We start from the raw sequence: 117,867 nt of genomic DNA, 5'->3' as shown, positions 1-117,867 counted from the left end.
CTTTTGTTTCGAATAGCTTCAAAGGAAGTTCATTACTTTTCTTATTCTGTTTTTGATTTATAATTTCTGCTATTCTACTTATCAAGTAACCACAAGCTATTCAAGCCTTTTCATAACAATTGCATGGATCTAACATTTCAAAGCTTTTTATATCAAGAAAAACTTCTTTTGTTTCAGATAGTATATTAAAATGACATTAAAAACACATTGCGAAACATAAAAATATATTTCATTGTTCAAAATTTCATTAAATGGCAATTGCATGAGCTCCACTAATAATAGTGCGTTGTATAATGTATCGAAACTATTATGTCAATTCATCATTGACATGTCAAAGCATCAACATCATAGAAGAACAAATAAATATAAATTAAATCCATTACCACAAGGTGATGGTAGTCATGTGAAATATAATGATACACTATTGTCAGAAGTATGACGTCGTTGTAGTAAGCCACCGATTAGTTTATGTCACAATTCACAATATGAAAATGAACATCAAATAAAATATCATTTACTTTATTGCTAGCAAGATATAGCATCGTCGTTATACATCATAAATAAAAAACATATTTGTTTAATAAATTTGTTATCAAAAATATGACATTGTCAAAGCGATCATGAGTTTGGTTTTGTCAAAACCTACAAATGGCATCGAGGTTTGAAATAAACTCGTCGTCAATGTTTGAAGTTTCGTTGCATGCAAATCAAATAATGAATCAAATGCACATCGTCTTGTCGCTGGATTGCATCGCTATGTTGATGCAACGGTTGTGAATAATGTATTAGTTGTAACGTGTCAAAATCATCACATCGTCTTATTAACCATGAAGTTGGTGTCGTTACATGAAGTTTACAAATCGATATTTGTTTGTAAACAAATCGTAGGATTGAGAAGTTGCAATACATAGATCACAATAGTTTATTGCCATTAAGCAAAGTGTCTGATTAAAATCTTGTCTCAAGCAGAATGTTTGCTTGTTGTTAAAATAGATTATTTAAAGAAATAATCAAAGTCAATTATTTAATTATTGTAACAACAAGTTACAATTGTCAACAAATTTCCATAAAATATTTCGTCATGAAGTTTCAATTTGGTTTTAAACAAAATCTAACTCAGTAAAGTTTACACTTACGTCACAAATATCACAAATTGTATCTACACAATATAGATCACTATGTTTAGAATAAAATTACCACAATAAATGGTCAACAAAATAGTTGACGCTAACAATGCACAATAACTGAGTTGCTTGTATCACAGAAATGAGCTGAAACAAATGCATTGTTTGTTGATAGTTGATTGAAATCAGATGATTTCGTGTATTTTGATGCCAAGTTTTCCTCATGGTTCTGTGGAAGAAAGAGTTTTCGAATCATCAACGAATTCATCCTTGACATCTCGTTGTTGATATTGTTGTCATGGAAATGAACAACTCAATCTGTAAAAGTAATTTTTCGTTGTCAAAATTATCAATTAAATTTGCTATTCGATTATAGGCTGATACCCAATGTGGTCCTAATAAAAGATGATCTTCATTGAAATTATTACTTAACAAATAGGCTACCCACCTTTTTTGTCAACAGCTTCACTTCAATTCTTAGTAGTCATCAAGGTTTCTTTATCACTTCATCATCGAGTTGTAGTGATGCTGACCATTGTTATACACATTGATGTGTCTACCATCCATCAAGTGATGCCTTCAATGCGTGTGTGCATCTTCATCACTTGTTTGATGCTTGAAATCGCTGCTTCCATATTCACTTATTCAGCAAATCATTGCTCGAATCATCGATAGATAATGATGAACGGCAGGATGTCGTCGTATTTATACCAATCCTAACAAAAGTTAACATGTCATGACAAAAGGAACATGATCATAGCTGCTTTGTTCCGATGTCAAACAGACGCTAGTAATGGATTCCCATGTCTCGAAAGAGCTGGAAGGTATCATTTACATCACGTGGTCTGCCATTATGACAATACATTTGTTGTCCTACTTGTCAGTGTAATATTTAAATTGTTTTCGTTTTTGAAAGGTATGTGGTTTATTAAAACTCGAGCTTAATTGCATTGTAGCAATTCTGACCAGACTTATATTACGCTTTCCCATATCTTGCAAAAGTTTGTGGTATCCATTTTATCACGTGATAGTTTTTTGTGCAAGCAAAACATGTCATGATGCGTGAAATGCATGTTTCTGAGGAAGATAAGTCGCAAAGGAAGCGCTTTTCTATTTAACAATGAACCCGGTTTTAACGATTTATTGTAAATGCGTAATAGTGTATCTTTTAAAATGTTTTTATCAGGTTTGAGGGCCTCTTTAATTTGTCAGCATAACTTGTTGCCTCTTAACTTATTATAAGATAAGCTTATTTTGGATTCGTATTTTTCCTAGAAGAATTGTTTAATCGTTTGATGAGTATTTTTTAAGTTTTTATCAGTATTTTTAATTGGCGATTTTTTTAATCGTTTTTGAATCCTTAGGAACAGGTGGCCAGATTGGCCTTTTTTAAAGTCTGTTGGCCTTAGACATTATACGTTTGGTCTTTTTCTAAATTTGGCCTTAAATTTGGCCTTTTTTTAAATTTACTCTTTAAAATGCATAATAATCAATATTTCTCATATATCGTAACCTTACCAGATGAAACCATACGGTATTCACCATTGTTCAAAAACATGTTCTATGCTTGTTTAATAGTCGTAATGTGACGCCGGCGCCGAGTTAGACTGCGCTCACCCGCTAAGGCAGCCAGTGGTGCCAGATGTCCCCACTGTAGCGGATTAAAACTCATCCGCTACAGTCCTTTTGTACTTACTACCTTTTGGGCTAGTTTCAGAATTATTTTTGCTACAATTTATTAAAATCCGGTACAAGTCATAAAATATCGATAAATATGAATATTACAGACATTATTTTGGAAGTAGCCTATAATGTCAACGCTCAAAAGTAGGTAGCCTATACAGAAACGTAACGTGTTCACGTTTCGATCGATTGGTAGTCTAACTAACACAACCGCCGGCTTGCCAGCCGAGTACTGTGTAATGTGCAAGGTGAATATATTGCCAAAGCTAAGCAACATTTGTACACATGAAGAAACACCTAAATAAAATACCAAACTCCTCTTAAAGTTCTCTCACTATATTTGTCCATGAAGTCAGTGTCACTGCTTCAGAAAAAATAGCAGAAATTGATCTTAGTTTAACCATAGCGTGCCATGCATTTATTCGCTCAATTGATCACATTGGTGACGTGGTGAAGTATCATGGTAATATTTTCACTAATTACTGCTGTAAAAACAAAGCCTAGAAACAGAACACAAATTCAACTATTGGAAGTTATCATAAGAATTCGTTCTCACCTGTTAAACCAAAAAATGTGTTGCAAAGACTTCAAGTGCACCCCAAATATGATTGAATTGCACAACAGTGAGAATTTGTATATTTCATCAGAAAATGAAGAAACCAACTATTTAGAAGAAATTCTTCAATAATCTAATAAAATATAAGTAAATTTGTTAAATATATGTAGCCTAATTAGGCTATGTATATTTCATTATTTTTAATATAAACAGGTAAATATCCAATTGGCTTTTTATCTAATATTTTCCTTGGTTGACCTTTCCTTTTGTATTATTTTGCATTAAAACCTTTTCATAGTCTGGCAACCGTGATTACAATGCTTATTTTATCTTGTTTGAGTTTGGCTTAATTTTGGCCTTTTTGCTACCTATTTGGCCTTAATTTGGCCTTTTTTCTTGGTGAGTTTGGCCTTTTTTGCAAATTTCAGTCTGGCAACTCTGCTTAGGAATCTTTAGTGGGGTAGCCACTTTAACAAGTCGAAATTCTGCCACTGAAATTGACTACAATGCAACCGCCAACCAATCAGAACGTGTTATAAGAGGCTACCGTCCAATTGTGACCCTTATAGCTCTCACCCAGAGAGTTAATGCTTGTTTTGAACTTTATTTGGAAATTACAGAAGAAAAAGAGCAATAGCAGAGGTGAGAATCGAACACGCGTCAATGAAATGACTACTTTCTAGCCCTAACCCTAACCCCTAAGCCAACCAGCTGACAAAAAATCCATCACTTAATTTGCTTTCTATGATCTTCTTTTCGCCATTTTTTACGTCACTTAAACCGCAGCTTATGATTGGTTGGCGGTTTCATTCTAGTCAAGTTTAGTGGCAGAATTTCGACTTGTTAAAGTGGCTACCCTTTAGTGGGAACCAGGACTGTTGGGAAAGCAGTTATATCAGTTGGATAACAAATTCATTCCAAGAGAACTTTTATTAACGACGATAGAAATAAAACTCACTCTTCATTGAAATGTTTAAAATTGAAACAAATTCAAAATGTATGCTAAAATTTTGATTGCAAAAGTTGAAGGAATGGGCTCTTTTGAATACACCTTAGCCCTGGTAGTCATAATTAGCAAAACATGCGCGACCTAAGTGAACGTTTCGTTAAAAGTTGTCGATTCACAATCGTTGCAGCTTTGTTGTTTTTCATTTTTAGGTTTTTTAGGCTTCTGCTGTGTTGTATTGTGCTGTTTTGAAATGATAATCATAAATAACAAATCAAATTAAGCTAACCATTTGATGAACATGAGCTGCATTTATGTTTTGGAGTTTAAAGCAAATAACGTTATCTGGGTTTTGATATAATTCAAATGAGTTTCGATCTAAAGAACAATAGGAGAACGTAATTTGGTAGTTTGAAGCAAATCAAATTTTTAACTAAAAAATTTCGAAACGAAACCAAATCCAAGAGATGTTGCAACAAATTCTGACTCATTTTGAAATATTTCTGAAATGCTTTTGTTTCGAATAGCTTTAAAGGAAGTTGATTGCTTTTCTTTTTGATTTAGATAGTATATTAAAATGACATTAAAAACATATTGCAAAACATAAAAATATATTTCATTTTTCAAAATTGGATTGAAAGTCAATGGCATGAGCACCACCAATAATGGTGCATTGTATGTATAACGAGATTATTACGTCAATACATCATTGAGATGCCAGTCATAAAAAAAATAAATAAATCAATGTAAATTGAAATCATGATGGTAGTCAGGTGAAATGTAATGATGCATTATTGTCATATTATATGACGTCGTTGTAGTAAGCCACTGATTGGTTTATGTCACAATTCACAATAAGAAAATGAACATCAAATAAAATGTCATTCACTTTAATGCTACTAAGATATAGCATCGTCATTACAATATAAATAAAAAACATATTTGTTCAATCAATTGGTTGTCAAAAATATGACATTGTCAAAGTGACCTTGTATTTGGTTTTGTCAAAACATACAAATGACATCCAGGTTTGAAATAAACTCGTCGTCAATGTTTGAAGTTTCGTTGCATGCAAATCAAATAATGAATCGAATGCACATTGTCTTGTCGCTGGGTTGCATCGCTATGTTGATGCAACGGTTGTAAATGTTACTTGCAAGATATTTTGTCAAAATAATGACATTGTCAGAATAAACCATAACTTTGGTGTGGTCAGATGAAGTATACAAATCAATATTTCTTTGTAAACAAATTGTAGAATTTACAGTACATAGATCACAATGGTGTATTGCCATTAAGCAAAGTGTCTGATTGAAATCTTGTCTCAAGCAGAATGTTTGCTTGTTGTTAAAATAGATTATTTAAAGAAATAATCAAAGTCAATAATATAATTGTTGTAACAACAAGTTACAATTATCAATCAATTTCCATAACAAATAATTTCGTCATGAAGTTTCAATTTAGTTTCAAACGAAATCTAACCAAATAAAGTTTACGCTTACGTCACAAATATCGCGAATTAAATTTACACAATAGGTTACTAAGTTTAGAATACAATTACTAGAATGAATGGTCAACAAAATAGTTGACGCTAACAATGCACAATAACTGAGTTGCTTCTATCACAAAGATGAACAGAAACAAATGCTTTGTCTGTTGAAAGTTGTTTGAAATCAAATGATTTCGTGTGTTTTGATGCAAAGTTCTCCTCATGGCTCTGCGGAAGAAAGTGTTCTGGAATCATCAACGAATTCATCCTCAAGTTCTTGTTGTTGATGTTGTTGTTGTGGAAATGAATAACTTGATCTGTAAAAAAATTTTCGTTGTCACAATTATCAATTCAAATTTGCAATTCGATTATAAGCAGATGTACATTACGATGTGGTGTTAATCTAAGTTGTTTTTTCTCAAATTATTGCATACCAAATACCTACCTTTTTCATCAACAGCTTTACTTAAATTCATAATGATAGTCAAGGTTTCTTCATCACTTCATCATCGATTTGTAGTGATGTTGATCATTGCAATACACATTGATGTGTCTACCATCCATCAAGTGATGCCTTCAATGCTTGTGTGCATCCTCATCACTTGTTTGATGCTTGGAATCGCTGCTTCGATATTCACTTATTTAGCAAATCATTGCTCAAATCATCGATGGATAATGATGAACGACAGGATGTTCTCGTATTTATACCAATCCTAACAAAAGATAACATGTCATGACAAAAGGAACATGATCGTAGCTGCTTTGTGCCGATGTCGAGCGGACGCTAGTAAAGGGTTTCCATGTCTCGAAAGAGTTGGAAGGTATCATTTACGATGTGTGACACGCTGTGTCAAGCTTTAACAAACCAAGCACTAGTTGACTCATAGACCGGTAGTGGGAGATGAAATCTGAACTGTTTTTCTTTGTGCCAATTCCGACTTTACGTCATGTATGTTTTCTCACATTTGTGATGCCAATTTCGGGGGCACTTTCCTTCCTTTTTGGTAGCTTTTCGTATTATTCTTCGACAACAACTTTATCTATATGTAATTTACAACTCGACGATTTTGCGTGTAGGCTGCAACTCAACGATTTTATATATAAGCTGCAACTCAGCGTCGATTATCGGAAATATGTGCTTAAGTTCTGTGTAGTCCCCCGCACAGCATAGTGTCGTTGGCTCAACTTTGAACCTTGCGTGGCCCCGACGTTGGTTTCCCACATTGGCGCATAATATATAGCCTAGGCGGACAGGCCAACATGGGCTGACTGTATGCAAAAAACTGGTCGGCTAAACGTGGCCCACCTTGTCCCAACCATTTGTCAACATAAGCGGCGGTCGAATACCTTTGTGGCATGAATTAGTGGTGCGATACTGACGAACCCAGCCTCATGGGCGAAACACGGTGTCTATCGCTGTCAATTCTTGCTACAAATTGGCTGCCGAAAAACATACGGACAGGAAGTTTTAAAAGCGACTACAACTACCAGAACAGAACTTACCACGATCCTTTCAATTCTGCAAATCAGATGTTGACTTGCTGATATTACTTACAAGTTTCCTATCAAATCTTTTATGCATTTATGAGCACTCTTAATAATCGAAATCATCGAAAACAAGAAACTTAGTTTTATTGTGATTAATCTTACCGGGCATCAAGATCTTTTTGACACGAGCGTGACGCATTTTAACTGTTCACCTGGAGCAGCGTTTTTATTTTTTGTGCAAGGGGCGTGTTGGAGAACAGTCTACTCTGAACATTCGACGTTCCATCCACCAAATGGAGCAGAAGACCTACGTGCCACTCTTGCACGATGGTATCAAAGACTGGCTGCTCTGTGATGGGATTTCGATGCAGCCTCAAAAACATCGCCATCTTGTCGTGGTTAAAGATGATCCTCGGCCTAAACTCGTACCAAACGTATTATACGTTGGCCGAATTTGCTTTGGAAAGACATTGTGGGGCTAACTGACAAAATTAAAATATAATTTAATTTGACTTTTACATGAAACCAAATATAAGATATAACAATAGGGCAACACAAATGTTTCAACTGGGCCGCATACAATCAGCATGTTAGACATACCTGTGGTTAAACATCACAAAATTTTAGCTACAATTTTTGTGCAAGCACCTTTTAACAAACTGTTTGTGTAAATTTAAGTCTCAAGTCGATATTGGAAGATGAGACAAATGGACAATTTTAAATGATGGAAAAGTCTGGAAATGAACGGAAAAGTCTGTTGATTTGAGATTAATGGAATCAACGGCTCGTGATCTTGTGACCAGAACTCCATAAACAAGTATCGGTAAACATGTAGAGAATCTTTTTCTTAGGTTGGAAAAAATAGAAAGATTAGCTCAGCTGCATGCTGACTGAGTGGTGTAGCGCGTGGTGAACAAGTGATCAACGCATAAACAAGTTTTACAGACGAGTGGCACGGACAATTCTGGTAAGGAAGCAATAAGAAAAATTATGGAAAATTTTATGGCTTGCTCAGGACAAACAAGTTGTTGATCGCGGTGACTTCAGCAAACCAAATGGATACGATGACAACAAGGTCCTGGTAAAATTTGATAAGGTCGAACATAAATGCAACTTTTCACACTTATCGCGTTATCAAACAAACAACCATCTGATGAATCAAACCGATGAACACAGCAGAGATTAACAGGTGTTTTAAAAACAAGGACTGTAAATGATACCTTCCACCGCTTTCGAGACATGGGAATCCATTATTAGCGTCTGCTCGACATCGCCACAAAGCAGCTACGATTATGTTTCTTTTGTCATGACATGTTATCTTTTGTTAGGATTGGTATAAATACGACAACATCCTGCCGTTCATCATTATCCATCGATGATTCGAGCAATGATTTGCTGAATAAGTGAATATGGAAGCAGCGATTCCAAGCATCAAACAAGTGATGAAGATGCACACACGCATTGAAGGCATCACTTGATGGATGGTAGACACATCAATGTGTATTGCAATGATCAACATCATTACAAATCGATGATGAAGTGATGATGAAAAGTTGATGATTATTAAGATTTGAAGTGAAGTTGTTGATGAAAAAGGTGAGTACTTGTCATGTCATCACTTCAATGAAGATCATCTTTTATTAAGACCACATTGGGTATCAGCCTATAATCGAATTGCCAATTTGAATTGATAATTTTAACAATGATATTTTTACAGATCAAGTTGTTCATGTCCATGACAACAACGAGGTTGAGGATGAATTCGTTGATGATTCCACAACATTTTCTTCTACAGAGCCATGAGGAGAACTTTGCATCAAAATACACGAAATCATCTGATTTCAATCAACTATCAACAAACAAAGCATTTGTTTCTGTTCATCTTTGTGATGGAAGCAACTCAGTTATTGTGCATTGTCAGCGTCAACTATTTTGTTGATCATTTATTGTTGTAACTTTATTACAAACGTAGCAACCTATGTTGTGTAGATCCAATTAATGATATTTATGATGTAAGTGTAAACTTTACTGACTTCGATTTTGTTTAAAACTAACTTGAAAGCTCATAACGAAATTTGTTGTTATGGAAATTGATTGACAATTGTAACTTGTTGTTACAATAATTAAATAATTGAGTATGATTATTTCTTTAAATAATCTATTTCAACGACAAGCAAACATTCTGCTTGAGACAAGATTTCAATCAGACACTTTGCTTAATGGCAATAAACTATTGTGGTCTATGTATTGCAACTTCTCAATCCTACGATTTGTTTACAAACAAATATTGATTTGTAAACTTCATGTAACGACAACAAAGTTATGGTTTATTTTCACGATGTCATTGTTTTGACAAAACGTCCTACAATTAACGTTTACAACCGTTGCATCAACATAGCGATGCAATCCAGCGACAAGACGATGTGCATTTGATTCATTATTTGATTTGCATGCAACGAAACTTCAAACATTGACGACGAGTTTATTTCAAACCTCGATGCCATTTGTATGTTTTGACAAAACCAAACTCATGATCACTTTGACAATGTCATACTTTTGACAACAAATTTATTAACAAATATGTTTTTCATTTGTGATGTAACGACAATGCTATATCTTAGTAGCAATAAAGTGAATGATATTTTATTTGATGTTCATCTTTATAATGTAAATAGTGACAATAACCAACTGGTGGCTCACTACAACGACGTCATAAGATATTATATCACATTTCACATGACTATCATCACCCTCCGGAAATGGTTTAATTTTACATTTTGGTAGTTGTTTTATGACTTTGACATATCAATTATGTATTGACGTATTCCCGTTATAATGCAATATTGTTGGTGGAGCTAATCGAATTATATTTAACTGCAACATTAAACAACAAAATATATTTTCATATGTTTTGCAAAATGTTTGTATTGTTCGTGCCAAAATAACTGAAAATGATTTTTTTTGTGATTGAAGTTTGAAAATCGTTAAATCAATGCAGTGGCTATAAAAAAGATACAAATAGCCTGTAAATGCGAAATGCATGATATTACTAGAAATCAAAGGTGAACAGATTAGGGATAGAACAGATTAAGCCATTAATAGAAAAAAGGCAATCTTCACTCAGTCAGTTTAAAACAAAAAAGTTTCGAAATGTAAGTTTCGGTTTCTTTTGTTTAAAAGTTTTTTTAACAAAGAATTTTGTTATGTTTTGAAGTCTAAGCAAATCGTTTTGTTGGTTAGATCGAAGTGGATCATGGTTGATTGGTTTTGCGTTTTTATCCTCGGACTGACAAAGCCTTGATAGGTTTCCGAGATTGACAGAGTGAAGTTTTCCAATTGTTGAAGTCTTGTTGCTGGAGAATTATTCCATTCACTAGGTGCCGCTGAATGGAGAGCAGTCCTGAAATGCGTTGCTCCAGTGCACACCCCTAGAGTAGAACCAGCGCTGCGTGATCTTGAGCCGGGCGCGTAACCACTGAGCTAACGGTGCGGACAATCATATCACAAATAGCACAACATTATTGGAATCCAGAAAACGTAGACGTGACAAAACAAATAAATTAGGAAGAACGTAAAACCAAACTAAGATGACAAGTAAAAGATTCATCAAGGTTGAAAAACTTTACCAATTATCAGAGCATGGAAGTATTTAAAATAAAACTTTTTTCGAAACAAAATTTATACGTTTCAAGTTTTTTCTAAATTCAAATTATTTTATAAATGGTTTCATCTCCACCCACCGTAGCTTAACAAAACAAACAATCCTAGCAGTTTCTCACTGAAGGTATGTAACTATTTGAAAAGCACTTGAAAGTGGAACACTCACCTAAATAAAATTTGTTATCAAATGACAAAAACTTTTTTTTCAAACAACTCCACATTTGCTTGTTTCTGTGGACAGATAATTAAAAGTCGTTATTGATAAAAACTATGAAGCAAACTAAGTGTTCAGAAACCAAACTATTACTACTAGTGGCAAAAATGCATGGTAGCTCATGGTCCACCTCAGAATGTATGCCTGAGTCATAGCAACTTGTTGATAACAAAAATTATAATTGAATCACGTTATGAAATCAAAACTATAAAGTTTGGGAAGATATGAGAAAGCGTAATATAAGAATGGTCGGTATCGCTGCAATGCAATTCAGATCGAGTTTCAATTAATCACACAACTTTCAGAAATGTTTGTTATGTAACGAATTAAGTGTGACAATTACAAGACCAACAGCATTGCAGGTCACGTGATGTAAATGATACCTTCCAGCTCTTTCGAGACATGGGAATCCATTATTAGCGTCCGCTCGACATCGGCACAAAGCAGCTACGATCATGTTTCTTTTGTCATGACATGTTACTTTTTGTTAGGATTGGTATAAATACGACAACATCCTGTCGTTCATCATTATCCATCGATGATTCGAGCAATGATTTGCTGAATAAGTGAATATGGAAGCAGCGATTCCAAGCATCAAACAAGTGATGAAGATGCACACACGCATTGAAGGCATCACTTGATGGATGGTAGACACATCAATGTGTATTGCAATGATCAACATCATTACAACTCAATGATGAAGTGATGAAGAAACCTTGACGATTACAAAGAATTAAAGTGAAGCTGTTAATGAAAAAGGTGGGTACTTGTTGAGTCATCATTTGAGCAAAGAGAATTGGAATTAACACCACATCGTATATCAGCCTATAATCGAATCGCAAATTTGAATTCACATTTTTAACAACACAACATTTTTTTACAGATTGATTTGTTCATTTCCATGACAACAATATCAGCAACGAGAAGTTAAGGATGAATTTGTTGATGATTCCAGAACACTTTCTTCCACAGAGCCATGAGGAAAACTGTTTGCATCAAAATACACGAAATCATCTGATTTCAAACAACTACCAATAGACAAAGCATTTGTTTCATTTCATCTTTATGATGGAAGCAACTCAGTTATTGTGCATTTTTAATCTCAACTATATTGTTGACCATTTATTGTATTAATTTTATTCTAAACGTAGTGATCTATGTTGTGTAGATTCAATTAATGATATTTGTGACGTAAGTGTAAACTTTACTTAGTTAGGTTTTGTTTAAAACCAAATTGAAACTTCATAACAAAATTATTTGTTATGGAAATTGATTGACAATTGTAACTTTTTATTACAATACAGTAATTATGTTATTGACTTTGATTATTTCTATATGATTTATTTCAGCGGCAAGCAAACATTCTGCTTGAGACAAGCTTTTAATCAGACACTTTGCTTTGGCAAAAACATTGTTGCTTATTTCTTAGCTTTTCAATCCTACGATTTTGTTTACAAACAAATGTTGATTTTGCAAACTTCATCTGACGACACTAAATTTACAGTGTTTTATGACGATTTCATGTTTTGACAGAATATCTTACAATTAATATTCATAACCATTGCATCAACATGGCGATGCAATCCTGAGACAAGACAATGTGCTATTTGCAAAACATAAACTCATGGTCATCTTGACAATGTCATATTTTGGCAACGAATTACTTACAATTACTGTTTACTTATTTAATTTTAATATAACAATGATGATATATCTTAGTATCATTAAAGTGAATGATCTTTTACTTAACGTTCAAAATGCATTTGTGTGCGCTAAATTGTGACATAAACTACTTCGTGGCATACTACAACGACGTCATATTTATGACAATAATATTTCATTATATTTCACCTGACCACAATCACTCTCTGGTAATGATTTGATTTTACATTTTGTTTATTATATTCCGACTTTAACATATCAATGATGTATTGACGTAATATTCCCGTTATGTATACAATGCACTGTTGTTGGTGGAGCTATTCGAATTGTATTTTAACGCAACATTGAACAACGAAATATATTTTCATATGTTTTGCAAAATGTTTGATATACTCATGTTAATACAATTGCAAATGAAAGATTTTTTGTGATTGAAATTGGAAAACTGTTAAATTCATGCGTTTGCCATAAAACCATAAACAGACATAACTCAGCAACAACACTACATTTAACATTATAAAAACAAAAAACAAAAAGCGAACGTTTTCGGCTAGTCATATAGCCCTTTTTCAAGCCTATAAGAAAATACATTATTAAAAGAAATGCTAAAGAATCATATAGTATCACAGCAAAAATATGGTCAAAGCTAAACATTTGAGAAACTGCCTAGCTCACACAAAATGATAACTGAAAATTACACAGCACAACGGGTCAAGTATTTCAGAGGTAAAATTAATTGATTGTTCAGACAAGGACTCAGGCAGATTACGCAAGAAAGACAGAAGCACAAGAGATAGTGGCACAAACGTCAACAGGCAATTATTTGCTTGCGGAGCTTCTTACCTTTTAGCAGTTTTTTGATTGAATTATCACGTCTTGTGTTTCTCGCATTTACTTTGTTTTGTGCCACTATCTCTTGTGCTTCTGTCTTTCTTGCGTAATCTGCCTGAGTCCTTGTCTGAACAATCAATTAATTTTACCTCTGAAATACTTGACCCGTTGTGCTGTGTAATTTTCAGTTATCATTTTGTGTGAGCGAGGCAGTTTCTCAAATGTTTAGCTTTGACCATATTTTTGCTGTGATACTATATGATTCTTTAGCATTTCTTTTAATAATGTATTTTCTTATAGGCTTGAAAAGGGCTATATGACTAGCCGAAAACGTTCGCTTTTTGTTTTTTGTTTTTATAATGTTAAATGTAGTGTTGTTGCTGAGTTATGTCTGTTTATGGTTTAAAAGAGTTACCTCTCTACCCAAATTGTATTTGCCATAAAAAGACACAAATAGCCTGTAAATGTGGAATGCATGACGTTAGTAGTAGTCAATGGTGATGAACAGGTTAGGCGATAATGGCGATTAATAGAAAAAAGTCAACCATCTTTTCACTTAGTCAGTTCAAAACAAAAAACTTTTGAAAATATACACAAAAAACAGCTTTTACCTAAAATCTCTTGGTTTTGATTTCTTTTTTTTTAGCAAGAATTTTGTGATGTTTTGAAGTCCAGGCATATTGTTTTGTTAGTTAGATCGAAATGGATCATATCCCAAACAGCACAACACAGCTGAAGTTTAAAAGTTGTAGGCTAGACGTGAAAAAAATAACTAGATCAGGACCTTCGTTAAAACAAAATAAGATGTCAAGTAAAAAATTCGTCAAGGTTGAAAAATTTTGAAGAATTACTAGTGCATAGATGTATCTAAAATAAAACTTATTTCGAAACAAAATTTATACGTTTCAAGTTGTTTCTAAACTCAAATTACTTTATAAATGGTTTCATCTCCACCCACCGTAGCTTAATAAAATTTTGTTTAAAAGAAAGCTCGTTTCCAACAATCCTATGTGTTTCTCACTGAAGGTTCCTCACTATTTCAAAAGCAATTGAAAGTCGAACACTCACCGAAATAGAATTTGTTATCAAAAGACAGAAATGTTTTTAAAACAACTTGACGTTCGCTTGTTTCAGTGGCCTGATGATCAAAAGTTGTTGTTGGATGAAAACTATGAAGCAAACTGTTACGCTTGTAGGCAAGGCCTATGAGAGGGGGTACCGAGGGTACGGCGTACCCTTGAGGGCCCAGGCCGGTGTTGATTGGGGGGCCCGAAATTTTGATTTTATAGTTTACGCGCAAAATTGTTTGGTTAAAACCGTCCTAAACGACTAAATTCAAGCATAAAAATTGTTATTCTTTCGCCCTGGGGGGCCCGTAATATAGCAAAAGAGCCCGGCAAGGTAGCCTAATTGAGTGCATTGCGAGCACATTAGGGGCCCAAAGTGGTGATTCAGTGCTTTACGTGCAAAATTTTTTTGGTAAAAGCACTCTAAATTAAATTATAAAAGTTGGCTGTTCTCCTGACCGGGGGGGGGGGGGGGGGAGGCATAGTGTAGAAAAGGCAGGTTTGAGGAAAAAACGGGCAAAAAGCCCTGGTGTTTTTGTGTTTTTTAAAAACTATTTGAAAAAGGTAGTTTCATACTTGTTTTGCTTCAAAATGAATTTAGGAGTTGGAGCAGGAGCCGGAGTCAATACTTTCGGAGCAGCAGTGGAGCCGCAGTCAAAAAAAAGTGACTTCGTTTACGTCTGCTGAGCATGTGGTGAATTGAAAGGTTAATGAAGAAAGGTTATTGGTCAGATGATTAATTTGATTATGTTTTAACAAGATGTTATGTTTGAACCTTGGTAGAGAGCTTGACTTGTAGTAGCTACCAGATACATTTTACACTCAGTAACGTTAACGAATTTAACATGTTTTATTAAACACACAAAAAAACAAGAAAAAAACTACTAAATCCAACGTTTTCGACATCACATAGTAGTGTCTTCATCAGGAATAATTATAGGCTACATCTAAGAGAAATAAATAAATGAATTTGAAAATTTTACATGAAAGTTGTACAAGCGACACCTCTTAACAGCACCATCAACAACAATACTGACACACGAATTCAATGCAGGATACACAAATTGGCGAGGGACAGATCACATGATATGCACAACACAAAACACTAAGCAATAGTTTTATTGCAGCCTGATAGCCTACTATTATTGCGCACAGATGTCCATTCTGCAGTAAAATGTTGTATGGTTTGCAATACGCCTAAGCAAACATCACGTGTTTTGCCCTAGACAAAGGGGACCCGGAGTGAGAGGGGGCCCAGAAAAACTCTTCGCACCCCTAGTGAAAATTTCTCTCAGAGGCCCTGCTTGTAGGTACTGCAGAATAGCTACAAAAACCCACAAACGTAAAGGAATTGAAAAGAGGTCTTAACACGAGTAGAGCTATGTGTAGGCTACATTTACTGTACAAGTGACAAATCTCTGATAATCAGGGCTGGATTTCAGCCGGAGCGGTCCGGAGCGCCGCTCCGGAAGCTCGGTCAAAAAATTGACTTCTCCGGAACGGCGCTCCGGAAGCTCAAATATTTTATACTCTTATTATGCTTTGCCCTGTTCAGTAAAAGTATATCCATAATTCTTGATGGGTCAAAACACGTTAAATCGGGTATTTACTCTGTAATATATCTTCGTACCAGTCTTGACGGAAGCGAACCTGTGAAAGTATTTGTCTTGTTGAACTCGCCAGTCTTACGGCGAATGGCATCTTTGATTCCTTGAAGAACTGCCTAATATCATATGGCATGTCTACAACATTTTTATCTTCTTGTTTGATTGGTGCTGTATGTGATGGCGCGGCTGTGATGATAGGTCGCAAAAATGGTGTAGCAAAATGGCTTCGTGATTAATTTCCAGACATTGTGGTGTGGTATTGTGCAACTATAGATTGGAACTATCGGTTTGTCATGCTGCAAAATCAGTCAGTAATTTGAATCGATTTCGATCTTTTATGGACAAACTCTATAGCCTTTACCACGCTTCTCCTAACAATAGCAGGGAATTGGGTGAATGTGCAGCGGCTGTTGAAGTGCAGTTGTTGAAAATCGGAAGGGTAGGCCTACTGGACACACATTGGGTAGCCTCGAGTTTCCGCACAGTTATAGTGCCGTCTGGAATGGTTTCCCAGCACTTTTCGAATTTTTCAAAATTTTCAAAAATTTTTCAAATCTATAAACCATGATACTTACTTTAGCAACGTTTTAGGTACATCAAGTGTGTTGTTTCAAAGTCTTATAAAGACATATTTCTGAATTTCTTCTACGGCACCTAGCGCATTTGGAAAGTAAAAAACTAGCGCTCCGGAAGCTAATCTTCTGGAAATCCACCACTGCTGATAATAATGATAATGTTATGGTTTTATTTATTGTCGCTCTACAACAGCTAAGGTATTTTAGCGCCAGGGCTCATTTTTAATTTATATCAGGTATACGATGTTATCACATTATTACCCGACTCACTGCGCTATGCAGGATAGAACACAATCGGTACGTTTTTAAAATCTTTTTTGCTTTGACCTGACCTGGAATCGATCTAAGATCTACCAGCACCAGAGCCGAAGGCGAAACCACTCGACCACTGAGCTAGTGAACAAATCCCTGTGTGGTTACCAAGTCCTGCTGCAATAATTACAAACTACTCACAGTCACATGGCGGCACGACGTAATCAAGCGCACGTGACTCGGTGCAATTCACTAGCACTAAGGCAATAACCATAACTCAATACTAACGTTACTGAACTGTATCACAAACTAAGTGTTCACGAACCAAATAGTTGAAGGCCGTGTGTATTTTTAGTGGCGAAAATGCATGGTAGCCCATGGTCCACCTCAGAATATATGCCTGAGTCATAGCAACTTGTTGATAACAAAAATTATAATTGAATCAATTCATGAAATCGAAACTATAAAGTTTGGGAAGACATGACAAAACGTAATATAAGAATGGTCGGTATCTCTGCAATGCAGTTTAGATCGAATTCCAATTCATCACACAACTTTCAGAAATGTTTGTTATGTAACAAATGAAAACAATTGAAGTGTGACAATTACAAGACCAACAGCATTACAGGTCACGTGATGTAAGTGATACCTTCCAGCTCTTTCGAGACATGGGAATCCTTTATTAGCGTCTGCTCGACATCGGCACAAAGCAACTACGATCATGTTCCTTTTGTCATGACATGTTATCTTTTGTTAGGATTGGTATAAATACGACAACATCCTGCCGTTCATCATTATCCATCGATGATTCCAGCAATGATTTTCTGAATAAGTGAATATGGAAGCAGCGATTCCAAGCATCAAACAAGTGATGAGGATGCACACACGCATTGAAGGCATCACATGATGGATGGTAGACACATCAATGTGTATTGCAATGATCAACCTCACTACAACTCGATGATAAAGTGATAAAGAAAAGTTATTGATTACTAAGAATTAAAGTGAAGATATTGATGAAAAAGGTGGGTATTTGTTATGTCATCATTTCAATGAAGATCTTTTTTATTAACACCACGTTGAATATTAGCCTATAAACGAATCGCAAATTTGAATTGATAATTTTGACATAATTTTTTTTTTACAGATCAAGTTATTCATTTCCATGAGAACAACGAGGTCGAGGATAAATTCCTTGATGATACCAGAACACTTTCTTCCACAGAACCATGAGGAAAACTGTTTGCATCAAACTACACGAAATTATCTGATTTCAATCAACTTTCAACAAACAAAGCATATGTTTCAGTTCATCATTGTGATAGAAGCAACTCAGTTATTGTGCATTGTTAGCGTCAACTACTTTGTTGACCATTTATTGTCGTAATTTTATTCTAAACAAAGTGATCTATGTTGTGTAGATACAATTCACGATATTTATGACATAAGTGTAAATTTTACTGACTTCGATTTTGTTTAAAACCAAATTGAAACTTCATGACGAAAATATTTTATGGAATTTGATTGACAATTGTAACTTGTTGTTACAATAATTAAATAATTGACTTTGATTGTTTCTTAATTTATTTCAACGACAAGCAAACATTCTGCTTGAAACAAGATTTCAGACACTTTGCTTAATGGCAATAAACTATTGTGATCTATGTATTGCAACTTCTCAATCCTACGATTTGTTTACAAACAAATATCGATTTGTAAACTTCATGTAACGACACCAACTTCATGGTTATTTTGACGATGTCATAGTTTTGACAAGTTACAACTAATACATTATTCACAACTGTTGCATCAACACAGCGATGCAATCCAGCGACAAGACGATGTGCATTCGATTCATTATTTGATTTGCATGCAACGAAACTTCAAACATTGACGACGAGTTTACTTCAAACCTCGATGTCATTTGTATGTTTTGACAAAACCAAACTCATGGTCACTTTGACAATGTCATATTTCTGACAACAAATTTATTAAACAAATATTGTATATTGATTCAATTTTAATGTAACAATAATAATGCTATATTTTAGTAGCATTAAAGTGAATAATATTTTACTTAACATTCAAAATGCCTTTGTGTATAATTGAATTGTGACATTAACCAACTGGTGGCTTACTACAACGACGTCATATTTATGACAATGATATTTCATTATATTTCACTTGACTACCATCACCCTCTGGTAATGGTTTAATGTTACATTGTGTTAGTTATTTTATGACTTTAACATATCAATGACGTGTTGACGTAATTTCCGTTGTGTATACAATGCACTGTTGTTGGTGGAGCTAATCGAATTGTATTTCAATGTAACATTGAACAACGGAATATATTTTCATATCTTTCACAAAATGTTTGTTATCTTCGTGCCAATATATTTGAAAATGAATTTTTTTTTGTGATTGAATTTGAAAACTGTTAAATTCATGCATTGGCTATAAAAAAGATACAAATAGCTTGTAAATGCGAAATGCATCACATTGCCAGAGATTAAAGGCGAACAAATTAAGCCATTAATAGAAAAAAGACAATCTTCACTCACTTACTCAGTTTAAAACAAAAAAGTTTCGAAAAATAGGTTTTGGTTTTGTTCTTTTAAAGTTTTTTTAACCAAGAGTTTCGTTATGTTTTGAAGTCCAAGCATATTGTTTTGTTGATTAGATCGAAATGGATCATGTTTGGTTGGTTGAAATTGAATATTTATACTCGGAGTGACAAAGCCTTGATAGTTATCTCTGGTAGTTTCGCATACTTGTAGAGACTCTTGAGGCAGGGCCGGTTACCGAGATTGGCAGAATGAAGTTTTCCAATTGTTGAAATGTTGTTGCCGGAGGATTATTCCATTCACTAAGTGCGCTAAATTGGAAAGTGGTCTTTAAATGCGCTGCTCCACCGCACACTCCGAGAGTCGAACCAGCGCTGCATGATCTTGAGTCGGGCACGAAACCACTGAGCTAAGGGGCGGACAATCACATCACAAGCAGCACAACATTATTGGAATCAAAAAAGCGTAGACGTGACAAATCAACTAAATTAGGAATTACGTAAAACCAAACTAAGATGACATGTGGAAGTATGGTCAAGCATAGCGAACTAAAGATATGACCTGATTTGTCACATTTTGCAAAAATTTTACAGACTTTGCTAACTTTAGGTTACTGTTTAAATTAATGAAGTTTTGCAAAAATTATATTTTTTCGCGTTCTTTATTGTTTTCCCCAGATGACACAATAGGTTTTAACATCATCAGATGTTGAAAAACAAAGACAATTTGATTTCGAAGATTTTAGTCAGACTGTTAATTTTCAATAACAGTCTGATTCAGCGTTTTTCAACTTACTTTTTCTCATTTTCTACTGCTTCCCCAAGGCAACAAAACGCTTTTATATCATTAGGAGACAGCAAAAAGTAAAAACGTCTCAGAAAATATCAATCAAACACTAGCAGTAGCTGTAATCAAAATCTGCAAAATGTGACAAATCAGGCCGCATCTCCAGGTGGCCATGGGTCAAGGTTGAAAAACTTTTACAAATTACTAGAGAACAGATGTATTTACAATAAAACTTGTTTCGAAACAAAATTTATACGTTTCAAGTTGTTTCTAAACTCAAATTACTTTATAAATGGTTTCATCTCCACCCACCGTAACTTAATAAAATTTTGTTCAAAGAAAGTTTGTTTCCAACAATCCTACGTGTTTCTCACTCAAGGTTCCTTACCATTTCAAAAGCAATTGAAAGTCGAACACTCACCAAAATAAAATTTGTTATCCAAAGACAGAAATGTTTTTAAAACAACTCCACATTTGCTTGTTTCAGTGGCCTGATGATCAAAAGTTGTTGATTGATGAAAACTGATGCGTAGATCAGTTATTTTCAATGTAGATGTTATTGTGAAATCAGTCATTTTCGTTACTTGATAAGGGCTAACTTGAGTATGGCCGAAAACGTTCGTAGTTTAGAGTTTTTATGTTCACTCTAATTGTGTGATGTTAAATGCCGTGTGGTTGCTTGGTTTTATCTGTAGGCCTATATGATGAAAACTATAAAGCAAACTGAATGTTCAAAAACCAAACCTGTTGAAGACCGTGTTTATTGTTAGTGAAGAAAATGCATGGGAGCTCATTGTCCACATCAGAACAAATGCATGAGTCATAGCAACTTGTTGATAATAAAAATTATAGTTGAATCACTTCATGAAATCGAAACTATAAAGTTTGGGAAGACATGAGAAAGCGTAATATAAGAATGGTCGGTATCGCTGCAATGCAATCCAGATCGAGTTTCAATTAATCACACAACTTTCAGAAATTTTTGTTATGTACTAAATGAAAACAATTGAAATGTGACAATTACAGGACCAACAGCATTGCAAGTCACGTGGTGTAAATGATACCTTCCAGCTCTTTCGAGACATGGGAATCCTTTATTAGCGTCTGCTCGACATCGGCACAAAGCAGCTACGATCATGTTCCTTTTGTCATGACATGTTATCTTTTGTTAGGATTGGTATAAATACGACAACATCCTCCCGGTCATCATTATCCATCGATGATTCGAGCAATGATTTGCTGAATAAGTGAATATGGAAGCAGCGATTCCAAGCATCAAACAAGTGATGAGGATGCACACAAGCATTGAAGGCATCACTTGATGGATGGTAGACACATCAATGTGTATTGCAATGATCAACGTCACTACAACTCGATGATGAAGTGATAAAGAAACCTTGAGGATTAATAAGAATTAAAGTGAAGCTGTTGATGAAAAGGGTAGGTATTTCATCATTTGAGTAAAGAGAATTGGAATTAACATCACATCGTATATCGGCGTATAATCGAATCGCAAATTTGAATGGACAATTTTAACAACACAACATTTTTTTACAGATCGAGTTGTTAATTTCCATGACAACAACATCAACAACGAGAAGTTGAGGATAAAGTTGTTGATGATTCCAGAACACTTTTTTCCACAGAACCATGAGGAAAACTGTTTGCATCAAAACACACGAAATCATCTGATTTCAATCAACTTTCAACAGAAAAAGCATTTGTTTCTGTTCATCTTTGTGATAGAAGCAACTCAGTTATTGTGCATTGTTAGCGTCAACTATTTTGTTGACAATTTATTGTGGTAATTTTATTCTAAACATAGTGATCTATATTGTGCAGATTCAATTGACGATGTTTATGACGTAAGTGTAAACTTTACTGAGTTCGATTTTGTTTAAAACTAAATTGAAACTTCATGACGAATTTATTTGTTATTGAAATTGAGTGACAATTGTGACTTGTTGTTACAACAATTACATAATTGACTTTGTTATATTTTTAAATAATTTATTTCAACGACAAGCAAACATTCTGCTTGAGACAAGATTTCAGACACTTTGCTTATTAGCAAAAAAACATATGTTGTTTTTTTCTTGACTTTCAAACCCCACGATTTTGTTTACAAACAAATATCGATTTGTAAACTTCATGTAACGACGCCAATTTTATGGTTAATATGACATGATCATGATTTTGACAAGTTACAACTAATACATTATTCACAACCGTTGCATCAACATAGCGATGCAACCCAGCGACAAGACGATGTGCATTCGATTCATTATTTGATTTGCATGTAACGAAACTTCAAACATTGACGACGAGTTTACTTCAAACCTCGATGTCATTTGTATGTTTTGACAAAACCAAACTCATGGTCACTTTGACAATGTCATCTTTCTGACAACAAATTACTAACAATTAGACTTACTGATTGTTAATATAATGACCATACCATATTTTGGCAGCATTGATGTGAATGATATTTTGCTTAATGTTCAATTTTGCATTTGTGTTTATTGAATTGTGACATGAACTAATTGGTGACTTATTATAACGACGTCATATTTATGACAATAATGTATCATTCCATTTCACTTGACTACCATCACCTTCCGGTGATGGTTTGAATTTATATTTATTTGTTATTTTCTGACTTTGACATGTCAATGATTGCATTGACGTAATAGTCTCCAGACCCATACAGTGCACTGTTTTAGTGAAGCTTATCGTGTTACCTTTGCAACATTGAACAAGGAAAGTTATTTTTATATCTTTCGCAATGTGTTTTTATTGTTATTTCATATGTCAATACAGCTGAAAACAAAAGAGTTGTTCCTGATATAAAAAGTTTTGAACTATTAGATTCATACAATGGTTATGAAAATATCAAATAGCTTGCGGTTACTCAGTACATACAGTAGGCTAGGCTTAGTGAAAAATTATTAAGAACGACCAGCGGACAATTTATGAATAAGAAATACATTCAGCTTTTCTTGGAACTATTCGAATAAAAGCATTTCGGAAATTTTTCAGAATGAATGAAAATTTGTTGTGACGCCAAATTTCTTTAGGCGATTTGTTTTCGTTTGTTTAGGAATTTTTTCATCAAGATTGTTGATGGTTTACGAAATCCAAAGACATTTTTCGTTATTTACATCAAAATACACACGAGTTATCAAAACACATATAAGATCGTCAGTAGGCTATGTTCAAAGTTCAAAACATGTTAATGTAGGTAATCTTCTTTAACGATCTGATTTAGTATGTCATTATTTTTAACTATCAAACTAAAAGCAGTAAAGCGGAGGTCTAGAAAATAGGGAAAAGAGAAAATGCCAAAGCTGCAATAATTGTGTGATCGCAATAAGATAATAAACGAAAAATTAGTCCCTGCCACAAAACCTTTATTGATTATTAGGGCTTAAGATTTAGATGTGTTCAAAAAAGTTTTCCAACTCTTTGAAATAAAATTTCTACGTCTTGAATTTAACTTCTCCAAAAATTTCGTTTCGTTTTCAATGCGTTGTTAATACAAGTTGGCTTGAAGAGAAATTGTTCTTCAACTGCTGTAATTTTCAAACAAACAGTTCCAACTGCAATCGTTCTCACAAAAAGTTTCAACCCGATTTCAAAAACACGAATTAACAAATTTACGAATTTAAAGCAATAGCCTACTTACTGAGAGAGTGACGCGCCAAAAGATTAAAAAATACTTCTAAGGAAAACAAGAACAATAGGATGTGTTAGTGTCATAATTGTGAAGAACCCATTGCCTAACAACAAACTTCTAAAAGAAAGAGTGTTATGTGTTTGAAAATCAAACAGTTGAAATCCGTGCTGAATGTTAGTTGCAAAAGTACATCGTTGCTTAATACTGTATCTCCCACAGATAAGTGCAATTTTCACTAGGGGTACGAAGAGTTTTTCTGGGCCCCCTCTCACTCCGGGTCCCCTTTGTCTAGGGCAAAACGCGTGATGCTTGCTCAGGCGTATTGCAAACCATACAACATTTTACTGCAGAATTGGACATCTGTGCGCAATAATAGTAGGCTATCAGGCTGCAATAATACTATTGCTTAGTGTTTTGTGTTGTGCATATCATGTGATCTGTCCCTCGCCAATTTGTGTATCCTGCATTGAATTCGTGTGTCAGTATTGTTGTTGATGGTGCTGTTAAGAGGTGTCGCTTGTACAACTTTCATGTAAAATTTTCAAATTCATTTATTTATTTCTCTTAGATGTAGCCTATAATTATTCCTGATGAGGACACTATGTGATGTCGAAAACGTTGGATTTAGTAGTTTTTTTCTTGTTTTTTTGTGTGTTTAATAAAACATGTTAAATTCGTTAACGTTACTGAGTGTAAAATGTATCTGGTAGCTACTACAAGTCAAGCTCTCTACCAAGGTTCAAACATAACATCTTGTTAAAACATAATCAAATTAATCATCTGATCAATAACCTTTCTTCATTAACCTTTCAATTCACCACATGCTCAGCAGACGTAAACGAAGTCACTTTTTTTTTGACTGCGGCTCCACTGCTGCTCCGAAAGTATTGACTCCGGCTCCTGCTCCAACTCCTAAATTCATTTTGAAGCGAAACAAGTATGAAACTACCTTTTTCAAATAGTTTTTAAAAAACACAAAAACACCAGGGCTATTTTCCCGTTTTTTCCTCAAACCTGCCTTTTCTACACTATGCCTCCCCCCCCCCCCGGTTAGGAGAACAGCCAACTTTTATAATTTAATTTAGGGTGCTTTTACCAAAAAAATTTTGCACGTAAAGCACTGAATCACCACTTTGAGACCCTAATGTGCTCGCAATGCACTCAATTAGGCTACCTTGCCGGGCTCTTTTGCTATATTACGGGCCCCCCAGGGCGAAAGAATAACAATTTTTATGCTTGAATTTAGTCGTTTAGGACGGTTTTAACCAAACAATTTTGCGCGTAAACTATAAAACCAGAATTTCGGGCCCCCCAATCAACACTGGCCTGGGCCCTCAAAGGTACGCCGTACCCTCGGTACCCCCCTCTCATAGGCCTTGGTCATCGCAACTTGTTGACAATATAAATTGAGTCACGCGAGGGAATTGATATCACAAAGTTTTGTAAAATATGGGAAAGTGTGACAAATGTCTGGTCACTGTTGTTACAATGCAATTAAGCTCAAGTTTCAACAAACCACATAGGCAACATTTCAAAAAGTTTATTATTTAACAAATGATGTGTTGCAGTAACAAGTGCGACAACAAATGGATTGTCATCCTGGCAGGTCACGTGATGTAAGTGATACCTTCCAGCTCTTTCGAGGCATGGGAATCCATTATTAGCGTCCCCTCGAAACTGGCACAAAGCAGCTACGATCATGTTTCTTTTGTCATGACATGTTATCTTTTGTTAGGATTGGTATAAATACAATAACATCCTGCCGTTCATCATTATCCATCGATGATTTGAGCAATGATTTGCTGAATAAGTGAATATGGAAGCGATTTCAAGCATCAAACAAGTGATGAGGATGCACACACGCATTGAAGGCATCACTTGATGGATGGTAGACACATCAATGTGTATTGCAATGATCAACATCACTACAACTCGATGATGAAGTGATGAAGAAACCTTGACGATCATTATGAATTTAAGTGAAGCTGTTGATGAAAAAGGTGGGTATTTGTTGTATAACAATTTCGTCAAAGTATATTCTAATTAACACTACATTGAGTGTTGATCTGTATTTCAATAACACTTTTATGTAACCAGCTTTGACAATTTTTTTTATTACAGACAGAATGCTCTCTATTCAATGACAAGGAAAGGTTAAAGACAAATTCCTTCAACCAAGTCATAAAGAAAACGTTTTGTATGAAAACATTCACACAAACTATTTTGATTTCTGACAAGCATTAACAGACTTTTATGCTTTGACATGTCAGTGATGAAAGCAGCCTAGTAATTGTACATTGTTAGCATCAACTATTTTGTTGACAAGATTTTGCTCTAGTTTTACTTTCAGTTTAGTAGCCTACGTGTTGTATCGGTTAAATCATGATATTTGTGACATAAATGTATGTTTTGGTTGGTTAGATTTTTTGTGAAGCTGAACTTCGTGCACTCATGACGTTCACTTCATGACAAAAAAATTGTTGTTAAGATTTATAGACTTTTGTAACTTGTTGTTACAACAACAAATTTTTTTGCTTTTTTTCTGTAATAATTTAATTGAACGACAGTAAAAGTATTGCTTGAAACAGCTCTTCAATCTGACGTTTTGCAAATTGGCAAAAACTGCATGATCGTTTCTTTCAAGATTTTCAAACTCTATTTAAACCGTTGCATTAATACAACGATGCAATCCCGCAATGAGACATATGCACTTGTGCAGTCACGATCGCATGGACAATGTCATGTTTCTGACAATTATGTTTATTTATTCATAATGTATCTAACGACGATGCTATATCTTGGCAACATTAAAGGGAATAGTATTTTGTTTAAAATGTTCAATTTGCGTTTGTGTGTAGCCTACCGAATTGTGACATCCTACAACGACGCTATATTTGTGGCAACGATATTTCATTGCATGTTACTTGACTATAATCACCCTCCGGTAATGGTTTGAATTTACATTTATTTGTTATTTTATGACTTTGACATGTCAATGATTGCATTGACGTAATAGTTTTGTTATAGGCCTACATACAATGCACTGCTTCAGTGAAGCTTATCAAATTGCCTTTGCAATATTGAACAAGGAAGGTTATTTTTATATCTTTCGCAATGTGTTATTATTGTTCTTTCATATGTCAACACATCTGAAAACAAAAAAGTTTTTCTTGACGTAAAAAGCTTTGAACTATTAGATCCATGCAATGGTTATGAAAAGGCTCAAATAGCTTGTGGTTATTTGATATATACCGGAGCAGAAATTATAATGAAGATGGATGAGCAGTCTATTCAGTAGCGTAGCCAGGAATTTTGAAAGGGGGGGGGGGGTTTCTCCTAAAACGACACCCGGCGGCGGGGGGTCTGGGGGGCTTCCCCCAGAAAATTTTGAAAAATTACTTTGAATTTGGTGCATTCTGAGAGGATTTTCAACAAAAATGTGGGTATGAATATTACTGTAAAATGGTGCTGTCCGGTGGCATAGCAAAAGGATAAATCATGTTTTCTTCGGCATTTTTCGGAAATAAAGCTATAAGTGTCTATGTTTTCTTGTTGCTAATTCCTGGCTGAGATGTTTGAATGTTTGGTATTGGCAAAACTCACTCTTTTAATGCAGTTTTGTATAAAATTAGGCAATTTTTTTTAGACTGAAAGCATCATTCTCAATATCGTGACGTCACACGCGTGCCAAAGGGGGAGTTGTAACCCCCAAACCCCCCCACCCTTGGCTACGCCACTGAGTCTATTCAAGAATAAAAAAGGTAATCAGCTGTTTAGGGGCTACTTGAAACAAAAGCATTTGAAACAGCAAAGCTATTTGAAACAAAAGCATTAGTAAAAGAAAGTTTTGTTTGACGCAAAATCTTTTGGATTTGATTTTTTTGGTTCCGAATGCTTTCAAGCTTAATCTAAATTTTGATTTAAAACGAAATGTAAGTTGAACATTGCTTTTTCGATCGAAACGGAAGCGACAAGCACGTGGGTTATCGAAAGTAATAAGATCGTCAGTTTGTTCAAGTTAAAAACACGTGACTGTAGAGCATTTTCTTTAAAGCTTAAATTTAGTTGGTTTTTATTTGTGACCAGTGCATTGAAAACAGCACAACTTAGCAGAAACATAAAAAAGTAGCATTAACAAAATACCGAAGCTACAGTATGTGTCGATTCACTACAACAGTATTTTGTACGTTGTTTGATGTAGTCTGCTTGATGTTGTGTTAGTCTGATATTTTGTGTTATGACTGTTAAAAAATTTGAATTCTATGGACTTTGAGTCTGATTGCAAATAAATAAATAAATAAGTTAAACGTTGCATAAAATTTCTAAGATCAAAACAGTCAGCCTCTGTCTGCTCGGCAGTTAGTCTGGTATTTAATTATGCCTTATCACACATTTTCTTTCATATCATAAAAAGAGTAGGCTACTGAAGCCATGTAATTCTTGCTTTGTGTGGAGCTACATAGGCTATGCTTGCTGATCTTTTTGTTTTAACTTGTTGAACCACAAATTAGTCTCCGCTTAAAGGCATTTTACTACCAGTAATCAAAACATAGTTTTGCAAATTGTACTTCAGCCAAAATCTTTTCTGACAAAATTTTTTTTTTCGCATATAGTAGGCTAGGGTTAGGGTTAAAAAGTGTCTTGATTTGTGACCTGAAAATCTCATTGGCACCGGGCCCACATTATCCTCTCAATGCCCTGACTGCAAGACCTAATGATGAATGGCGGTTGTATCTATGATTGAACTTCTGCTTAGTATCGCCGCGTGGTTGTGCTATATATTTACACTTTGCTTTACAATCTGAAACGACTGATTTTTGGACATGCCATTTGCTCAATTAGTGCAGGCCCTTAGGGGAATCTTTAGGCTAAACGTGTTACACGTTGTTTTTTGCATATTTTTGCAGTTGGTCAACCCAACTTTGATTTTGGTGGGTGCCGCAACTTTTTGGGTCACGTGATCACCCCCAAATCGGGGATTTCCCCAGAAATCACGTTTCAGCTCTTTTTAAGGCATTTTTGTGCAATTAGGCCTACATATTTGATTTTTGCACGTTTTAACTTAAAAAGCATATACAAATAAGTGAGACAAAATAAACACAAAATAAGTTGATTGATGACGTCATTTTGACGTCATCAATCAAATTAAGACGTCATCACATTTTTTTGCTTTTTTAACCTATTTTGGTCGTTTGCTGTTGGTTTTAGTTGGAGTAGGCTACCGGTTACTAAAACCATTTCACAATTCCTAAAAGTAGTTTCGTTATGATTGCATCTTTTATGACGTCATCATTACATTATTAGGACTAGACAGCTTGAAATTCAGGAACCAAAGGTAAGTTTATTCCGAAAAAAAACGATCAAATACTCTCATTATTGGCCTAAGTTTTGCAAATGCTTAAAATTTTACAATTGCAAGCAATAACAATAATTCCAGTACAGTATGACGCAATAACGGCGTCATCAAGGGTATAACCAGAAGAGCAGCTACCAGGGATGAATTTCTCTTTTAGTCAAGCCAATTTAAAATTTAAAATAATATGTAATTATGATCTACAAATCAAATTAATACACGACACCAGATGATGCAATGTCAGAGTCTTAACACTGTCAATTCAAGATGAAAAAACTAGCGGTTTTCGATGTTAAATTCCTACCATACCGTACGTAATTTGATGTTAAAAAAATTCGTACGACAAGTTTTTTCAAGTTACAACATAGAGTTCAGAAAGTCCAAAGGATTTCTTGAATGATCAGTGTGGATTGGAGATGAAACGCCAATGTGGATTGAAGATGAAACATCAGAGAGGATTGGAGATTTTTTGGTCGAATTGCATGTTTCGTACTTAGATGAACAAAGACTTGTGCATTTTATGGATTTTTTCTTACAGGAACATCGAGAGCCACAAGTAGACTGACAATTACAATGATGTAGCATATCATTTCGTGAATCGATGATGCGGATTGAGTTGAGGTCCAAAACGGAGCAAGCTGATTTGCATCATTATGTTTCCTACCCCAAGCTAAAGGAGAAGGTATAGTTGCTGAACATTTACGAGGCTTGATTTCCATATTTCAACTTGATATATCGCTCTGTGCGTGTATGTTGCATCAGAGCAGCTGACGTTGGTGGCAGCTTTTCAATAGTGCAACCATTGATAAACATCATATAACGGCATTCGTCTACATCCGTGATAGTAGGACCATTGCCATAAAGAGCTATGCTATGACATACTTTTGTATGTCATTTACAGAACTAGGAGAGCTTGAGAAATTCAGAGAGTTAAATAAGCCACACATTTCGGTAAGATTAAGCATCCAACAATCCCAAGCCTTCTTTTTCCAAAGACGAAACAGTATCACAGATTGTGATAGCATAAAACAAAGGTAAAGAAGCGCAAATCATCAGAGATTGAGGTAAAGATGAAACAATGTCATGGATTGGAATGAAGCGAGTTTTTTCTCCAACTCCAAATTCAACCCATAGCTTACAGAGTTCTAACTTGTCAAAACACGAAGTTGCAATAATTACCACATCAGTATCTACTGTTTTGACCATGCCATCGGACTTTCCATGTTTCACATGGAGAAACATACGGTGTCTGCCTCTTCGTGATCACACCGGGAAATCTCAGACATGTCCATTGTCTAATGTTTGATTGCTAAGAGCTGTATCTAACGATGTAACAACAATGGTAGACAAGTTTGGATCGACTGAAGTTATCACAGCTTGTTGAACCAGTTGATATAAGGAAGTTTTGTTGCTGTTATTTCTCAAAAACTCAAACCAGTTGAGAGGAAGACGAGTATTAGCCTACTTCTGACAGCCACGTAACATCCAGACCCTCTTTCTTGCAGAAGATAAGCCTCAAATAGCTACCGCCATCACAGAACATGCCAGCAGTGTGATGTCAGACGATTATGAAGTAATACAATTTGGGTAGAGAGGTAACTCTTTTAAACCATAAACAGACATAACTCAGCAACAACACTACATTTAACATTATAAAAACAAAAAACAAAAAGCGAACGTTTTCGGCTAGTCATATAGCCCTTTTCAAGCCTATAAGAAATACATTATTAAAAGAAATGCTAAAGAATCATATAGTATCACAGCAAAAATATGGTCAAAGCTAAACATTTGAGAAACTGCCTCGCTCACACAAAATGATAACTGAAAATTACACAGCACAACGGGTCAAGTATTTCAGAGGTAAAATTAATTGATTGTTCAGACAAGGACTCAGGCAGATTACGCAAGAAAGACAGAAGCACAAGAGATAGTGGCACAAAACAAAGTGAATGCGAGAAACACAAGACGTGATAATTCAATCAAAAAACTGCTAAAAGGTAAGAAGCTCCGCAAGCAAATAATTGCCTGTTGAGCCCTGGGTTTAAAGATTTGGGTTTAAAGATTTGGGTTTAAAGATTTTTAAAGATTTGGGTTTAAAGAGGGCTCAACAGGCAATTATTTGCTTGCGGAGCTTCTTACCTTTTAGCAGTTTTTTGATTGAATTATCACGTCTTGTGTTTCTCGCATTCACTTTGTTTTGTGCCACTATCTCTTGTGCTTCTGTCTTTCTTGCGTAATCTGCCTGAGTCCTTGTCTGAACAATCAATTAATTTTACCTCTGAAATACTTGACCCGTTGTGCTGTGTAATTTTCAGTTATCATTTTGTGTGAGCGAGGCAGTTTCTCAAATGTTTAGCTTTGACCATATTTTTGCTGTGATACTATATGATTCTTTAGCATTTCTTTTAATAATGTATTTCTTATAGGCTTGAAAAGGGCTATATGACTAGCCGAAAACGTTCGCTTTTTGTTTTTTGTTTTTATAATGTTAAATGTAGTGTTGTTGCTGAGTTATGTCTGTTTATGATTATGAAGTAGTGAAAGAATCTGCCTCGAAAACCGATCACTACGTCCTTGATGGAGGATTCTTGTTGCATCGAGTGCCATGGAAAGATGGAGACAGTTATGGGTCTATTGCACAGTCGTACGCAGATTTTACCATTCGTCATTATCGCTTAGCAACGGTGGTCTTTGATGGATATGGCGGTCCGTCTATCAAAGACAATACCCATCAAAGACTGCATGAACGTCCACCCAGTTGTTCACTTTTCTGTAGACACCGAGTTCATTGGAAAGAAGGAGCAGTTCTTGTCTCGAGCTTCCAACAAAGAAACATTAATTTCTCTAATTTCTGCTCAACTGAGGAATGGAAGCTGCAATGTGATCAACGCACCAGGTGATGCAGATGTGGACATCGTCAAGACGGCAGATAGACAGACCTCATCGACATATTACGACTTTAATTGGTGAAGACTCAGACATTTTAATATTGTTACTATACACTATGCTGACACTGACCCAGACATTAAAGACTTTTACTTCCGCTCCGACAAAGCTTAAGCAACCAAGATACACGACATCAACAAACTTAAAGCAATCATTGAACCAGACATATGCTCACAGCTCCTCTTCATTCATGCATTCACCGTTTGTGATTCAACGTCAAGGATATTTGGTATCGGGAAGAAGACGCTTTCACGAAACTAGTGAAAGGTCAACCAATAATCAAAGAATGTGCAAATTGCTTTATTCTCCCAAATCAGACAAGCCACATCATTAAGGATCTTGAAAACAAAGCTATGACTGGTATGTTTGGCAACGATAGCAGTAGTAACCTAGAAACACAGCGATACAATACATTGGTCCAGAAAATTAAAACAGCCAAGTCTTTTGTTCACCCTGAACGTTTGCCACCTACATCATCCTTTACCAAATTCCACTGCCTCAGAGTTTACTACCAGATTATGGTCAGGATGGGTAGGCTACTGATGATGGTATGGATGCTCTAGACTGGGGATGGAAAGTAGACAATAATCAGATGGTTCCAATCATGACGGACATGAAAGCTGCCCCGGACAACCTACTAAAAATGATACACTGCAATTGCGAATCGTGTCCACCTCACTACAGTTGCCGGAGATATGTGCTACCATACCATGCTGGATGTGGACCATGACAAACTGGTTCATGTGTCCATACAGCAATCGCATAATTACAGACGATGACATCGAGTGACAGCAATGAGCATTAGTAATACTTGATCCACTTGCTTTCTTTACGCTGATTATGTCAAGAGTCTACACGACCACATCGTATGAGCTCTTTATGCCTGCTCAGTTAACCCAAATATATATAGAAATCCCTGTGATAGAAATTTACCGTTTTTTTTTAATAAACAATACATTGTTATTGTACATTTTTAATTGTTTTGGCAGCCATCTTGGATTGCCATATTGAATTTATAGGCTATCAGATAATTTAACAATTCTGAGAATGGTCTCATTGACTTCACAGGGTATAAAAACCTAGATATAGACACCAAAACTACATGTTTTGGTCATATGATGACCGAGTTATGGTCAATTTACTGTTATTTTAATGGTTTGGCGGCCATCATGGAAGCCATTTTAAAATTAACCACTTTCCGGAAGTTGGATTCCTTAAGAATTTGAATGTGCTATTACTGACACCCAATACTAATCAAATCAGTTGAAAAACCTTTTGTTGCAATTTTTTTGGGGTCAAACCATTTATTGCCTACCTGCCATACTAACCTATAAGAAAAACATCTGGAAAAAAAATCACATAACAAAATTATGACGTCATTCATGATGCAATGCTGACGTCTTATTTGAAGGGGTAATTATTTTAGCATTGGTAACTTATTGTAACCAATAAAGTAACACCAACAACAAACAAGCGACTACAATAAGAAAAAAAAAATAAAAAAAATAATATATGACGTCACAATGACGTTATTCATAACATAACTTTGTGTGATTTTTATCTCGTGTATTTTGTAGTGGCAGTCAGTCCAAATGTAAAAAATAACGTAGCCTATCTAATTGCATAAAAATGGCGTGAAAAGAGCTCAAAGTTGATTTGAGGGGAATCCCCGATTTGGGGGTGATCACGTGACCCAAAAAGTTACGGCACCCACTAAAATTAAAGTTAGATTCATCAACTACAAAAAAATGCAAAAGAACAACGTGTAACACGTTTAGCCTAAAGATGCTCATTTTTGGCCCTAAGAGCCTGCACTAAATGGCTTGAGAACGTACAAACAAGGACGTTGAAAAGACAATTTGAGCTGTAGGTTACTAATGAAAGCTTGGGACCCACAAATCAAGACAAGGCACTTGAGAAAAACGCACTATATATGGAGACAAAGTGGTAGTTTCTTCAAGTTCCCGGGTCACAGATTCAAGAGACATCTAGAGCTGCAACCTCGACCAAAACATCCTACTTAGACCTCTAAGCTACCGGCAGCCATGACTGCCGAAAAATCATTTAATGACCTCCGAAACTATCGCGCCGATCCGATACTGATAGGCCATGTTTGGTCGTCGACTTCCAGAAGCTAACATTTTTCCACTCCATTGGCAGGGTTGGGACTATCGATTACGAATCGATATTCGATAGCGTTATTCTTTACTTTGTCACTATCGAATCCGTGTTTTCTTTTCTTTTTCAAATAAGTATCGATTAGCTGCTATTCTTTACTTTTTTGTGCGTTGAATCCGATATTCGATATTCAGTACTTTTCTGTAAAGTTTACAAATAAACAACGTAAAATATTAACCGAATTCCACAATTTTATTAGGCAGACTTTGAAATTCTATTGAAAGGAGGAGCAAATTTTTTTTGCGGGGAAACCGCACCGCACATTGATATACCACTGAAGATCTGACCAGAAAGTATGCTTGCATTGCTTTACGACGATTGACTGGAAGATGCACATTTGATGTTTTGGCTAAGCTGATTGAGTGTGTTATCATGGAATTTAAACTTAGTGGCAAAATAACTCATTGTGTGACAGACTCTGATTCCAATTTTGACAAGGCGTTAATGGTAATGCTTGCTTCAGCAGTTCGGCTCATTACATGACTGCATTTAAAACTGTGTTTGTGACTCTTCTCAGAAGGATTATGATTGCATTTAAAACTAGTTACTCCTAGTCCTTTGAGTGGGAAGTATTTTTCACTTCTTTGAATTTTTTTCAATTTGTTAGTGCCTTGAGCATTCAGAAAGAGTGGTGGAATAATTTTTTTTTATTCAATATCGATTACTACATTCTTTACTTTTTTTTCTACTATCGAAATCGGTTATTTCTTTACTTTTTTTGGCACTATCGAATATCGGAATATTCTTTACTTTTTCACTATCGACTCCCATTGGTAGCCTACAGTATTTCAAACTTTTTTTTATCCACTCGCGTTAGGACGTGAAACTGTTTCTCATCACTCGTAATCTTTTTTCACAAACAAGGCAGTCTCACACGCTGACATGAAATATTGCTGATAAGTTTCGTAAACAATCTGAGCGTCAACCTGTAAAACTTCAAAGACCAGCTAAAAATCTACTTGGGAAGCAGTGCATCTCCGTGGCCATACCCAATGTACCTACTGCACTGAGGAGGCCGGAACGGTGTGCACTGTCTGCAGTTAAAAAAAAACTAATACAAATATAATTTAAAATAATAAAAAGGTACAAATGTATTTCAGGACTTTGCTCTTACCTGAGTAAACGCAAAAACATATTTAACAGTGTTAAAAAAAAACATTTTTACGGATTCTTTATATTTTGGCTGCCAAGAAGCTCTAGCAGGCCACACTTGGTTGTCGGAAAAATAAGAGCTTAGGGGCTTGTGGACAATTCATTTTTAAGGCGACGACACCAAAAACCATAACACCACGTTTTCGCAAAATGAAACAACAAGTCTAATCAAAAATGCATAAGTTTTTTTCTGTAATTATTTCATTCTAAGTTTTGATTAAGGACCTTCTGATAATCCTCCTTTTAGGTGAAACAGGCTGTCAAGAGTTGAGTGATAACTATACCGTATGTGATTTAATTCGCTCTGACTGGCTTTTTGCTTGGCATTGAGTATTTTTTGTAGATTTTCTACATTTTTTGCAGACTGCCGTTAAGAATGCGCCTGAAACTTGAAGAAACGAACCTCCGCCGTGAAATACCTTCAAGGTGCCAAATTGATCTGATAGCGCTACAAATAATGTAGGCTACTCGTTACTGGCTCGCGGTAGGTGATCAAGAACAGGTTCGCACGAGCCTGCAGAATCCTATTACTTCCGTAGGCTTACACAATGCCGGTCCGTGGGGCACTTTTATGAAAACATCTATCGCTAAAGATTACGTAATGCAGTAGCAGAATTAACGATCGCATCCATAAAATGGAGAGAAATGCACACAACTTACTGCTTTTACCACTCATTTTCAGTTGGTCATCTTGATCAGTGACCAAACTGATAATATCAGTGACTTTGTAGCTCCCTTTCCTAGCTTGGGGTCTATTCACACGTCCTGACGCATTCAGGAAGAGGGTGTCATGCCACGTCACATGGTGGAGGGAGTAAACAAAATGGAGTCGTAGAATATTTGAGCAGCTGCTTATTTTCTTTCATCACATATTTTTTACACTTTTGTGCATACAGACAAGAGTTTAAACGATTTGCAAGCAAGCGATTCCTAATCCTGTGGAACACTTCATGCATGATCCAAACAAAGAAACAGTAGAAAGGCTGCAGCAAATACGCGAATTCTTTAAAGACACTATCTTAATTTACACTGCCACTTATTTAAAGCTGATAAGACATAAACTTATATTAACGTCCAACGCTGCGGCTACGCAAGGAGATGCAGACGAAAGGTAGAAACGCACTGACGAGGTTTATTTGTACATCAGCTTGCAAAGAAAGGTGATTGATGGTATTCGAAGGTGCAAAATATTTCAATCTTCGCAATTAATAGGTTATTTTAAAAATAACCATGTGACAATGTTCTTTCGAACGTCCCAGTCTAACGTAGCAGATATAAAACTTGTCACACCAGGCTGTTTCGAAGCAAAATAACAAACGCAAATTCACGGAATTGTCACATGTCAACATTTCTACAGCAAATCTAGACAATGCCCTTCGTGCAATCAAGAACATCCTGAGACATTGGGACCCGTTCAATGCTTTCCAACCAGTGGGCCTCGGGAGCTCTTAATAGCCGACTCAAAGTTTTAAGGTATTGAAAAACTTAATTACTTGCTTATGACAGAAGTCTTTAGCCTAATCACCAACAACTACATGTTATTTCATAGACATTAAATCGCGATGTGTTTTTTACTTCAGTCTTTTTGATGTTATTATGGTTATTGATACAATGCCGAAAGAATGTTCCGATTTTACAGACACTCAAACAAAATGTTTGGTTAAAGTGGGCCAGCTGTAGAAAAAGGTTGGGAAGCACTGTGCTCGATAATATCCGGGCGTAATTTTTGCAATGTCTCGAAGATGTCCTCAAAATCCTTTTACAGCTATTCTTAAGACAGGTTTTGAGGACTTACTTCTAGTTACATTTAAAAAAAATCGCAATTACAAAGAGAGCAGAGTGATCATAATCAGGGAAACGCAGAAATAAAAGCAAAACCTATCGATAGGGCATTGACACTTAGCGAGTAAAAAAAAAACAAAGAAAAAACGGGAAGTTCCCTGCTTTTGTGGCTACCATTAATAATAGTCGCTCAATCAAGACCAGTGGTCGCCGAAGTCACAGTGACGTTATAATGGAAAGGCAGCAGCCTGTTCTGCAAACTCCGACACTAGTGGGGACTTGATCGCTTTTATCTGAAAGAAATATTGATTGTTAGAGAGGTGTTTTTTTGTGAGGTAGGCTATAAATGTAGACTACAGTTACAAATCTGGACTTAAACTTAACAACCACAACCAGTAACGTTGACGGGGGATTCTGTGGGTACTGTTAAACCCAAGATGATTTTAAAGGCCTAGCTCCAAAACGTTTCACCGGACCTGGGAAATTAAAAGCACCGCGTATTATTTAGACAGAGCGTTTGCATCGAATCTATTTTACTTCGTATCGAATCTATTTTACAGTATGGAGACGACTCCTGGTTTTAAAACTATCTCTATCTTAAATCACTGGTATTTTTCTAGATTCCTTGAGATTCAAGAAATGCTTTGTTTTTGGCTACGTAATCTCTTTTTATGCCGGGCTCAAATTATCCCGTTAATGGATCCGACTACGTCCATCATTTCAATATGTTAAAGGTTCATATCGCAGTTGCAAGTTAGATACTCTTCATCGATTCGACGCAACGACTTTTTTTCACCAATAGTTGGTTGGAATTATTCTAAGCTAGCCAAATTCGCTTCATTCGACAACCCGATGAAAACGATGGTATTCGTTAACAGTGAGGTCACCACTGCACCAATGACTAAGGTGAGAATTGAGCAACCATACCGACCTGCGATATTTTCATTAATTTGTGACTTGAATACTTCGTTTTCACAGCTTTCTGGTATGTGTTGCTGTCTGCTGATGCCAAGTTCTTTGATAGATGGAGCATAACAGGCTGGAGGTCTTCTTTGGAGTAGGTGCTGTAGTGCTCCAGTGTCGGAGACTGCAAGAAAACGCGAATTTATTTCACTTTTTTATACCGATGATTTTAAATGATCAATGGTCAAAATTGAAACAAAAAATTGCTTGGAATTCTCTCGATCTGGCAAAGTCAGATCCATTTTTCTCCACTTGCGCTAATAAAACCGATAAAACTTTTATATTGAGTGAAATCAACACCAAAAACGTATAAAACGTTAAGCGATAACAAACAATCGAGATGAAAGGCACTCTAACGTGATCTTTCAGAGCACTAAAAGTATCAACAGTGCAGTCACAGGCTTTCTACCAAGGCGCATCAAAGCAAACGTGACAACCAACAATGCCAAGCGATCAGTTCAGCTTTGCATATTTTGGGTTATCCTTTGTCAAATGTCAACTTTACCCAATCAGCGTTTTCTAGTAGTTTTATGGAGAGGCACAGAGCACCAGCAGCTAGTTTTGACGGCGCGATGTGACACATGCCATAGTCGATCAATGACAGCTCCATCAAGTACTTGGCCAGCGTGTGTTGCATGGCGTCAACCTACAAACCAAATATACAGCACATGTATTAATAAATGTTACAGACCACTTGCAGATGTTATATAACTTTGATGCTGTTCCCGCTGCAAGCCCCTTTTCTATTCCTTGGCACGCTTCAGATCAAATAACTTTTTATTGGAAACAACCTGATTAGAAGTTTTAATTTTGACAATTAATGAAGGTTTCGGAGTACAAAAAAGCTGAGTTCCCGAGTTGGATCATTTGTTCGTGGTTGAAGTGATGTTCAGAGCTCCGGCGAGCGAGTAAACTATTTATTGCATTCGCCACTCAATTGGATTCGAGGCACGAACCATTTCATTGGTTGACAGAGCTCTCGTGCCCTTTAAGCAAACTGACGTTGGTGGACGCAGTTTTTGTCGCTCTAAGTCTAAGATAATATTCTTTTCACAAAACACCATATTAGAATGATAAAAATGGTAGTATTTTGAGCAATTCAAAGGCTGTTCTCAACGGAATACAAACCTAAAGCTCATACAACTAAAAGCGCATGAGCTTACCTGGCCAGCCTTGGAGTTTCGTCTCAAGAAATGCAAAGGTAGCGGCCTGCCAAGGTTAAAGTCAAGAGTTTTCAGCATCAGTATCTCCATGCTCAGGATCTGGGCTTGAGTGAACGCTTTGTCGGTAATATAGACGTAGTCACTGACCTAGGGAAGATCGTGAGTCAATTGGAAAGTTCAGGACAGGAATATTGCTGACAGAACACTACTTTAACAGAAAACTATCAGTGACGTGCAGTAACCATACAACCGAAGGGTTTGGAACAGAAAATACAAGCTTTGCCTGCCAGCTTAACATTAAGTAAGAAAATTTCACAAAACTAAGAAATGTCCATTTGATAGTAGCAGTGCTACTGCTAACAAAAGCGTGTTGTTTACTTGTTTTAAAGCCTGTCAACAAAACAAAAAAGCACGTAGCATCGATCAAAAACTAAACAAAAGCAGCGTTGTGTCGGTTCTGATGTTTTACAGATGTACCTCTGGAGCATACATTTCTTCATATTTTGATGCCAGCAACATTGCAGTGACTCCTACTAATTGAAGTTTCGCTCGAGGAACAGGATTGACCTGAAAGTGTTTTACAGTAAACAAACTAAAATAATAAAATGTTATTTAAGCATTGCTAGCATTTAATGATGAATTCAGTTAACACTGATCTTTTTAAGCACTAGCATAGGGTTGCCTGCGTAAATCACCAAGACCAAACAAATTAGAAGCTTGCTACACCTGTGCTTTACAACTAACAAGAAACTAAATTTTGGAAGTACTGTTCGAAAAAAAGTTCATAACATTGTTGTGTGATCGAAATGCAGGAAATCTTTAGTGCAAATCAAGGAATTGAACGGATTGCAAATATTGTACAAAGAGTGGAATATTTTTATACAGCCAGTCATTACAGACCATGTGCAAAATGATCATAAATATAAACGCTTAAAAGGAATGTACCTGCAAAAAGCGATCTAAGATAGCAACAGTAAGGTAGAGAGTTTCTTGCAGCAGTTGGAATCTGTAATGAACTTGTATGAGCCAGTCAACCAGAATACATCGCATCTTTGACTTTAGACCAGTGTCTTGTAAATAGCCTGATCTAACAGGGTATATGCTTTCAAGATATAGCATGTACTGATAAATGTCATTCACAAACTCTGCACACAATTGGGGGTTGTCGGTGTCATTTTCATCAATATTCTCAACCTCTGGTTTCAGTGCCAGATCAAACACATTGCACCTTTCAGCTTCATCTTGGCATGGCGTGCCTTCTACCATAGCAATTGGTGAATCTAACACCTTGGGCTTCAGCGACTCTATTGAGGGCTTTTGGATTTCGTCAACATCATCTTTAATAGTGAGCTTGGTGAGAGTCTTTGTAGTATCAATCTGCAGCTTGGCAAGAGGCTTCAGAGGGACATTGGCTGGTTTACTTGCCAATGGTTTTCGAAGATTTGCAGAAGCTTTTTGGCGTTGCAACGCTGGCCCATTCTAAAAAATAATGATTTACATTGAATGCACATAACATATATATAAATAACTTATTTTGAACCTGTTGAAAGCTGGTGCAATGATACTGAGTTGCTTTAAGTTATACCCACTCAAAAAATTGTGAAACATGATTTTGTGTCATACTGGATAATACAAACATATGAAAGCTTACAAAAGAAATCGCACTTTTGAAAATGGGTGATTGTGGTTAACACATCAAAAAGTTCAAACACTGCAACTTACCGATACATCTCCAAATGCCGAACGAGCTGTTGGAATAGCCGTTCTCTTTTTGATTATAGCACTATTCTGCCTGGTTCCTTGTCTGGTCTAAAAGCAATGAAACAAGTTTAGTGTTGCAGTCTTGGCAAGGCAATGGTTGTTGACAGTAAAAATGCATAAAATCACCCATTTTGTCAAACTAGGCTAATAAATAACTACACTAAAACAAAATTTGACTGAGTGAAGTAGAATAAACAGATATGTGGTGAAGATCACATGCAATGTCATTAAGTAAACATGGCCACCTCCCTTTTAGGATATGGCCTTTTCTGTAGAAGGCCAAGCCGCTGTGGACGTACTGTCAAACAACATGTTGGTGCGATCATGCTGTCAAACAGTGTTTCATGAAGTAAAATTGTCTGTAGCCTATAAACTTTATAAAGATGCAAGTTCTTTAAAATCCCATGGCGACATCTGCTTTTTAAAAGAAGCAATTGAAAAAAAGCACTGTCGGATAAAGCAGCTTCACTTACTGAAGCCATGACTAACAATAAATACAAGCACATTAACAAAATAATATTTAAAACAATGAAAACTGTCAATACTACAAAAAAGTGCTCAATGCTAAGCAAAAAAGCAAAGCAGAGCAAATTAAATCAAATAAAGTTATTATACATACTATCTGAAGCCTTTACAAATTGTTTCACCTAACGGATCATCAGAAGGTCTTATTCAAATAAAATAATATATATATTTTTCTGTTCAATATAACAATAAATATAATATTCAATATAACATCATTTCAGTTTGGGAGCTTATGATCATTTGTTATGGAGCTACAACCTTAGTTCGATAACCCTAATCCGAAAGTGAGGTTTGGTTTATCAACTTTTATTTCAAGATTAGCATGGCCAACTGTTTCAGCAACTCCAATCAGCGACTTTAGCACTTCTGTATTTTTTATCTAGATCTTTTCAAGGGAAAAATTGTGAAACGCTTGCGGCAACTACGATCAGCGACTTCGGCTTTGTTGCATTTTTTCTCAATCTTTTCAGGAGACGAAATTGGTTACACCCCTTCAAAACATATACCTACTACTCAAAGCAATCTTTTTCATTTTTACTTTTTTTAAAACGAGGAAACATATTGCATTGCAACACCATGGCATACGGTAACATACGGTACCGTTCAAGCGTTTTTCGTTTTTTTTGTCTACACTTCAAAGTGAAGTCGTCAGTGGGATTGTGCATATGATTGGGCACGTGCACAACAACAGCACCGTAGATTTTAAAAAAAATTGCAAGGAACGGCTATACTGTATGCATGGTGTTGCGCAGTGTACATATAGGCTAGCCACTTCCTTAGAAAAAAGATTTAAATTTTTTTTTAGATAATTTTTATTCCGCCAATGTCAATTGATCTAAAATAATTAAGTTTCTACTGCCAGAGTTTTCTCATTTCCACATTAGGTTTGCTCTCTGACCAAGAATTCAAATTTTCCTGTTAACAACTTTATCATCAACAACATTTGAAGATTTGACAATAAATGCCAAAAATAACTTTTGACAGTTTTGCTATTAATATGCAGTTGTTTTTGCAAAATTAGGAAAATCACAGAATTGCATTTTTTAGTCAAAAGCCCAGCAAAACCGATGAAAATGATAAATTACTGCATGGTACGTACCGGTACGGTAACTAATTTAAACACTGCACACAACATACATGCAATTTCATTGGTAATTTTTGTAAAGTAAATCTATCCAACCTGAGCAGCAGCATTCCTTGTAAAAGTGGACATCCTTCAGCATTAATTGTTTGTGTTGCGACAAAAAGGTGCAACACTGTAACAATTGCGGTGAGCAATCAATTGGCAAACTAGATAATAAATCAGTAAAAGGCAAATTTCTTTTAATAGGCATGTACTAAAACAATCTGTAAAGTAATAGAAACTGCTATGAGCCAAAGCAAAAAAAATAGAAAGCCTAGCCGTAAAAGTGTTTTGTTTGCCAGGAAAGCTTTTCTAGCACTCAACTTATCACTTTTCCAAATATCCTTCCTGCTGCCATTGCCAGAACTTTGAAAGACTTTGGCATGACATGTTCTCAGCTTTTGTTTTAGTGAATGAAAAAAATAATCAAAAAGCTAATTTTAGGCAATTGAAATGTGATATATTTTACCCCAGGCAGTACAAAATCTAGAAACGCTCGGAATCGAAACGATCCAGTCAAATAAACCGCGTCTCACTTGCCATTGGTTCAAAGATGCTAGATTAAGCTTATGATTGGTCAACAGTTGGTGATTTAAAAGTCGTCATAAAAGCTTTGATGCGTAATACAATTATGACGTAAAAGTGAAGAAAAGTGGAAAATATAAATGAATTTTCGAATGAAAAGTGTTAAAAATCAGAACTATTTTTGACTCAAAACAGATTTTAAATTTTGTTGGTGACTATTTGAAAAAATTATGCTATTCAGTTTTATATTTAACTCTTCAGAAAGAATTCATGTGTTGAATTAGGCTAATTAGCCATTTAAAAACTTCAATGATTGTCCCTTCTTTTTCGTTTGAATTTTGTAGGAAAATTAGATAGTTTTTGCGTAGAGTTCATTTCGATTTATTATTAGGTTTTATTTTTAACCATCTCAATAAAAACAATTCAGGTCAACATTGCAGAGTTTTAGAAGAAAATAAGAGCAACAAAACGCAAAAGCAAAGACGAATGTGGTTGGAGGTTAATTTGGACCTGACCTTTTGTTTTTGTGTCCGCCCCAAAAGCTCAGTTAATTAGCGCGTGACTTTGTGAACGAAGAAGCTTCAAGATCAAGCGGAACTGGCTCGATTCTCGGGGTGTGCGCTTGAGCAACGCATTCTAAGGACTGCTCTCCATTTAGCGGTAGGCTACCGGATGGATAGAATAATTCCCCGGCAACTAGCCTACACTTCAACAATCGGAAAACTTCAGTCTGTCAATCCGTCACCTCCGAGCATAGGTGTACGAGCCGGGGGTGCAGGGGGTGCAATCGCACCCCCAATCTGTCGAGAATTTGGGCAATTTTTCATATTTGGGCAAGATTTCACACCTATCTATCCTCCTTAGTCTTCAAAAGGAGAATTTTGGAAGATACAAATAATGCCAACCAACAAAGCTTGAAGTTGATATCTGAATTCTACACCGTGGAACAGGATTTCCTGGAATCGGAACATCAACTTTTTCACCAACTTACTCGCAACAGAGAAATCAGAACTGCTGTACAATGTACAAAATTCCTAATTTCAAGTGGATTAGATAAAACTATGCCCCACTTTGCCAAAGCTGCAAAAATTCTAGCAACAGTTCCTGCAACTTCATGTTCAGCTGAGAGTTTTTTTTCCGGATTACGACGATTGAAGACATATCTGAGATCAATAATGGGCCAAACACGACTGTCAAACTTCGCTTTGTTGCACTTAGAAAGAACAACAACAAATAAAGTGGATATCAATCGCATTGTAGATATATTTGGACAACGAAGTTGGCAAAACAAATACTTCTTTTAAATTTGTGTAGCCTATACCACCAGTCTACCACTAATCAATACTTTCTAGTTCAGTTTTGCAGTTTTAGAGCCATGCACTGGTAGTACTGCATTCTACTGGTTCGTTAGTGTAGTGTCAATTACTCTCTTCAATTGTCTTTTGATGAATTTGTTGTTTTGCAAATTTGCATAGCCTAATGGTATATCGTACCGCATAAGCGTAGCCAGGGGGGGCGAAAGGGGCCATGGCCTCCCCAAATTTTCAAAGATTGGATTCCGAAATTGAGCCCTTTGTTGAAAATATAATAAAATTTGTAGAAATTTATAAAGTTTTCCTAGACATCTGGCTATTTACACCCCCAAGGATTTGTTTTAGACACACAGAAAGACACCAATAAATTTTGCAAATTGTAAATCGCGCAAAATTTACGCGATTTACGTTTCTTTTAACTAATTTGTGGATCAATTTCAGAATGGCTTACTCTGTTGGGTTTTTAGGTAGTTATTGGGTTTTTGTGTAGCTGAGTTTTTGGTGTTCTCTAATTTTAGCTGCAGTTTTTGCCCGTTCGTGTGTAAGAGCTACCTTTAATAAGTTAATAGCTGTTTTTCTGCTAATAAATTTCATACAAATATTACCCTAAAAGTGTTTCCAGAAAGCGCTATAATCCATTATTTGAGTTTAAATTTGCAAAAATTTTCCGCGGGAGCATGCCCCCGGACTCCCCTAGAATACGCGTGCCTTCGGCACGCTCTAACCCCCACCCCTTTTATTGCTTTCCTTGCTCAACCCACCAGGATACGCCACTGCACATCAGGTGGCGATGACTTAATCAAACACTTTGTTGTTCTCTTCATTTCATCAAATATTTGGCCTCCTCAAAAAAATTTTGTGGCTGCACCACTGCCGTACCGTACGTAGGCTACTTATCATACCAGTGGCTTTGTGGAAGCCTTGTCAGTTGATGCCTTATGCTGTTTTTTTTAAGGCTATATTATTGATTTTTCTTACATGTGGAGTACTTTTGTTTAGGACAGTTGATTATATTTGGGCAAGAATTCTTTTGCACCCCCAAAAAATATGCTTCCCGTACACCTATGCCTCCGAGATCTCGGAGGTGACGGTCAATCTCGGTAACCAGCCCTGGATCAATAAAGCCTCTACAAGTATGCGATTGCGAAACCTACTCTAGAAATCTGTGTGCGAAACTACCAGAAAGAACTTATCAAGGCTTTGTTAGTCCGAGGGTAAAGATTCAAACCTAAAACCATTCAACTCAAGTTTAATTTTTTATAGCTGGTGCGGAGATATCGTGAGCTCGATATAAGAAGGACAATTAAGGTTAACACACCAGTTTGACATCAGCAAAAGGCAGCAAAACAATTAGGCTACACCAAAAGTTTGAAAGATGCATCGATTTAATACTAATAGTGTTCAAAATCTCGCCCCGTTGGCTCAGTGGTTGAGTGCCAAACGCAAAGTTCATGCCGTGCTGTGGCAGTGCCGGTCTTAGGGTATTTCGGGCCCTGTGGGGAATATGCTTTGCAGGCCCCAATGACGATTGAAAATGCGTTAACTAGTTTTTGGAGGTCAATCTTACGGAGTAGATCGCTTTCAATACACTAAAGTGCCAGTGCACCAAGACGTTGTTGACACATTGTTGATCATTTAACGTCTTTAATTCGTTTCTGTTGTGAAAACGAGCGTTCCCCCCGAGCAATTCGTAGCCATTAGAGACAAGTACATTTTAAGTGCTATTTCAGTGTTCGGAAATGCCTTATAAACACCAGTAGTGTGCTGCATTTTAAACATCTTTTGGGCACTTCCTGTTGCTGCTGTTTCATCGCGTGTTTGCTCTTTATAGTCTTTATACTAGCACATAAACTGACGAAATTCTGATGGGAAGTCGGAAGACAGGTCCTTTGAATACACACCAACCAAACCTGCAACAGCAACATCGATGTCTTTTACAGACATGGAGTCATGCTCAGTCAAAACCGCAAACCTCTGCAGCACCATGGAATATGCATCGATACGTTTCTGTAGTGCACTCTTCAGTTGGTCGATGATCACATAAAACGTGTTGATTTTAAATTTTTTCTGGCCCGATATTCCTTCCACATCATCTGTAGCAGCTTCATCACTGACATGCTTCTGCCGCTTTGGTGCTCGTCGACTTTCAGATTTATATAATTATGCTGCTGCCACAGCGACCACGTGCCTGCTGCTCATAGCAGTCAAAATTCTCTCTGCACTCATTCAAGAATTTATCCAAGCTTCAGCAGACCAATGGCTGGTGTCAGTTTGAAAGTGGAACTTTGAAGCAACTTGCTACTAGTATTGAAGCGCTGCAAAATATTGTTCCAAAGTATGCACATTGCACATTAGGGCAACTTCAAGGGTGTTCATGTGTTTGGCCAAAGCACCTGCTTCATTTCGTGTGCTGCCATTCTGAATCTGACTAAAAGTTATTTCTAATTTCCTAACACAACACAACGCCACGTTTGTTTCGTTGCGTCACCCAACAGAAATGCGAATTTTTAAAAACATGAAAAAGGAAGTGGCAACATGTTTCAATTCGTCTTTTTTTAACGATTTTGCAACCTTTAATTCATCTGGAAAAACAGAGCTATTAAGATAAATATTTATTAGTTTAGAAAATAATTATTTTGAAAACATGGCTAAATTTTTACTGATTTTAAAGTGGCCTGGATTTTTGACTGGCCTGTAGGCACGTGCCTACTTTGCCTAATGGTTAATCCGGCACTGATGCGAAACCTACTCTAGAAATCTGTGTGCGAAACTACCAGAAAGAACTTATCAAGGCTTTGTTAGTCCGAGGGTAAAGATTCAAACCTAAAACCATTCAACTCAAGTTTAATTTTTTATAGCTGGTGCGGAGATATCGTGAGCTCGATATAAGAAGGACAATTAAGGTTAACACACCAGTTTGACATCAGCAAAAGGCAGCAAAACAATTAGGCTACACCAAAAGTTTGAAAGATGCATCGATTTAATACTAATAGTGTTCAAAATCTCGCCCCGTTGGCTCAGTGGTTGAGTGCCAAACGCAAAGTTCATGCCGTGCTGTGGCAGTGCCGGTCTTAGGGTATTTCGGGCCCTGTGGGGAATATGCTTTGCAGGCCCCAATGACAATAACCCAATTCAATAGCGTAGCTAGGTATTTTGAAAGGGGAGGGGATGGTTTGACTGTCGGCGGGCGTTGCCTGATGGTGTGTTCGCCGAAGGCGACACCCAGCGGTAGGGGATCTGGGGGACTTCTCCCAGAAAATTTTGAACAATTACTTTAAATTTGGGGTATTCTGAGAGCATGTTCAAAAAAAATTTGGGTATGAATATTACTGTAAAATGGTGCTGTCCACTGTCAACAAAATCGAATTTCTACCTATTTCGTCCCCTGAAAAGAACGAGGAAATTTTGAAATGTTTGCGGCAACTCCGATCAGCGACTTCGGCTCTGTTGTTTTTTTCTCTCGGTCTTTTCAGGGTACAAAATATTCAGGGGACGAAATGGGTTGTGTCTCTATGTTTTCTTGTTGCTAATTCTTTTGTTGAATTTTTTCATTGGAAATTACTAAAATGACTGCATTTTCTGAGTAAATTGCGGCCCCCTAATTTGCGGACCCTGTGCGATCGCACGGTTTGCACACCTCAAAGACCGGCACTGGCTGTGGTTTGACTCTCGGGGAGTGCGCCAGAGTAACGCATTTCAGGACTGCTCTCCAATCAGCGGCTCCTAGTAAATAAATACTTCCCCGGCAACGGCGGCAACAACATTTTAACAATCGACAACTGTACTCTACCAATCTCAGTAATCGTGCCCTGCGTCAAAAGCCCCTTGTCTACAAGTAGGCTACGGTATGCAAAACTATTAGTAATCACCTTTCTTATAAGAAAGACTTTTTCAGTCTGAGAATCAAGATTCAGAACCAACCATATCAATACTTTTAACCCTTCAATGCCCAGATTAAGAAAATGTTTAAAAAGATCTAGTTTATGCTCTTAGGTGCTTTGCAATGGATCCAAAAAATTAAAACATCATTTTCAATTTCTAAAGTAGTGACGTCACACTGGCCTGTTGCCATATGGTAACATTGGAAAGATATGGGTACTTTTAGTAACTTTAGGCTAGTTGGTTTGGCAGGTTGATATCGTGTTTATAATTCTGTCTCATCAAGAGATATCTTCAAAACATGTCTAGCCTAGGCTACATTGAATCCCCTAGAAACATCTCATCTTTTCTTTGGTAACTTTTAGGCTACATCGGGCCAATTTTTAGATTGACAATAGGCTACTCGGCACTTTGCTCCATTAGTTCAGTTAAATTATCATAAAAAAAAACAATTAAAATACATCTACGGGAGAAAGATCAGACTGAAGGTTTTCCCAAAAAATCATTCAATGGATCCGTTAATGGTACCGTAGTGAAGGAGAACCTCTGGCTCTTAATTGTTCACAGTGCATTTCTTTTTCACAATTTTAGTTTTTTTCTGAGTTTGGTAAATGATCTTCAGTTTCATAATTAATTTTTTCTGGTAATTTAGCACTAGCACGCAATTGATTTCCATGCAAGTGATCAGGAGTAGCCTACAATCATTTTCGTCCGCCTAACCCCATCAGTTAGATCTCTCACATCAGAAGTTCCAATGTAAAATTCTGAAGGACCATCTTTAGGCTATATATTCAACGCCAAAGTAACAAAAGGGAAACTATAAAAATAATTAAAACGTAATTTGTGGATGCTTGACATTTGTCTCATTAAAAACAGGAAAGCAGCTGACTCGATGACTTTCTGTCTCTTGTGGTAGGCTATCTACTATTCTACATTGTTATGGTGTTATTTTATTCGTATTGTGCTATTGTACCTTGCTATTCTCGCAACAGACGAAATAAAAATTTATCTATCGCTCTGAGTCCCTACCAAAGAAACAAAAATATTTAAATTACAAAAGCAAGTCAAGTCAATTTATTTTGTTTCAACAGCGCCATATAGTAACAAACAAGCAGAGTAAATATAATTGTCAAAACAATGCATTGTACAACTGTTGGTTAGATTATGGCGCAATCAGGATGGTAGCGAAAGACCATAAGCAGTCATCTAGTCAGCGGTCAGCCACCACCCCATCACAGTAAATCTAACTACACATTCATACACACTATAGTGTGCAAAGACAGGTAGCCTACATTACTTCAATGAATAAAAAGAGTTCGCCACTGAGATTGAAAAACAACTGCTGTTGGTTTGAATCACCATTCTCAGACTGAGTAAGCCGAGGATGAAAATTCAAACCAGCGACCAAGAATTAACCAACGACCGATATGTGATTGTGTACTAGAATACAGTGGCGTACCGTGACCACTTTGACAGGGTGTTCAGTGACGGCAAAGCAACAGCGGGGGGTCTTGGGGGCCTCCTCCAGAAAATGTTTAAAATTAACATTGAATTTGGTGCGTTCAGAGAGCATTTTCAGCACAAATTCTGAACATGAACAGAACTGACAAAAATAATGTTGTCGGAATGGAGAAAAATGCAAAATAGATATTTATTTGACAGCGCATTGAATGAAGGACTTAATAATATCAAACATTAAGTTGCATTTCTAAAGTCTCATACTTCAGTTCACTTTTTATTTCCGACCATCAAAACGAACAATAGCCTATTACTTGCCATAACACAGCAGGAGTCTGAAAAAACGCGAAAGTTAAAGCGTGCTCGAGATGGAAATGACTTACTTCATGCAAGGATTAGGCACGGTCGCAACACCTTGAGAAATGTACAAGCGAATTAAAAACAAACAGGTGAAAGTTAAAACAAAAAACAATAGCAAAGCAACTCGATAATAAACAAGAAAAGAAAGTCGATTGCTATGTTGGTCGGCTGTACTTTTATCCGCCGTACTACTTAGTAAAAACGAAAATGTTTAACACCTCGACTACAGAAGGAAAATTCATCTATAGCATAATTCGATTCTTCTTGTTGGTGCAATAAATTTTTGAATTACATCGTCGTAGAAAGCTTGCTTTTGCTTCAGTTCTAGCAAAAGTTGTTTCCAACGCTGATTACCTCAAACTCTAATCCAACAAGCTAAAACTTGCTATTGCCTGGGATTCCCCCAATGACGCGCCAAGGTGTGCAGATCAGCGAGTGCACAGCCTGGCTGAACTAAAACCATTGCTGTTTTCGCTGCCTTGTGACCAGGCCCGGATTTAGGGGGGGGGGCAGAGGGGGCAGTTGCCCCGGGCCCCCCGACTTTTGAAGGGCCCCCTTATGTGGAAAAAAAAATGTGATTTTGTGTTATTTTTTTCCTTTTGGCCTTTAAAGTTTTATGTAAAATGCTATGCAGTACTGGACTGATACTATTGTAGACGTAGAGATGGTTTTTCGCGCCGTAGGCTTGAAAAAATTTTTTGCACGGGGGCCCCCCGATCTAAAAGCGCCCCGGGCCCCCCATTAGCTAAATCCGGCCCTGCTTGTGACGTCACTTTTCTTAATTGTTTATTTTAAATAGCACTCGCCAAGCTGTCAGTGCACACCCAGCTTAAAGGTAATGACCGAAAAACATTAAAGGCAATGACCTCAAACGTTGGAGTATTAAAATTAGAAGGGGACGAGTTTTGCAATTGAAAAGAAAGCAATCAGCATGCAGCAAGATGTTAGATTAGAATATCATGAAAGTAAAGAACATCGACAACCGATGGAAATTTTCTTTTTTTCTGGATTTCTTGGGGTGTGCAGTGCACACCTTGAACACCCTGAATATACGCCACTGCTAGAATAGGCTACAGCACATGCGAAAGTTTTCCTGAAATAATGGGGGAAAACGTGAATACCACCACCGAATTGCAATAATTATTATGTAAAACCGTGTAAAACATACAAAAACAGGACAAATTGATACTACTGTAAAGAACAAAGATTAAAAAGTAGGCTACGATGCGATGATATACTGTAAAGGTAAGTTATCCTTTGTATTGAGCACTTAAGATGAATGTGATTTTGAGCAGTTGGCGTCCAAAATAATACATGAATTGATAATAATCAATAAACTTGGCCTACGGTAATATGCCTGTTGGGGTGAAAAGACAAAAACTTTCTTTTTCTAGTCAAAACTCAGGCGCATTTCAGGACTGCTCTTCACTAGCCGCACCTAATGAATGGAATAATTCTCCAACAACAACATTTCAACAACCGGAAAACTTCTCTGTGTCAATCTCTGTAACCCGCCCTGCGTCAAAAGCCTCTACAAGTAAGTTATGCGAAACTATCAGGAATAACCTACCAAGGCTTTACCAGTCCGAGGATAAAGATTCAAAACCAACCAACAAACATCGGAGATGGTTTGTGCAACCTACACGCACTCAGGTGGCCCGTAGGCTAAAGGTCATTTCACATCTTAGTTCAAGTGTTCTTTCACAACTAAAATCAGACAAAAAAGTAACTTAGCGGGTTTAACATATTTATTACATACCAAATTATAACAAAACTCAAACGTTTTCAACACGTAGGCCTACTTGTGTCCTTATCAGGAATTATTTTAAATCTGCAATACACAATACAATGAGAATTATATCAAATATGTAGTAACTTATGAATAAGTTAGTATTTATTGTTTATAATGAGAATTATAACTAAAATTCGACTATGCACTATAATGACACTCCGGACTGCAAAGCATAGCCGTACGAGACCAAATTATTTTGAGGGGGCAGAACGTAAATTTGCCCAAATCTGCACGCTTTTATAAAAATTGCCCAAATATAATGTATGCGGTGCATTATAACGGTGAAAAAGTAACAGTTTTATAAATAGACTATGATCAGTTAATTTCATATTTTTTTGTTGCCCAAGTCTAAGCGATACAGTTATGTAAATGGGAAAAATTAATGAATTTGTGCATTTTGGGGAAACTGCCTCACGCTAATTTGGGCAGTTGCATAAACAGACTAATCACTTAATCAGTTTCATCAGATAATTTAATGTTTTCACCTGTCCAAATCAACACGATGCATTTGTGAAAATTAATAAAATTAGCTAGCCTATATAGCAAATTTTGCGTTTTGATTTGGGCAGTTTTACAAAAGTATTAGACATATTTTGCTGGTTGCCCAAATTGGCATGATGCAGTTGGTTAAATGCATTTCGTACTACAGTTTGATCACCATGCAATACAATATATCAATACGGGTGTGTCAAATGAAAATTTTGCGGCATTTCTCGTGCAAATAAGAGGCTGTAGGCTACATAGTTTGATAGGTAATGATATTATTTTATAGTTTTTCTTAATTCATGCAATTTTGTAGCTTTTTATATAGCAATTTTTGCCCTAATAATTGCAAAATTTTGCCCGAATACGCGACGTTTTGAAACAACAGGGGGGGAAGCTGCCCCCCCCCCCCCCCCCTGGCTCGTACGGCTATGCTGCAAAGCACAAACTGAACAAATGATTACGAGGAAATAATACGGCGGTTAAAAGATCACATGAAGTGTAGAGGCATCGGACAAACAATAAACACACACAAAAGAAAGCCAAAGCTACAGGCAGATAATTGACGTTTGCGTCAATTTTTAAATATGTGTAACCTGCTAAAGTTACTTTTTGGTTGGTTTTGAATCTTTATCCTCGGACTGACAAAACCCTGATAGGTTACTCCTGGTAGTTTCGCATAGGCTACTTGTAGAGGTTCTTGAGGCAGGGCCGGTTACCGAGATTGACAGAGTGAAGTTTTCCGATTGTTGAAGTGTTGTTGCCGGGAAATTATTCCATTCGCTAGGTAGCGCTGAATGGAGAGCAGTCCTCAAATGCGTTGCTCAAGCGCACACTCAGAGTCGAACCAGCGCCGCATGATTTTGAGCCGGGTGCGTAACCACTGAGCTAACGGGACGGACATTTTCGCACCCGGAATTTGCCAGGTTTGTGAAACAAGGTTGCGAATGCGAGTGAAAAGAAAAAAGTGTGGATTTTGTTGACTGGGAACCAAAGATACCTGTATTTCCTATTTTTGGTCACTAAAGTTAAAGATAAGCCTAGCCCTCGGCTATGAATAGATAATTTACTAGACATTTTCTTCATATAACATATTATTTACGGTAGAAAAGGATTACCGGTAATGCTTAAGAATCAACCTTTTTTGGGACTAAACTGTTTTTCTTGCAAAATACGAATAAGACTACATGTCTTGCGTTGACACATGTCAACCAGAACTACATGAATGCAAAGTATGTTGAGAAAACATGCCACTACTGTATATGACTAACACATGAACGGATTGTGATGGGTTTAATGCGGTGAGACAAAACAACTGCTGATTGACTTCGAAATCAAATAAAAATACGTGATTATTAACTTATTACTGTATAGTAACTATCGACTCATGTAGCAAGATATCCGGACAACAGATGAACTAACAAATAAACAACTCAGATACACTGGGAAAACAAACGCAAACGAGAAAAGCCAAAAATAAGATGGAGACAAGATTAACAAAGAATGTGCAACAACCAACTGACATACAAAAACACACGATCGATTGGATAAGCAAGTAAAGAGGAAGCCCTTCGCTCTGCAGTGGACTACTTAGCACAGGCTGAAAATGACAAGCAATTTTTTGATCCGGAAATTAAACTTGTAATTTCAATGAAGTGCTATAGCCATAAGTTACTACGGTAGGCTATATTATTAGAAATCAAAGTTTCAATAACGAAATCATAACCGTAATCCAGACAAGTGGCACAGATACAAACGAAATAATTAAAGAATTTCAAAATAAGTTGATTTAGTTTTTCAAACAGCTGTTAAACTGGCCAAGAGAAAGCATACGCGTAATGTATTTAATGACGAATTAAAAATATCTATAAAATATCTTCCTTCCACCAAAACGTTTGTTTAAGATCCGACTTTATAGCATTGAAAACGTCGTCCATGGTTTGACTGGCGTCGATTTCAACCATTGGTTCGCCACTAACCCGTAAGAAGTCTCGTTGCTCGGTATATTTTGGCCACACGTGGAAGTCAAACAGACCTGGCACATCAGGTGGGTCATAAACTCGGATTCTGCCAAAATAGAAATTAATGCTCAGTGTCCCAGCCACAATTTGTCTAGGCTATTAAGATGACTGCAGTTACAGCCTGGTTGGAAGGTTAGTTTAGTCTTCAGTAGCATAGCAGTGCCGCGTGGCTTTTTAGTTTAGGGACAACGCAAACTTTCAATATTATTAAGTCGCTTGTAGTTATCTTGATTCATGTAATTGTCTCACTGTAAGTAAGGAATGCAGCTGTCCGACCAGCTACGTAGCTGAACCAGATAAGCTCCCAACTTCAAAAACGACAACATCGGACAACGCTGATTTCTTTCTCGGGATTGGCTCTTGAGCAACACATTTCAAGAACAGCTTTCTATTCAGCGGTACTTAGTGGTTGGAACAACTGACGGAAGACAAGCGGAAACGTTGGTCTGTCAATCTCGACGACAAGACCCATTACGCTTTTTGGATTTCCAGCACAAGTGCCAAAATCTAGTCTATTATTTGTAAGGTAACAATGGCACAAAACTAGATTAAAATCACACAAAACATACACATTACACGAAGACTATATTTATTACCCACTACGCAAACTTTCAACTTTTAATAGCAACGATTTACCGACAGATCGGCCTCCAGTCAAATTTTCACCTACACGTTGAAATTGCATGTGTATGAATGTTGCCATTGTCTATCGTTTACATAAATTTCACAAGCACACTATGGAAGTATTGCACCCCAGGGAATTACTTACAATCTTCTTTTTTGAGCGATTTCGTAAGGCAAGGTGAGGAAATAGCGTTTATCAAACAACTTGTTGATGTACCTGAAACATTATTAACCTGAAAATAAAATCTCAATATGTGTCGTATAGAATATGTGTTGCAATAAGGTTCAGGGTTAAAACAACGAAGTTACATTACAAAGTAAAGTTATTGGTGCCCAATGAGTTTCTATCATTTAAAAAGAGGTTCTCAGTTGTCTGCTTGCACGACATAAATACTGAAAAAACGATGTAAAATTTCTGTTGGAACGCATAAAAATTACCGGTTTGTGAAAAGAAGTATTCCTTCAAGAATGACAATGGCTTGAAACTCTTCTCCTTTGCCATATTGTTCAGCAAGTTGGGCAAGAAGGGAATCAACATCATTGCTTAACTTGTCCATGTGAAATGCCTCCATAACTAAACACAACCTTTTGGCTAAATATAATATGGTCATTGACTCTAATAAACCAATATATTGCACTGATTCATATATGAAAAATTATATAAGTTGATCAACAAAGCTTTTATGTCATGTCACCATCTCTCATTTAAAACTTACCCTATCCATCTAGTAAATGAACTAAAAATAATAATATTCAGGGTGACATGTTATTGCTTTAAGTTGCATTGTAATTTACGTTGTTGCTGATTGCTTTGTTACGTTGCCTTAAGTTCCTTTGTCGTTTTTACTGGTGCAGTTTCTGTCTTTAGAACAACCTAGCTGCATTTTAGCGTAATAAACTTCTTTAATAGAGGAATTGTGGATGGTTTCACAACATTTTATTCTGCCAATAAAGTATGGATCTAAAAGACTTGCGCCCTAGACTCTTAGCTGCGGACCCGCAAAGTAAAGACGCTAAACGACAATGGGTGCATTGGTACAAGTCTTTTACAATTTACGTAGAAAAGCTCGAAGTTGCAGCTGAAGACAAGTTGAATTTGCTTATAAATCATATCGACGCTTCAATATATGAACTGGTGTGTGAGACAACAAATTATCATAAAACTATCAAACAGCTGAAGCGCCTTTTTGAAAAGGTTTCTCACCCCATGTTTTCTTGATTTGTTTTAAAAACTAGGAAGCAGAAGTCAGATGAATCACTAGACGAGTACATGCAGACCTTAAAGCGATTGAGCCTCTCCTGTGACTTTCGGGCGGTATCGGCAGTTGCGCATAACGTGACGCGACAATTTATCGAAGGACAATTTATCGAACGACAGTTTATCGAAAGACAGTTCATCGAACGACAATTCATCGAAACGACAGTTTATCGAAACAACAGTTTATCGAACGACAGTTTATCGAAAGACAGTTCATCGAACGACAATTCATCGAAGGGGCTAGGGGTTGAGGGTTAGGAGTTGGGGGTTAAGGGGTAGGGTTAGGTGTTGGGGGTTATGGATTGGGTTAGGGGTAGGGTTGGGGGTAGGTTTTAGGTTAGGTTTTCGATTAATTGTCGTTCGATAAACTGTCGTTTCGATGAATAGTCGTTCGATAAACTGTCGTTTGATAAACTGTCGTTCGATAAACTGTCGTTCGATAAACTGTCGTAGTACCGCGCATAAAGAGGAAGCTATAGGTGACTCGATCGCTGGGATTTCGTCAAATCACATTAAACAACGCTTGCTAGAGGACAAAATTAGGCTACTTTGATAAAGTTATCATATAACATAAATAAACTTTTGATAAAGCTCGATCCTTAGATGATGCCCAAACGTTTTGCAATCGTTTCGAAATGACTGCGAGCCAGACTCCGTCTTCACTTGATTGTGGCGCAACAGCTTTCGAAACATGTCCTACCTTTAAAATTGAAGATTCTTCAGATAAGGAAGAAAGCTCAGATGTTAGCGCCGCGTTGGTTGAAAAGTGTAACTATTGCGGAAATAGGCGACCTAGTAGAAGATATTGTCCTGCTCGTGAAGTTATTTGTTTCAAATGTTCTAAAAAAGGTCATTTCTCAAAAGTTTGTCGTCTTTCCAGGGTAAATCGAAAACCTATTTATTCATCTGCTTCTACTCCACGAGATGTCATTATGAATATGACAACCGAATCTTTCGACACCCACGCAAAGGTCAACGTCCCTGTTACAGTTAACGGAGTTCAAGCCAATGCTCTCATTGACACTGGCTCTACCCTTTATCACATGAGCGACCGTTTAAGAAAGCGTCTAAAACTAAATCTTGAAGAAAGTGAATACCGCATTGGTTTAGCCGTGAAAGGATGTTCATCGCAAACTTTAGGAATCTGTAACGTAAAAGTTGCGCTTTTTGGACAAGAGTATGATAATGTAGGAGTCACTGTTTTGAAAAATTTGCTCACCGACCTAATTATCGGACAAACTTTTATGAAACAGCACAAAAGCGTGAATATTCAATTTGGAGGCCCTATGCCAACGTTACAGATCGGAGCATTAGAAGCTATTAAAACGTCAACTTCAATACAGCTTTTCAAACACTTAAGGAAGGAGTGCCATCCGATTGCTACAAAGCCTAGAAAGTATTCTCAAGCCGATAGAAGTTTTATCTCTTCAGAGGTGCAGCGACTTTATAAGGAAGGTTTAATTGAGCCGAGTCGTTCGCCATGGCGAGCACAACCTCTTGTGGTCACTCAAGAAAATCACAAAAAGCGTATGGTCATCGATTTTAGCCAAACCATAAATAAATTCACTTGTTTGGACGCGTATCCTTTACCTCTTATGTCAGACGTAGTGAACAATGTCGCTAGGAACAGCATCTATACAACGCTAGATTTAAAAAGTGCGTACCACCAGGTAGAAATTCCTCTGCAAGATCGAAATTACACTGCTTTCGAAGCCAATGGAAGAGAACGCCGTTTGGTCTAACGAATGCAGTACCCTGGTTTTCAACGGATAATGGACAGCATTATCAAAGACTACGAGTGCAAAGGTACGTACGCTTATCTTGACAATATTACCATTTGCGGGAAAACCCAAGAGCAAGATCAAAATTTCTTGCAGTAGCTCGAGAAAGCAATCTAACTTTCAATGAAGCAAAAAGTACTTATTCGGCAGATACAATCGACTTGCTTGGATATAGAATCTCTAAAGGTACTTTAAGTCCTAACCTCGAAAGAGTGGAATCTCTACTAAAAATCCCGCCTCCAAAAAGTAGTAAACAACAGCAGAGGATTGTCGGTTTATTTGCGTATTATGCGCAATGGATTTCGCGTTATTCTGATAAGATTCAGCCTCTAATTCGAAACACTACCTTTCCTCTGAATGATGCAGCCCTAAACTCTTTCGCGACGTTGAAAGCTGAGTCGGCCCAAGTTACGCTTGGGGTGATAGATGAAGAAATTTCATTTACAGTAGAAACTGACACATCTGACATTGCCATTTCAGCCACTTTAAATCAGAACGAGCGACCCGTTGCTTTTTTTTCCAGGACACTCAACAAAAGTGAAAAAGTTCACTCAAGCATAGAGAAAGAAGCGACGGCAATTATCGAAGCCATTCGAAAATGGAATCATTTTCTAGCGGGACGCCGATTCAAACTTGTCACAGATCAAAAATCGGTGGCATTCATGTACATTGTACAACAGCAACAACCATGGCAAGGTAAAAAACGCAAAAAATTTGAGATGGCGACTGGAACTATCACAGTACGATTGTGAAATCGTTTATCGAGCAGGGAAGTATAATACTGCTCCCGACACTTTATCTAGAATGTATTGTGCAACTATGATGGACAATTCGTTGTATGAAATTCATGCGGCCTTATGCCACCCTGGAGTAACTCGCATGTATCATTATGTTAAAACAAAGAATTTGCCTTATTCTATTGATGACATCCTCTTGTAAAATTTGTGCTGAGTTGAAACCTAAGTTCTACAAGCCAATTGAAATTCCATTGATAAAAGCTACGCAACCTATGGAGCGCTTAAGCATCGATTTCAAAAGACCTTTACCTTCTGCTACGAATAACAAATATATTCTGACTGTAGTAGATGAGTACTACCGATTTCCTTTCGCCTTTCCTTGTAGTAAAGTAGACACTGAAACTGTAATCTTGTGCATGTCTAGTCTTTTTGTGATGTTTGGTAAATGTGGTTATGTGCATTCGGATAGAAGTGCATCGTTTATGTCTAAGGATTTTGTGTCTTACATATGTACAGTTTGCGTATTCCTACCAGCAGAACCTCTATATACAATCCACGGGCTAATGGCCAGTGCGAAAGATACAACGACGTAATTTGGATCTCTGTAAAACTTGCTTTGAAAACTCGAGATCTTCCTATTTCTAAATGGGAGTGTGTTATACCTGATGTTTTACATTCTATGCGCTCTTTATTATGTACTGCAACAAACGTGACGCCACACGAGCGATTTTTTAATTTTCAGCGTCTCGAACTCGAAAGTTTCAACTCGATAAAGTTTGCTAAAATCGATTTCATGTTTGAAGTCACAAAAAATCTAACGGACGTTTGGATAACTCGTGAAATGAGAATAAACATTCAACCTCGCATTCGCTTTTTCGCTACCACGCGTTTTGACTTTGAAGTTGCTCCTCACGCGCAGGAAGATAAGCTGTGTGTAGCTGTGAGCGTGCGTGCCCCGTGCGCATCTCAGTAGTAATTCACGTTCCAGCAATCAGCTGCTGTTTTGCGAGCAAGAGCAACGTAGGCTGTTTTTCGCTTTTGGCACTCTAAGTCCAAAAGGTTACTTGATCACACGAAAATAGAAGATCTTCTAAGTTCTATGATAAAACTACATCCAATTGCAGCAATAATAAAATCAAAAGTTTTAAAACTGTTCGGCCACACTAAAAGATCACAATTTGGAATCAGCAAAGTTTGCACAGAAGGCAAAGTAGAAGGAAAAAGAAAACGTGGCAGACAACCAAAACGATGGCAAGACAACATTCAATCATGGACCGGACTCAACTTGACGACACTGGACGAGTTGGCTCAAAATCGCCACTCTTGGAAGCAAACAAGCCATGTTGATGCGCAATCTGCCGCAGGCGGAGATGACAACTGACGATGAAGTCCGTTTAAATGGTCTAAATCTCTTTCGCAAAGTATTTTATCTTTGAAACACCACTTTTAATAACCATTTTTGTTGCCCCTCAACCGTAAAGTTACGGGGGGCGCCGCCCCATGCGCGTATGTTTGTGACATCGCTCCAACTGCTCGTGGTGGCCTTGACGAGTCGACTCTTAGTTTGCCGGATCCCGGAAGTCCAAACAAAGGGATAAACAATCCACCTGTGGAATTTCCCGAACAAATAACAACTAATAATGAACCTGTCAATGAAGATACACCTGCCCTGTCATCGGAAATTCATATACTGACTGATTCCAGCGAGCGCCCCATGCTCGGCGCTCATCACGTTCAAGGCGAGCGCCAAACAGATTTGTAACTTAACTAAATGTATATATTTAATGTATTAGCGCCATTGATTTTATGTTGATCCCTATTGATAATCTATGGAAGGGGTGAACGACATGTTATTGCTTTAAGTTGTATTGTAATTTACGTTGTTGCTGATTGCTTCGTTACGTTGCCTTAAGTTCCTTTGTCGTTTTTACTGGTGCAGTTCAGGCCCGTAACTAGCTTGGAGCACCAGGGGGTGCAAAAAGTATTCCAGAGGGGGCCCAACTTTTACCTTCCGTATCATGTACGAAAACGACGTTTGTACACAATGTAGTATATCTACACAAAAACATTAATCGTACTACAGCGTTTACATTAGCATAGATTATCATAGAAACAGCAGCGTAAACTGGCATTATAGAGTCAATTACATACTGTAGCTTAAGCAGTTATAATGACGACAGCATAGAAATTGAGAAACAAAATCATTTTTAAAACATCCGATCCGGATCCGACCATCAACTAGCGATAAAATGGTTAAAAATAGGGGGTCTGCTACTATTCGGTGAGTCCGATTCGGTGAGTCCGATTCGGTGAGTCTGATTCGGTGAGTTCCTAACCTCTAACCCCTAACCCTAACTCCAAACCCCTAACCCTAAAACGGCAATGATAATTAAGCCATGGTACCCGATAATTTAAAAAAAAAATTGAAAAAATCCCCCGTTAAGGGATCGGACTCACCGAATCAGACTCACCGAATCGGACTCACCGAATCGGACTCACCGAAACGGGCCATTCCGAAAAATAGGCATAGAAACTGCAGTGAAATAAAAATTTATGCTTTTGTAGTTGACTCTTTTGTTAGTTAATCCTTTCATGAACTTCGAGTTCGTTTTAGTTTATTTGCATTTTCCTCTAATGCGGTGTATAAATCATACAAAATATACATAGAAAATAGACGTTCAACTATGATCAAATAGGGCTGCAGCCGCTGCACCTGTCACTCATCGTTTTGTAAATAATTGTAAAATGTGTAACCTACATTGCACCTCTTTTTCTCTAGTGCAGAATCAACAATCATCTCTTCAAGATCAATCTTTTAAGGATAATATTGAGAATGTATTTCACACCATCAGTGAAATATATCCTCGCCATAGACAGGTTAGGTCCTACCTTAACAGAAGGCGTTGGTGGACTTCACTGAGTCTGTTAACAAAAACGTCCAGGTCTATTTTCTCTGTCATTTCTTTTACAAACCCCAAGCGGACCAAGTTCGCCTGTCTCGTCTGGAACATAGACCTGCGTGTAGGCTTGTCTATCTGAGATAAGACCGACAAGCCACTCTCACAAACAGCACAACTGAACCCAAATGATGCCAAAGTAGCAGCAAGTTTATATACATTCGGGAATGCCAGTCGTTGATTGTACAGTTCTTTCAGTAGGCTAATACATTGGAATTTTGCAACTTCCACACGGTCATGGAGGAACTGTTTTCCGACTTGCAATTCCGCCTCTGATGGAATATCTATCTTCAGTTGCGTATATAGGCCTAATGGAATGAGAGATTCACGGTCCAAGAAGTTTTTTATTTTTTCTTGAAAGGGCACGAACAGATGTGTAAAACCATAAATTGTCAGCAAATCTGAGTTTCATCTCCAAAACAATGTCGTCTATCACAGCATACATCAGTAACTTTCTCAGATCCCTTTCCTCTTCCATTTATACAGCAACTAGTAGGTTAGGCTAACTCTTCCATCACCAGGAAATCACAAATCAGTAAGGCGTGTATTTGGCAGTCAACTTTCTGCACAGTATTCTGGAGACTGATCGGCTATCACACTGCTTTGCTCAGTTGGAAACTGGTGTACTCTGGATCTAACCAACATTAAATCTCGAGTCTGTCTAACACAACATTCGACCACACCATTAAACACACAATGTTTACCATTAAACAACACAAGAAAATCGAGTATAAAACTGAAAAGTCAGCAAACAGAGCTAATTAACATCATTTTTTCCAGGGGGTGCCAACATTTTTGTAGGGGGGGCTTCGCCCCCCCTGCGCCCCTCCTAGTTACGGGCCTGGTGCAGTTTCTGTCTTTAGAACAACCTAGCTGCATTTTAGCGTAATAAACTTCTTTAATAGAGGAATTGTGGATGGTTTCACTACACAGGGTTGCTTTACAAGGTCTTTGGTAGTACACAAGACTCTAATGGAGAAGCCCAGTATCATAAAACAGTAGGCTAGTCACTTGTATAATATAGATAGATTTAAAAAGCAAAACGCTTTGTTTTTTATGGAAACGTCAATACCAATATAACAATAAAATAACTGGGATGATGTGATAAATCTACAATTTAAGTTACTATACAAATACAAACCACAATCTAACCATCCCACTCCAGTAATCCTGTCTTTGGATCAACTGAGATCTGATCTTCATCCTGCAATTTAATAATGCATTTTTTACATTAAAATATTATTTGCACTAACACAACTCACATTAGCAACTTATAGCAAGAGAACAACTAAGAAAAAAGAGTGTAAACTTATCAAGCAAATAAAATTAGTATCCAATAATGAAAAAGTACCAATCAAACTGAACTAATTTCTATCTGCACTCTGCAGCCTACCTTGTAGTAATCATCTTGACCAATGATATGACAAGAACAATGGCCATCAAGTATTTGTTTCAATCTATTAGCTGTAGTTGATTTGCCTCCACAAGTAACCCTGTATGAGGAAAATAACATGATACGACGCGTTCTTCTGGTGCAAACTAAGCTGAACTATCACAAGATGTAAAAGGCAATAATCTGCTTTTATTCTGACGTTTTTGTCAATCAGACACGACTGACTTCTTCAGGAGGCTAGATCAGGTAGTGACTACCTGTCTAGCACGGCAAAGCAAAGGACCATGTTGCAGTAATTCAACCAAACATGCAAAATAAAATCCAACCTCCAAACAAAAATTATTGAAGTACTATGTATATTATGTTATTATTCCTGGTGAACAGCCTCATTCAATCATTTATCTGTATATAATAAGGAAGTTATTTAAGTTGTGTTCCCAATACCGGTACCATAAAATCTGATAAATACAACCTGTGTATAAGGACTGTGCTAATTTTTTTATTTTAGTAACTTATATATATCAGTCTAAAATCGGTAATTAAAGTCGTGTTTTGTCGTTTCTACCCTTTTCTGGACCGTTATCTATACGGTATGTATTGTTTTTGCTGTGATGGAAGAAATACAAACAGCTACAACTGCTACAGTTTTTGAAGCAAAAATAATCAAGATTTGAAGGCTAGTTTAGTCATTGTAAACTTACATAGCAGATACATGGTGTACTATTTCTCGAAATTTTTATAATAAAATCCTAATAGGCAAGAGAATGTACAGTACTCAGCAATAATTAAATGTTAGTTTAAATAAAGGCAGTGGCTATTTGACCGGCGCCGGTCTTTGAATCTGAAACACTATTTGACCGGTCATGACGCCACTATATAGGCATTTTTTTCTTTTTCAAAGCAAAAGACGAGAATAGAGATGTACCGATACCAATATTTTGGCCGATACCGATCCCGATACCGATATCACTTTTTTAGGCCGATACCGATACTGATACCGATATTTTGGCCGATACTTTGGTGTTACAAAAAGAAGCAATTTTGGTATTTGCAAGGAATCATATCAAATGCTAAGTTTTACCTTATTTGCATAAAACTATTGAAAAAAGCTTTCAATTGGCATAACTTATTAAAGATTCAAGAATCCAATCTCAACTGCATTGTTGTGTCATAATAGTAGGTTTTAGTAATGAAAGGCCACCATAATTGAGGACTGGGGTATAAGGGAAGAAACATTACATCATAATTGGGGTTTCTGAAAAATTAATAAAGTGTTTGCGCAAACTCTCCAAATAGGCTATCATAATTGATAATAAGATGTAAAATGTAAACCAAGTGATTTGTGTAGTCGTACAAAAACTATTCGACAAGTAATGTGCAACCTAATGGCGCTTGTCGTTCGGTTGAAAAGCTTTTACCAGGCCAAGACTACCCAGGTAGCAAAAATGTATACTTTTGCATCGTTTTTACGTTGCTAAACGTTTAAAAAACCCGTGTAACTTGGTTGTTTTTAGTAAGCTGGTTCTATCAGTTTGTGATTAAATTTCCACCTTTCGTTGTAATAAACTCACCAAGCTTAAACAATGTCATGGCAGAATAAGTATGCTCAAAATGAAAGCAATGAAACTACGAATCCTCACTAAACTAATCAAAATGGTCTTGTTGCGCCTAAAATGACCAAGGCCTATGAGAGGGGATACGGAGGGTACGGCGTACCCTTGACGGCCCAAGCCTGTGTTTGTTGGGAGGGCCCGAAATTTTGGTTTTATAATTTACGCGCAAAAATGTTTGGCTAAAACCATTCTAAACGACTGATTTCAAGCATTAAAGTTGTTATTCTTTAGTCCTGGGGGCCCAGAAAGGTAAGCGAGTGCTTTGCAAGCAAATTATGGGCCCAAAGTGGTAATTTAATGCTTTACGTGCAAAAATGTTCTGTTTAAAGCACCCTAAATTAAATCACAACACTTAGTTATTCTGCTGTCCGGGCGTACACTAGCCATTTCAATTCTTGTCGATGTCAATTCTTGCTACAAAACGGCTGCCGAGAAACATATAGTTGATTTAATGGTCTAAATGGCTAGCGTGGAAGCTACACCGTTATGGTTAGCGAATCGCAACAGCTCGCTGTACTAGTGAGTGCTCAGCCTTGTGCTGATAGCCGGGAAGAACGCTCCTTTCTTCACAATGAGGTTGTCATCTTAGGCGCAACAAGACCATTTATTGATTAGTTTAGTGAGGATTGGTAGTCCCATTGCTATCATTTTAAGCCTACTTACTCTGCCATGACATTGTTTAAGCGTGGTGAGTTTATTACAACGAAATGTGGATATTAAATCACAAACTGATAAAACCAGCTTACTAAAAACAACCAAGTTACATGGTTTTTTAAACGTTTAGCATCGTAAAAACGATGCAAAAGTATACATTTTTGCTACCTGGGTAGTCTTGGCCTGGTTTTATCCTCTGCTGAGAGTAAAAAAGAAACACAAATGATAAATATTGGAGAAATTGAGTCTCCTTCACAACTTAAGAATCGAACAACGCAAAACTGCTGAAACAAAACGTTTTGTTTGAGTGAAAGAATCACTGTAAGCAAACAATGCCAAGAGGTACGCACATGAAGTCATGGGAGTGTGAGGTATCAAAAATTTGAACAGGTTGTTATTTTTCTATATCAATGTGGTGTTAGTTACTACTTTAAAAAATCTATGTAATATCTTTGCTTCTGCAAAAATCCGCAGCAAACGCCTTTTTTTACATGTTTAGTATCGGCCACAGTATCGGCCAAATTTTGCCGATACCGATGCCGATACCGATACTCAAAAAATGGCCGATATCACCGATACCGATATATCGGTACATCTCTAGACGAGAAGAGTGCCTATATAAGTTCTAAATTCGGCAGTTATGTTCAACTGATTCGGTGGCGCGTAGGATAAGTCTCCGGCTGGTGCTCCAGAGGGAATGAGTTCGATACTACGCGGAAGCGTTCTTTCATTTTTAACTAAATTTTGACCCGAATTGACTCAATCGTTAGGCTGCTGCATAGGGATGGGCAATTCAGAATAATTTACTATTCCAGAATTATTCCGGAATACTAAATCGAATCCAGAATACCGAATCCTATTAACTTCTAGGCTCCAGGAAACCCTAACCCTCGCTGATCGCAGTTTCCGCAAACATTTTTCCGCAGTTTCCGCTAACTCTAACCATAGAGTAATCTATGCTCTAATCCTCGCTGATCGCAGTTTCCGCAAAATTTTTTCCGCGGTTTCCGTTAACCCTTATCCTAATTCTAACCATAGAGAAATCTATGGTCTAACCCTGGGTGCAACCTAGTTCGTACCCTGAACAGTTCGGACCCTCAGTTCGTACCCTGAAAAGATCGAGACAAAAAATTAAAAAAAGCCGAAGTCGCTGATCGCAGTTTAATAGCACAAAGCCGAAGTCGCTGATCGGAGTTTCCGCAAACAAACTCGAGGGTTAGGGTTAGCGGAAACCGCGGAACTGCGGAAAAATATTTGCGGAAACTGCGATCAGCGAGGGTTAGAGCAGAGCATAGATTACTCGATGATTAGAGTTAGGGTTAGCCGAAACTGCGGTTAGCAAAACTGCTGAAAAATGTTTGCGGAAACTGCGATCAACGAGGGTTAGGGTTAGAGCATAGATTGCTCTATAGTTAGGGTAAAGGTTAGCGGAAACTGCGGAAAAATGTTTGCGGAAACTGCGATAAGCGAGGGTTAGGGTTAGAGCATAGATTGCTCTATAGTTAGGGTTAGGGTAAAGGTTAGCGGAAACTGCGGAAAAAGGTTTTCGGAAACTGCGATCAGCGAGAGTTAGGGTTAGAGCATAAATTAATCTATGGTTAGAGTTAGGGTAAAGGTTAGCGGAAACTGCGGTTAGCGGAATCTACGGAAAATGTTTGCGGAAACTGCGATCAGCGAGGGTTAGGGTTAGAGCATAGATTAGCCTATGGTTAAGGTTAGCGGAAACTGCGATCAGCGACTTCGGCTTTGTGCTATCTTTCTCTCGATCTTTTCAGGGGGAAAATTTTAAAATGTTTGCGGAAACTGCGATCAGCGACTTCCGATTTTTTTAAGTTTTTCTTTCGATCTTTTTAGGGTACGAACTGAGGGTCCGAACTGTTCAGGGTACGAACTAGGTTGCATCCTCTAACCCTAACCCTCGCTGATCGCAGTTTCCGCAAACATTTTTCCGCAGTTTCCGCTAACCTTTACCCTAACCATAGAGTAATCTATGCTATAACCCTTGCTGATCGCAGTTTTCGCAAACATTTTTCCGCAGTTTCCGCTAACTCTAACCATAGAGTAATCTATGCTCTAACCCTTGCTGATAGCAGTTTCCGCAAACATTTTCCGCAGTTTTCGCTAACCGCAGAAACTCCGATCAGCGACTTCGGCTTTGTGCTATTAAACTGCGATCAGCGACTTCAGCTTTTATTTTTTTTTTTTCTTGATCTTTTCAGGGTACGAACTGACTGTACGAATGGTTCAAGGTACGAACTAGGTTGCACCCGACTTATCCTACGTGCCACCGAATCAGTTGAACATAACTGCCAAATTTAGAATTTATATAGCAGGCCTCGAAATTCACGGCGGACATGTCCGCCGTCACAGCATATGATGTCAGCGTGAAGTACCCTCTAGATCGGTCATATTTGTCCGCCAAGAAATAACACAGAAACTAGCGATACAAATCGTCATTGCATAGCATAAACAATTGTTGTGAGAATATAATTTCCCGTGCGTTCTAGCGTGCATCTGGAAAATGTGAATACTGTATCCCTTAGCTTTCATTCAAGCTGAAAATCTTTCAATTTTTACGTTGCTTCAACGATTGATGATATCGAATCAGCGTAACAAAGATGAATTCTTCGCTAAGAATCGATGAGAGTACGCACAAGTTCAAGTCTTACGTCAAAATGTCTGCCTTTGATCTCCGTAATATTGATAAGGCAAGGTTGGTTACAAATTAGATTATATGAGTCGAGTAGGCTATTACAGCAAGTTGAAGAAAAATTTATCAAGTTTTGGTATTACAGTAAGAAAGAAAAGGCCCATAGAAAATTCACTTTCGCTCACATACCACGCAAAAATAAACCTAAAGAAAAATGCCTAGTGAAACTTTGCACAGCAGAAAATAGTAGCGTTAGCGTATAAGTTTTCCGACTCGTGCCCAGAGCATTGTGACGCAAAAATCCACACGACCTCGTTCGGTGGAAGTTAATCAGTTATGCGGCGTATTAAGCAGCTACACCGCGCTTGGACTCTTCAAGCGCACCTCATTGGTCTGATGAAAGCCTTCGCTGAAATTTTAAAAAGCCTTCTAAACCGTAGCTATAGCTCTCAAATATTATATTCTACATAATTTTCTTTGTTTCAAGGGTGAGTACTGAATTAGGTAAAAGGCAGATGTTAATAAGGGGTCCTAAAGTGTGGCATGAGGTCCCAGGTGATCTCAAAAGTCTTTCTCCAACTTCTTTTAAAAGAAACTTTAAAAACTACCTTCTTGATTTAAACGACACTGTTGAATAATAACTGTTTTGTCTATATAATTACATTATTCTATTCTATTTGCTCATCTCTTTGGTATATATATATATGTTGCTTTTTATCTTTTTTTACTGATTAAAATTGTCGATTAATATCTCTTAAACTCCACTCACAATTAATTCATTCAGCAGCATGGTAAACCTGCTTAGTTTGTTTGCTTTTTTTTTTTTTTTTCTTTTTTGCATAATGAAAACATGTGTATCTGTATCACCAAATGCTTGATTTTTTGTATATGTGTTTGTGTATTTACTGTATACGTATATGTTATTTAGGCCTACATCACCTAGCTTGAGGTGGCTGCTGACTAGATGACCGTTTGGTCTTTTCGCAGTCTCCTCGTCATATGACACACAACCAATTATTGTATACTTTGTATTCTTTTCATGTTTGTGTTTGTGACAAATAAATGAACTGACTGACTGACTGACAAATAATGAATTATCAAGTGATTAAGCATGACGATCGATGCTAAAACTGGTGTGTCCGCCGTGAGACTTAAATTGTCCGCCGAGATAGCTGCTCAGACCGGACACGTTTGTCAGCCGTCAACAAAAACGAATTTCGAGGCCTGTATAGGCACTCTTCTAGTCTTCTCGTCTTTTGCTTTGAAAAAGAAAAAAATACCTATAAAGTGACGTCATGACCGGTCAAATACAGATTCAAAGACCGGCGCCGGTCAAATAGCCACTGCCTTGAATGAACCACAAATTCTTGTAAACTTTTACCAACATTTTCATGATGCATTGATGCAAGTTAAGCTGTATCTTTAATAATGTCATCTCTAGCTCACCATACCCGCTAATGCCAACAACAAGAGGTCTTTGTGTAAAGTTGTTCATTCTTGCATGCACTCTTTCAACAATAATGCATTCTGAAAATTACAAATTCACTTTTAACACAATTTTGCTTTCAAAAACAAGCGAAAGCTATTATTTGAAATACAATGTGAGCAGATAACATAATGATGTATCGGCAACCACAAAGCAATGAATATAAAAGTTGACATCTAAGAATATAATTTAATAGATTGAGTTTTGCTTTTAGCAGCATGATCGTTGTTTACATTACAGTGTAGACAGGGGCGGCTCACTAGTGTGTGCTGTGGTGCTGTAGCACTCCCACAAAAGTTTTCACGAAAAGTTTCTCAAATATTTTAGCGTTTCTTCTACCACCATCATTCTGGCAGAATAATTTTGCGCGATCTGCCTAAAAAAATGATCCGTAAATAATTGCGCGGTAAACAATGCGATGAAAGCAGCAACATTCGGAAGCTGATAAAATCACTTTTCCTTACCACATCAAAGCAAATGTTATATTTTTTCCATAGCCAAATGAACAGTGAACACAGAAATTTAAATAAAAAACTCGACTTGTCAAAGATAAAGCAACTGCAATTGCGAAAAGTTAGACATAAAATCGTATCTATTAGGACTGCTAAATATGATTGGCAAGAAAAGTAAGCATCACAAAAACGACTATAAAAATACTTTCCCGAAATATTTTTTGGAATTTTATTTTTGAATCGTGTTCAGAATTAAATTTCATTTCCAGGGGTGTCAATTTCGTGGTGGGACAAACGAAGGAAACGCGAGCAGAATGGTTTAAAAATGGGGGAAATATCTTAAGTATTTAAAAATAAATAGAGATTTTAACGTTTATAGACGCCTTCAATTAAGCGTCTATACAAATATTTTCCCGGAATATTTTTCGGAATTTTATTTTTGAATCGTGTTCAGAATTAAATTTCCTTTCCAGGAGTGTCAATTTCGTGGTGGGGCAGACAAAAGAAACGCAAGCAGAATGGTTTAAAAATGGGGGAAATGTCTTACGAATTTAAAAATAAATAGAGATTTTAACGTTTATAGACGCCTTCAATTAAGCGTCTATAAAAATATTTTCCCGAAATATTTTTCGGAATTTTATTTTTGAATCGTGTTCAAAATTAAATTTCCTTTCCATAGGGTGTTAATTTCGTGGTGGGGCAAACGAAGGAAACGCGAGCAGAATGGTTTAAAAATGGGGTAAATGTCTTACGTATTTAAAAATAAAAAGAGATTTTAACGTTTATAGACGCCTTCAATTAAGCGTCTATAAAAATATTTTCCCGAAATATTTTTCGGAATTTTATTTTTGAATTGTGTTCAGAATTAAATTTCCTTTCCAGGGGTGTCAATTTCGTGGTGGGGCAGACGAAGGAAACACAAACAGAATGGTTTAAAAATGGGGTAAATGTCTTACGTATTTAAAAATAAATAGAGATTTTAACGTTTATAGACGCCTTCAATTAAGCGTCTATAAAAATATTTTCCCGGAATATTTTTCCGAATTTTATTTTTGAGTCGTGTTCAGAATTAAATTTCCTTTCCAGGGGTGTCAATTTCGTGGTGAGGCAGACGAAGGAAACGCGAGCAGAATGGTTTAAAAATGGGGTAAATGTCTTACGTATTTGAAAATAAATAGAGATTTTAACGTTTATAGACGCCTTCAATTAAGCGTCTATAAAAATATTTGATGGCGTCTAATTGATGGCGTCTATAAACGTTAAAATATCTATTTATTTTCAAATACGTAAGACATTTACCCCATTTTTAAACCATTCTGCTTGCGTTTCCTTCGTTTGCCCCACCACGAAATTGACACCCCTGGAAAGAAAATTTAATTCTGAACACGATTCAAAAATAAAATTCGGAAAAATATTTCGGGAAAATATTTTTATAGACGCTTGATTGATTGCTTGATTGCTTGAATCTTTATCCTCGGACTGGGAAAGCTTCTTGCAGAGCTTAATCTTGGCAGTTTCGCATACTTGTAGAGGCTTTGAATCACTGACGCAGGCCCGGTCACCGAGATTGACAGAGTGAAGTTTCCGATTGTTGAAGTCTTGTTGCTGGGGAACTATTCCATCCATTAGATGCCGCTGAATGGAGAGCAGTCCTTAACGTGCGTTGCTCAAGCGCACACCCCGAGAGTCGAACCTTATTGAAGGCGTCTATAAACGTTAAAATCTCTATTTATTTTTAAATACGTAAGACACTTACCCCATTTTTAAACCATTCTGCTCGCGTTTCCTTTGTCTGCCCCACCGCGACCTTGCCATCCCTGAAAAGAAAATTTAATTCCAAACACGATTCAAAAATAAAATTCCGAAAAATATTTCGGGAAAATATTTTTATAGACGCCTAATTGAAGGCGTCTATAAACGTTAAAATCTCTATTTATTTTTAAATACTTAAGACATTTACCCCATTTTTAAACCATTCTGCTCGCGTTTCCTTCGTCTGCCCCACCACGAGCTTGCCATCCCTGGAAAGGAAATTTAATTCTGAAAACAATTCAAAAATAAAATTCCGAAAAATATTTTTATAGACGCCTAATTGAAGGCGTCTATAAACGTTAAAATCTCTATTTATTTTTAAATACGTGGTCACAGCGGTAAACCATAATTTCTTCGTGGGAAAATTGTAACTTAAAGTTCCCGGATCCTTTCGTCTGCATATAATGACCGAAGAAACACACACTTGAACTTCTTTTCAAAAAGTGTATTTCTGTAAAAATTAGCCCACGGCTACCGAAAACGAGGGGGTGCAACGCGTACACCACTGAAAACTGTCACTACAGAACAGATTACTTGGATAAAAGACGGAACTTTTGTCCAGCTAGCAAGCACTAAGCCAACAGTTAAATGTGCGGCCAACTTTCAAACAATCATTTTACGAATGACCAGAATAGATATCAATATCTCAAATTCACGTAGAAAGTAACTGTGACGCAATAAATGAAAGACAATTATGAAGTCATTCCAACAGGTGTTTAAGCTGATGTAATATTTCCTGTTTAAACAGGCCCAAACAGGTCCAAACAGGTCTTATGAACGATGGTGCAATTTTGGCACATGCTTTAGGAATTTCCATGACGTAATATTCAGTAGACTTGAACGGTTTTTATATGACGTTTGATTTGGTGAAAATTGTCGGGAACATAGCGGCCCCTAGTTATGACAGTCTGACATGGCATAACTAAAAAGAAATGACGACAATTGTGAGCCAATGAATAAAAACACATGATACACAAATTGTTTGAATCACTCACGTTTAAGTTAATACGCAAATACAAAGGGCATGCAAAGAATGAACAGCAATAAGAATAAACACGACGATACATGAAATTGGTACCATAGGTACACGCTAAATGACGCTATATACAATGGTTGCGCTAATAACCGACTGTTCCGGGCTCAGACAAGGGTCGGCCACCGCAGACAAAACCAGGCTCAAACCCTAACACTTAGGTGTTCTTTACGGGGGCGAGGCACGAAATATCCCTCAACACGTAGTCTACTTTCACTTTCCCCGTACTCTCATCATAGTTGCAGACGGCAACTTTGGCTCTACGAACCACAGGCTTCCCTTTCCTAATTTGTGGAACTACCTCATGCACCCTCCCAAGTTGATACTTCCCACGTTTACCAATGTCTTGGAGAGAACCTACCACTACAAGTTGACCAGGCTCCAAATTCTCGGCCATTTTTAGCCATTTTTTCCGGCCCTGAAGACCTGGCAAGTAAAAATCGATCCATTTATTCCAAAACTGCTGAGAAAGTGACAAATTGAACCGATAATCCCTTCTTAATTGGTCACGATCATGTGGTTGCCCAACAGCACAGTATGGGTCTAAGTATGGGGTCAAAAGTGAGGCAGGGGTGATGACAGTAAAATCCCTAGGGTCGTCACTCAAAGGTACCAAAGGGCGTTCGTTCACGATCCGAACGGCACTGCCTGTGTACGTAAGCAGTTCAATAAAATTGGGCTTACGAATTGAAGAGTCCAAAATGTGAAAAAATGCGATTTTAAATTGTTTTACCATTGCCTCCCAGGCGCCACCTTGCGCCGGAGCATATGGAGGTATAAATTCCCAGTTTATCTCTCTCTGTCTCAGGGCGTTGTGAAATTCAGCTGATTCTATCAACTCGGGTAACTTCTTAGATGCTGCCTGAAAGGTACTTCCATTATCGGAATAGATAGCATTAACCTGCCCACGTAAATCTGTAAACCTTGTAAAGGCAAGTAAAAAATCACTCAGCGACAATGACGTAATCAGCTCAACATGAATAGCGCGAGATGCCATACATGTGAATAAGAGTCCCCAAGCTTTTTTGTGACTCCTACCTTCAACAAAGGTCAATGGTCCAAGATAGTCCAAGCCGCAATCAAAAAAGGGTTTCCTATGGGCAGTTGTGCGAGACAAAGGTAAATCAGACATGAGCTGCCTTATAGGCCGAGCTTTCTCAATCGCACATACACCACAATCATTAAGATACCTCTTCACGGAAGCATTACCATTAGCGATCCAAAACTTCTGTCGCGTAGACAACAAAGTGTGTTGTACTCCACAGTGCGCATTTCGATTATGATGCGACAGTACAACAAGCCTAGTGAAGGGGTGTTTCGAAGGCAAAACAATCGGATGCTTTGCTTCTAGAGAAATCTCGGGAGAATTACTTAAGCGCCCTTCAATGCGGATTACACCAGCATCATCTACACAAGGTCTGTACTTTTTAAGTGAACGCAATTCCTTCAAGCGTTCCTTCTCACGTTGCGAAGCGCCAACACTACCCCGCTTTATCACTTCCTCAAGTGCATCCGGCGATCGTTTGGTCATTAAATGTAACACATCGCCATACACGCTCTTCTGAACAAACTTCACAGTTAAGTCTAAGGCTCTATTAAGATAAGAGGCGTCCAGTTTTGGCTTCATAAAGCTACGCTTTCTCGTTTTACAGCACAAAAATTCAACAAAAGCAACCAAATAAGCAATTCTCTTTTTCATAACATACAAAGAAGGTGCGGCCTCGATCAATCTGTGAAGGCCACCCTGTCCAACGTCAAGCGACCCCTCTTCGTCACGAAGATATAGGCTATGGACAGGTACTGGAGTGGGGTTTTCTACAGATGGAATTTCTTCACACTGATAGAGAAGACTAGAACCATTTAACCACAACTCTCGAAACTCTTTCTTTGTAATAAGATTTGGCCTTGTGCCAACATCAGCTGGGTTCATATCGGTAGGGCAAAAACGCCAATCCTGGGCTCCAGATAACAATAAAATATGCTCAACTCGACGCGTAATAAACTTATTCAAACGTAAATCAGGGTTCTTAACCCACTGCAACACAGTCCGAGAATCACACCAAAAATACTTACTGCAGTCGGGCATCTTCAATGCCTCGTAGGCCTGCTTCACGAGTCTTGCTGTATTCAAAGCGGCAACAAGCTCTTTCCTAGCTATCGGCCAAGAAAACTGATTTTTTACAACAATGGTAGATTTACCCAGAACGAAAGACACACTCGGAACTCCGTTAACCAGTCTACGTAAGTAAACAACAGAAGAGAAAGCTTGATTCGAAGCATCACTAAACCCATGCAATTGATATGAAACAATATCATCCGGACTGCACACACCAGAGTTTGCAAAATACCATCTCGGTAACGAAAAATCCTTAAGCAGGTCCAAAGAGCGAAGCCACGACTCCCACTCTTTAACAAAGCTATCAGGGACCTCGGTGTCCCAATCAAACTTGTCTATCGCCAACTGCTGAAGTATAAGGCGTGCTTTTAGAAAAAATGGCGCTCCAAAGCCTAGCGGATCAAAATTTTGTCCAAGCTGACTGAGCATACTTCGGCGCGTGTGTTTAGCTAAGGGCTTTAAGGAACATGCGATACGCATCTCGTCAGACTCGGTTTGCCACACACAACCCAATGTCTTCGCTGATGGCAAAGTCATATTTTCAGTCTGAAAGTCAATGTCACGAATCAAAGGTGAAAGCATCTCATTATCCAAATTTGACAAGACAATCATAGCCTCCTTGTTAGCACTCCACTTAACAAGTTTAAACCCACGGCTATCAAACAAAGCAATTGATTCATGAGTGATTTGCTGAGCTTCCTCTAAGCTATCAGCCGAAAATATAAAATCATCCATGTACATATTATTTGCAATATTGCAGAGAGTCAATTCACCAGCACTGCTGGGATTCTGCTCGATCATTTTCTTTATGGCCAAGCAAGCGATATACGGGCTACTCTTTATTCCCCAAGGGTGTACACAAAAACGAAATGGTACCATCCTACCATTTTCAAGGTCATCATCTTCAAACCACAATATACGAAACAAATCCCTTTGCGACTCAGGTAACTTTATTTGAAAGAAGCATTTAGTCACATCAGCCATGAGACCAAATCTACCAAGCCGAAATCTAGCCAAGACATCTACCAGAGGGTTTAACAAGTCAGGACCCGAAAACATTACATCATTAACACAAGTTCCTCGAAATTCAGACTTGCCATCGTAAACAATGCGCTTTTTTAATTGTGACGTCACAAAGTATGGTAAATACCATTCAAATCCCTTGACATTTCCTGCTTCACCCGCGCGCTCAATATAGCCATTAGATTTAAGATCTTTCATGGTGTCAGTAAGGAAATCACGAAGTTCAGGTTGTTTTAAAGCTTTCTTTCTTAAAGCAGCAGCTCTATCTGACGCCAACACAAAATTGTTAGGTAGATCAATATCTTCCTTCAACGGAACAGGTATCTCAAATCGACCATCTTTCAACTCAATATTCGGTTCGACAAGTTCTCTAGCCAAAATATCATTGCGAGACAATTCACAGGTTTCATTTTGCAAAGTCAAATCCTGAATGACTTTATTCAGGTCTGCTATTTCCATATCACGAGACTCAATTTTACGCTGAAAGCCAGAGATGACATCCGACTCTGAAGACGTCTGCACTCTGCACACTTTAGCAACGCTTTCAACTAAGGGTGACTTACCACCACAAGCCAACCAACCGAGAGGAGTGAGCAAAGCATGCGGTTCACTACGATTGTCACCAACACGCTCTTCTTTTGCACACATCAAATAAGCGTTGTCGTTGCCAATCAGTACATCTACAGTACTACAATCATTCAAATGAAACATATTCACGTCATGAAAATGACGGAAACCACTTAAATCTTGTTTATGGGGTAAAGTTTTAACATCGTCAGCCCAAGCTGGGTTAACCACCGAGGTTATATCACAAAACAGTTCATCAGTCTCTAACGACTGGATGTTTTGGATATCTTGGCTGCACGAGGAGGCATTGCCAATCTAAGCTGCTACAAGTCAAACGAGAGAAGAAGAAGAAGAAGAAGAAGACTGGATGTTGAGTTTAACAAGGTCAGCACAAGTAGGTTTCTGACCAGCCAGAGTATCCATTTTAAACGACGCTTTATCATACGGTTTAAGACCAAGTTCGCACACCAAGTCACTCGAAACAAAGGTCAACTGCGAACCAGGATCATGCTGACAATACACCAACTTCGATTTGCCAGTCATTGGATTCAAAACACGAGCAGCAGTAACGCGGTTAAAGGCTGCTTTAACATTTCCAATCTTAACATTACGCACAGGAACTCTGGCACCAGCCTCATCTTTACCGACCAAATCCAGAGAATCACGTGACGTCACATAAAAATCATGCAGAAGAAAATAGTGTTTCCTATCGTTGGTAGGTCCACACTTACGACAGTTATTTGCATGATTACAGTCTCTAACCATATGCTGGCGCAAACAATTCAAGCATTTGCCAGCTTTCACAATGACATCTCTCCGATCTTTAGGTGTCAAGCGCAAAAATTCTTTACAATTAGACAAAAAATGATATTCAACTTGACCACGTGACGAACAACAAAAACATGCCGGTATGTCACTACGTCTGGCCACACCGCCGCGCGGTGCGCCAACAGCAGTCGAGTACTGCGAACTCCCTGAAATCACATTATCATGGGGTTTTACCGACGTCTGCCTAACCGGACATGAAGGCAATTTTCCTTTGCCAAACTTTTTAAAATGCTGCGACTCACCAGAATCGCCCATTAGCATAATGCTAAAATCAGTCGACTTGCGCGTTTCCTCCCGTACTACAAAATCAAACAAACCCTGAAAGGTAGGTTCCTCAGTGCTACCATACTGATCACCTAAAAAGTCAAGATAACGCTGCTTAGCGTCAAACGGGAGTCGCTTAGCCAAATCCAAAACAAAACGTCCTTCTAATTTATCACGCTGACCATAAGCTTTCGCGTAAAGCAAACACTGCGACAATTCATCTTTAAACTCTTTCAAATCACTGGAAGAGATAGAAGTCAATTTGCTACCATAGCGATACTTTTTAATTTCTGGTTCTGCGAAAAGACCTCCACGAACCCCAAAACGTTGGGACAAGCGAGCTAACGACATTTCTATCCTGTCTTCCTCTGACAAGCCAGGAGTGTCAGAAACCAAATTAGCAATCGTTTGTGCAGCTGTTCTAACACAAGCTGCTTGCAACAAAGTCAAACGAGTTCCCTTAAAGGGCGAAGCTGCCATCAAGGCCATAACACGATTTTTAAAGAAGACAAATGGCATATTATTACCATCGTAACCAATCAAGGCCGCCTTATCGAAGAACGTCCTACTATTTTGGTATTCAAAAAAGCAATCCTGCTGTTGAGAACTCGATTTAGCGGGAGAAGACAAGCTATATCCCTTAATGGGCTGAGTGGGCTCAGTCACATGCACAGCCCGATCACGATCCTCACATACGTTAAAATCAGGAGACACGATACGCCTCTCACAACCACCCAAATTACGTGTAGCTGGGCGATCAAAAACTAGCGGCGCTGAAAACTGTGAAGGGGGCAAAGCATTACTGCTAATGGCGGCCCCGTGACCTGTACGCTCTGGGGGAGGAGTTCGGTTGTAATTTGCAGACCTTGGCTCTACAGCCTTCGGAAGATCCTTAGCCGCGGCCCCGAGACCTCCTGAAACAGCTGGAAAACATGTGGATTGTACAGGTCCACTTACGGATTGAACAGGCGTGTGGAAAAGGTTAGGTAAATTAAACTGTGATTGATGTTCACTTCTGGAATGCCTAGAAGAGCCCTTCCTAGAGCTACGCCGGGAGCCCAACTCAGAACGATATTCAGCTAAAACTACCTCTTTACGTTGTTCGGCCCTCAACTGAGCGTCTTTGAGTGCGAACTCAGCAGCTCTAGCTTCGGCTCTCGCGGCGGCCTCAGCAGCTCTCGCTTCGGCCTCAGCAGCTCTCGCGTCGGCCTCAGCTCTCGCGGCAGCCTCAGCTCGTATGGCCTCAGCTCGTATGGCCTCAGCTCTTGCGGCAGCCTCTGCTCGTGCGGCAGCCTCAGCTCGTATGGCCTCAGCTCGTATGGCCTCAGCTCTTGCGGCAGCCTCTGCTCGTGCGGCAGCCTCAGCTCGTATGGCTTCAGCTCTTGCGATGGCCTCAGCAGCTCTTGCTTCGGCCTCAGCTTGGATCTGGAGCTCCTCTCGTCTTAACTGTAGGTTAATTTGTGCAACTATCCGTGACGAGCTCTCAGACATCCTAGTGCTTACATTTGAGGCGCTATCCTCAGGATGTATGTCAGCATCTAACCTATCTGAGAAATCACTTTCTCTTTGTTCGAAGTTATTTTTTAACGAGTTAAATTCGGGATCTACCCTATCACGAAGTTCTGCCAAGATTGCAGAGTTAACAATTTTACTCAAAAGAGCATGGAAATGCCTTAATTCCTCTTCTAAAGTAGATAAGTTAGATCTAAAAATTAACAGTTCCTGCTTATCACTCAAAGAACCTAGGGCCACAGAAAGTTTCCCAATTTGAGTCAAAATATCCCGTCTAAGATGCCGGGCCTCTTGAACTGACTTAGCCTCATCGTTAATGGGTCCCTCCCCAGAATGGCCTGCCCGACCGCAAAGAACATCATCAGGCTTAAACTCAGTCGAGTCGACGGCGGTCGAGTCCCTGTCGCCACCGAGTGTAGACATATTAAATGTTAGGGCTAAATTTAACAATTAAAAAAATTAAGTTACACAAACACACAAAATTACAGTAGTTATAAAAAACTTAACTGCAAAGACCGTAAAAATACAAAAAAGAATTTAAATGCACGATACCGTAGCTGTACGAGTATGTGAAGTCCAAACGTCCACAAAACTTGCTTGGATTCTTCCACTTGAATCTTCAAGCACAGATGGATTGCCTTTAATCTTCTTTCTTGCCAATAAATGTCAAAGTTATTTTTCTTCTGTACCAAACTGAGAAGAAATGTCTTTACTTTTTAGCTTAAAGTTCTTCAGTTGCCTACCGAGAAGAAATGTCTTTAATTTTCTTTGCTTCTTTAGACTACCAACCAACAAGATCTTCTTTTATTATTTCTTTGCTTCTAAGTGCTTCTTGGCCTACCAACTAACTAACTTCGTCTTTTATTTTTTATGGTCACAGCGGTAAACCATAATTTCTTCGTGGGAAAATTGTAACTTAAAGTTCCCGGATCCTTTCGTCTGCATATAATGACCGAAGAAACACACACTTGAACTTCTTTTCAAAAAGTGTATTTCTGTAAAAATTAGCCCACGGCTACCGAAAACGAGGGGGTGCAACGCGTACACCACTGAAAACTGTCACTACAGAACAGATTACTTGGATAAAAGACGGAACTTTTGTCCAGCTAGCAAGCACTAAGCCAACAGTTAAATGTGCGGCCAACTTTCAAACAATCATTTTACGAATGACCAGAATAGATATCAATATCTCAAATTCACGTAGAAAGTAACTGTGACGCAATAAATGAAAGACAATTATGAAGTCATTCCAACAGGTGTTTAAGCTGATGTAATATTTCCTGTTTAAACAGGCCCAAACAGGTCCAAACAGGTCTTATGAACGATGGTGCAATTTTGGCACATGCTTTAGGAATTTCCATGACGTAATATTCAGTAGACTTGAACGGTTTTTATATGACGTTTGATTTGGTGAAAATTGTCGGGAACAATACGTAAGACATTTCCCCCATTTTAAACCATTCTGCTTGCGTTTCCTTCGTCTGCCCCACCACGACCTTGCCATCCCTGGAAAGGAAATTTAATTCTGAACACGATTCAAAAATAAAATTCCGAAAAATATTTCGGGAAAATATTTTTATAGACGCTTAATTGAAGGCGTCTATAAACGTTAAAATCTCTATTTATTTTTAAATACTTAAGACATTTCCCCCATTTTAAACCATTCTGCTCGCGTTTCCTTCGTCTGCCCCACCACGAGCTTGCCATCCCTGGAAATATAAATTTAATTCTGAACACGATTCAAAAATAAAATTCCGAAAAATATTTTTATAGACGCCTAATTGAAGGCGTCTATAAACGTTAAAATCTCTATTTATTTTTAAACACGTAACACATTTCCCCCATTTTAAACCATTCTGCTTGCGTTTCCTTTGTCTGCCCCACCACGAGCTTGCCATCCCTGGAAAGGAAATTTAATTCTGAACACGATTCAAAAATAAAATTCGAAAAAATATTTCGGGAAAATAGTTTTATAGACGCTTAATTGAAGGCGTCTATAAACGTTGAAATCTCTATTTATTTTTAAATACGTAAGACATTTACCCCATTTTTAAACCTTTCTGCTCGCGTTTCCTTCGTCTGCCCCACCACGAGCTTGCCATCCCTGGAAAGGAAATTTAATTCTGAACACGATTCAAAAATAAAATTCGGAAAAATATTTCGGGAAAATATTTTTATAGACGCCTAATTGAAGGCGTCTATAAACGTTAAAATCTCTATTTATTTTTAAATACTTAAGACATTTCCCCCATTTTTAAACCATTCTGCTTGCGTTTCTTTCGTCTGCCCCACCACCAGCTTGCCATCCCTGGAAAAAAAATTTAATTCTGAACACGATTCAAAAATAAAATTCCAAAAAATATTTCGGGAAAATATTTTTATAGACGCTTAATTGAAGGCGTCTATAAACGTTAAAATGTCTATTTATTTTTAAATACGTAAGACATTTACCCCATTTTTAAACCATTCTGCTTGCGTTTCCTTCGACTGCCTCACCACGAAATTGACACCCCTGGAAGGGAAATTTAATTTTGAACACGATTCAAAAATAAAATTCCGAAAAATATTTCGGGAAAATATTTTTATAGTCGTTTTTGTGATGCTTACTTTTCTTGCCATATCACATATAGCCAGGGCTGGATTTCAGCCGGAGCGGTCCGGAGCGCCGCTCCGGAAGCTCGATCAAAAAATTGACTTCTCCGGAACGGCGTTCCGGAAGCTCAAATATTTTATACTCTTATTATGCTTTGCCCTGTTCAGTAAAAGTATATCTATAATTCTTGATGAGTCGAACACGTTGAATCGGATATTCACTTTGATAATATATCTTCGTACCAGTCTCGACGGAAGCGAACCTGTGAATGTATTTGTCTTGTTGAGCTCGCTATTCTTACGGCGAATGGCATCTTTGATTCCCTGAAGAGCTGCCTAAAATCATATGGCATGTCTACAACATTTTTATCTTCTTGTTTGATTGTGTTGTATGTGAAGGCGCGGCTGTGATGATAGGTCGCAAAAATGGTGTAGCAAAATGGCTTCGTGATTAATTTCCCAACATTGTGGTGTGGTATTGTGCAACCATAGATTGGAACTATTGGTTCGTCATGCTGTAAAATCAGTCAGTAATTTGAATCGGTTTCGATCTTTTATGGACAAACGCTATAGCCTTTACCACGCTTCTCCTAACAATAGCAGGGAATTGGGTGAATGTGCAGCGGCTGTTGAAGTGCAGTTGTTGAAAATCGGAAGGGTACTGGACACACGTTGGGTAGCCTCGAGTTTCCGCACAGTTAATGCCGTCTGGAATGATTTCCCAGCACTTGTCAATTTTTTCAAAAAGGGGGCCATTAGCGACACAAGAGATTCTCGGGAACGTGAGAAAATATCAAGGACTCTTGTCGAAGATAACATCCACGGATTTCTTGTTGGACTTGGCTTTGATGTACGAATACTCGCAAGAATCATCTAAAATAGCCTAAGCCTTGAACTGTAAAACAGAGCATGTAGGCTATTATTTGAGAGGCAGATAACAAAATTAATAATCTTGCAAAATTATTTGAAACACGAAGGAACGAACCCGGACAACATTATGGCATTGCTAAGGATGCTGAAGAAAACTTAGAGTTCAAAGGTGTAGAATTACATGTAAACAATTGCAGAAATAGCCCGCTAATCAATCCCCGCATCTTCTACACTGTAAATCAAAAAGTGTAGTTTTAACCACTTCTAGGGGTGGTCTAAAATTCCACTTCTACTTTTGCATTTCCACCCCATAGCCTATTGGGAAAGATGGTCATTTCCACCCTACCAAAGGGTGGTATTTTCCACCCAACAGAGAAGGGTGTATAATCACTTAGGAAATTCCATCCAAGATCGCTTGTTTGTTTGTTTGTTGTTTGTTTTTCATATGTTTACCCTGCATTGCGGGAAAGCGGACTTGAGCGCTATGCATCGGTGTACGCCTTCCGACGTACACCTGACCCACGCTGCAGCCGACGGCAATGTCTGTTTCCGGTTGTATACTCTACTTATGACTTAAATTTGGTACTACCCATTACTCGAAATCGATCACTGGGTAGGGGCAATTATCGTAAAGTTTCTTGCCCAGAGAAACAACAGCAAATGCGGGTGGCTGGAGTCGAACATGCAGGCTCTCGACTGCGAGCCCAACGCGTTAACCACTCGGCCATTGCTGCCAATGTTGAATTCAACAGACTTGTCATTTATTAACAGCTGAAAAATACTTGATTCAACTATTTGGCCAAAGGACATAGTAATGACACAAGGAGAAAACGAAATCATTGAAGTGCAAAGAGATTGCGCTTAGATGAACGCGAAGCTGCTGTGAGAGGACTTCGTGAATATATAACTACGAAAAGAAGATCCCAGAGTCTTCAAAATTTGAAAACGTCACTATAATCCCTTCCAATTTCATCGAGCGAGTGTGAGCGCGGATTTTCACAAATGAACCTCATACTGACACCTGACCGTGCTTCTCTACACACTGTAACTGTTTCAAGTTTACTCTTTATGCGAATGATCGATCCTCCACTGAGAAATTTTTAACCAGCGAAGTATGTTGGATCCTGATTACGCCATGGATGTAACCCGGCAATTGAGACCCGAAGTCGCCAGAGGTTTTATGATTTTGAATACGATAAGTGTCTTAAAAATTGTAGGCTATAACTTGAAAAATCAAAAATCAAAAGTGGAAAAAACTAAAAACAAATTTTTTTTCTTTTTTTTTCTAGGCTATAACTTGTATTTTTTTGTATTATTGTTTCACTAAAATACGAATATTTGCATTGAACAACGCTATACCATCTATAGACCATGATACTTACTTTAGCAACGTTTTAGGTAGCCTACATCAAGTGTGTTGTTTCAAAGTCTTATAAAGACATATTTCTGAATTTCTTCTACGGCACTTAGCGCATTTGGAAAGTAAAAAACTAGCGCTCCGGAAGCTAATCTTCTGGAAATCCACCACTGCATATAGCAGTCTTAATAGATACAATTTTTTGTCTAACTTTTTGCAATTGCAGTTGCTTTGTCTTTGACAAGTCGAGTTTTTTATTTAAATTTCTGTGTTCACTGTTCATTTGGCTATGGAAAAAATATAACATTTGCTTTGATGTGGTAGGCCTAAGGAGAAGTGATTTTATCAGCTTCCGAATGTTGCTGCTTTCATCGCATTGTTTACCGCGCAATTTTTTACAGATTATTTTTTTAGGCGGATCGCGCAAAATTATTCTGCCAAAAGCCCAGAATGACGGCTGGTGAATCATAAGGTGGTCAGAGTACCACCGTCATTCTGGCAGAATAATTCTGCGCGATCCGCCTAAAAAAATGATCCGTAAAAATTTGCGCGATAAACAATGCGATGAAAGTAGCAACACTCGGAAGCTGATAAAATCACTTCTCGTTACCACATCAAAGCAAATCTTATATTTTTTCCATAGCCAAATGAACAGTGAACACAGAAATTTAAATAAAAAACTCGACTTGTCAAAGATAAAGCAACTGCAATTGCGAAAAGTTAGACAAAAAATCGTATCTATTAAGACTGCTATATGTGATATGGCAAGAAAAGTAAGCATCACAAAAACGACTATAAAAATACTTTCCCGAAATATTTTTCGGAATTTTATTTTTGAATCGTGTTCAGAATTAAATTTCCTTTCCAGGGCTGGCAAGCTCGTGGTGGGGCAGACGAAGGAAACGCGAGCAGAATGGTTTAAAAATGGAAGAAATGTCTTGCGTAATTAAAAACAAATAGAGATTTTAACGTTGATAAACGCCTTCAATTAGGCGTCTATAAAAATATTTTCCCGATATATTTTTCGGAATTTTATTTTTGAATCGTGTTCAGAATTAAATTTCCTTTCCAGGGATGGCAAGCTCGTGGTGGGGCAGACGAAGGAAACGCGAGCAGAATGGTTTAAAAATGGAAGAAATGTCTTACGTATTTAAAAATAAATAGAGATTTTAACGTTTATAGACGCCTTCAATTGAGCGTCTATAAAAATATTTTCCCGAAATATTTTTCGGAATTTTTTTTTGAATCGTGTTCAGAATTAAATTTCCTTTCCAGGGGTGGCAAGCTCGTGGTGGGGCAGACGAAGGAAACGCGAGCAGAATGGTTTAAAAATGGAAGAAATGTCTTGCGTATTTAAAAATAAATAGAGATTTTAACGTTTATAGACGCCTTCAATTGACCGTCTATAAAAATATTTTCCCGAAATATTTTACGAAATTTTATTTTTGAATCGTGTTCAGAATTAAATTTCCTTTCCAGGGGTGGCAAGCTGGTGGTGGGGCAGACGAAGGAAACGCGAGCAGAATGGTTTAAAAATGGGGTAAATGTCTTACGTATTTATAAACAAATAGAGATTTCAACGTTAAAAGACGCCTTCAATTAGGCGTCTATAAAAATACTTTCCCGAAATATTTTTCGGAATTTTATTTTTGAATCGTGTTCAGAATTAAATTTCCTTTCCAGGGATGGCAAGCTCGTGGTGGGGCAGACGAAGGAAACGCGAGCAGAATGGTTTAAAAATGGGGGAAATGTCTTACGTATTTAAAAATAAATAGAGATTTTAACGTTAAAAGACGCCTTCAATTAGGCGTCTATAAAAATACTTTCCCGAAATATTTTTCGGAATTTTATTTTTGAATCGTGTTCAGAATTAAATTTCCTTTCCAGGGATGGCAAGCTCGTGGTGGGGCAGACGAAGGAAACGCGAGCAGAATGGTTTAAAAATGGGGTAAATGTCTTACGTATTTATAAACAAATAGAGATTTCAACGTTAAAAGACGCCTTCAATTAGGCGTCTATAAAAATATTTTCCCGAAATATTTTTCGGAATTTTATTTTTGAATCGTGTTCAGAATTAAATTTCCTTTCCAGGGATGGCAAGCTCGTGGTGGGGCAGACGAAGGAAACGCGAGCAGAATGGTTTAAAAATGGGGGAAATGTCTTACGTATTTAAAAATAAATAGAGATTTTAACGTTAAAAGACGCCTTCAATTAGGCGTCTATAAAAATACTTTCCCGAAATATTTTTCGGAATTTTATTTTTGAATCGTGTTCAGAATTAAATTTCCTTTCCAGGGATGGCAAGCTCGTGGTGGGGCAGACGAAGGAAACGCGAGCAGAATGGTTTAAAAATGGGGGAAATGTCTTACGTATTTAAAAATAAATAGAGATTTTAACGTTAAAAGACGCCTTCAATTAGGCGTCTATAAAAATACTTTCCCAAAATATTTTTCGGAATTTTATTTTTGAATCGTGTTCAGAATTAAATTTCCTTTCCAGGGATGGCAAGCTCGTGGTGGGGCAGACAAAGGAAACGCGAGCAGAATGGTTTAAAAATGGGGGAAATGTCTTACGTATTTAAAAATAAATAGAGATTTTAACGTTAAAAGACGCCTTCAATTAGGCGTCTATAAAAATACTTTCCCAAAATATTTTTCGGAATTTTATTTTTGAATCGTGTTCAGAATTAAATTTCCTTTCCAGGGATGGCAAGCTCGTGGTGGGGCAGACGAAGGAAACGCGAGCAGAATGGTTTAAAAATGGGGGAAATGTCTTACGTATTTAAAAATAAATAGAGATTTTAACGTTTATAGACGCCTTCAATCAAGCGTCTATAAAAATATTTTCCCGAAATATTTTTCGGAATTTTATTTTTGAATCGTGTTCAGAATTTTCAGAATTAAATTTGCTTTCCAGGGATGGCAAGCTCGTGGTGGGGCAGACGAAGGAAACGCGAGCAGAATGGTTTAAAAATGGGGTAAATGTCTTACGTACTTAAAAATAAGTAGAGTTTTTAACGTATTTACACGTCTTCAATTAAGCGTCTATAAAAATATTTTCCCGAAATATTTTTTGGAATTTTATTTTTGAATCGTGTTCAGAATTAAATTTCCTTTCCAGGGATGGCAAGCTCGTGGTGGGGCAGACGAAGGAAACGCGAGCAGAATGGTTTAAAAATGGGGTAAATGTCTTACGTATTTAAAAATAAATAGAGATTTTAACGTTTATAGACGCCTTCAATTAAGCGTCTATAAAATATTTTCCCGAAATATTTTTCGGAATTTTATTTTTGAATCGTGTTCAGAATTAAATTTCCTTTCCAGGGGTGGCAAGCTCGTGGTGGGGCAGACGAAGGAAACGCAAGCAGAATGGTTTAAAAATGGGGTAAATGTCTTACGTATTTAAAAATAAATAGAGTTTTTAACGTATATAGACGCCTTCAATTAGGCGCCTATAAAAATATTTTCCCGAAATATTTTTCGGAATTTTATTTTTGAATCGTGTTCAGAATTAAATTTCCTTTCCAGGGGTGGCAAGCTCGTGGTGGGGCAGACGAAGGAAACGCGAGCAGAATGGTTTAAAAATGGGGGAAATGTCTTACGTATTTAAAAATAGAGATTTTACCGTTTATAGACGCCTTCAATTAGGCGCCTATTAAAATATTTTCCCGATATATTTTTCGGAATTTTATTTTTGAATCGTGTTCAGAATTAAATTTCCTTTCTAGGGGTGGCAAGCTCGTGGTGGGGCAGACGAAGGAAACGCAAGCAGAATGGTTTAAAAATGGGGTAAATGTCTTGCGTATTTAAAAATAAATAGAGTTTTTAACGTATATAGACGCCTTCAATTAGGCGCCTATAAAAATATTTTCCCGATATATTTTTCGGAATTTTATTTTTGAATCGTGTTCAGAATTAAATTTCCTTTCCAGGGGTGGCAAGCTCGTGGTGGGGCAGACGAAGGAAACGCGAGCAGAATGGTTTAAAAATGGAAGAAATGTCTTACGTATTTAAAAATAAATAGAGATTTTAACGTTTATAGACGCCTTCAATTAGGCGCCTATAAAAATATTTTCCCGAAATATTTTTCGGAATTTTATTTTTGAATCGTGTTCAGAATTAAATTTCCTTTCCAGAGGTGGCAAGCTCGTGGTGGGGCAGACGAAGGAAACGCGAGCAGAATGGTTTTAAAATGGGGTAAATGTCTTACGTATTTAAAAATAAATAGAGATTTTAACGTATATAGACGCCTTCAATTAGGCGCCTATAAAAATATTTTCCCGATATATTTTTCGGAATTTTATTTTTGAATCGTGTTCAGAATTAAATTTCCTTTCCAGGGGTGGCAAGCTCGTGGTGGGGCAGACGAAGGAAACGCGAGCAGAATGGTTTAAAAATGGGGTAAATGTCTTACGTATTTAAAAATAAATAGAGATTTTAACGTTTATAGACGCCTTCAATTAGGCGCCTATAAAAATATTTTCCCGAAATATATTTCGGAATTTTATTTTTGAATCGTGTTCAGAATTAAATTTCCTTTCCAGGGGTGGCAAGCTCGTGGTGGGGCAGACGAAGGAAACGCAAGCAGAATGGTTTAAAAATGGGGTAAATGTCTTACGTATTTAAAAATAAATAGAGTTTTTAACGTATATAGACGCCTTCAATTAGGCGCCTATAAAAATATTTTCCCGAAATATTTTTCGGAATTTTATTTTTGAATCGTGTTCAGAATTAAATTTCCTTTCCAGGGGTGGCAAGCTCGTGGTGGGGCAGACGAAGGAAACGCGAGCAGAATGGTTTAAAAATGGGGGAAATGTCTTACGTATTTAAAAATAGAGATTTTACCGTTTATAGACGCCTTCAATTAGGCGCCTATTAAAATATTTTCCCGATATATTTTTCGGAATTTTATTTTTGAATCGTGTTCAGAATTAAATTTCCTTTCTAGGGGTGGCAAGCTCGTGGTGGGGCAGACGAAGGAAACGCAAGCAGAATGGTTTAAAAATGGGGTAAATGTCTTGCGTATTTAAAAATAAATAGAGTTTTTAACGTATATAGACGCCTTCAATTAGGCGCCTATAAAAATATTTTCCCGATATATTTTTCGGAATTTTATTTTTGAATCGTGTTCAGAATTAAATTTCCTTTCCAGGGGTGGCAAGCTCGTGGTGGGGCAGACGAAGGAAACGCGAGCAGAATGGTTTAAAAATGGAAGAAATGTCTTACGTATTTAAAAATAAATAGAGATTTTAACGTTTATAGACGCCTTCAATTAGGCGCCTATAAAAATATTTTCCCGAAATATTTTTCGGAATTTTATTTTTGAATCGTGTTCAGAATTAAATTTCCTTTCCAGAGGTGGCAAGCTCGTGGTGGGGCAGACGAAGGAAACGCGAGCAGAATGGTTTTAAAATGGGGTAAATGTCTTACGTATTTAAAAATAAATAGAGATTTTAACGTATATAGACGCCTTCAATTAGGCGCCTATAAAAATATTTTCCCGATATATTTTTCGGAATTTTATTTTTGAATCGTGTTCAGAATTAAATTTCCTTTCCAGGGGTGGCAAGCTCGTGGTGGGGCAGACGAAGGAAACGCGAGCAGAATGGTTTAAAAATGGGGTAAATGTCTTACGTATTTAAAAATAAATAGAGATTTTAACGTTTATAGACGCCTTCAATTAGGCGCCTATAAAAATATTTTCCCGAAATATATTTCGGAATTTTATTTTTGAATCGTGTTCAGAATTAAATTTCCTTTCCAGGGGTGGCAAGCTCGTGGTGGGGCAGACGAAGGAAACGCGAGCAGAATGGTTTAAAAATGGGGGAAATGTCTTACGTATTTAAAAATAAATAGAGTTTTTAACGTATATGCACGCCTTCAATTAAGCGTCTATAAAAATATTTTCCCGATTTATTTTTCGGAATTTTATTTTTGAATCGTGTTCAGAATTAAATTTCCTTTCCAGGGATGGCAAGCTCGTGGTGGGGCAGACGAAGGAAACGCGAGCAGAATGATTTAAAAATGGGAGAAATGTCTTACAAATTTAAAAATAAATAGAGATTTTAACGTTTATAGACACCTTCAATTAGGCGCCTATAAAAATATTTTCCCGAAATATATTTCGGAATTTTATTTTTGAATCGTGTTCAGAATTAAATTTCCTTTCCAGGGGTGGCAAGCTCGTGGTGAGGCAGACGAAGGAAACGCGAGCAGAATGATTTAAAAATGGAAGAAATGTCTTACAAATTTAAAAATAAATAGAGATTTTAACGTATATAGACACCTTTAATTAGGCGCCTATAAAAATATTTTCCCGAAATATATTTCGGAATTTTATTTTTGAATCGTGTTCAGAACTAAATTTCCTTTCCAGGGGTGGCAAGCTCGTGGTGAGGCAGACGAAGGAAACGCGAGCAGAATGGTTTAAAAATTGGATGTATAACATCAATCGCCTGAGATACGAGTTTGAAAAGAAAAATCGAACCTTTATAAGACAAATAACTACACATCCACCAGGCGTTATAATGTATTCAAATGCACAAGTGAAACTTTATCGGGATTTATGCCCCATTGATGTAGTTTATTTCGACGCAACTGGAAGTATAGTCAGAAAACAAGAAGGTGAAAAAGACTTTCAAATTTATTCGCTTTTAGTGAGAAGCCCATACGCCGGGGGTCCAGCGCTCCCGGTGGCAACAAACATCGCAACAACTCATAATTCTGAGAGTATACGGAGTTTTCTGGGAAAATTTTTAATGGACACTGTAAAAATTTGCGGGAAAGTACCCAGCAAACATTGATCGCTGGGTCAGCATTGGCTATATGCTGGGTATGTTGGCACAAGGTCGGCAATTTCGTCCAACATTTTGCCAACATTGCCAACAATACGCCAACAATTTCAATACTTCTTATTAAGCGTTGAGAAAGGTCTCAAAGATTTTATTTCAGGTTTATTTGTTTTAAACTTGAAAAATACTAACACAAACCTCTTTTCATGTGGTATTGCTTCTAAACACAGTTGTGTGATTGTTTAACATCGGTCAGAAGCATTGCCAACGTTGTGCCAATTCATAACAATTTCGGTGTTTTCTTTCAAATTATGCAAATGTATGCCATCATTTTGCTACAATTTAAAATTTTAATAATAGGCTATCAATGCTGTTATTATTTTCTGATACCGTACAAGTATATTATGAATATTTAAGATCAGCGTTGGTCAGAAGAGTAGCCAATGCTTTGCCAACAAAGTAGTTTTATTTCAGTTTGTTTATGCCAAACTAAGCAGAGGTCTAGAAAAAGGTAGGAGCAACAAAACGCGAACGCAATAACGTGCTTGATACGGAAACAGTTTAAAATTTCCATTAGCCTACACGTTTCCACAAAATAAACAATTGCAACGTTGGCTATATGCTGGATGTGAGGGCACAAGGTTGGCAATTTCGTCCAACATTGCCAACAATACGCCAACAATTTCAATACTTCTTATTAAGCGTTCAAAAAGGTCTCAAAGATTTTATTTCAGGTTTATTTGTTTTAAACTTGAAAAATACTAACACAAACCTCTTTTCATGTGGTATTGCTTCAAAACACAGTTGTGTGATTGGCTAACATCGGTCAGAAGCATTGCCAACGTTGTGCCAATTCATAACAATTTCGGTGTTTTCTTTCAAATTATGCAAATATAGGCTATGCCATCATTTTGCTACAATTTTAAATTTTAATAATAGGCTATCAATGCTGTTATTATTTTCTGATACCGTACAAGTATATAGTATACTATGAATATTGAAGACCAGCGTTGGTCAGAAGAGTAGCCAATGCTTTTATTACTTATTTCCATTTTTAAAAATATCAATAGCCTACAAACCTTTTTTATGCGGTTTTGTTTAAAAATATGTTTGTGTGAGCAAACATCGGTTAGGAATGTTGCCAACGTTGTGCCAATTGAACAACTATTCTAAAGTTTTCTTTCAATTTATGCAAATGTACACCATCATTTGCTACAGACCAGGCCAGTGAGAAGATAATTTGGGCCTGTACCAATGAGATCTTTGGGCCTCTAAACAGTTTTAAGAATAGCGCACTACATCTAAATATACGCGGTAGTTTGTTTGTTTTTCCTGACACCTTGAAGAAGTTACGGGCTCCTAACATTATCCAGGGCCCGAGTTCAAAAGTACCCCCTGAACTTCCCTGACACCGCTACTGGTGGGCAATTCCCAGCTTCAGGAGCAGTCATGTTGCGTCGAAATCTCTCCTCAATTTCTTGAAGCGAGATTTCACAAAACGATCGCTACTTTTACTTTCAACAATCCGGCGAATCATTTTTTCTCCTCCTGCGGTGGATAGAACAACACTGCAGGCACAATAATTGTTGTGAAAACTCCATTATGACGTCACTACTTAAACTTTGACTGGGCAATATGACGCGTTGAAGTGAAATAGGCAACAAAGCTTTAGAATGCGGCGATGTGTTATATCAACGTGAGGAGATGCAATTTAGCAGAAGAACTTGGTTTGTTTTGATGAAGGAAGACAAAGGCCATGACTTAATCCTTTGCTAAAGGGATTATGACGTCACTCGATTCACTTCGACTGTTTAAGCATGGCGGTTGTGCGCAATACACAATTACGTGGAGAGCCGAAAGCACAATGCTTATGTGAACAGCGCTAAGAGGAATTTTCGCTTCTTGCATCGAAAATATAAAAACTCGAATTCAATTGAGAAATTAGTTTTAGAAATGAGCCGAAAGAAGTTTTAGAAATGATCAAAATGAAACTATAGGAATGACTTACGACAATGTCTATGAAAACCTGGTAAGTGAATGTCTTTTATTCATTGAACCTGAAATAATTGTGTAAAGTCGTTTTTGTCACTAGGCTACGTTTACACAATTTAAAGAAAGTTATAAAACTCAATGACCAATGGAAAACTTTCATATGAAATATTCTCGTGATAAATTTAGTGCCAGTGCTCCTAGATGAGTGCTAAGAAGATATCAGCAAAGTAGCAGAGCTTGTGATGTCCCACAACATGTGTAGGGTTTTGCTCAATCTTTGATTTTGCTGCTCCGGCAGTGTTTGCCTGACTGCTTGAATGTGTTTGTATTTTTATGTCGTGTGGATAGGTCTGTGATGGTTGTAGAGCAGTGGTTCTCAACCGAGGGTCCGCGGACCCCAAGGGGTCCGTGAAGCGATTTCAGGGGGTCCGCGAAAGTTTCCGAGTTTTCGGCATGATTGATAAATTATGAAATTTAAAAATTGTTTGTGGTTTGTTTATGTACTAGCCTACAGTGATTCTCAAGTTGTAAGTCGCAACTCGCAACGCATTGGTGCGTCGTTTGAAATTGCAAAGGACATGGCACAAAGGTTTGGTTTGGTTAGAACTAAAAATATCATCTAACTGACTTAAACCTTTTTAATAAGGCTATGTTGGCTATGTTTAACTTAATTCTTTTGAGACAGCAGGTTGTTGATATGATTAACTTAGACTGCTGACTAACGTTTGCATTTCTATCACCACTCACAGTTAGTCAGCAGTCAATAACCACTCACAGTTTTGCAATGACTGCGATTATAACGAATTAATATTGATTACAAATGAAAAAAGGGAAAAATTCTTTGTAACGGTCGCAAGTATTCTATTAACTTTTGATAAAATTTATAGGAAAAACATTTAAATCAGTATACAGATTACTGATGTTTGATCCTGTGTGTCAACATATAGCCTAGCTCATAATATAAGTCCATCTCATCAGTCCATCTCATCAATCGTCAAAAGCGTTGCGAATTTAGCAAATTCTTCTTAGTAGGCTATGTTTTTTGTTTACTTGTCATATCTTTATCCTGCATTGCGGGAAAGCGGACTTGAGCGCTATGCATCAGTGTACGCCTTCCGACGTACACCTGACCCACACTGCAGCCGACCGCAATGTCTGTTTCCGGTTGTCTACTCTATTTATGACTTAAATTTGGTACTACCCATTACTCGAAATCGATCACTGGGTAGAGGCAATTATCGTAAAGTTTCTTGCCCAGAGAAACAACAGCAAGTGCGGGTGGCTGGAGTCGAACATGCAGGCTCTCGACTGCGATCCCAACGCGCTAACCACTCGGCCACTGCTTATGTAGTAACATAATATTATGATTCCATAAGGAGACGCAATATACCAAAATTTCAAGTAGAATTTTTAGGGGTCCGCGATCGCTTCGAAGGCACCAAAAGGGGTCCACCAAGACAAAAAGGTTGAGAACCACTGTTGTAGAGTATTTGCAAATGTAGCTTTCATTGCCGTCAACTGAATAATAATAATAATAACATGTTTTATTTTGCGCCCATTGCGACAACACAGCCTACAGTAGCCTACAGTGCGACCTACATACGCAACACAACAGACGACTGGAATCCCAAATAAAACTTTAAACGTTGGCTGTCATTTGTAACAGTCGAAAATTTCTGTAACAAGTGCTGAAGCTTTTTAATATGATGGATGAAACCCCTGTCATTACATTCGATTTACATTTTGCAGGTGGCAAATTTAAGTCAAGTTGTTGGCAAAAATGCAAGCGATTGTATCAGTGGACTTATTCCAACTATTATTATCAAACACAACACAGTTCAAGTCATGTCGAGAACAAAGAAAGAAAAAAAAAACATTGTGAAGTCTAAGCACTCGTTTGATTGTTTAAAAAATAATCTGAAAAAGGTTGTTCTTGGTGAGTACGGATAAATGTTTCTACTACGACTAAATGATTATGTCATAACTATGCTATTTTGCTCTTTTGATTAATGTATGATGTAATTGTGAAGAGTATTGAGTAATGTATGAAAATGTTTTAGTGGTGTACTCGCATTGATGTGAACAACGAACATGGTGGTTAGTAGGCTATGTCGGCATTTATATACTGATTTAACACTTCATTTTTTACTTTTATGATTAGACATGGTGATGGCGCACGACAAAGCTGCTGCCGTGCAGAAAATTGATGAAGAGTTTCAGAGTGATTTCGAAATTGGAAGGACAGGCAAGGTGGCCGAAAACGGCAAAAACTAACTTTTGGTGAGCTTGTTGTATGTTTGAAAGACAACTGCGAATGTGTTGCTTTAGTTGAATAACTACTGTACACGCAATTAGAATGTATTGGAACTTGATTATCGCTCTGCGTGGCGCAGAATCGAATGATAAGTTTTTTGTCACGCACGTTGGAGAGAGGGATATTACCATGGATATTAAATTGATATTTCAGATTGTCAATTAACTTCGTATTATCCTGGACGACAACTGATCAAAATCCTACACTGTTGCCAAACAGCCCTCTTGAATTAAATATTTTTGTTTCATTCGCAGGAATTCAGAATGATAAAGATACGCAAGAAAAAGCTGCTGATGTGCAATGAATATCCATCTGTCAATACGATTTGATGTGGCTTGTTTCTAATAAATGTGAAAATATACGAAGCTCGGCTGTTACTTTGCTTTGTCACAAAGGGAGTAGTGTTGCTTATAAATCCGTGTTACTGCTGTTCTTTCGCCCAAGGATTAGCTAGGTTCAACAATAAACTTTTGGTGATGAGCGAGGTTTAGGTACAGAGACGTTTGGCAAATGTAGATGCCAATGCTGTTCAGATGTTTTATGCACCAGCTTGCTTCGCATGGCCAACCTTGGTCAAAGCGCGGGCATCACAATAGTCAATAGGTCAGATGAAGCAGCGTCATGGTGCATAAAAGTCAACGAGAATTTAGGCGCCAGATGAAGCAAAATGGTGCACAAGCCATCTTGCCAACGTTGGCCAGATACAGATGCCAACGTTGGCAAGATGAAGCAAAATGATGCATAAAACATTTTGCCAATGTTGGCAAGATACAGAAGCCAACGTTGGCTAGATGCAGAAGTCGACGTTGGCTAGATGCAGAAGTCGACGTTGGCTAGATGCAGGCGCCAACGGTGGCAAGATGCAGACGCCAACGTTGGCTAGATGCAGAAGTCGACGTTGGCTAGATGCAGGCACCAACGGTGGCAAGATGCAGACGCCAACGCTGGCCAGATGCATCCAAATGGTGCATAAAACATTTTGCCAACGTTGGCAAGATGCAGAAGCCAATGTTGGCAAGATGCAGAAGCCAAGGTTGGCAAGATGCAGAAGCCAACGGTGGCAAGATGCAGACGCCAACGCTGGCCAGATGCATCCAAATGGTGCATAAAACATCTTGCCAACGTTGGCGTCTGCATCTTGCCAATGTTGCGGCCAACTTCTTGCCAATGTTGCCCCAACAATCAATGTTTACTGGGTAAAAAAGCCGGCATTGATGATGATTGACGGTTCCATGGCTATGTGGAATGCTGTATTAAGTGCTATGTGCAATGAGACAAAGTTAGATTATTACAACAGATGCTGGAGAGTAGTTACAGGCGAGGCAATAACGTACGACTTAGAAAAAACGTTCGTTCACAATTGCTTGAGTCATGCCATGCGTGCAGCTAAAGTTATGGCAAAAAAACATTACAAACATAAACAACACAGATTGACTGCAATGCATTGGATTTCGTTGTTATTTGCATGTACACCCTGCGTGAACTGGACGAAATAATGGAAAGCATTATTTGGGTAACCAATTGCGAACGAACGTCTTTTCAAGTGGACTATCATTTTAACAGACTGCATCAAGGCGTTAAACCTTACGAAACTAAATCAAAAGTAACAAATGAAATTGAAGAAACCGATGTAAACGACCTGACTGACAATTTTCATACCAGCATGCGTGAGGATCAAAAACAAGAATTGAAATCTCCATTTTACTTACGCTACCATAACCGACTTGTCGCTTTTTTAGATTCTAATAACTTTTCGTATCACCTTAACCATTGCAATTCAAAGCTAAAGCACGAAAATGTTTATATGGACAAAACCTTTTGTTCCCAACTCATTCGAATTGTTTTAAGTCGAATTAGTACAACTTCGCAGCTGATTCTGGGAGACTTATCCCGGCATTCGTCTCATCATCAATGCCCAAATGATCAACTCTACTTTCGGTATTCCTCTTGGTTTAAAAATGTTATTTCTTCCGAATTAAGAAATATTTCTCAGGATAACTTAACTCAAGGAATCATTGAGCAGCATTTTTGGGATTTGAAACAAATTTATTTAAAAGGAAAGCGAGTTGTAAGTATCGATAATTTTGTGGAACAATATGAAAATGAAATCAGAACTAGTGAAAAAATATACTCTGCACATTATATACACCAAGGTTACAGAAAACCTCACATTTCTTCCAAAAACAAAAGCGACCAAACATTGAAAGATCAGTCAAACCATTGCACTAGTCTGGTAGTTTCTAAATTTAGAAAACCAAAAAAACGTCGTTCATCTGGGTTTTACACTAATAATGAATCAAAAAAGCATATTCGATACGGCAATGTCATAAGTGACTCCATGTCCACATCGGCTGTTTATAAAAACACTGCTTTTGCAACCTCTATGTGTGATGACAAACGGATAAATGACTTTTGGACTGCTATAAAAAAGATTTCGAGTACATGAAAGAATTTTCAACAAAGGTGTGGCACGGTTTGGCAATAAATCGTAACTGTTTATCTGATGCCGCTCTCGTAATAGACAAAAACCACGAAGTGTCTTGGCTAGATTTACTTACGGCGTGTAATAACCCCTGTAGGAAAATCAAGAGCGAATTGGAAAAGCACTATACAAATCCAACGGCCGTTGGTTGGCTAAGCAAACGTCTGGTAGACGCTTACATTTTGCTAAAAGTCAATGAACCGAGCAACATTAACGCCATAGGAGCTTTAGACTGCGATTCCACAAGCAAGCTTCTTCAAGGAACACCCGTAAAGTCAATAAAATTTTTCAAAACGGCCATGATAGAAAACGAGGACAAACTGCGACCCGTCGTTCTTCTGCCTTTCTTGTGCAATGGTCATTTTCGTTTGTTACATTTTTCCATCCAAAAGGAGTTGTTACATTGCTATGATTCATTAAACAATGGCATGTCCAGTGATGTTTCAAAGTTCTTTCGTGACGGCGTAGATTGTTTATTAAATGTCTTGGTTGATTACGGGCTATGTAAGGACGATTGTGCCGTAGACACTAAACACATCTTGATGCAACCAGACAACAATACTTGTGGAGTGGCCGTTTGCATGACAGCGGATATTCTTTGCAACAACAGCAATGAAAAGCTTAACCAAAGAAATTTGGATGTTGATTTTTTCACAACCTATCGACATTGGATGATATATTACATCGTTACAAACGCTATCAAAGCTCATCCTGATTTAATGATTCTATCTGGAACTCCTAATAGCAATCTTCCTCCTGGCTTAGTAAATGTAGGTAACTCCTGTTGGTTGAACGTTGCATTGCAAGCGCTTAAATTTGTAATTATAACATGTGATGTGCCAATATCGTGGCTGGAAAACGACAAAGGTATTGCAAAACTAGACAGAAATTTATTTCTTATAATGCATAATCTTATTGTTAACAGAAACGTAGAAGAAAAACTACTTAAAAACACGTTGAATGATATAAGAAGTAAATTTCCACTGGATTTGCAACATGACCCTGCCGAATTTTTTAGCGAATCGTCATTGCCATTGTTATTAGAGCGGTCTGATATAACATTGGCACTGGAATACGTCACGTATCACCAGTGTATTGAATGCGGTTCAAAAAGTGAGCTTCATAGAAATAACGAAAAAGTATTATTTCTACCAATGTACCACTGGATTTCGGAAAATAATCTTTTATCCTTATATCTAAAGAACTTGCTCCTTGACAACGAAATGTCACCATGTTGTAAATGTACAAGTGTGAACTGCACTACGAGTAAACAAATATTTAGTTTCCCCAAAGTTTTGGTTCTGTCTTTAGGTAGAAATACTGGTGTAATCAAATCCAAAAGATGTGTCACAGCAGATGAAACTTTTACTCTTGAGGATGCAAATGGCGTTGAATGTAATTACAAATTCGTAAGTGCCATTGCACATTTTGGTGAAGGGAAGGAAAACGGCCATTACATTTGTTATTGTCTAGAAGGAGCCAATGTAGTTTGGGAATTTAATGACAAAAAAGTTCGATGTATTTCGTTCTGCGAAATGACAAAGGTAATACAGGATCGCGGATACTTGTTTTTCTACGTAAAAGCTAAAGACTGAATACAGCAAAAGAATCCGCAGCATCCTACTCGATTTGCTGAACAAATGTTTAGAAGTTTATGTTGTGCTCAGAGAATAAAAATTATTCTTCATTAACTGATACCTACTACATAGCCGAGTGGTGAGGTCGGCTGCATAGCCGAGTGGTGAGAACTTGGAAAGGCAATCGAAAGAGCACCGGGTTCGACACCGTTCAAGAGCATGCGGGTGTGTCTTTGGCAGGACACTTAAAGGCATGCCTGAAAGTGGACACGAAGATTGGCTTCATTGCTTTCGTGTCCACTTAATCCAAATCTTCAACCACCAGGTGTAAGTCTGGATACGACAAACAAACCTAGTGATTTCTAAATCAAATCATTGTAGATGCTGTAATCTATTAAAACTTAAAAAAATACCCATTCGAAATGTATAGCCTATAATCGCTTTCTAGAGAAATTTAAGTTTTCAAATTAGGATCTCTTCAATTTACACATCATTTTGTCAAATTCTGAAAAGTTCAATATTGATAAAGCATTAACTATTCTGTACAATTTTTTTGCACTACTCAAGATGTGCTGTATAAGCAGGTGTAATATGGCTACTGGCGACAGGTCCTGCATTAACAAGAAACCTAACGACCGTATAAGGTTGCCTCAAAGGTGCGGTGGGAAAACCTTACAACAATACAGAACTTAATGAACAAATGTAACACAAGGAATTTATTTTTGTACAGGTCTTTTCCATTATTTTCTGTAATTTCCAATTTTTCAACTATCTTTTATAAACGCTCAATTGAAGGCTTGCCAAAACGTCAAACTCCTTATTTAATTTTAAATACGCAAGATATTTCCACCAATTTTAAATCATTCTGCTCGCGTTTCCTTCGTCTGCCCCACCACGAGCTTGCCACCCCTAGAAAGGAAATTTAATTCTGAACACGATTCAAAAATAAAATTCCGAAAAATATTTCGGGAAAATATTTTTATAGACGCTTGATTGAAGGCGTCTATAAACGTTAAAATCTCTATTTATTTTTAAATACGTAAGACATTTACCCCATTTTTAAACCATTCTGCTCGCGTTTCCTTCGTCTGCCCCACCACGAGCTTACCATCCCTGGAAAGCAAATTTAATTCTGAACACGATTCAAAAATAAAATTCCGAAAAATATTTCGGGAAAGTACTTTTATAGACGCCTAATTGAAGGCGTCTTTTAACGTTGAAATCTCTATTTGTTTTTAAATACGTAAGACATTTACCCCATTTTTAAACCATTCTGCTCGCGTTTCCTTCGTCTGCCCCACCACGAGCTTGCCACCCCTGGAAAGGAAATTTAATTCTGAACACGATTCAAACATAAAATTCCGAAAAATATATCGCGAAAATATTTTTATAGACGCCTAATTGAAGGCGTTTATCAACGTTAAAATCTCTATTTGTTTTTAAATACTTAAGACATTTCTTCCATTTTTAAACCATTCTGCTCGCGTTTCCTTCGTCTGCCCCACCACGAGCTTGCCATCCCTGGAACGGAAATTTAATTCTAAACACGATTCAAAAATAAAATTCCAAAAAATATTTCGGGAAAGTACTTTTATAGACGCTTAATTGAAGGCGTGTATATACGTTAAAAACTCTATTTATTTTTAAATACGTAAGACATTTCCCCCATTTTTAAACCATTCTGCTCGCGTTTCCTTCGTCTGCCCCACCACGAGCTTACCATCCCTGGAAAGGAAATTTAATTCTGAACACGATTCAAAAATAAAATTCCGAAAAATATTTCGGGAAAGTATTTTTATAGACGCCTAATTGAAGGCGTCTTTTAACGTTGAAATCTCTATTTGTTTTTAAATACGTAAGACATTTCCCCCATTTTTAAACCATTCTGCTTGCGTTTCCTTCGTCTGCCCCACCACGAGCTTGCCACCCCTGGAAAGGAAATTTAATTCTGAACACGATTCAAAAATAAAATTCCGAAAAATATTTCGGGAAAATATTTTTATAGACGCCTAATTGAAGGCGTCTTTTAACGTTGAAATCTCTATTTGTTTTTAAATACGTACGACATTTCCCCCATTTTTAAACCATTCTGCTTGCGTTTCCTTCGTCTGCCCCACCACGAGCTTGCCACCCCTGGAAAGGAAATTTAATTCTGAACACGATTCAAAAATAAAATTCCGAAAAATATTTCGGGAAAATATTTTTATAGACGCCTAATTGAAGGCGTCTTTTAACGTTGAAATCTCTATTTGTTTTTAAATACGTACGACATTTCCCCCATTTTTAAACCATTCTGCTTGCGTTTCCTTCGTCTGCCCCACCACGAGCTTGCCATCCCTGGAAAGCAAATTTAATTCTGAACACGATTCAAAAATAAAATTCCGAAAAATATTTCGGGAAAGTATTTTTATAGACGCCTAATTGAAGGCGTCTTTTAACGTTAAAATCTCTATTTATTTTTAAATACGCAAGACATTTCTTCCATTTTTAAACCATTCTGCTCGCGTTTCCTTCGTCTGTCCCACCACGAGCTTGCCATCCCTGGAAAGGAAATTTAATTCTGAACACGATTCAAAAATAAAATTCCGAAAAATATTTCGGGAAAGTATTTTTATAGACGCTTAATTGAAGGCGTCTTTTAACGTTGAAATCTCTATTTGTTTTTTAATACGTAAGACATTTCCCCCATTTTTAAACCATTCTGCTCGCGTTTCCTTCGTCTGCCCCACCACCAGCTTGCCACCCTTGGAAAGGAAATTTAATTCTGAACACGATTCAAAAATAAAATTCCGAAAAATATATCGGGAAAATATTTTTATAGACGCCTAATTGAAGGCGTTTATCAACGTTAAAATCTCTATTTGTTTATAAATACGCAAGACATTTCTTCCATTTTTAAACCATTCTGCTCGCGTTTCCTTCGTCTGCCCCACCACGAGCTTGCCATCCCTGGAACGGAAATTTAATTCTAAACACGATTCAAAAATAAAATTCCGAAAAATATTTCGGGAAAGTACTTTTATAGACGCTTAATTGAAGGCGTGTATATACGTTAAAAACTCTATTTATTTTTAAATACGTAAGACATTTACCCCATTTTTAAACCATTCTGCTCGCGTTTCCTTCGTCTGCCCCACCACGAGCTTACCATCCCTGGAAAGCAAATTTAATTCTGAACACGATTCAAAAATAAAATTCCGAAAAATATTTCGGGAAAATATTTTTATAGGCGCCTAATTGAAGGCGTTTATCAACGTTAAAATCTCTATTTATTTTTAAATACGTAAGACATTTCCCCCATTTTTAAACTATTCTGCTCGCGTTTCCTTCGTCTGCCCCACCACGAGCTTGCCACCCCTGGAAAGGAAATTTAATTCTGAACACGATTCAAAAATAAAATTCCGAAAAATATATCGGGAAAATATTTTTATAGGCGCTTGATTGAAGGCGTCTATAAACGTTAAAATCTCTATTTTTAAATACGTAAGACATTTTCCCCATTTTTAAACCATTCTGCTCGCGTTTCCTTCGTCTGCCCCACCACGAGCTCGCCACCCCTGGAAAGGAAATTTAATTCTGAACACGATTCAAAAATAAAATTCCGAAAAATATATCGGGAAAGTATTTTTATAGACGCCTAATTGAAGGCGTCTTTTAACGTTAAAATCTCTATTTATTTTTAAATACGTAAGACATTTCCCCCATTTTTAAACCATTCTGCTCGCGTTTCCTTCGTCTGCCCCACCACGAGCTTGCCACCCCTGGAAAGGAAATTTAATTCTGAACACGATTCAAACATAAAATTCCGAAAAATATTTCGGGAAAATATTTTTATAGACGGTCAATTGAAGGCGTCTATAAACGTTAAAATCTCTATTTATTTTTAAATACGTAAGACATTTCCCCCATTTTTAAACCATTCTGCTCGCGTTTCCTTCGTCTGCCCCACCACGAGCTTGCTACCCCTGGAAAGGAAATTTAATTCTGAACACGATTCAAAAATAAAATTCCGAAAAATATTTTGGGAAAGTATTTTTATAGACGCCTAATTGAAGGCGTCTTTTAACGTTGAAATCTCTATTTATTTTTAAATACGCAAGACATTTCTTCCATTTTTAAACCATTTTGCTCGCGTTTCCTTCGTCTGCCCCACCACGAGCTTGCCATCCCTGGAAAGGAAATTTAATTCTGAACACGATTCAAAAATAAAATTCCGAAAAATATTTCGGGAAAGTATTTTTATAGGCGCCTAATTGAAGGCGTCTTTTAACGTTGAAATCTCTATTTGTTTTTAAATACGTAAGACATTTCCCCCATTTTTAAACCATTCTGCTCGCGTTTCCTTCGTCTGCCCCACCACGAGCTTGCCACCCCTGGAAAGGAAATTTAATTCTGAACACGATTCAAAAATAAAATTCCGAAAAATATATCGGGAAAATATTTTTATAGGCGCTTGATTGAAGGCGTCTATAAACGTTAAAATCTCTATTTATTTTTAAATACGTAAGACATTTCCCCCATTTTTAAACCATTCTGCTCGCGTTTCCTTCGTCTGCCCCACCACGAGCTTGCCACCCCTGGAAAGGAAATTTAATTCTGAACACGATTCAAAAATAAAATTCCGAAAAATATATCGGGAAAGTATTTTTATAGACGCCTAATTGAAGGCGTCTTTTAACGTTGAAATCTCTATTTGTTTTTAAATACGTAAGACATTTACCCCATTTTTAAACCATTCTGCTTGCGTTTCCTTCGTCTGCCCCACCACGAGCTTGCCACCCCTGGAAAGGAAATTTAATTCTGAACACGATTCAAAAATAAAATTCCGAAAAATATATCGGGAAAATATTTTTATAGACGGTCAATTGAAGGCGTCTATAAACGTTGAAATCTCTACTTATTTTTAAATACGTAAGACATTTACCCCATTTTTAAACCATTCTGCTCGCGTTTCCTTCGTCTGCCCCACCACGAGCTTGCCACCCCTGGAAAGGAAATTTAATTCTGAACACGATTCAAAAATAAAATTCCAAAAAATATTTTGGGAAAGTATTTTTATAGACGCCTAATTGAAGGCGTCTTTTAACGTTGAAATCTCTATTTATTTTTAAATACGTAAGACATTTCCCCCATTTTTAAACCATTCTGCTCGCGTTTCCTTCGTGTGCCCCACCACGAGCTTGCCATCCCTGGAAAGCAAATTTAATTCTGAACACGATTCAAAAATAAAATTCCGAAAAATATTTCGGGAAAGTATTTTTATAGACGCCTAATTGAAGGCGTCTTTTAACGTTAAAATCTCTATTTATTTTTAAATACGCAAGACATTTCTTCCATTTTTAAACCATTCTGCTCGCGTTTCCTTCGTCTGTCCTACCACGAGCTTGCCATCCCTGGAAAGGAAATTTAATTCTGAACACGATTCAAAAATAAAATTCCGAAAAATATTTCGGGAAAGTATTTTTATAGACGCTTAATTGAAGGCGTCTTTTAACGTTGAAATCTCTATTTGTTTTTTAATACGTAAGACATTTCCCCCATTTTTAAACCATTCTGCTCGCGTTTCCTTCGTCTGCCCCACCACCAGCTTGCCACCCTTGGAAAGGAAATTTAATTCTGAACACGATTCAAAAATAAAATTCCGAAAAATATATCGGGAAAATATTTTTATAGACGCCTAATTGAAGGCGTTTATCAACGTTAAAATCTCTATTTGTTTATAAATACGCAAGACATTTCTTCCATTTTTAAACCATTCTGCTCGCGTTTCCTTCGTCTGCCCCACCACGAGCTTGCCATCCCTGGAACGGAAATTTAATTCTAAACACGATTCAAAAATAAAATTCCGAAAAATATTTCGGGAAAGTACTTTTATAGACGCTTAATTGAAGGCGTGTATATACGTTAAAAACTCTATTTATTTTTAAATACGTAAGACATTTACCCCATTTTTAAACCATTCTGCTCGCGTTTCCTTCGTCTGCCCCACCACGAGCTTACCATCCCTGGAAAGCAAATTTAATTCTGAACACGATTCAAAAATAAAATTCCGAAAAATATTTCGGGAAAATATTTTTATAGGCGCCTAATTGAAGGCGTTTATCAACGTTAAAATCTCTATTTATTTTTAAATACGTAAGACATTTCCCCCATTTTTAAACTATTCTGCTCGCGTTTCCTTCGTCTGCCCCACCACGAGCTTGCCACCCCTGGAAAGGAAATTTAATTCTGAACACGATTCAAAAATAAAATTCCGAAAAATATATCGGGAAAATATTTTTATAGGCGCTTGATTGAAGGCGTCTATAAACGTTAAAATCTCTATTTTTAAATACGTAAGACATTTTCCCCATTTTTAAACCATTCTGCTCGCGTTTCCTTCGTCTGCCCCACCACGAGCTCGCCACCCCTGGAAAGGAAATTTAATTCTGAACACGATTCAAAAATAAAATTCCGAAAAATATATCGGGAAAGTATTTTTATAGACGCCTAATTGAAGGCGTCTTTTAACGTTAAAATCTCTATTTATTTTTAAATACGTAAGACATTTCCCCCATTTTTAAACCATTCTGCTCGCGTTTCCTTCGTCTGCCCCACCACGAGCTTGCCACCCCTGGAAAGGAAATTTAATTCTGAACACGATTCAAACATAAAATTCCGAAAAATATTTCGGGAAAATATTTTTATAGACGGTCAATTGAAGGCGTCTATAAACGTTAAAATCTCTATTTATTTTTAAATACGTAAGACATTTCCCCCATTTTTAAACCATTCTGCTCGCGTTTCCTTCGTCTGCCCCACCACGAGCTTGCTACCCCTGGAAAGGAAATTTAATTCTGAACACGATTCAAAAATAAAATTCCGAAAAATATTTTGGGAAAGTATTTTTATAGACGCCTAATTGAAGGCGTCTTTTAACGTTGAAATCTCTATTTATTTTTAAATACGCAAGACATTTCTTCCATTTTTAAACCATTTTGCTCGCGTTTCCTTCGTCTGCCCCACCACGAGCTTGCCATCCCTGGAAAGGAAATTTAATTCTGAACACGATTCAAAAATAAAATTCCGAAAAATATTTCGGGAAAGTATTTTTATAGGCGCCTAATTGAAGGCGTCTTTTAACGTTGAAATCTCTATTTGTTTTTAAATACGTAAGACATTTCCCCCATTTTTAAACCATTCTGCTCGCGTTTCCTTCGTCTGCCCCACCACGAGCTTGCCACCCCTGGAAAGGAAATTTAATTCTGAACACGATTCAAAAATAAAATTCCGAAAAATATATCGGGAAAATATTTTTATAGGCGCTTGATTGAAGGCGTCTATAAACGTTAAAATCTCTATTTATTTTTAAATACGTAAGACATTTCCCCCATTTTTAAACCATTCTGCTCGCGTTTCCTTCGTCTGCCCCACCACGAGCTTGCCACCCCTGGAAAGGAAATTTAATTCTGAACACGATTCAAAAATAAAATTCCGAAAAATATATCGGGAAAGTATTTTTATAGACGCCTAATTGAAGGCGTCTTTTAACGTTGAAATCTCTATTTGTTTTTAAATACGTAAGACATTTACCCCATTTTTAAACCATTCTGCTCGCGTTTCCTTCGTCTGCCCCACCACGAGCTTGCCACCCCTGGAAAGGAAATTTAATTCTGAACACGATTCAAAAATAAAATTCCGAAAAATATATCGGGAAAATATTTTTATAGACGGTCAATTGAAGGCGTCTATAAACGTTGAAATCTCTACTTATTTTTAAATACGTAAGACATTTACCCCATTTTTAAACCATTCTGCTCGCGTTTCCTTCGTCTGCCCCACCACGAGCTTGCCACCCCTGGAAAGGAAATTTAATTCTGAACACGATTCAAAAATAAAATTCCAAAAAATATTTTGGGAAAGTATTTTTATAGACGCCTAATTGAAGGCGTCTTTTAACGTTGAAATCTCTATTTATTTTTAAATACGTAAGACATTTCCCCCATTTTTAAACCATTCTGCTCGCGTTTCCTTCGTGTGCCCCACCACGAGCTTGCCATCCCTGGAAAGCAAATTTAATTCTGAACACGATTCAAAAATAAAATTCCGAAAAATATTTCGGGAAAGTATTTTTATAGACGCCTAATTGAAGGCGTCTTTTAACGTTAAAATCTCTATTTATTTTTAAATACGCAAGACATTTCTTCCATTTTTAAACCATTCTGCTCGCGTTTCCTTCGTCTGTCCCACCACGAGCTTGCCATCCCTGGAAAGGAAATTTAATTCTGAACACGATTCAAAAATAAAATTCCGAAAAATATTTCGGGAAAGTATTTTTATAGACGCTTAATTGAAGGCGTCTTTTAACGTTGAAATCTCTATTTGTTTTTTAATACGTAAGACATTTCCCCCATTTTTAAACCATTCTGCTCGCGTTTCCTTCGTCTGCCCCACCACCAGCTTGCCACCCTTGGAAAGGAAATTTAATTCTGAACACGATTCAAAAATAAAATTCCGAAAAATATATCGGGAAAATATTTTTATAGACGCCTAATTGAAGGCGTTTATCAACGTTAAAATCTCTATTTGTTTTTAAAGACGCAAGACATTTCTTCCATTTTTAAACCATTCTGCTCGCGTTTCCTTCGTCTGCCCCACCACGAGCTTGCCATCCCTGGAACGGAAATTTAATTCTGAACACGATTCAAAAATAAAATTCCGAAAAATATTTCGGGAAAGTACTTTTATAGACGCTTAATTGAAGGCGTGTATATACGTTAAAAACTCTATTTATTTTTAAATACGTAAGACATTTACCCCATTTTTAAACCATTCTGCTCGCGTTTCCTTCGTCTGCCCCACCACGAGCTTACCATCCCTGGAAAGCAAATTTAATTCTGAACACGATTCAAAAATAAAATTCCGAAAAATATTTCGGGAAAATATTTTTATAGGCGCCTAATTGAAGGCGTTTATCAACGTTAAAATCTCTATTTATTTTTAAATACGTAAGACATTTCCCCCATTTTTAAACTATTCTGCTCGCGTTTCCTTCGTCTGCCCCACCACGAGCTTGCCACCCCTGGAAAGGAAATTTAATTCTGAACACGATTCAAAAATAAAATTCCGAAAAATATATCGGGAAAATATTTTTATAGGCGCTTGATTGAAGGCGTCTATAAACGTTAAAATCTCTATTTTTAAATACGTAAGACATTTTCCCCATTTTTAAACCATTCTGCTCGCGTTTCCTTCGTCTGCCCCACCACGAGCTCGCCACCCCTGGAAAGGAAATTTAATTCTGAACACGATTCAAAAATAAAATTCCGAAAAATATTTCGGGAAAGTATTTTTATAGACGCCTAATTGAAGGCGTCTTTTAACGTTAAAATCTCTATTTATTTTTAAATACGTAAGACATTTCCCCCATTTTTAAACCATTCTGCTCGCGTTTCCTTCGTCTGCCCCACCACGAGCTTGCCACCCCTGGAAAGGAAATTTAATTCTGAACACGATTCAAACATAAAATTCCGAAAAATATTTCGGGAAAATATTTTTATAGACGGTCAATTGAAGGCGTCTATAAACGTTAAAATCTCTATTTATTTTTAAATACGTAAGACATTTCCCCCATTTTTAAACCATTCTGCTCGCGTTTTCTTCGTCTGCCCCACCACGAGCTTGCTACCCCTGGAAAGGAAATTTAATTCTGAACACGATTCAAAAATAAAATTCCGAAAAATATTTTGGGAAAGTATTTTTATAGACGCCTAATTGAAGGCGTCTTTTAACGTTGAAATCTCTATTTATTTTTAAATACGCAAGACATTTCTTCCATTTTTAAACCATTTTGCTCGCGTTTCCTTCGTCTGCCCCACCACGAGCTTGCCATCCCTGGAAAGGAAATTTAATTCTGAACACGATTCAAAAATAAAATTCCGAAAAATATTTCGGGAAAATATTTTTATAGACGGTCAATTGAAGGCGTCTATAAACGTTAAAATCTCTATTTATTTTTAAATACGTAAGACATTTCCCCCATTTTTAAACCATTCTGCTCGCGTTTCCTTCGTCTGCCCCACCACGAGCTTGCTACCCCTGGAAAGGAAATTTAATTCTGAACACGATTCAAAAATAAAATTCCGAAAAATATTTTGGGAAAGTATTTTTATAGACGCCTAATTGAAGGCGTCTTTTAACGTTGAAATCTCTATTTATTTTTAAATACGCAAGACATTTCTTCCATTTTTAAACCATTTTGCTCGCGTTTCCTTCGTCTGCCCCACCACGAGCTTGCCATCCCTGGAAAGGAAATTTAATTCTGAACACGATTCAAAAATAAAATTCCGAAAAATATTTCGGGAAAGTATTTTTATAGGCGCCTAATTGAAGGCGTCTTTTAACGTTGAAATCTCTATTTGTTTTTAAATACGTAAGACATTTCCCCCATTTTTAAACCATTCTGCTCGCGTTTCCTTCGTCTGCCCCACCACGAGCTTGCCACCCCTGGAAAGGAAATTTAATTCTGAACACGATTCAAAAATAAAATTCCGAAAAATATATCGGGAAAATATTTTTATAGGCGCTTGATTGAAGGCGTCTATAAACGTTAAAATCTCTATTTTTAAATACGTAAGACATTTACCCCATTTTTAAACCATTCTGCTCGCGTTTCCTTCGTCTGCCCCACCACGAGCTTGCCACCCCTGGAAAGGAAATTTAATTCTGAACACGATTCAAAAATAAAATTCCGAAAAATATATCGGGAAAGTATTTTTATAGACGCCTAATTGAAGGCGTCTTTTAACGTTGAAATCTCTATTTGTTTTTAAATACGTAAGACATTTACCCCATTTTTAAACCATTCTGCTCGCGTTTCCTTCGTCTGCCCCACCACGAGCTTGCCACCCCTGGAAAGGAAATTTAATTCTGAACACGATTCAAAAATAAAATTCCGAAAAATATATCGGGAAAATATTTTTATAGACGGTCAATTGAAGGCGTCTATAAACGTTGAAATCTCTATTTATTTTTAAATACGTAAGACATTTACCCCATTTTTAAACCATTCTGCTCGCGTTTCCTTCGTCTGCCCCACCACGAGCTTGCCACCCCTGGAAAGGAAATTTAATTCTGAACACGATTCAAAAATAAAATTCCAAAAAATATTTTGGGAAAGTATTTTTATAGACGCCTAATTGAAGGCGTCTTTTAACGTTGAAATCTCTATTTATTTTTAAATACGTAAGACATTTCCCCCATTTTTAAACCATTCTGCTCGCGTTTCCTTCGTGTGCCCCACCACGAGCTTGCCATCCCTGGAAAGCAAATTTAATTCTGAACACGATTCAAAAATAAAATTCCGAAAAATATTTCGGGAAAGTATTTTTATAGACGCCTAATTGAAGGCGTCTTTTAACGTTAAAATCTCTATTTATTTTTAAATACGCAAGACATTTCTTCCATTTTTAAACCATTCTGCTCGCGTTTCCTTCGTCTGTCCCACCACGAGCTTGCCATCCCTGGAAAGGAAATTTAATTCTGAACACGATTCAAAAATAAAATTCCGAAAAATATTTCGGGAAAGTATTTTTATAGACGCTTAATTGAAGGCGTCTTTTAACGTTGAAATCTCTATTTGTTTTTTAATACGTAAGACATTTCCCCCATTTTTAAACCATTCTGCTCGCGTTTCCTTCGTCTGCCCCACCACCAGCTTGCCACCCTTGGAAAGGAAATTTAATTCTGAACACGATTCAAAAATAAAATTCCGAAAAATATATCGGGAAAATATTTTTATAGACGCCTAATTGAAGGCGTTTATCAACGTTAAAATCTCTATTTGTTTTTAAATACGCAAGACATTTCTTCCATTTTTAAACCATTCTGCTCGCGTTTCCTTCGTCTGCCCCACCACGAGCTTGCCATCCCTGGAACGGAAATTTAATTCTAAACACGATTCAAAAATAAAATTCCGAAAAATATTTCGGGAAAGTACTTTTATAGACGCTTAATTGAAGGCGTGTATATACGTTAAAAACTCTATTTATTTTTAAATACGTAAGACATTTACCCCATTTTTAAACCATTCTGCTCGCGTTTCCTTCGTCTGCCCCACCACGAGCTTACCATCCCTGGAAAGCAAATTTAATTCTGAACACGATTCAAAAATAAAATTCCGAAAAATATTTCGGGAAAATATTTTTATAGGCGCCTAATTGAAGGCGTTTATCAACGTTAAAATCTCTATTTATTTTTAAATACGTAAGACATTTCCCCCATTTTTAAACTATTCTGCTCGCGTTTCCTTCGTCTGCCCCACCACGAGCTTGCCACCCCTGGAAAGGAAATTTAATTCTGAACACGATTCAAAAATAAAATTCCGAAAAATATATCGGGAAAATATTTTTATAGGCGCTTGATTGAAGGCGTCTATAAACGTTAAAATCTCTATTTTTAAATACGTAAGACATTTTCCCCATTTTTAAACCATTCTGCTCGCGTTTCCTTCGTCTGCCCCACCACGAGCTCGCCACCCCTGGAAAGGAAATTTAATTCTGAACACGATTCAAAAATAAAATTCCGAAAAATATATCGGGAAAGTATTTTTATAGACGCCTAATTGAAGGCGTCTTTTAACGTTAAAATCTCTATTTATTTTTAAATACGTAAGACATTTCCCCCATTTTTAAACCATTCTGCTCGCGTTTCCTTCGTCTGCCCCACCACGAGCTTGCCACCCCTGGAAAGGAAATTTAATTCTGAACACGATTCAAACATAAAATTCCGAAAAATATTTCGGGAAAATATTTTTATAGACGGTCAATTGAAGGCGTCTATAAACGTTAAAATCTCTATTTATTTTTAAATACGTAAGACATTTCCCCCATTTTTAAACCATTCTGCTCGCGTTTCCTTCGTCTGCCCCACCACGAGCTTGCTACCCCTGGAAAGGAAATTTAATTCTGAACACGATTCAAAAATAAAATTCCGAAAAATATTTTGGGAAAGTATTTTTATAGACGCCTAATTGAAGGCGTCTTTTAACGTTGAAATCTCTATTTATTTTTAAATACGCAAGACATTTCTTCCATTTTTAAACCATTTTGCTCGCGTTTTCTTCGTCTGCCCCACCACGAGCTTGCCATCCCTGGAAAGGAAATTTAATTCTGAACACGATTCAAAAATAAAATTCCGAAAAATATTTCGGGAAAGTATTTTTATAGGCGCCTAATTGAAGGCGTCTTTTAACGTTGAAATCTCTATTTGTTTTTAAATACGTAAGACATTTCCCCCATTTTTAAACCATTCTGCTCGCGTTTCCTTCGTCTGCCCCACCACGAGCTTGCCACCCCTGGAAAGGAAATTTAATTCTGAACACGATTCAAACATAAAATTTCAAAAAATATTTCGGGAAAGTATTTTTATAGGCGCCTAATTGAAGGCGTTTATCAACGTTAAAATCTCTATTTATTTTTAAATATGTAAGACATTTACCCCATTTTTAAACCATTCTGCTCGCGTTTCCTTCGTCTGCCCCACCACGAGCTTGCCACCCCTGGAAAGGAAATTTAATTCTGAACACGATTCAAAAATAAAATTCCGAAAAATATATCGGGAAAATATTTTTATAGGCGCTTGATTGAAGGCGTCTATAAACGTTAAAATCTCTATTTTTAAATACGTAAGACATTTCCCCCATTTTTAAACCATTCTGCTCGCGTTTCCTTCGTCTGCCCCACCACGAGCTTGCCACCCCTGGAAAATAAATTTAATTCTGAACACGATTCAAAAATAAAATTCCGAAAAATATATCGGGAAAGTATTTTTATAGACGCCTAATTGAAGGCGTCTTTTAACGTTGAAATCTCTATTTGTTTTTAAATACGTAAGACATTTACCCCATTTTTAAACCATTCTGCTCGCGTTTCCTTCGTCTGCCCCACCACGAGCTTGCCACCCCTTGAAAGGAAATTTAATTCTGAACACGATTCAAAAATAAAATTCCGAAAAATATTTCGGGAAAATATTTTTATAGACGGTCAATTGAAGGCGTCTATAAACGTTGAAATCTCTATTTATTTTTAAATACGTAAGACATTTACCCCATTTTTAAACCATTCTGCTCGCGTTTCCTTCGTCTGCCCCACCACGAGCTTGCCACCCCTGGAAAGGAAATTTAATTCTGAACACGATTCAAAAATAAAATTCCGAAAAATATTTCGGGAAAGTATTTTTATAGACGCCTAATTGAAGGCGTCTTTTAACGTTGAAATCTCTATTTATTTCTAAATACGCAAGACATTTCCCCCATTTTTAAACCATTCTGCTCGCGTTTCCTTCGTCTGCCCCACCACGAGCTTGCCATCCCTGGAAAGGAAATTTAATTCTGAACACGATTCAAAAATAAAATTCCGAAAAATATTTCGGGAAAGTATTTTTATAGACGCCTAATTGAAGGCGTCTTTTAACGTTGAAATCTCTATTTGTTTTTAAATACGTAAGACATTTACCCCATTTTTAAACCATTCTGCTCGCGTTTCCTTCGTCTGCCCCACCACCAGCTTGCCACCCCTGGAAAAGAAATTTAATTCTGAACACGATTCAAAAAAAAAATTCCGAAAAATATTTCGGGAAAATATTTTTATAGACGGTCAATTGAAGGCGTCTATAAACGTTAAAATCTCTATTTATTTTTAAATACGTAAGACATTTCTTCCATTTTTAAACCATTCTGCTCGCGTTTCCTTCGTCTGCCCCACCACGAGCTTGCCACCCCTGGAAAGGAAATTTAATTCTGAACACGATTCAAAAATAAAATTCCGAAAAATATTTTGGGAAAGTATTTTTATAGACGCCTAATTGAAGGCGTCTTTTAACGTTAAAATCTCTATTTATTTTTAAATACGCAAGACATTTCTTCCATTTTTAAACCATTCTGCTCGCGTTTCCTTCGTCTGCCCCACCACGAGCTTGCCATCCCTGGAAAGGAAATTTAATTCTGAACACGATTCAAAAATAAAATTCCGAAAAATATTTCGGGAAAGTATTTTTATAGACGCCTAATTGAAGGCGTCTTTTAACGTTGAAATCTCTATTTGTTTTTTAATACGTAAGACATTTACCCCATTTTTAAACCATTCTGCTCGCGTTTCCTTCGTCTGTCCCACCACGAGCTTGCCACCCCTGGAAAGGAAATTTAATTCAGAACACGATTCAAAAATAAAATTCCGAAAAATATTTCGGGAAAATATTTTTATAGACGGTCAATTGAAGGCGTCTAAAAACGTTAAAATCTCTATTTATTTTTAAATACGCAAGACATTTCTTCCATTTTTAAACCATTCTGCTCGCGTTTCCTTCGTCTGCCCCACCACGAGCTTGCCATCCCTGGAACGGAAATTTAATTCTGAACACGATTCAAAAATAAAATTCCGAATAATATTTCGGGAAAGTGTTTTTATAGTCGTTTTTGTGATGCTTACTTTTCTTGCCATATCACATATAGCAGTCTTAATAGATACGATTTTTTGTCTAACTTTTCGCAATTGCAGTTGCTTTATCTTTGACAAGTCGAGTTTTTTATTTAAATTTCTGTGTTCACTGTTCATTTGGCTATGGAAAAAATATGAGATTTGCTTTGATGTGGTAACGAGAAGTGATTTTATCAGCTTCCGAGTGTTGCTACTTTCATCGCATTGTTTATCGCGCAAATTTTTACGGATCATTTTTTTAGGCGGATCGCGCAGAATTATTCTGCCATAATGACGGTGGTGGTCAGAGTGACGGTGGTGGTCAGAGTGACGGTGGTATTTAGTTAATATTTAGTGCAGCAATAAATTGTTTTCATCGTAATCAAGGACGTTAGGTACGTACTTTCAAACAACTCGCACTGTTGACGGCCATTTTGGACATGTGCTCTCGCAACCTGGTTGTAACCTTTTTGTGACCCAGTACTAGGTTGCAACCCGGTGATTGGGAATCTCTGATCTATGTTAAACTAAAAGTAAGCCAACTTTTTCTACTGTTCAACTTCTGGACCACAAAATTGGATCCTGATTCGGATCCATTCCATTCCGGTTTGAACTTATCCTGGCTTGTAGGCCTTAGCCTTTTTAGTTTACTGGCAACATATGAAAATTTGTTTTTGTGCACTTGTAAATCAAGGTGAAATATATATTCTTTGTTTAGGTGGATATATTTAACCTGATGTAAACTCCATGTAGGTTATCTTGTCCCTGTGTTGTGGTTTGAGCAAAATGACTTCTCATTCTTCACCATCATTGAAAAAATTTCCACGACAAAAGTCAGTGTATGATAGTGTCAGTCAATTGATTCCAGTTGGTCATGAAAAACAATTAAAGCAAGCTTTGTATACATCAGTTGCTTTGATATTAATTGCAGTTGTCATTTTAGTTGCTACCAGTGCCTATTTTGTCTTGCAAGTTTTTATTAAGCCCCTCCTTTGGGCTGTTCTATGTGGCTCTTTTTTGTTTCCATTTAAGCATGCACTACAAAATCTCATTGCAAATTGGTTGACTGAAACATTGAGCAATGGTATCCCTCTTGTGGTGAATACTTGCATTCTTCCAATCACACTCTTTGGCAATCTTTCAGATTGGCTTGGTCAATTTGTTTCCAGCAAATGGAAAATTATAACTTCTTTCATTTCTGTACTGGTAACCTTAAATATTCTTCACTATTTTGGTATGTTGGCTTATATTTTTACTGTAGCAACTTATACTATGGATCGTATTTGGATTTGTGTATATCAAATTTCCAGTTTCATGCTGTCCTACAACATTAGTATGATACTGCTATTATTGTTGTATATTTTATCAACGATATGTTTTGGAATTGAGTTGTATCAAACAGCCTTGGTTGCCCTCTGGATTCACTTGCTTATATATATTGTTAGTTTGAGTGGTAGTTTTCAAATTCCCATTGCTAGTGCAATAGCATTATTGTTTGGTTTGGGTTTTGTGTGGAAAATAGATTTAAACCAAGAAAAAGAAACTTCAAAGGGAAATGCCTTATCTGGAGAGCAGATTGGAGATGGCAACACCCAGTCAAATAGTAACCATGGAAGTTCTGCTTTCTACTTCAATATATTGTTTGCCATGTTTGCTCTTATTGTCACGTGGCTTCATATTTGGATTTTGCTGCTGATGCTTGTTCCACTGACATTTTGGACATGTAAAAGAGCATTGGTTCATGGAAAAATCCCAGCATTGTTAGACAAGGCTTGTCTTAACATATTCCAAAGAGACAGAACAACCATCAAGAACAATGTGCTTCAGTTTTGGGAAAGAAATAAAGGAATTTTATTTCCAACACCTTTGCCAAATGTGCTGCAAATCTTAAGAAAAGGAGATAGAGTGATGCACACGAGTATTTTGTCTTCTCTTCCCGCTGTTACAAGCATTCTTATTATACTCATTTTATTCACCAATGCTATATTCATGACTGTATTCATTTGTGTAAAAGTGCAACAAGAAAGCTTTTTGCTGGTTGAAGTAACCTCAAATGTTATCAATGAGACTGTATCTGAACATCCAGAATACAAAGGCTGGCTTCCTGATAATGAAACAATGAAAAAGTCTATGGACTCTCTTGTTGACATGGTTTATCTTCAAGGACGTGAATGGATTAGTCAGAATGTCCATACTGCCCTGGGACCGAATGGCAATAATTCAAAAGTTGAAAAGCAAATTTTGAAATTATGGGATCAGATTTATCATCACAGTTCTGCTAAGAGGCCTCGTAAGTTGCTGAGAAAGAACTCTATAAAAAGTATAGGCTTACCAGAAAACACTGGAATCTTTCATGGATTTGTAGACCTTCTTAATATGAGCGAAGTGATGGGTTGGTTGCAAGAAAATGTGTCTGCCCTGATGTCATTAAGTGAAACTTTACTAGCAATACTTCAAAGTAATGTGGCATTGATCATGTCTGTTTCATCTGCCATATTATCTGCTTTGTTGAATGGGGGAACTTTTGTTCTAAATTTTCTATTGTCTATGGTCATTTTTTTCACAGCTTTGTTCTATCTGTTGGCTTGTAGCACAGATAGATATAAACCAGTAGAAATAATTGGATCAGCTATTCGACCTTTAACCATGGGAACACATTTTGAAAGTGCTATACAAGATGCTGTTAATGGGGTGTTTGGTGCATCTATAAAGATGTTTTGG

General features: G+C 37.3%; 3 protein-coding genes and 2 long non-coding RNA genes across 6 annotated transcripts in view; 2 read left to right on the top strand and 3 right to left on the bottom strand.

Annotated features, from left to right (window-relative positions):
• Positions 1-4,284: 4,284 nt before the first annotated feature.
• On the bottom strand, positions 4,285-6,545 carry LOC145775658 (uncharacterized). The gene is made up of 2 exons (XR_014290168.1): positions 6,244-6,545; positions 4,285-6,115 (listed from the first exon to the last, which is right to left on the bottom strand). It is a non-coding gene; the product is annotated as an uncharacterized LOC145775658 (long non-coding RNA).
• A 19,427-nt stretch (positions 6,546-25,972) lies between these two features.
• On the top strand, positions 25,973-27,381 carry LOC145775889 (uncharacterized). The gene is made up of 2 exons (XR_014290179.1): positions 25,973-26,183; positions 26,305-27,381. It is a non-coding gene; the product is annotated as an uncharacterized LOC145775889 (long non-coding RNA).
• Positions 27,382-36,924: 9,543 nt separating this feature from the next.
• On the bottom strand, positions 36,925-43,349 carry LOC145775215 (G2/mitotic-specific cyclin-B2-like). Its single transcript, XM_082586465.1, has 8 exons — positions 43,187-43,349; positions 41,443-41,529; positions 40,666-41,199; positions 40,198-40,287; positions 39,721-39,867; positions 39,063-39,203; positions 38,526-38,681; positions 36,925-37,887 (listed from the first exon to the last, which is right to left on the bottom strand). The coding sequence occupies exons 1-8, from the start codon at positions 43,217-43,219 to the stop codon at positions 37,822-37,824; spliced, it is 1,254 nt and encodes a 417-aa protein (XP_082442591.1). The 5' UTR covers positions 43,220-43,349; the 3' UTR covers positions 36,925-37,821.
• A 9,047-nt stretch (positions 43,350-52,396) lies between these two features.
• LOC145775814 (nicotinamide riboside kinase 1-like) lies at positions 52,397-70,190 on the bottom strand. 2 transcript variants are annotated; one of them, XM_082587188.1, is made up of 6 exons: positions 70,079-70,190; positions 63,711-63,810; positions 63,470-63,521; positions 56,023-56,158; positions 55,730-55,801; positions 52,397-55,006 (listed from the first exon to the last, which is right to left on the bottom strand). In XM_082587188.1, the coding sequence occupies exons 1-6, from the start codon at positions 70,120-70,122 to the stop codon at positions 54,805-54,807; spliced, it is 606 nt and encodes a 201-aa protein (XP_082443314.1). In that variant the 5' UTR covers positions 70,123-70,190; the 3' UTR covers positions 52,397-54,804. The 2 variants fall into 2 exon arrangements, with proteins under 2 accessions (XP_082443314.1, XP_082443313.1); XM_082587187.1 differs by having other exon boundaries at positions 70,013-70,145.
• A 45,719-nt stretch (positions 70,191-115,909) lies between these two features.
• LOC145775880 (transmembrane protein 245-like) overlaps positions 115,910-117,867 on the top strand; it is a 4,910-nt gene continuing 2,952 nt past the window's right edge. Inside the window, exon 1 of the mRNA XM_082587269.1 lies at positions 115,910-117,867. This exon is cut by the window's right edge and continues 2,952 nt beyond it. Within this exon, the coding sequence (XP_082443395.1) occupies positions 115,933-117,867 (1,935 nt within the window). The 5' untranslated portion in view covers positions 115,910-115,932.

The sequence above is a fragment of the Aplidium turbinatum genome, chromosome 8, assembly GCF_918807975.1.
Source record: "Aplidium turbinatum chromosome 8, kaAplTurb1.1, whole genome shotgun sequence".
Classification (NCBI taxonomy): Eukaryota; Metazoa; Chordata; class Ascidiacea; order Aplousobranchia; family Polyclinidae; genus Aplidium; species Aplidium turbinatum.
Note: the sequence above shows the minus strand (reverse complement) of the source record. Positions and strands in the feature narration are given on the sequence as shown.

Coding starts and splice junctions, on each gene's coding strand:
- LOC145775215 (XM_082586465.1), bottom strand. CDS start 43,219: ATGTCCACTTTTACAAGGAATGCTGCTGCTCAG. Junction 40,288..40,665: donor TCTTAGATCGCTTTTTGCAG/GTACATTCCTTT, acceptor AAACACTTTCAG/GTCAATCCTGTTCCTCGAGC. Junction 39,868..40,197: donor AAGAAATGTATGCTCCAGAG/GTACATCTGTAA, acceptor GATCTTCCCTAG/GTCAGTGACTACGTCTATAT.
- LOC145775814 (XM_082587187.1), bottom strand. CDS start 70,122: ATGAACAACTTTACACAAAGACCTCTTGTTGTTGGCATTAGCGGGTAT. Junction 55,802..56,022: donor ATACTTCTTTTCACAAACCG/GTAATTTTTATG, acceptor ATAATGTTTCAG/GTACATCAACAAGTTGTTTG. Junction 55,007..55,729: donor ATCGCTCAAAAAAGAAGATT/GTAAGTAATTCC, acceptor CTATTTTGGCAG/AATCCGAGTTTATGACCCAC.